At 45.4% G+C, this 144,179-nt stretch overlaps 1 protein-coding gene across 1 annotated transcript; it reads right to left on the reverse strand.

Moving 5' to 3' along the window:
* Window positions 1-20,029: 20,029 nt before the first annotated feature.
* On the reverse strand, window positions 20,030-92,837 carry GABRA1 (gamma-aminobutyric acid type A receptor subunit alpha1). Its single transcript, XM_060240634.1, has 9 exons — window positions 92,751-92,837; window positions 87,378-87,490; window positions 66,433-66,500; window positions 56,398-56,618; window positions 48,161-48,243; window positions 46,085-46,228; window positions 41,513-41,665; window positions 32,642-32,844; window positions 20,030-22,749 (listed from the first exon to the last, which is right to left on the reverse strand). The coding sequence occupies exons 1-9, from the start codon at window positions 92,822-92,824 to the stop codon at window positions 22,435-22,437; spliced, it is 1,374 nt and encodes a 457-aa protein (XP_060096617.1). The 5' UTR covers window positions 92,825-92,837; the 3' UTR covers window positions 20,030-22,434.
* Between the last annotated feature and the right edge of the window lie 51,342 nt (window positions 92,838-144,179).

Raw genomic sequence — 144,179 nt, forward strand, 5'->3', positions numbered from 1 at the left:
GCTTTTTTATTGGAATTTTATTGGAATTAAGTATTGGAATTTTGATGTGGTATACTGTGCTGATTGGAAATGACATCTATATACTCTTTATAGCAAGTGTAGGCTGTATAATTGATATATGAGGAGTTTATACCAGATATTTAAAGACAGATCAAACAGATGATACAGATGTCAAGTAGGCTGAAGGACAAAGAGGGGAAACACTGAACAACTGTAAGAATAACCAAAGTCTTCAGATTTTATGGGAAAAAATCAGGAGACTTTGCGGATACAGTTGCAAACTATCACAGCCGGTATTCCCTCTAAGCTGAGTTAGTGTGAGCTAGCTCACAGTTTTTTAGCCCCTGGCTCACACATTTTTGTCTTAGCTCAAGAAGGATGGTTCCAGAGCAAATTAATTTATGTAGTAGCCAAACAGTTTGGTCACAACTTTAATTCCAGTAGCTCACAAAGCTCACAAGACTCCATAGCTTAGAGGGGATATTGATAATAGCACAGATCAAGAAGTCTGAACAAACCCAACAACAAATTATGCTTGCTGGAGAATCTATATGTGATGATTTTTTTTTAAAGACATATCAGTTTTACATGAATTACAGAAGTTCAACATAACCTACAAGAAATTAACAAAGTTCAATGCAAAGATTTAAAATTATGTCAAGAAGCTACAAATCAACAGTTGGAGCTAGCAAATCAAGGAACTGAAGTATTGGAGACTCAGAATAGAATTTGTAACTTTTGTTTCAAATTTGTTCCAGAATAATTTGGCAAATCCAATCTAGAAGAGAGTTTTCATACTCTACTACAGGATCATTTCAAGACCAAAGGGGATGTCCCAGATATTAACCAAATGTACAGAGTTAACTCAGAATTCTCAACAAAATATAGAAGACAGAAGAAGACGACATTGGATTTATATTCCGCCCTCCACTCAAGAGTCTCAGAGCGGCTTACAATCTCCTTTATCTCCCTCCCCCACAACAGACACCCTGTGAGGTGGGTGGGGCTGAGAAGACTCTCACAGCAGCTGCCCTTTCAAGGACAACTTCTGCCAGAGTTATGGCTGACCCAAGGCCATGCCAGCAGGTGCAAGTGGAGGAATGGGGAATCAAACCTGGTTCTCCCAGATAAGAGTACACACACTTAACCACTACACCAAACTGGCTCTCAATATAAAAACCTTGAGATATCTTAGCTAAATTCACACACCAAAAAGCTTAAGATTTTATATTAAGCAGAGAGAATCTCCTCTTAAAGTTCTGAGGACAGAAGTATAGATTTTTCAGGACCTCCCTGTGACCTTACTGAAAAAAAAAGAAAATACTTTAATTTTCTGAGGCAAACTCTACAAAAGGAAGGTATAAGATATAGTTGGAAAATTCCATTTGCCCTTGAAGCATTTTTACCACAAGGAAAAAGAACAATATCAGTGACTGACCAAGCCAAACAACTTTCAGAGAAACTACAGACAGATAACACTCCTAAAGATCAAAGAGACCTAAAGAAACCAAAAGAAAAACAATAAGAAAAGTTCCAGGTAATGAAGAGGATAAATTAGATGAAGAAGCAGCACATTAGCAAAATGGAGACCTAAATTATAGATTCATAGAATCTTAGCGTTGGAAGGGACCTCCAGGATCATCTAGTCCAACCCTCTGCACAATGCAGGAAACTCACAAATACCTCTTCCTAAATTCACAGGACCTTCATTGCTGTCAGATGGCCATCCAGTCTCTGTTTAAAAACCTCCAAGGAAGGAGACCCCACCACCTCCCGAGGAAGCCTGTTCCGCTGAGGAACCGCTCTCACCGTCAGGAAGTTCTTCCTAATGTTGAGCTGGAAACTCTTGTTAAGCCAAAATGTTATATCAATAAATATTAATGGTTTGAACTGTCCTACAAAAAGGTCTAAAGATATGGGCCAAAGATATGGGCTAGGTTGTCAACAATATGCTGATGACATCCAGCTCTATCTGCTTATGGATGGCTGCCCAGACTCTGCCCCTGAAGAACTGGGTGAGGTATTGGAGGCTGTGGCTGGTTGGTTGTCAGAGCCAGCTGAAATTGAATCCATCAAAGACAGAAGTCCTGTGTCTGGGTCAGAAGGGGGTGGGATCAGGCTCCCACCCTTTGATGGCACCCAATTGACACCATTGACCAGAGGTGAAGAGCCTGGGGTTGTTCCTGGATGCCTCTTTATCTATGGAGGCGCAGGTCATTGCCACTGCAAGGGCCACCTTTTTCCATCTGAGGCGGGCCTGGCAGTTGGTCCCCTACCTTACCTCCCATGATCTAGCCACAGTGATTCATGCAATGGTCACCTCCAGATTAGACAATTGTAACTCTTTGTACATGGGGTTTCCCTTGACCCTGCTCTGGAAACTCCAGCGGTTGCAGAACACTGCAGCCTGGTTGTTCCATCAAGGCCTACACAGGCGCGGATGCATCCAGTGCTGCGCAAACTGCACTGGCTACCCCTTGAATACCTGATCCGGTTCGAGGTGTCGGTCCTTATCTTTATGGCCCTTTACCACCAGGAGCCTGCATATCTGGGACCGCCTGTCCACATATGAACCACCCCCCCCCTCAGGGTCTGAGGTCTGCTGCTCAACATCTTCTCATAGTCCCTGGTCCTAAGGATACCTGGCTGGTTTCAACGAGGGCCTACCTGCTGGAATGAGCTGCCACTGGATATCTGGGCCCTGTGGGACTTATCCAGGCTTTGCAGGGCCTGTAAGACAGAGCTCTTCTCGCCAGCACTGTCTATCAGCCTATCTACAACACACGTAATGTCTGCTACCTTTGCACCAGGCAGGCAAGTCACCATACGGTCAGTATGCGGTTTTGCCACCCAGCTATCTACTTGCCTAAGGATCGAATCACCAACTACCAAGACCCCCCCCTCCCTACTCAGGGATGGTTCCTTGGCGCAAAAGGATACCCGCTCACAAACTGAAGAAGAGGTCCCTACTGAGGGCACATTCCCCTTATCCTCAGCCCGGTTCCCTCTCGACCCTCATGCTCCCTGGCAGCAACAGGGCTGCCACATTCAGAGTGGGGCTCATCTAATACATCCCCAAGAGTCTTCTCCGAGTGCCTAACTGACTGTCTCTGCTTCTCCAGGTCAGTCACCTTGGCCTCAAGGGTACGAACTCATTCCCTGAGGACCAGGAGCTCCTTGCATTGAGCACACACCCAAGACTTCTGTCCTGTGGGCAGATAGTCATACATGTGACACTCAATGCAAAACACTGGAAAGCCCTCACCCCCCTGCTGGCATTCTACCTTCATGATAGCTTTTTTCAAAAAATATATAGTCCCCTTTTAAATCCTGTTTGTTTATGTGGCTCTCCTTCTGGAGGGTTTACTTACCTTATTGGGAACACAAGGAAATAGGGATCTGGGTTCCTGGTCCTTACAGAGACCCCAGGCTAAGAGCCACAGGCCAAGAGCCCTTTAGCTCTTGCCCTTCAGCTTGCACCAAAGCCTTGTCACACAGTCACACAAACTCAGAAATTCTCAGCAACTTCCCCAGCTGCTTAGAAAGCCAAACCCCATCCTTGTAGCACTTCTTCTCTGCTCTCTCTCAGAGCTCTCTGAAATGATCCAGTGATCCAATGCTACCCTCAAAGGCAATGATCCAATGCTACCCCAGTCTTACAGACCAATCTCCTTATTAAATGTAGATTACAAACTCTTCACTTCAATAATGACTGAAAGGTTAAGAAAATGTATAGGAAAAATTATACATCCTGATGAGACAGGCTTTGTGCCAAAGAGGTATATGAATGACAATGTCCAATTTGTGATTGGTGGAATTGGATTTGTAGAGAAAATGAGACAAAAAGCTGCATTTGACAATCTCTCTTCGACTTTTCTACAAAGGGTTTTATAATGTCTTGATTGTGGACTTAAATTTGCAAAACGGATACATGGAATTTATGCAAAACAAAATTCAAAAGTTTCAATTAATGGAATATTAACAGAAGGATTTCAAATTGAAAAGGGACGAGACAAGGTTCATTATTATCATTATTATTTATTCTTGCAGTGGAAATCTTGGCAGCTAAAATAAGACAAGATCTCCAAACTAAAGGATTGAAAATAGACTGAGAGGAATTTAAATTGAAATGTTATGCTGATGATGTTGTTATGATTATGACATTTTCTAATCCACACAAAATGCTTCAACATGCTATAGAACAAGTAACAGAATTTGGCTCCTCTGGATTTAAAATAAACAGGGGGAAAAACAAAAAATAATTTCTAAATTTTTAATAAAGCAAGAAGACAATAGAAAGTTTACAGGATGTGATTGATCCACAAATCCAATTAAATATCTAGGTATAAATATAACTGTTAAGAGTGAAACATTATTCAAAGATAATTATGATATGGTCTGGAAAAGAATACAAAAAAGATATGGAGACATGAACAAAACTAAAAATTATCTTGATTGGGAAGAATTTCTGTAATTAAAATGAATCTCCTACCAAAAATAAACTTCCTATTCTAGATTATACCAATCAATATACAAGAGAAAATGTTGTTAAGACCGACAAAAGCAATTGAAAGAACCTAGTACAGCTCTTGCTTTGATTGAGAGAGCTCTAGTTGAGCCAGGCTTTCTCAGCCACACAGCAGAGCTGCAGAGCCAAGCTCCTCCATTGGCTGAGGCTCCTTCTCCCTCCTCCTCCCTTGGGGAAGAGGAAGAAAGGAAGAGCAAGAAGCTGCTTTGCCAGGTGGAGAGACAACAAAGAGAACTCCTGGGCTTCCCCTTCCTTTCCGGGTGTTTAAATGGGGGGGGGGGCAGATCGCCCACCTTTTCTGGCACTTTAAAAAAAAAAAGCAAAAAAAACCCCAAGCACGATATCCCACGGTACTGCGCTTGCGCGAGTGTGGAATGCCATCTCAAAAAATGAGGTCCTGTTGAGCACTCTGATAGACCAGTGACGGGACCCACATGGGATAGAATGGAAGCCTGGCTGTTGTCTGAGTGGGAAATTGGTTGTACGGATTATAACAGAGGCGCGTTGCAGATGGATTTAATGGTGAGTGTGACCGCACCCATAGAATTCACAATCCATGTTGAACTTTGGCTCAGGAATTTTTAGCAAGTCACTAATGCTTACTCTGACAGTCCTATTTAACTTTTAAGATCAGTAGACAGGGGGAGCAATATTTCTTTTATATTCTGTACACAGCCTAGCACACAGCAAACATAAAAATTTGAATTACTTTTATTATCTTTGACCTGGCTTATTTTAGCACCCATTGATATCACTGTTCATTACAGACATCTTCCTCATAGGCTGATATTCATTTATTTCACCTGTCTTGTTCTCTTAGTGGCAAGCTCTTGAACAATAAAAGCTAAGACAGGCAACACAATTGCTACTGTTCTCTCTGTCAACTATTGAAACGCTTTTGTTTCCTAGTTCCTTTTGCCCTCTTTCATTTTTATCATTTCTTTTTGCAATTTTCCTAGTAGATTTTAAAAGTCCTCGCTGTGAGGATAAAGCACGAGAAGGGAGTTCCATATATGTGTCTTGAAGGAAGACTGGCATAAAATGCACTTAAATGAAGAAATAAAATCATCAGATATAAGACTTTCAGTCCATTATGCACCAGCCTAGTAAAACTCCCTTCTTTGATCCCAGGCTGTTCATCAAATAGTAGATTACAGCACTGATTGATTACTTATGTGTATTATCTGTTTTCCCCAGTTTTCTTCCAGTGAGCTCAGAGTGGCGTTCCTGCATTCTATGCTATGCTGAACAAACCCTGGGAGTTAGGTTAGGCTGAGAGAAAGTGACTGGCACATGGTTAACAAATGAACACCCAAGAAGAGGGGGGATTTGAGCCTGGGTGTTTTAATTCCTCATCCAACATGCTATTTAGTTCATTAGAATCTACAGCTGGCTTTACTATAGGAAATAATAAGAAAACATATTATTGGACAGCATTGTGTTGCATGTTATCCCAACTCTCACCCTGTTCCCAAAGTAGCAGTCTAGTGATGAGGAGATACACAACACAATTGTGTCACATCACACATCGTTATGATGGAAACACCTCAACCTGGTGACCTTGGGATTTTTGTTCTGATAGTTCTTGACTTGTAAAGAATGCAGTGGCTTTGCAGATATTTTATTTTCATTTCCAGAATTATCCCAAGACAATTCTTTTTGTCTGTTTGCACTATGAATTCTCTGTTGAGAATCGAGATCAGGAGTGTCTGATTGTTATGGGATGCCACTGAAAAAACTGAGATAAGCTTCTTGTGGAAGCTGCATTTAAAGTGAAGATCTAGACAGATGGGGCGGGATAAAGAAAGAAAGTACAGAGCAGGAAAAGGAAAAGGAGAGACGACTTCAGCCTTTTGTCCTCCCACCCTTCAAATGAAACACAACACAAGTTATGGGTTAAACTGGAAATTTTGTTTCTACATGAGCTGATCTGCACCATCTCACTAATACGTTAAAATATGGTTGTATAGTGCTTGAAACAAGGCAAACCCACCCTGGCTCAGAGCCATGCCCAAGATCCTTCCAGATCTTACTCAACATGGCCCGCATGCCAGTGTGCAGAGAGGAAGGAAGGCACATTCCAGTCCATGACTGCAAAGCCTTAAGACTTACATGTGCTCCCCCAACCCCAATGAGGCTCCCAGCTGAGTCGCCCTGACTGCAAAACCTATAGGTACCCGGCTTAACCCCTATTGTTGATATCTCAGGGTGTGCCAATTCAAAATCCCCTCAACCCTCGCCTGCCACAGAGGGGGTTTGCCTTGGCTTAACTCCCCCCCCCCACCAGCCATGAACCATCCAGTCATGCAGACCGCCCTGCAGATCAGCTAAGCAAATGACCGACCCAGTAACCCCGTTGTGCCTGGAAAGATGTGGCACCAAGGACTTGTTCATCAGGTGGAGACTGCCAACCTACTGCCAGATCATTGCCCCCTAAATGCACAACAATGGCCCAGGGAGGTGCTCCTGCCGATCAATGATCACAAAGGATGGCTCCAACACACTCCATCCTCCTCCAACCATTCAACACAAGTCCAGGTTCTGACGTCTAGCTGAGTGTCTCAGCTGGAGCTGCCAACCACTGTCCCGGTGACCTCCGTCCTTGTGCCGCATTCTGTAAAGAAATATACCATCAGCCAGCACCACTGGCATCCATCGACACCATATGCTTGAGGTCTCCCATGGCCCAATGCCCATGGCCCAATGCCATTTAATTCCTCAGAGGAACTAGACCCCCACCCTGTAACTGTCAAAGCCACTCCAATGCCAAGGAGTGAGTGCCAAAGTTACCCTTCACTAGCCATCCAGGCCACCTGCAGGGCCACCCTGACCAACTTGGCCTCCCAGTGTGACAAGTAGATGTTCCCAACCATTCTAGTTAATACCCTGGGTGAAGGGCTGCCTGGTGACAGGTGCCAATGGTGCTTCCCCAACCCAGCCCTCCATCCTGTGCTATGACCTGAAATCTCTTGTGTGTTCCCCCACGCCCACTCTCAGCTGTGATGCCGTCACCACCAAGTACCCTTTAATGGCCTTGACCCCTGGGCTCCTTCTCCTCAGGGCTGCCCTTGTCACAGCAGGACATGGGATGCATGTCCCTGCATGTGTTGTAAACATGTTTGAACTTGCATGGCTCCCTCAAGCATTTCTCTGAGGCATCAAAGCCCCAGCAGAAGAGACAGAGTAGCTCCCCATGATTATTATAGCTTCCCTCCCTGTTACCATGTGCAAATGCCTACCAGGTGCCCACTGTCTGCATATCTTCCTGAAATAGCTACTGGGGGCCTATGAATTGAGAACCAAGCTGTTGGTGCTCCCAGTCCCAAGGCAACAGAAGGGGACTGGACGAATCCACAGATTTATCAGTAGCTACTAGCCAAGATGACTAAAGGGCCATGTTTAGAAGCAGTACACTTTTGAATACCAGTTGAGTCCTCGTGGCACAGAGTGGTAAAGTTGCAGTACAGCAGTCCAAAGCTCTGCTCACGACCTGAGTTCGATCCCAGCGGAAACTGGGTTCAGGTAGCCGGCTCAAGGTTGTTTTAAGATGATGTACAGGTGGTATATGACTCCGAAAAAAACTGGCAAAGATGAGTAAAAAGATGTCGGATAGATGTTGGAAATGTAAAAATCATGAAGGTTCTTTTTTTCATATGTGGTGGACTTGTGAAAAAGCAAAAAAGTTTTGGCAGATGATACAAGAAATTTCTAAAATTTTGGGATACGACTTTAAGAAAGTTGCAGAGACTTTTCTGCTGGGATTACAAATGGAAAAATTTCCAAAAGAAGATAGAACTCTAATTTGGTACTTGCTCTCAGCTGCTAGGACATTGTATGCGCAGTTGTGGAAGCAAGAAAAAATACCAGAGAAATGGGATTGGATTGTGAAAGTTTTATCATGGAGTGAGATGGACAAATTAACAAGAACTTTAAGAGATTATGATTCAGATGTGTTTAAAAAGGAGTGGAAGAAATTTAGAGGATATATAGAGAAAGAGTGGGATGTAAAAAGACATTGGACAATTTTTTAACATGAATATGAGAAAAGAAAGATATTGAACTTTGATTGGTTAAGGGTACCTTTATAACTGAACTTAAGTATATAACCTCGGCGGGAGTATAGTAACAGAGGAAGGGGGGATTGGAAAATATCATATGGGTTAGAAATAGTAATGTATAATTAAATATTGTTACCATATGTTATTAATAAAATTGTTTAAACCAGGTAGCCGGCTCGAGGTTGACTCAGCCTTCCATCCTTCCAAGGCTGGTAAAATGAGTACCCAGCTTGCTGGGGGGAAAGTGTAGATGACTGGGGAAGGCAATGGCAAACCACCCCGTAAAAAGTCTGCCGTGAAAATGTTGTGCAAGCAACCTCATCCCAGAGTTGGAAACGGCCGGTGCTTGCACAGGGGACTACCTTTACCTCCCCCCCCAAGAGTCAACATCAGGGGAATGCCTCAGCCTCTATGCCCCATTGTTGGCCTTCCAGAGATACTAGTGGACCACTGTGTGAACAGCTCTTTCAAGAACTGTGACTGACCCAAAGTCACCCAGCAGGCTGCATGTGGAGGAGTGGGGAATCAAACCTGGTTCTCCAGATTAGACGCCACTGCTCTTAATCACTACACCAAATTGGGTCTCAACACCAAACTCCCTAAGTATAAGTATGAACCTGATACATTCATATCTGCTATTCATCACCAGCCACTGAGGTGTATATGCAAAGTGTCATCAAGTCACATTGAGACCGTTTTCGCACACACCTTACCACGCAGTCACAACCCTGTTCCTTCCGCAGCGTCCGGTCGGATTTCCCACCATCTGCGCCGGAGTTACAGGAAGTGCCGCGGCTTTTGCGTAGCAAACGTAAACCGCTAAAACCCAGTTTACGTTTGCTACGCAAAAGCTGCGGCACTTCCTGTAACTCCGGTGCAGATGGTGGGAAATCCGACCGGATGCTGCGGAGGGAACAGGGTTGTGACTGCGTGGTAAAATGTGTGCGAAAATGGTCTGACTTCTAGTGGCCCCAGCAAGGGCCTTTCAAGGCCATTGAGAAGTGGAGGTGTTTTGTCATTGCCTTCCTCTGCAGAGTCTCTCTTGGTAGTCTTTCTTGATAGTACCAGCCCTGTTTGTCTTCTGAGATCTGGTGAGACTGAACTATATCATACTTCCTTCTCTCCCTCAGCCGCTGGTATCTGAAACAAGTTACAGATGAATGGGAGCTTCTGACGCATTCCATTCTTTTATACGTCATCCCAATAAAACTATTTAATTGGGCTCATAATCCAGACTCACAATGATAACTGAATTGTAGCAGAATGTTACTTTAAAAAACAAACAAGCAGGATTTTTAGGGATGTGAAAACTGGGCCTGGATATCGTTTGTGATTAATATTTTGTGAAAGCAAATGGCCACAGAGAGCAAAGAAACACAGCTGGCTGAGGAGAAAGAGACAGCAGAGATTTGTGGATTCTTTTTAAATATTTCTCATCCATTCCTCTCTGTAGGCCAGCTGTAGCAAAATATTTGTTGGCATTTAGGTCTGCACAGTCATTACAAGTTAAAGCTCGGGGGCACGGCTGTCCCAGGATGGCAGTTTCCTAATCCTGACATAGGCTGCCTACAGCCAAGTGCTCTTTGCCCATACCCATTGCGGTTTCCATCCCTCACGTCCCTTATGGCACAAAACAATCTGTCATTTCAGCTTTGCTCCCTGCTTGTCTCCTGACTCTGACTATAATAGTACTTGGCAATGTTGACAGTGAGGCAGATCCAGATGCTCAAAATTTGGGAATGGCTCGGGGAAGGAGGAGTGACTGGGGTAGTGTTTGATTCGCTTCACTACGTCTCCCAGGATTGTCACTTGATTCACCTCCCAGCAAGGCTCATGCTCACGCTGCTCACCTCTCCCAGGCAGAGCACTTTTCAGAAAAAGGAAATTGATTGGTTGATTGTGGACAGTGATACTGCTTTCTTTCTGGTACTTGCTGGATACATGCTATATTTGGGACTCTATGCCAGTGAAAGAAAGGCAAACCACAGTGGCGCAAAATGGGGCAGCAAAGGAGAGCAACACAAAGACCCCTCCCCCCAAAAAAGGAATCTTAAGAACATATAAGAGAAGCCATGTTGGATCAGGCCAATGGCCCATCCAGTCCAACACTCTGTGTCACATAAGAACAGAAGAGAAGCCCTGTTGGATCAGACCAGTGGCCCATCCAGTCCAACACTCTGTGTCACATAAGAGCATAAGAGAAGCCATGTTGGATCAGGCCAATGGCCCATCCAGTCCAACACTCTGTGTCACATAAGAACAGAAGAGAAGCCATGTTGGATCAGGCCAATGGCCCATCCAGTCCAACACTCTGTGTAACAGAAGAGAAGCCATGTTGGATCAGACCAGTGGCCCATCCAGTCCAACACTCTGTGCATTACTTTGCACTTGGCCACACTGAACCTCATCTGCCATGTTGACGCCCACTCACCCAGCCTCAACCTTCCCCATCCATGTGTGTTTCTTTGAAGATGAACAACATAGGAACAGACTTGCTGGATCAGGCCAAGAGGCTATTTAGCCCAGCATTTTTTTTTTCATCTGTGGTCAGGCACAGTGACCTCTGAGAAGCCCACAAGCAGGATGTGAAGAGGACAGGCCTCTTCCATTGTTAGTTGAGTACAAACTGAGCCTGAGCCCACCGAGGAAAGGGCAGGTTATAAACAGAAAATATAAATAAATTAAAAACCTGCCCTTAAAAGGCCTTTATGATTTGGCCAGTTTTGCATTATAATGTTACGTCTTGCTACCCTTGCTGATTATAAAATAAAACTCATCTATTGATCTTGTTGGCTTCTTTATGATTAAAAGAGAGAGGAAAGACGAGATGGGACCATTCCTTTTCTCCTCTCTTATCTAGATGAATGCTGGAATTGGAAATGTTAAGGAAAATTCTACCAAGCACCTTAATGTCTCTGTCAATTGTGTGTGCATGCTTAAACTAATAACAGATTAATTAATTCTGTCCTAGTAGATTTTATTATTTTCATTATGGTTTTTGTGGCTCTATTTGAATCAAAATTAAAAACCGCATGCATGGTCCTTGATTTTAACTATGTTTGAATGTATAAATTCCAAGTCGGAATATTTCTTCATAGAGATTAATTTCCTTCTATGGTTCGTTGACTTGAGTGCAGCTTGTAACTTGAGAGTTGCCTATCTTTTGGTTTCTCAGATTTCCGAGTATCAAATGGATGTTTTCTGCTAGTGGAAGATCATTTTGGCCAACAGGCAAGGTGTGTGCGTTTTTTTGCCATTTTCCCTCTAATTGCAGATCACCACCATGCACCTCATACCATCCGTTATAGGAGACCCTGAACCTCAAGCTTACCAAGAGGATGTACTTGGAAGCAGCAGTTAGTGAAAGGTGGCAAAATTCTGCAAAAGGTAGATACAATTTATAGCTTCCAGTGAACTAGCACAGGTCATAGTTAATATCCAAAGACTATTAATTAGTAATAAAAGTTAATACCTATTAGCTGATTATCCCATGAGCACAGTTCTGAACTGTTATCGTATTATTTTCAAGAAGAGGGAAATTTAGAACCTTTTTGCTCTGTTCCATGCTGGCTTTTCGTGTGCAATGTACTCTACTGTTTGACCTAGAAGTCCTTTTCACTGAGCAATATGCACTGTCCTGCTCTAATTATGTTCTGAACCCAAATGAATTATCATTTCCAATTGTGTTGAGACTGCAGTTCAGAGATCATAAATTCACTTTATCAAGTGAACTTTCTAGGCTAATGCAACAGTGGCAATAATAAAACAAAGTAATAGATAATTACACCCATTGTGAGTTTGGGCTACCTTGAGATAATAGCTTGTCTGACGTTCTTTAGAGTCAATATTTACCTTTATCACTGCTGAGGGCTTCCTGAGGCCCAGCTGTTTTGTAACTCCCATTAAGAGGTGGTAGTAAAATTGCTTGTCTTTTTGCCACAAAGCGTGCCGCAGTTTCAAATAAGCTGTCTTATGTGATATAGAAGGATCACAAGGAAACCTTTTTCCTGACACATTTCTAAATTCTTGATTTCTAGAAAAAACATTTTAAAATTTCTAACTGTTTTTACGAGGTAATTTCAATTTGGAATTTCCTTTTGTTTTTTTTTTCCATTGCGCTTTTTGAAGTACTATTTGCATCAGTGTAATTATTTCTCATTTTAGCATTTCATAAGGAATATTGGAAATACTACATTGAATACTACATTGCACTTCTGTCTACAATCCAATCTAGATTACAACTGAATGAAATCCAATTTTAATCTAGATTGTAAATTCGATTGAAGTTCAGATTCATTGTTATACAGGGAATAGGACTGTAGTCTTTATGAAACATTTGAGGTCATTTTCATCGCATTGCTTATTGCATGCATCTTCTAATGTTCTCTAACTGCAGTTAACTTCAGTCTGTTCACAAATTCTAAGAGAAGCGAACTGGAAGGAGAGAGGGAACTTTATTTATTTTGGGATTTTTTTATCCTGCCCTACTGCTCAAGTGTCTAGGGCAGCTTACAACATATCATAAATTTCAAAGCAATAGCCTAATTAAAACATCAATATTACATTCTAATGTGATTAAAATTAAGTAACCAATCTCAATGCACAGCGGCCAAGAAGGTCAGAGCGCCTGCTCCGGCTGCAACGCCACTGAGGATGTTCTCCGCAGCCGAGAACGAAACGTCTGGAAGAAAAACTTTCTCCAGTAGAACACGGCACTTGAGCCCGAAAGATTCTACAAACACTAACAAGCTCAAATGCCTAATAACGGCAGCAGTAATTTCAGTCCAACACTCAGTGAACTCGTACCAGGAAAGAAGAGGAAAAATCAGTCTGAAGGAAAACTAAATCCACTCCTGGTGCTGAGATGTAAATAGTTAAGAACCACCATTTGAAATTATTAGTAAACAATGGGAAACTGTGTAGCACAATAATACTATGTCAGTAAGGAACAATTGTGAGAACAATTTCTGTATCCAACTTCTGGTATATTATAATAATAAAAAAATGTAGTTAACGAATAGATTAAACAAGTAATGTCCATAAACAATATCAGCGCACAGTTCAAGTAATATTCCAAAATAATCCTGGAGTAGATCACAAATTTGAAGAATAACAAAAGTTTAGTTTAGTTTAGTTTAGTTGTAATTTGTATCCCGCCCTTCCCACCAAGTGGCTCAGGGCGGCTTACAGTAGGACGCTGTAGCCAAATCAAGAAGCTTAGGACTGGTTTCAGTGAAGAGACCTTCTTCAACTTTCAGGCTCCACCTGCAGCTGCATAACCAATCTCAAATGCCTAATAACAACAGCAGTGAGTAATTTCAGTCCAACACTCAGTGAACTCATACCAGGAAAGAAGAGGAAAAAATCAGTCTCAAGAGGAAAATCAGCCACTCCTGGTGCTGAGATTTAAATAGTGCCATTGGGCACTTAAGGCACCATGGGGAGCTTAAAGCAGGCGAAGCTAATGTTATTTTAGGTCCACCACCGCAACAAAAGAGAAATATAAAACAGCTCTGTTTTACAGTTCCTGTGGAATTGCAGCAAATCTCATAGGGCCCTAATCTCAGCCAGGAGCATGTTCCAGCAGGCTGGGGCCAGAGCTGAAAAAGCTCTGGCTCTGATTGAAGCAAGGCAGATGTACTTCAGGCTGGGGACTACTAAGTGGTACTGGTCTGAAGAGCACAAGGCTTTTCAGGGCACATACAGGGAAAGATGATCCTGAAGACATACTGGCCACTGGCTGCATAGGGTCTTAAAGGTCAATACCATAACCTTAAATCTGACGCTGTATTCAACTGGCAACCAATACAGCTTATGCAGCACCAGTTGAATGTGAGCCCTCACAGATATCCCAGTCAGCAGGCATACTGTTGCATTTTGTACCAATTGGAGCTTCCAGATCAGGTGTAAGGGTAGGCACACAAAGAACGAGTTGCAAAAGACAAGCCTGGAAATGACCATCATATGGATCACTGTTGCCAGGTCATGGGAGGAGAGGTAGGGAACCAGTTGCCTGATCAGCCAAAGATGGTAAAAGGCTGATCTGGCAATATTAGTGACCTGGGCCTCCATAGAGAGGGAGGCATCCAGGATCATTCCCAGATTCTTCAACATTGGCACCAGCATCAATGGCAGCCCACCAAGAACAGGGAGTCTGGTTTCTAAACCCGTCCCTCCATTACTCAGGAACAAGACCTCCATCTTAGCTGAATTAAGTTTCAGCCAACTCTGTTGTAACGTATCAGCCACAGCGTCTAAAGCCCTAGCCAGAATATCTGGGGCAGAATCTGTCTGTCCATCCATCAACATATACAGCTGGGTGTCATCAGCATACCGATGACAACCCAACCTCTCAGACTAACTGGGCATGGAGGCATATATAGATGTTTACAAACATCAGGATCATCCCTTGTGGGATGCCACATACTATTGGGTAACATGGTGAAACCCTCTCCCCAAGCATCACCTGCTGTCTCCAACCATGGAGGAAGGAGGACAGCCGCTGTAAGGCAGTTCCCCGTATCCCCACATCGGTGAGGCAGTGGATCAGAAGATTGTAGTTGATCTTGTCAAATGCTGCTGTGAGATCAAGTAACAACAGCAGTGCCAACGCACCTCAATCCAGATGTCTTTGAGGTTGTCTGTGAGGGTGACCAGCACATCCCATGGCCAGGGCAGAAGCTGGAATGAAATGGATTCAGCATAAAGAGGTCATCCAAGAACACCCAGAGCTGCTCAACTAGCATTTTCCCAGGAACAGAAGGTTAGAAACTGGGCGGTAGATGGTTAGGACCATAGGGTCCAAAAATGTTTTTTTTCCAAGAGCGGTTGCACCACTGCCTCCTTGAGGAACATCCCTAATGATAGGAACAAGTTGATAATATCTCTCAGAGGTGCCTGAATTCTTTCTCCACAGGCTTTAACAAGCCAAGATGGACATGGATCAAGGAGGCAGATGATGGGCTTCACGGTCACCAGGGTCTTGTCAAGCTCTTCCTGGGAGAGATAGGTGATTTGGTTCAACACTGGACCAGAAGATGGCCAAGGGTCTTCCAGTTCTTCTTCCATATAAGCTTCCCCCATCCGCAAATGCAACCGGAGTTTATTTCTTCCTCTTTTTACATCATTGTGTGGTTCTTCAGATTCAGTAGGTGCCATTGGATATTTTTAAAGAGCAGGGGGATATAGTTGCTGAATGGTTTTATGTAACCACATTTTTCTATAAATAGAAACTGCAAGTCACAAGTATTTTTATAGAGTGTGTCCAAAGACCAATCCCAAGTAAGCAACTGTCTCCTATGTCTTCCCCCCCCCCCCCCATGCAACTTGCAGTAGCACCCAAAGTTGTTATCCCCTTCTAAGCCCATTCACTTAAGTGAATATAGAGTGGTAATATGTAACTCCACTTAGGGTTGCACTGCTACTCACCATGAAGATTTATTGCACCATGGCCATATTTTTGTTCGATTAGATTTCTAGCATTGCAGTTGATTTTGTTACTATGAACCATTACATTCAAAATGCATACCAATAAATATCACGTAAAGTTGCCACTGCGCAATTTTTGGTTCTGGCAGAACAATTGGCAGGAAAATCCCAGCCCCGCTCGCAGATCACAGGATCATAATCCCCTTGACCAAAGATAATCAAATGTTACTTCATTCATTTCTTTTGATAGGCATTTAGAGTTTAGTTCTTCACCCTGCTGATTTTGTTGTATGAATGAACAACATACAAAACTGTATAAAAATGATGGGCTTTATATGCAATAGTGTATGTTGGGGAGGGACGGTGGCTCAGTGGTAGAGCATCTGCTTGGGAAGCAGAAGGTCCCAGGTTCAATCCCTGGCATCTCCAAAAAAGGGTCCAGGCAAATAGGTGTGAAAAACCTCAGCTTGAGACCCTGGAGAGCAGGGGAGGGATGGTGGCTCAGTGGTAGAGCATCTGCTTGGGAAGCAGAAGGTCCCAGGTTCAATCCCTGGCATCTCCAAAAAAGGGTCCAGGCAAATAGGTGTGAAAAACCTCAGCTTGAGACCCTGGAGAGCAGGGGAGGGATGGTGGCTCAGTGGTAGAGCATCTGCTTGGGAAGCAGAAGGTCCCAGGTTCAATCCCTGGCATCTCCAAAAAAGGGTCCAGGCAAATAGGTGTGAAAAACCTCAGCTTGAGACCCTGGAGAGCCGCTGCCAGTCTGAGGAGACAATACTGACTTTGATGGACCGAGGGTCTGAATCAGTATAAGGCAGCTTCATATGTTCATATATGTTCATGATGTTTATTCAGACAATGCAAATCATTCAAATGCAGAATAGATGCCGATTTATTAATGCACAATGCTGAAAATGTGCAAATTTTGTAGGGAAAAATTCAGCTTGGGGGAACAAATTGATGTAAAAATAAAGTATTGCAGGTTCAATTTGTCTAGGACAGAAGCAAAAGCAAAACAGGGCTTGTCAGGTTGGAATCACTGGGGTGAGAAATTCACAATCAGCCTTTAAAAAAATAGCAGCACTCATAGCTCTTCTTTGGTTTTATAGCTCATTTAATAGGCAGTGCCCTTTGTCATGTTGAAACAACATTTTGTAAGTAAGAGGAATGTAGCTGTTTGTTGCCATGTGTGAAACAGACAGCCGTGCTGGAAGGCCAAATTCACTTGGAGCCATTTCAGAAACCCCACAGCAGTTTCGTCAGATGAGTTTATCAACATCCGTGAAGTCATTCACTCTATCTAAATGGGCCTGTAGTGAGTCAGACAACAACAGCACACAGAGAAAGAGAGAGAGAGAGCCTCCATGCCTCTGGAATCTTGTCATTTAGAAGCTTTTACCTCTCTCATTCAATCTGACATCACTTGTAATCAGATGTAACGAGACAGCAACAGCTTGACAGGCTGATAATACACTTCACTTGCATAACTCCAGCTCTGTAGCACCAGGCACATTTTTATTTAAGCTGTGTCATGGTTATGCGCAAGAGATGCAAGTGTCTTTTCTCAGCAAATCTGACATGGGAAAGTCAAAGAAACCTTGAACCGATCTCTTTCAAAGCATCGGTTTTAATATTTTTCAACAATGGAGAAAAGCGTAACCGCCTCTAGTCACACATATAGTCATACAGTTTCATTTTTTTTTTTCAGATGCAAGCTTTAATATTTGACACATGTCATCCATTATCTAGACACAGTGGTGTGCTTTAATTCAACTGTGTTGAAATCCAGTTTGGTGTAGTGGTTAAGTGCACAAATTCTTACCTGGGAGAACCACGCTTGATTTCTTACTCCTCCACATGAAGCTGCTGAAGTGACCTGATGAATTTGCACAAAAGTCTTCTCAGGTTTCTTTAAAATTCAAGGACTCTCAACAGACACCACTCTGTTATATACTAGGAATCACTCTTCTTTTAAACAGTGGATTTTACATGCAAAATGGTCATCTTTAATCCCTGTGCTTTGAACAAATCCCATACTAATTTTCTTTATCACAGGAATTCAGCACTTTACTATATATATTTTATGTAGGTTATATGTGGATATAGTACAGACTGTAAACTATTATGTCCTAAACACCATGATACTATGAACCTTAAATGCCATCTCTTCCTTTATATTTCATTCAAAACTTTCTGGTCAACCAAGTTAGGCTTGCCAATCCCCAGGTCCCAGCCGGGGTTCTTCTACTTTCCCAGGCTCCTTCCCATCCTCAGTCAGCTGGCCGGCTGGGGGAAGCCTCGCCCCCACAGCCATCATGTGCCTCCCCCCCCCCCCCCGGAGGCTTCAGTCTCCAATTGGAAAGGCTTCCTCTTGGGATGGTGTGTCTGTGTTATTTTAAAGAACCTGGCTGCAACTCGTGAGTAGAGATGCCAATCCCTCGCTTCAGAGTCACCAGAAATGGGGGGAGGGTTGCAGGAGAGGGAAGGAAATGTCTGCTGGTCACTTCATTATTCCCCATGTGGAGATCGGTTCTCAGAGGGTATAATGGGGAATTGATCTGGAGATATTGGGGGCTCTGGGGGGGCTGTTTTTTGAGGCACCAGATTTCCAGTATAGCATCTAGTGCCCCTCCCCAAAATACCCTCCAAGTTTCAAAATGATTGGACCAGGGAATCCAATTCTATGAGCCCCCAAAGAAGGTGCTCCTATCCATTATTTCCTATGGAAGGAAGGCATTTAAAAAAAGTGTGCTGTCCCTTTAAATGTGATGGCCAGAACTCCCCTTGAGTTCAATTATGCTTGTCACACCTTTGCTCCTGGCTCTGCCCCCAATGTCTCCTGGCTCCACCCCCAAAGTCCCCAGGTATTTCTTGGATTGGACTTGGCAACCCTAAGCCAAGTATGTCTTGAATGAATAAGGTTACATACCAGAAATATCTTGGTGACAGGGTGACAAGTCTCAGCTGAGAACCTTCCTGATCAGAAGCATCAACAAACTACAAGCCTGAACAGTTGCATAACTATTATAAGACTTCAACATATGCATTCCCATAGGACTCTGCACAAGTTACAATATGAAAAGTACATGCTTAGCAAGAGTACAGCACAGGATACCTGTTGTGCGGAGGGGAAAAGAATGTGACTGCGAAATGCTTTTATACTCCTTAAGATAGACATTAGCAGGGTATTAAAACCTTCTCTTCTTCTTCTTTGTTATCTCCTTGCACTGCCTAGTCATAAAGTCATTGACTTGTGAACAACTTACTGAGGTACATGTATATGTACAAGTTTTGTCCATACCACTGGAGTCACTAGCAAATACAGAATACTGATTGCATATACCTTCTTCACAAGTTACAATGCATATGCACAAATGTCCAGTCAATGACATTGAACGCATACACTCTTCCCCCTTGTTGTAACTTGTGAATAGTTTGTATTGTTTTCAGCCATTGGATTTGGCACCTCTGAGGGAATATTAACCCGTTTTCTCAAAGAATATTTCATATTTTCTTTGGAGATTTTATCTTGGTGGTTTTCCTATGTTTTTAATAAGCTTTCTCAACCATTAGTGGGATATTGTGGGTTAAAAATTAAATGAAACAAATGAAAGGGAATGTATTTAGACAAAACAATACATCAAACCATATAGTTGTACATCTTAAAAATTCTGCATGTCCTAGAACACATTGCAAAAGGGAATTCAATCTGACCAGTCATTTCTCACAGAGGCCTTAAAAACAAGCCATGCTTAAAAATAAAATAAGCCAAGTAAACATTCACTTCTGTTATTTGTCATTTTTTTAAACTTTATTAGTATAATAGAATTACAGTTTGACATAAAATGAGCTTTTGCTAAACTCTGTAAAGCATTACATGCGTCTGCCATAAACAACCTCTGTTAATAGATTTAGGTTTTATTGCCACATCACTGCACGAAGGTGCAATAAACATTCAATGTCATCTCTTTTTTAATTATCCCAGGAGTAAACAGAAACTGTCCTCTATAAGAGTGTATCATTAATTTCAAGGAAGACTTACTATTATTTCATGGTTTAGCAAAGCACTGTAAAAAAGCTACATAGAGAATACCTTGTCTTTGATAAACTGTGCAATCAGGTTTATACAGTATACTATTCACATAGACTAACAAACTAAGAGATGACATAATGCCGTCATTGCATAGCAAAAAAGCAGACTAGTTAAGTAATATTCACATCTAATGTGCAAAAGGCAGACCAAAAGAGAGCAAAATGGAGAATAAGGAAGGTAAAATGCCCTTAATGAACACGCTAGATTAAAACGCCAAAAATAACAAGATAAACAAATACCAAAGTTATAAGTCATAGTTTATTTTTTCTATACATATATCTACACATAATACCAGAAGATTACACATCCTCTTTAATAAGCTCCAATCAGATTAGCTCATCAAGTTTAGACAGGACTAAATGGTAGACAATGAAGCATTAGTTAGGTTTTTTTTTTTCAAAAAGTCTTCTTTCCTAAAGAAAAAAATAATGTTCAGTTTGTAGATACTAAGTGAGCAGCAATCTCTTGATTTACTGAGAAAGAGTATATAAAACATTGCCTGTAACATGTATAGATATCAAACAGACTACCTTATTAGCTATTTCAATTGAAAATCTGTCACGTTGTTGTTTAAATGCATTCACTACTGTGTGTAATGGATTCTGAACCACTGTGTTAATGCTCCCAATAATCTTATCTGTCTTTCTGACAAAATTTGGAAATATCCGTCTATGGAATTGGATCGTTGTTTTAAATAACTTCTCAGAAGAAATGAAACTGGCCAGAATTGTTTTGTAGGGATTACTAATAACTTGCAAAATGGACATCTTGTATTTAAAGCCCTTACATATTGTTCCTACAAATATATTGCTACAGTAAAAATGAAATGTAATAAGTTTACTCAATAAAATTTATTTTTCTGTACATTCTTTTGTGTGTAGTTTTTCCTGTATGTAATGCTACATATATTACATCACGTATTGTTAACAGTTATGTATCAGCAAATATAGCAATAATATACAGATGATTTTTGTCTTAAATATTTTACCATTTTCCTACCAAATATAATTCCATATTTTAGTATCCGCGCATTACCTGAGCATACCAGTCATAAGCCTAATGGTAGACACTGGATGACAGTTTCACACTGCAAGTCGCTGTACACATAGCCACCTTACAAATGGAACAAGTCCCAAGCTCTCTATTTTATCTCAGATTTACTTTTTTGCCTTTTCATCTTACTTTCAAGTGCTACTGACTTTTTAAAATGCAAGCTCTAAATATGTTTCTTTTTTGTAAAGTATAACAAGTTACAACATATTCAGAGCTTAAAGAGGTGTATGTACCCTACACAATAGTTTAAGAACATAAAAAAGTTTTAAAAATGTACAATCTCATGCTGTATATTTACAGATATTGAAATAATAGTGGTTTGTTTTCTTTTGTCTCTTGGCTAACTGTTATGTTTCAATCTAAAGCTTTTAATTTACCATTGTATAAAATAATACATTCAACATATCTAGAGCTTGCAAAATACAGATGTTTTCCCCTTCTTTAAATAAAACAAACAAGAATCCTTTCCAAATCATCCAAATGTTGTTTACTTAACATATTTCAAGGAATTTGAGTTCTGCAACTTAATTATGCGATTGATTGACTGTTACCAAGTCAAGTGACCATCTGATGCTTAAGATCAAATTGCAGTGAGAGAGCATATTAAAGCATTCGTTATCATTAATCTAATGTGCTGTTCTGTGATCACCTCTATACCATTAGTAAATAGGTTTTATTTTTTTTTTTCTTGTATGTAAATAACACTATATATTTCAAAACCGGTGGTCAGGAATTTAGGTAAAAAGAAAGCTAGGAAAAATATTTGTATCTTCTGGAATCCACCACTTTGGAAAGATGTATGTATTATAAAAGAAGTTAAAATAAGCAGCACTTCAAAAATGGAAAGTACAATGCTGTATGTGCAACATGAACATATATAAAGACTGTTTTTACCTTCTATCATTTTGCATAAAAATATTTCTCTTGACATGTACAGCATCTCTTATGGGGAACATTCAGCAACAGGCTATCTACATGTGGTTTAGATTTCTTCCATTTACCTCTTGTTCAAAATAGCAGTTCAGAATCTGATGTCTACATCACATTGTTACAGCCCTAGAATACAGTTTTAGTATCTTTTCTATTTTATATATATTATATATATATATTATATATTATATATATATAATATTATACACTTTTACTTTATAAAATAAGGAAATCTCCATTTCTTTAAGACAGAGGCAATGAAGTAAATGGGAACTGCTGTGTGTTAAAACCAAAAAAAAACAATCCCCAGTGCAAAAGAGACTGAATAAATGATATGGTTAGCGGGGTTAGAGAGGAGGGGTTTGGTCTTTAAGCTGTGGCTCTCTATTTAAATAAGTAGCCCAGTATACTAAATTAAAAATTCCGAAAAGCAATGGGAATGCTATTCTTGATAGTCGATCAATTTTGCTGACACTGTTAAATGTTTTCTTAGGTTCTGGTGGCTTTGTTTCTGCTTTGACTTCTTTTGGTTCTATTGTTGCACTTTTAGCAATAGTTGCCAGTCCAGGGTCCCTTGCAATATTAGGGGTGAAGCTTGTGGCTGTTGCTGGTGCTGTGAATGAATTATTTTTCATAATGAGGGGATCCTTTACTTTCTTTGGCTAGAAATAAAAAAAAGAGATTTTAATTAAACACATTTTTTTCAGTGTATGTTAAATTTTATAAATATTGCAATGATAATACTTCACTGAAATAGTTTATTTATTTATTTATTTATTTATTTATTTATTTTATTACTTTACATTTATATCCCGCCCTCTCCGCAAGCGGACTCAGGGCGGCTTACAGTATCATAAAAACAATCAATTCCATAAAACATATAAAACCATAATACATTTATCAGTTTAAAACTATTACGCTATCTCAATCCAGTCTGGCGGTATTGGGTTCTGACTATGACCACCAGCTTCTGTAGGATGTCCGGTGGCAGCCCATTTTCAGTCAACCAGAAAAGCCTGTCTAAACAGTTCGGTCTTACAGGCCCTGCGGAACGCCGACAAATCCCGCAGGGCCCTTATAGCTTCTGGGAGGGTGTTCCAGAGTTCTGGTGCTGCCACCGAGAAGGCCCTAGATCTTGTTGCGCATAGCCTGGCTTCTTTTGGGCCAGGGGCAGACAGCAGATTTTTTGTCCCTGATCGCAGTGCTCTCTGGGGGATATATGGGGAAAGGCGGTCCCGTAGATAGGCAGGTCCCTGACCATAAAGGGCTTTAAAGGTTAATACCAACACCTTGAAGCGAACTCGGAACACAACAGGCAACCAGTGCAGCTCTCTCAGCACTGGCCGAATGTGCTCCCGTTGTAGTCTATGATTTATATAACAGAAATATGTCTATTTAGAATGTGCTAAAAGTAACATGAGGAGGGAAGACAGCATGGTATGGCCCAATTTTTATCAGTTCTCGGACCAGTTCCTTCAGTTCAAGTGCTGATGCTTCGACATGTTCAATTAATATAGTTGCCAAACCAAGCATTCTCTTTTGCAGCATTGTTGAGCATATGGGCGCTTTTATAAGTTTGAGCTTTGAGAAACTGGGTTCACTACTTGCCACTGACACTGGAAATGTGAGAAGGATTCTTAGAGCAACAAAAACACTGCACACTTTCCAGGAGTTTTTGTTGCATTATGTAAAGAAGTACTCATGGTGGCATGGACTTCGGAAGTCTCTGAGCCATCGCTATAAGTTCACAGCATGGATCTTCAGCATCAATATCTTTGTTTCCATTGTGCATCAACGATTTTTCCAAATTCTTACAGGCCAAAAGAGACAATAACAGAACACCACTAGCGGTCACACACATCTCTCAACTCAAATCAGTTCAATGCATCATCAGTGACTTACAAACTCTACTGGATAATGACAGTTCTCTTTCGCAAGCACCAGGATGCACGCAGATAGCCTCTCAGTCTCAAGCAACTCCTCACCCACAATAATACAACATCTAATTTGAACATGGGTTTGCAATAAACCCAAATCCAGGGCTTGCAATAAACCCAAATGCCAATTTAACTGCCATAGACATGCAGACAAGACAATCACTGGACCCAACTACACCATCTCAGGCTCATTCACTTGCTCATATTTTAAAATTGTATATGACATTAGATACTAACAACGCCCTTCAGTTTTCTACATAGGGCAAACCCTATGCCAAAGAATAAATGGACACAAATCTGACATCAAAAATCACAAAACTGAGAAACCCAGAGGAGAACTTTTCAGCCTCTCAGAGCATTCAACGGGAGAACTCAAAGTAGCTGTTTTATTGCAAAGGAAGTTCAAGAACAGAATGGAAAGGGAGATTGCGGCATTACAAGTTTTTAAAACACTCAGGACAATGGAACCCTCTGGGTTTGATGGAGATATCAGCTTCTTATCTCACTACACACACTAAGAGAGCAATCCTAAGCAGGTCTACTCTGAATTCTACTACAGTTTATTCAATGGGTCTTACTCCCAGGAAAGTGTCATTAGGATTGCACTGTAAGTCACTCAGCTCTTACTTGTACCCAGAAATTAAACTTTGTTGGTCTTAAAGAGGCCACTGGACTCAAACTTGGTTCTCACATCTTCTGCTGACTCTTTTATTATCTGTATGCCAGTGTGCTGCTCTTTGCATGTCACATAGAATCATAGAATTGGAAGGGACCTCCAGGGTCAGCTAGTGCACAATGAAGAAAATTCACAACTACCTCCTTCCCACACCCCCAGTGTCTCCTGCTCCATGCCCAGAAGATGGCAAAAAAAAAAAAAAACCCTTCAAAACCCTCTAAGAAGAAGAAGAAATTGGATTTATATCCTGCCCTCCACTCCGAAGAGTCTCAGAGCGGCTCACAATCTCCTTTACCTTCCTCCCCCACAACAGACACCCTGTGAGGTAGGTGGGGCTGGAGAGGGCTCTCATAGCAGCTGCCCTTTCAAGGACAACCTCTGCCAGAGCTATGGCTGACCCAAGGCCATGCTAGCAGGTGTAAGTGGAGGAGTGCGGAATCAAACTCGGTTCTCCCAGATAAGAGTCCGCACACTTAACCACTACACCAAACTGGCTCTCTAGGATCCCTGGCCAAACTGGCCTGGAGAATATTGCTTCCAGGCCCCGAAGTGGAGACTGGCATTTCTCTGGGCGTGTAAGAGAGCCACAAGAACTGAGCACTGATACAACCTTAGCTTCCCTCTCTCTCAATATCTGCCTAAGTTCAGTAGTAGAATAAATTTTGTTCATCTTTTAGGTGCTAATGTACTGCTGTATCATTTTGCTATGACAGACTAATGTGCCTGGAATTATTATCCAAGAGATCTTAGACCGTTTTCGCACACAGCTCACCTCGCAGTCACAATCCTGTTCCCTCCGCAGCGTCTGGTCGGATTTCCCACCATCTGCGCCGAAGTTACAGGAAGTGCCGCAGCTTTTGCGTAGCAAACGTAAACCGCTACAACCCAGTTTACGTTGGCTACGCAAAAGCCGCAGCACTTCCTGTAACTCCGGTGCAGATGGTGGGAAATCCGACAGACGCTGCGGAGGGAACAGGATTGTGACTGCAAGGTAAGCTGTGTGCAAAAAAGGTTATAGTCTCCATTCATTGGTTTGAACCAGCAGCATCCAGAGCTTTTTGGCCAACTGGAGTGCAAAAAGCAAGCAACTTAAAAAGATCTCTCTTGGTTTTAACAGCTTGCTTAGGCTTCTCTTCCCAGAGAAAGAAGTCATGAATTCATTGCTGTCAAATGTAATGGATACTTCCCTGTGCCCCCGGTGCTCTTCCCATCCCCCCAGCTTCATGGATACTCTTAGGCATATGAAAAACCCAGAACAGACTGCAAAAGACTTTCAACCTCACCTATTTATGAACATCATTTTGCATGACATAGAGCTAGAATGGAGGGGGGGGGGGGGGAGGAGCGAAGGGGTCTTTTAATTGTGGGTTTTAATCCTTCTCCCTCCAGAGTGTGAGAGGATCTCAGCTCCCCACCAAATTGGAAGTAATCGCTGCTTTTTCTCTCCCTTCTCTCTTCTGCCCTTTCCTGTTTCATTCAGTGATTGACAAACATTTAGTGGTAGTACATGTCCTACTATATTGTTATCCCAATCTTGCTGTATTCATTGCTCAGTTACTTATGCATCTTGGCTATAATAATCTCTTCCTGATAATCAACCTCTCCACCTGCATGTAGCATTTGAGGGAATCTGTCTCAACATGTGAAGAAGTGTACACATGTTGAGTCTCTGTTTTCACATGCTGGTGTGTCTTTGGGGATAGGGTTAGGTTGCTTTCTACTTAGGTTAGGTTGTTTTCTACTTTTGCAATATCATTTTCCACACTGTTTGACATACCAAGCATAATTATTTTTTTGCTGTATCCCAAATTGCCGCAGATGTCTCTGTGCAACCTATTTGGATTACACTTACACTGTGTAACCCATTTGGATTCTCAGTGAGAAAGGTAGACCATATATAAAGTGAATAAAGTGCATAGGACCAGGCTGTGAGTAGGATTCTTTTCTAAGTGACCAAACATAGGTTTAAGCAACAGTGGTGTCACAGGTGGGATCCTCTTCCAGCAACTTTCAATCTTCAGAGCAAACACAAAACACCACAGCCCTCCCTTCTGAGAATAAGACTCCTGTGTGTTAGCATATATTAGCCAAAAAACATTTGTGTTCACTTATCTCTGGACGTAACTTCCTTATGTGTCGCCTGTTCTGTCAAAAATAATTTCCTCAGCAATAAGAGTTCTAGAAGACTACTGCGAAACAGTCTCCTGTTCTTCTTTGAAATATATTATATTAGTTCATAAACAACCTATATTAGAGTTTTGTTATTTATATTTTCAAGGTATTTCCTTCATGAAGCCTCATTACTTATATGAAGAGTCTTTTGGCCAGCGATGGAGTGGAGGGCTTTGCTAGGCTTCTACTAAAAGGAACTGGCTTACTCCCTTGTAATATACAGCACAAGTGGAAGATATCATAATACTGAAGAAGTGGAAACACATCTATTATATTATTAACTAGCTATTTGTATGCGGTATCAGTTTATTATGGGCTCTGTTTATAAGGATGTATTGTATTTTATGGTTGTCAATGTGGACTTTTGTATTAAATATATTAAGTTTGAAGCAGTTTTATATTTTAAAAGCATATAAATATATTAAAAAGAATTAAATAGTTGGGTAGTCTGGTCACAGATTTTTTTTGGTTTCTGTATATATCCTTACTGTGTTTCCCCTGTTGTTCTTACTATGCCTAGTTTTGGGGATTTTGGTATCATGTAATAAAAAGTAATACATTTATTAAATGCCTAGAATATATATTGACCTATGGGTTGACTCCTACATAGGATAACAAAATAAATTGTAAAGGAGACAAAAATATGAAACAAATTTTTGCATGTCAGCTGGTTTTGTATGAAATATGTATTATAAAATCAGATTGCCTTAAAGAATTAAAGAAATTGTATTAAATGGTTACAAGTAAGTTGGCAACCCTGAATAAGGTGTGTGCACCTTTGGGGCCATGAGTTTGCATAGCCAGCTGTTTGCAATTATGGGGAACATTCCTTTGAAAAGGACCAACAGAAGGCAGTAGCTTTAGAGTTTTTCTGCCAGCAATAAAGAAAGATTTTGGTCCTGCTTTAAATGAAAAATAGTTTACTCTTTATATAAATTGGATCTCATTGCTGCATTGTTTACTACTAGAGAGCATCATGCCATATGTAAGAAGTGAAGATCTGGAACCACATATATATAAGTGGCTTGCTCCTTATAGGAAATATATATATATATATATATATATATATATATATATGTTAAAAAGTATTAAATAGTTGGGTAGTCTGGTCACAGATGTTTTTTGGTCCCTTAGAGAAAATGGCTGTTTTGCAGGGTGGACTATGTGTCATTATACTCTGCTGAGGTCACTTCCCTCCTACTTTTGTCCATGCTGCGAGTTCAAACCACTCACAGACTTTCAGTCTAACCTAACTCACAGGGTTGTTGTGCAGACCAAAAGGGGAAATCAGCTTTAAAGCAGAACATGGATTTTTCATAAGTCGGTATGGCAACTGAGTTTCTAAATCTTCCAAAACCAAAACACCCCGCCTACATGCCATAGCTCAATGCCATAGCAAAGCATGGGTTTCAGACTAGACATAGAGAAGTAGAGTAGTGGTCTTCCACTTTTCCAGACCCAAGATCCACGGGGCAGGCTTTAGCGGGGAAAGAGAGAGTCGGTGTTAAGCTGACATGGGTATGTGGACTTTTCCTGTACCAAATACCGTTAAAGACACAAAACATTTGTTACATTGTAGGTTGTTTCAGCTCTTGGGGTGGTCTGCAATCTAGAAGGTCCAGCAAGAATTGGTGGGTACCTCCTTGCCTATAGCACTTAACTCAGTAGAGTAACAAAGATGAGATAATAAGGACACCTGCCCTAGGTACAACGTGGCCAGAAGGTACAAAATAGATTCAGGGATGGTGCAATGTACTGAAATATTTTTAAACAATGTCAAATTGTGTAATGTCTTCTTTTTGGTACTGAATAAGTCATCATGTTTCCAAGATGGTAGGTGAAAATAACTGAACAAACTTGGAGAAGGTCTGACTGAGTGATATCACGGCAAATGGCTTTGGGCCTGGGGAGTGACACAGTAAAGCACAGCTGTTGAATGCGTTTGTGGGAAGGGAAGACATCCGAGACATATGGCACAACCTGAATGAGTAGCCTGTAATGTTGATCAATACACTTAGAGATCTATAAACTATTTTTAGTTACCAGGTGCTAAGTTATAAGCACTGCACTTGTTCAAGAGGTCTATCTGAGATGTACAACTAGAGGAGACACATTTTTGGAGGCTACTGCACAACTATGGAAACTTTCCCTGAAGAATTGCAAAATTCAACTCTAAATGCCTTTTTAAAGCATCCCATTATGTGTTTTCTTAGGGTGTTTTGTGGTTTCTGGCATTTCATATTTTTTTTGTTTCTCTCCTCAAACAAATTGCAGGTAACCAATGAGCACTTTGTTATTGTTTAAAGGCACAGGAAAGAATAGAAGATTGGAGAAAAGACATCCTTCATATGCTTTTGGGCATAACAGCTACAGTCTGTTCCCGCCTAATGTAAGCACAGTTAATCCATCTGTAGAGCGTGACAACAATATTGTTCAAGAGCAGGAGCCCTTTTACTAGCTGTCCACTATAAGCAGAAGTTTCCACATTTTGAGATTTGTTTTCATTCTAACATTTTTATTGCTTCCTAAAATTTCTCTTTTAAACCTGTGGAAGATAAAGTCTCCTCCACAGTCCTTGCCAGCTGGTCATTCTGGCTATCAGAATTTCTCCAACTCAATGAGTAGCTATTGCACAGAAAACTGATATAAACTGCTGGAGTATATTTTAGTAGCACTGTGGCATCTGCAGTGTAGTCCTATAAGCTTATGGACAAGTACTGACTGGTTGCAACAGGGTAAAGAAGAAAAGGTTCATGTAGATGCCTGCCAGATCTGGGATTCTCTCGTTCAGGTAGTGGCAGGTCAATAAGATCCTGGACCTGCTGATTTCAGATTCAATTTTATTACAGTCCATGGCCAGATCCAACTGAAAAGACCTGCTGATTTCTAGGAAGAAGAAGAAGAAGATGTTGGATTTATATCCCGCCCTCCACTCCGAAGAGTCTCAGAGCGGCTCACAATCTCCTTTCCTTTCCTCCCCCACAACAGACACCCTGTGAGGTAGATGAAGATATTGGATTTATATCCTGCCCGCCACTCCAAAGAGTCTCAGAGCGGCTCACAATCTCCTTTCCTTTCCTCCCCCACAACAGACACCCTGTGAGGTAGATGAAGATATTGGATTTATATTCCGCCCTCCACTCCGAAGAGTCTCAGAGCGGCTCACAATCTCCTTTCCCTTCCTCCCCCACAACAGACACCCTGTGAGGTGGGTGGGGCTGGAGAGGGCTCTCACAGCAGCTGCCCTTTCAAGGACAACCTCTGCCAGAGCTATGGCTGACCCAAGGCCATGCCAGCAGGTGCAAGTGGAGGAGTGGGGAATCAAACCCGGTTCTCCCAGATAAGAGTCCGCACACTTAACCACTACACCAAACTGGCTCAGGTTGTCAGAAATAGCATGTGTCACGATCCTGCACCCAGTGATGCCTATAGGCTCCAGAGAAGCCTGCCTAGAAGTTACTAAAGAAAGCCTACATTTCCCAGGATCCCCTGTTCCTCTGATTAAGTGGCAAAGTTTTGGAGGGGGAGGGGTGGGACCCGGGAGGAGAGCATAAAAGAGCCAAGCACAGACAGGGTGTGTTCTTTCCTGGAGAGGCTGCAGGCAGGGAGGTTCTCTGTTTGAGTGGCTGCAGACAGCGGAGTGCTCTCCGGAACAGGCAGTAGGAAGAGATCCCTCACCTAAGGGAGGTGGTGAGTTTGGTATAAGAGCAGGGAATGTCTAGTTAGTTGCATCAGGGCTTCTGTTTATTTGCACCCACCTTTAGTGTGTATATGTATTTCTCTGTTTTTACCCACTTATTATTTGAGCACTAGAAATAAATTGTTGCTATACCGCTTGGGTCCTCACATCTCCTTGGTCACAGTTATTTACAAAAAAGGAAGACAAGGATGGTCGGGTGCTCTCGGCCCTCCCATGCTGACCCTTACCAGAATGGTGACAACCAGTAGAAGGCCCTCCTAGGCCCCTGCTGTGTGACAGCATGTGAGGATTTTTTAAAAAAATTATTATTTTGCCCTTTGCCTGCAGATTCAAAGATAGCATCGGTCTCTGAATGCATTAGGTGATCAGGTGCCATCATACACCAGGGGGAGGGGGCAATTGTGGAATGCATTCTGGATGTTTAAAATGTTTTTTAATTATTTTATAGACGGGGACTTGTTTAGGCATCGCATTGCAGCTCACATGAGTTCTGGAATCTGCCAAATCTTTTCAGTTCTGCCTGCGTAAATGCTTAACTTTGACTAGCAACAGTCTCATCTCTCTGCCACATACACATTTCTTCTCTCTCCTTACAAAACACTAAACTGAAGAGTCTGATATGTATATGTCTCATAATCTGACTGCTCATCATATAATGTTCTTCTGTTCCTTGCCCTTTATTGGAAAATCTTCTATTTTGAAGCATAGCATGTATTATTTCTTTCTTTTATAACCCACCTTTCTCCCTAGTCTGGACCCCAAGCAGCTTCTGTTTTTCTCACAACAACCCTTGTGAGGTAAGTTAGACTGAAAGTGTTTGACTGGCTCAAGATCACCCCAGGATAGGCTTCCCAACCCTCCCACCCTGGCGGGGGACCCCAGGATTTCCAGCCTCTTCCCCCGCTCCCCCAAAAAAGGAAGCGGGGGGAGGGGGAAAACAGCGCCGCCACGCTCCTGGCCTGCCTCCACCCTCCCCTTTTTTGATTTTACCTCAGAGGCAGAGCGGGCGATGACGCTGCGCTGCTGCCGCCTCTTCTCGGCTTCATTTTAGCTGCTCCTCCGAGATGGGCTCAGCCTGAGCCCATCTCGGAGGAGCAGCTACGGTGAGCGGAGAAGAGGTGGCAGCAGCGCAGCGGCCGCCCGCTCCAAGATGGGGCGGCTCGCCACGCTCCTTGGTGCCGTTTCCCCCACTCCCCCTAGCTCCACCCCAGTGTCCCCTGGCTCCACCCCCAAAGTCTCCTGGCTCCACCGCCAGATATTTCTGAAATTGGACTTGGCAACCCTACCCCAGGAACCCTCCATGGCAGAATGTGGATTTGAAACTGGTTCTCCCAGGTCCTGGTCTGACACTCTTCACCACTACATCAAGCTAGCTTTCTAGTATGCAAGCTGTATCCAAGATGTCTGATTGCTAATTAATATTTCACAAAGACAGTTCTTTACTTGCGGTCCTAAGAGGGAGGGAGTGAAGGTGTGGGGAGGACAGACCACAAAACACATAGTTGGAGGAAAATAGGACAATGAATGCGCAAATTCACTTTTGTCTGCCTTTTGATAAAAACGCTGGAACGAGTCCCAAATTCCCATGCAGATTTCAATATTATTTTCCATGCACTGAAAAACTGATCAGTTAACAACTAAATAATTTGTTCATGTCTAATGTGTAAGCTGTTAATGTCTTGAGTTCTCACATTTTGAAGTGAACAAAATTCCAAAAAACAAATGCAATGCTTTGAAAGTAAGCCTTAACCAAAAGGAAAGAAAGTAAGCCTTAAGCAGTATACTAGCTTACTCTCAGGAAAGTGTTCTTAGGATCACAGCCCTTGTCACATCATCCTGCTCTGCAATTCACCTTTAGTCTTTGTGAGAAAAGTGCTCTAAAAATGAAGTGAATAAATAAAAACCCACCCAAGCAGGCTTAGATTTAGGAAAGCCATTTGAATATTGCATGCCTTATTTCTGTATAAGGTTTAGGAGCAGTGCAAAAATTGATGTGCTTTTGCTGAATGGGGCTGTAGTTCATGATGCCAACGCCACATGTTAAATATTTATATTAATATTGTGGTTACCTTTTCTGGAACAACACTTTTGCCATCCCATGCATAGCCTCTCTTTGTGAAGTAGTTTACTGTTGCAAATTCAATCAATGCAGAGAAGACAAATGCATAACACACAGCTATAAACCAATCCATCGCTGTAGCATAGGCCACCTTGGGAAGGGAATTCCGCGCACTGATGCTCAAGGTAGTCATTGTTAGTACGGTTGTCACTCCTGAAAAGCAAGAACATTTCAGAAGTCATTAGATATCCTTTTAATGCACATAAGCAATCACACTTATTCTGAACATAAGAGAAGCCATGTTGGATCAGGCCAATGGCCCATCCAGTCCAACACTCTGTATCACAGTGGCCAATATATATATATATATATATACATACACACACACATATACATATACACACACACACACACACACACACAGTGGCTAATAGCCACTGATGGACCTCTGCTCCATATTTTTATCAAACCCCCTCTTGAAGCTGGCTATGCTTGTAGCCGCCACCACCTCCTGTGGCAGTGAATTCCACATGTTAATCATCATTTGGGTGAAGAAGTACCTCCTTTTATCGGTTCTAACCCGACTGCTCAGCAATTTCATTGAATGCCCACAAGTTCTTGTATTGTGAGAAAGGAAGAAAAGTACTTCTTTCTCTACCTTCTCCATCCCATGCATAATCTTGTAACCCTCTATCATGTCACCCCGCCATCGACGTTTCTCCAAGCTAAAGAGCCCCGAGCGTTTTAACCTTTCTTCATAGGGAAAGTGTTCCAAACCTGTAATCATTCTAGTTGCCCTTTTCTGCACTTTTTCCAATGCTATAATATCCCTTTTGAGGTGCAGTGACCAGGCTATTTTTGAGGTGTGAGACCAGGCAGGCTATTGTAATTAAAAATTAGATGAGTAACTTTTCCAGATTCATTTCCCACATATATTGTTCCTGGTTAGAAAGCAGGCTTTTCAGCTGCCCAAGATTCAAAAGAATTCCTCAGAATAGTTTTATTTTATTTTTACTTTGAACAGGAAATCCCATTTTAATATGCTTCTAAACACTTTTTCTCTTTCCAAAGCACTTTGGTGCAGGGGAAATGGTGTTCAAGAAATACACCAGCAAAGATACTTCAGTTCCTGTCCATTGGTATAAAACAAACATTCCCTGTCCCCTCCCTCTGAACTGAACATGTGTTGAGCAGCTGCTTTGACACTCCTTAACGCACTGAGATTCTAGAAAACATCCCTTTACGTTATTTCTATAAATTATTTTCCATCATCAATAAGCACTGATTATAGGAAATGTAACTAAGTTTGCAGCTCTAGGAAACTGGAATGGAAAAGCCATTGAAACTAAAGCTGTTATCATTAGGCAGAGTGAAGTTAGCCAGCTTAGGTAGCACCATTGAACAATTAATATTCTGTGTTTAGGGTTATTACAATTTTCTACCATGAGGGGCACCACTTGTATTTCCTGTTTGGAGCACTGAAGTGTCTTGGCTCAACTCCACTGAAACCAAGTCAACTTACTCATATGAGTTAAGATGCCATTTGTCAAAGTCATCCTTGAGTTGGAATTTTTAAATCATAATACTGAAAAATTAAAGTATGGAACTTTCCGTTTCATTCCTGTCATGCCCTTGAACATATGAACATATGAAGCTGCCTTATACTGAACCAGACCCTTGGTCCATCAAAGTCAGTATCGTATTCTCAGACTGGCAGCGGCTCTCCAGGGTCTCAAGCTGAGGTTTTTCACACCTCTTTGCCTGGACCCTTTTTTGGAGATGCCAGGGATTGAACCTGGGACCTTCTGCTTCCCAAGCAGATGCTCTACCACTGAGCCACCGTCCCTCCCCACCCTTGGCCTAGGCCATGAGGCCTAAAGGGCCTGGAGAAGCCTACCTTGGAGTTGCTAGTGGCCTACATCTCCCAGGATCCCTTCTGTCCCTCTGATTGGGTGGCAGAGATATAGGAGGGAAAACTTGTCCCAGAGGGATGGGACCTGGGAGGAAAGTATAAATAAGCCAAGCTACAGACAGAGTTGTTCTCTCTGGACAGGATGCAGGCAGAGAGAGGGTGATTCTCTCTGGAAAAGGCTGAGCAGAGCTGCCAAGAGATCACTCACCCAAATGGGGTGGTGAGTCTCTGGCGTTAGAAGGGAATGTTTAGGTAGTTGCATCGGGGTTTCTTTTTCTTTGCACCAACCTTTACTGTTTCTTTACTCACTATTGCACTAAATGTTTTATCCCCCACTTGTTGTTTAGATAGCTCTGGCGGAGGACTCTTTTCTCAGGTGCACTATGCGTCCATGCCGTTATGACATCACCCGGAAGTGACTTAATCGCGCTGGGCACGTCACACTGCAGAAACTCTAGGATTCATAGTTAAACTCTATGGTACCATAGAGTTTTACCACAAATTTGAGAGCATTCATGGTGTGACATGCCCAGAACGATGGCATCACTTCTGGGTGACATCAATGTGCGGGGCATTTCACACAATGATGGGGCTGTCTGGGGGGTGGGAATTCCCTGGCAGCCTGTTCTGTGGTGGCGGGTTGGGCCCCGCCAACCAGAAATTCCCTGCCCCTGGCAGGAGCTTGCAAGCCCTATGGTTTGAGCATTTAATGAACCTGTTTTGTTTCGAAAATGCCTGAGTCCTCACATCTCTTTGGTCATGGCTAATAGGTACTTGCTAATAAGAAAGATACAGGGGTTGAGTGAGTGCTTTGGGCCCTCCCATACAGACCCTTACCAGAGTGATGGCAGCCAGTAGAAGGCCCTTCCCAGTCCCCTGCTGTGTGACAATTCCTCTTCCTTTCTTTCCTGAATCCCATTGCACATTCTTGCAGCACATTTTTTGAGTTTAAAGGCTACTTACAAATGTTGGTTAAATTGGGGGTGGGGGGAGATGTCACTTTGCATTCTGAGTAAGGCAATTCCACACCTGCCACTGAACAATTTTATTTTTAACTAGCCCTGGAGCTTTTACTGAGAGGTCTGTATCTGTGTTACATCACTTACTGTTATGTTAAATCACATATTCACCAGTTACCTTGACAACTGCAGCTATTTCATGTTTTAAACTTCAGCTACAGTATATTTCCACTGTAGACAAAACACGGAGAAACCAGAAATATCTCGCACTATCTAAATTATGTATTATTTATTTTGAAAGTGTAGATGGTTGGGGACTGACTCCGAGCATCCATTTTATCAGCCATCCTTGTTCTGCTGTGTCACTTTCTGTATAACAATTTGCATAGGAAAACTGGCTAGCATACTTGCACAATTAGGCTGGCTGATCTTATAGAATTTGATGCAATTTAAGCTTTCTAACCACGAACAGCATTGTAGTCTACGTGCCCAAATTTTGCTTACTCTTCCCTGTATGATTCTATAACATTATATTCATATTATATATTTGGAGGGTCCCTCCCCTCTTTTATGAAGTTGCTAACAAAGCAGTCCAGGGGTGGATGAACTGTCCAGCTGCAACACGAGCATATCAAACAGATACGCTGCCATAGTGTCTGATGCTGCTATACCATGCTCACTGTTGGCATGGCAACTCCACGGACCCCTGCCGGAGCACTCTCACAGCAACCCTCTACACTAGCAGAGAAAGGGACAGGCCTGGTATTAGCTGGTTCCCTAAGCCACCTCGCTCTAGGAAGGCTCCCCAAAACCAGCACAAAGCTACACTCCATCAAAAATTGCAACCTATTGCAACCTATTTATTTATTTATTCAGTTTATACCCCACCCTACCCAACAAGTGGGTGCAGGGTGGCTCACAACATATGATAAGAACAATAAATAACCGTTCATATAAAACATCAAATCCTGTCATTTAAATATATTGCTTAAAATAATACCCGATGTCAGCTTAACAATTTTGGAGTACAGTGCATGTTGCAATAGGCTTGCCAATCCCCAGGTCCCAGCTGGGGTTCTTCCGCTTTCTCAGGTTGCTTCCCGCCCCCAGTCAGATGGCTGGTGGGGGGGAGGGGGGAAGCCCTGCCCCCAGAGGACCATGTGCCTTTCTTCGGAGGCTTCAGTCTCCGATTGAAAGGCTTCCTCTTGGGATGGGGTGTCTGTGTTACTTTGAAGAAGTTGGCAGCAACTCGTGAGTAGAGAGGCCAATCCCCCTTCAGAGTCGCCAGAAACGGGGGGGGGGGGGTGCGGGGGGGGAGGGAAACGTCTGCTGAGCACTTCATTATTCCCTATGTGGAGATTATTCTCATAGGGCATAATGGGGAATTGATCTGGAGGTTTCGGGGGCTCTGGGGGAGCTGTTTTTTTGAGGTAGAGGCACCAAATTTTCAATATAGTATCTAGTGCCTCTCCCCAAAGTATCCCCCAAGTTTCAAAACGATTGGATCAGTGGGTCCAATTCTATGAGCCCCAAAAGAAGGTGCCCCTATCCTTCATTATTTCCTATGGAAGGAAGACATTTAAAAAGGTATACTGTCCCTTTAAATGTGATGGCCAGAACTCCCTTGGAGTTCAATTAGGCTTGTCACACCCTTGTTCTTGGCTCCGCCCCAATGTCTCCTGGCTCCACCCCCAAAGTCTCCTGGCTCCACCCCCAAGGTCCCCAGCTATTTCTTGAATTGGACTTGGCAACCCTATGTTGCAACAATGTCAGCAAGGATATGTTTCTGTCAGTTCACCAGGGTCAACTGGTAATAATGTTAGATTGGCGGCCAGCAGCCGCCTCAATCAAAGGCCTGCCAGAACAGCTCCATTTTGCAGACAGACCTTGTGGAATTGTAACAAATCCTGCAGGGCCGTGGTCTTAACCAGGAGCATGTTCCCCCAGGCAGGGGCCATGACTGAAAAGGCCCGGGCCCTAGTTGGGGCAAAGCAGCTGTCCTTTGGGCTGGGTGTCAAGTACCTTGCCATGTAATTCTGAATAAGAACGAAACTATGAGATTATGATGAATCTTTCCACAATGTATAACTGTACTGCTTTGCCTGCTTATTATGCTTATTCCCTGCCCCGCCGCCCCCCTTATCTTTGTAACTAGTTACAAGAAGCTTCTCTGCCGGCCAAGACACCGCTCAAAAGGGTTGCCAAGTCCAATTCAAGAAATATCTGGGGACTTTGGGGGGTGGAGCCAGGAGACATTAGGGGTGGAGCCAAGATCAGGGCTGTGACAAGCATCATTGAACTCCAAAGAGAGTTCTGGCCATCACATTTAAAGGGACGGCACACCTTTTCAATGCCTTCCTTCCATAAGAAATAATGAAGGATAGGGGCACCTTCTTTTGGGGGTCATAGAATTGGATCCCCTGGTCCAAACTTTTTGAAACTTTAGAGGTATTTTGGGGAGAGGCAGTAGATGCTATACTGAAAATCTGGTGCCTCTACCCCAAAAAACAGCCCCCCCAGAGCCCCAGATACCCGCGGATCAATTCTCCATGATTTTCTATGGGAATAAATCTCCATAGGGAACAATAAAGTTCCCAGCAGACATTTCCCTCCCCCCGCTTTCTGATGACCCTGAAGCGGGGGAGGGCCTCCAAACCGGGGGATCCCCTGCCCCCACCTGGGGATTGGCAACCCTACTGCTCAAGGCCAGTTGCTAAACTTAGTACTGATTAGAGTGCACCTGCATTCCTGTTGAGTGATGCCTGCCAAATATTCCCACTTTTTACTCCCGCGTTTTGCTTGAATAAATAATAGTTTTGATACCATATATAAGGAGGGTGTTTGGGGGGAAAGAATCAGTCTTTGCAAAACCCTGTTTTGCCTCTGAGCTGTCAGTAAATAAAACCCTGCCTTTGAAATGGATTGTGTGAATTACTGAACTGCAAGGGGTCTTGACACTGGAGACTGCGACACAGTGCTGCTCTTCGAGGCACACATGGGGAGAGATGGTATGCTAGTCCCCGCCCACACAGGGCCTTGAAGATTAGTACAACCTTGAATCTGATCCGGTACTCAACTTGTAACCTATGGATATATTCCATAAAGACCCATGCAACTGAAAAGGAAAGCACCCTTCCCAGGTGATGTCCCACCCAACTATAGCTGCAGCCAATTACATCCCTCCGTACTAGCAGCCAAACATCCTCCTCTTCACCCAGTCATAAGCATCGTCCCCCACGCTATGTAAATCTAAGTCAGGACACTTCATAATTCAGATGATAGTGTGGGCAGCAAAGGACTCTGCAGCTACAGGGACAAAATGTCAGCTTCAAAACTTTTGTCTGATTCTGGGCTCTTCCCACTTTTATTTCCAGTCAAACCCTCCTTAGGGATAGGTGGTGTCCTGTCCATAGTGTGAACACCCTTCTCCTGTGAGCTATGGAGGGACCATCAGGCCACGTGCCTCTGTTTGGGTTGTGCTGTCTTTCCTTCCTGTCCTCTGGAGCTCAGGGTGGGGGCAGCACGGCTTCGAGTCAGTGATTGGCTGCACCTGTGTGTGTCTCTCACAGGAACACCATTGGGAGCTGCTGCCTGGTGGGTGTGGCTACTATTACATTGGTACCACCACCATAGCAGCTCTCAGACTTGGGCTGTAAAACTAAAAATTGGTAAAACACAAAGAGTGAAAGGCGGGGGGGAAATCAAGGATTTGGAATATATGGTGAGTGGATATAGGGGAAGGGGCGGTCCCTCAGGACCCGCCTGTGGGTTTCATGGCTCAGGGTGCGGAATGGGAGGTCACCTTAGGAATTGTTCTGGTGAGGGCTGTGTGGAGATGGGGCCCTTAACATAGGCTTCCCAATCCCCAGGTCCCAGCGGGGGATCCCCCGGTTTTACAGGCTTCCCCCCTCCCCCAGCCAGCTGGCCGGCGGGGGAAGCCCCGCCCCCACAGCCATCATGCACCACCATGAACGATTCCCATAGGGAATGATGGGGAATTGAGCCGCTGGTATCGGGGGCTCTGGGGGGACTGTTTTTTGAGATAGAGGCACAAAACTTTCAGTATAGCATCTAGTGCCTCTCCCCAAAATACCTCCCAAGTTTCAAAAAGATTGGACCAGAGGGTCCAATTCTATGAGCCCCAAAAGAAGGTGCCCCTATCCTTCATTATTTCCTATGGAAGGAAGGCATTTAAAAAGACGTGCAGTCCCTTTAAATGTGATGGCCAGAACTCCCTTGAAAATCAATTATGCTTGTCGCACCCTTGCTCTTGGCTCCGCCCCAATGTCTCCTGGCTCCACCCCCAAAGTCCCCAGATATTTCTTGAATTGGACTTGGCAACCCTACCTTAACAGGGCAACTTCCAGTTAGCCTCGCCAGCCAGGGACACGCCAGAGAACATGGCTCACACCTGGGGCAAGGGTGCTCATCCAGCTTAGGGCAAGGAGGTAGTCAGAGGGCTGACATCTGACTTGCATGCCCTGGCCGCAGTAATGTAAGTAATGAATAAAGTGGCCCTTAGTTATTACCAAGTTTTGTGCCTGCCTCTTTATTCTGACTGGGGGCACAAAACTCCTTTTCACCTCAGCCCTTAAATTGCTTCTCTGCTACTAACTCCTTAACTGTTATTTTTCAACTGTTTTTTTTTTCAAGTCCCTTCTCTCAATATTCCATCCACTCTCGTCGGTTGCTCTTAAGAGAACGGCAAAACCCAACCTGCCCATTACTGGAAGACGAGTCATCCAGGCTGTCAAGCATGAAGAGATGCAGGCAAGGGGCAGAACCTGTGTGGATGAGCCACATATTTTAAAAGATAGTGAGCGGATGCGGGGTGCTCAGGAGCTTGCACATGGCTGAGAGAGCAAAGAAACATTTGGAATTGGTAAAGAAACTCTTAGCTGCAAGCGGGAAAAGCCTTGGGAAGGGCAAGTGACTGAGTGCGCAAAGTGAAGGTAAGGCAGGCACAGTTAGCTCTGGGGACTGAGGTCTAAGAGACAGCATGGGTGAGAAGACCTGGGAGGGGATCACAGTGGGAAGGCTGCGGTGAACACTCTGGGGTGTGGAGCCCAGGTTTAAAGGGCCAGTTCCTCGTCTGAGGCCACAGCACGTTTATTACAGTACCCTCACACTGTTCCCCAGGAGCATTCCAGGGAGTGCACTGGGTTTCAGTAGGAAGGAGCAGGCAGGAAAGAAACATTGTACGAATTGAGCTCTGCTCATTGTCCTTTGACTCCGATCCCTGAGTTTTGTAAGCTCTGAATGTTCATCACAATATTACTTGGAAACTTATCTCAGATTTCAGCTGCTGTCAAATCACAGCTGACTTATGGCAATCACATAAGACTTACAAGGCAAGGGGCATTCAATGCCTGTCTCTGCGTAGAAACCCTGGACTTCCTTGGGGGTCTCCCATCCCAGGACTATCAGGGCTAACCCTGATTAGCTTCTGAGGTCTGACGAGATCCAGCTAGCCCGGGCCATTGAGATCAGGGCAGATTTTAGTTGGGGTATAATTAATGCAAACAAGTGGCAGGTATGTTGTGATACGTTGTTTTTAGAAAGATGATTTCTTGTTGAGATGAAACACTGGTTGCTGGTTTTTGCTACATGTGTGCGATTTGTTTCAGCATCCTCTTTTGAATTTCTGCTCCGTACCCACTTTTGTGTACATGCTACGCTAGAGATTCTATGTCATGTGCAAAACTGAAAGCACAAATATAGAGATCCTGATCCAGCTGAGGTTTACCAATTCACAGAAATGTCACAAGAATCCCAGAAAACAAGCAGGAGCTGAGGAAAATATTGGCTTCCAGTGAATAGTTTTTGTGAACCCTCCCAGACTGACCTGTCGTGTAGTTACAGAAGCCTGCTAATTAAAGCTGCCAAAACTCTAGCTTTGACATAAAGCTCCCTGCCTCTAGCCCAGTGATGAAACTGCTGCAATGTTATCTAATTCAGTGTCCACTGACTTCTTGAATGATCAGTAATTTAGTTAAGATAGGGCACTCACCAAACACAGTCCTTGCTGGAACAGATTCTCTGTTGAGCCAAAAAGAAACCTGTGATAAAATCACAGTCATGATGCATGGCAGATATGTCTGAATGACAAAGTATCCAATCTTTCTCTTCAAGTGGAAATAGGTAGTCATCACAACATATTCCCCTGGGGGGGGGGGGGAAACAATAACAACGATGAAATGCCAGAGGCTGTTTTCTTTTTTAAAAGATAAAATAATTTTTTTTCCCTAAAAACTTGCACAGGAAATACTTTGGAAATAATTACAGATATTTAACGTAAAACATTACATAAAGGGATTCCAGTTCATGCTTAGCTGTTACAGAATATTACAATTGATTGTCTCCCTCATGGATTGCTGCCTTGATGTGGTGAGGGGGCTGGTATGGTTTGATGAGGCTGTGGGTTATACCATGGAGGGCCACCAAGGATGGACAGGCTGCAGCGGAGAACTCAATCAATCAATATTTGTTGCAGTCAAAGACTGGTACAGCAATAAAGGAAGACAACAAGACAACTCACAAATGTACAAACAAGTCGATGAAATCAAGGCTCTCCCAAATATGTCCTCTTACAAATTACAGGCCCTGTTCCCACAGCGTGTTGAATCCGTGTTCCGTTCCGAATATCTTTGTTCCGGATATTATCGATCAGACTGCCATACTGCAATTCGAATCACTCCATGGTGAAACCGTCTTCAAGCCCCACCCTCTCCAGGCTCCACTCCTCAAATCTTCAAGAATTTCCCAACCTGGAGTTGGCAACCCTATCTCCTTCCCAGCCAACCATCAACTTACCTTTATCTGCCCCTCTGACTTCAGCTTTCCATCTCCTCCCCCCTCCCTGCAGCCTCTACCTAAAAAAAAGAGAGTCTTTCTCCACAGTGAGGACCAAAGCAGCTTACATCATTGTCCTCTCCCCTTTTTGATCTGCACAACAAGAAGCAGGTTAGGCTGAAAGTCTGTGACTGGTCTGAAATCACCCAGTCAGCTTCCACAGTAAGAACCTGGGTCTGGCAGATTCAGCTCTGAAGTGCTAACTGCTATGTGACTCTGGCAGTCAGAGGGGGCAGGCAAGCTGCTGAACAGGAGCAAGCAACCAGGCCTAGTTAAGTCATGCCAGAGGGTGCTGCCAGGCCTAGGGTAGTCAGCCTCCAGGTGGAGCCTGAAGATCTCCTGGTATCACAACTGAGCTCCGGACAACAGAAATATAATTGCTTTGGAGGTGGACTCTATGGCATTATATTCAGCTAAGGATCTCCCTCTCCAAACTCTGGCTCCCTTAGACTGCACCACAAAATCTCCAGAAATTTCCCAACCTAGAGCTGGCAACCCTAGTCAGGACTGGCTTCAATGAGTACTCCCTCAAAGGCTAAAATAGGTGCAGAAAGGGCCTCTTCTCCCTGCCTTTAGCCGACAGAACCAAGTTTGGAATGCTATGGTTGCATAGCAACAGGCACTGAGGGAAAGGTGAGTCACTGCCAAAGGCATCTTCCCCAGTGGCCCAATCCTCATCTGTTCTGGGGCTGGAGGACAAGATCGATCAACACACAGCTCAGCCAATGGGAAGGTAGGTGAGTTATTGCCAAGATGGCTTGTCTTTTATATCTATAAAATGGGTAGTGCAGTCCTTAGCAGAGTTATACCTTGCCAAGTCCACTGAAGTAAATGGGGTTCTTATGAACACAATACATAATTAATTTATGGATTGCATTATCATAGGATGTGCTGATAGCTACTAGCTTAGATATTTTAATATACTCAAGGGTATGTTTTTTACATACCATATTTATTAGCCACAGATGGCCATTGTTGGAAAGATAGTGGACTTGGGTTTATATGGTTCAATGGCAGTTTTTGTGTTCTTATATTTTTGATAATTTCGTATTGAAAATACATAATAGCTATGCACTGTGGGAGCATTACGAAGAATGTGTTTTTTGAGCACTGTTATGGGAAAACTCAAATGAGCTCATCTTGTTTTTCTCAAACAGAATACAGAAGATTAAATCTAATATTCATTTATATGGACAGTAATTTTGTATTAAATAAATACTTCAAACTCACATGACTTACAATGAAAAACATACTACACTTGGTCATTTAATCCAGTTTTCAGTATGGTGTGATTCAAATCCAGTCATGAGGATTTTTAAAATGGTCTAAAATTTAATATATATTTTTTTCAATAGCAGTCTTGACCAGCTTTTGAGATGCAATATTTTTTGTGACAAAATAAACCTTGGAACTCCCCCCCCCCCACCCGCTCCGCGATTCTTCTGTCTTCCTCTACTGGTTTTGTTTATGCTGCTTCAGACCAACGGGGTACTCGTCTGAATCTGGTCCTCCTTCTGGAATTGTTTTGTGTGTTTTAATTAATCGATTGTTTATGTGTTTTAATTAAATTATTTTATAATTTTAATATATTTTAATTGCTCAAATGTTTCAGTGTTTTCTATGTTTACAAAGTGGACCCTTATCAGGTAGAAAGGTGGCATACAATATTTTAAATAGATAGACAGACAGATGCTTTTTTATTAGCTTTCTGGATGCACTTCTTCAATTTTCTGTGTGTTCCTATGAATGAGTTTTTGATACATTGTTTCCTCGAGGTGAAAATTCTTCTAGTGTCTCCCTCTTCCAACCCCAATTGTGCATGTGCAGATTTGTTTTCAATATTTGTTGTTGCTCTTTTCCTTAACAAAAGGGCCATTCTTTTTTGAAAGTTATCTATACAAATATCTTGTGCAGAATCAGGCACTAATCATATGTAACAGGGACTAACGCCTTCTAAGACATTATGTTAATTTTGTTTTGATGTCTTTGCAAATTGAAATTCCTTATTTGGGGGGGGGTTCATCTCTGAGCTGCCTCATTTCTAACAGAATTGACAAAATGCTATGAATAGTGACTGGAATGCTTAATGATGTTCCATCCATTAGATCCTTTTCCTCCATGCTTTGACCAGAAATTCAGCCTTGCTTGGTAATTTTCAGGGCTTTTTTTGTAGCAGGAACACCTTTACATATTGAGCCAGACATCCCTGATGTAGCTAATCCTCCAATAGCTTACAGTTGGCCCTGTAAGAAGAGCCTTGTAAGTGATTGGAGAATTGGCTACATCCAGGGCTGGCGCATAGGAGTAGGCCAACTAGGTGGCCACCTAGGGCACCACAGGCTTGAGGGTGCCAAGAGGCACCCCCTCTCCCAACACGTCCGGCGCCGCTAACTTCCCTACCTTGCGGAGGCTCGCAAAGGTTGGGAAGAAAGTGGGCGTGCTCAGAGCTGCCGGCTCTGAGTGCACTCGCTCCCCGCCCCCACCAAAGCTTCCCGCCCCCCGCCCTCACCGAAGCTCCCCAACCCCACTCCCCCAACCGCGCAGCTGCCATGCTTAATATGCAAAGAGAGGCTTTGCTCACTAGCTTTGCTGTGCAATTGAGCAAGCCTGGCAAAGCTAGCTGTGATGCAGAATGAAGCAAGAGAAAGGGAAAGGAAGCAGATGACAGCCAGTTGCTTGGGGGCCTGATAGGAGCCCTCTGGGGGACTCATTTGGTCCCCAGGCCGCATGTTTGACACCCCTGGCTTAGAGGGAACATTGATTGGTGAGGTTCATTGAACATTCATTCCAAGCAGCAGCGAGATAACTCTTATTGAAGCCAAACTTCCATTGTGTTTTGTTTTTTAGGCCATTTTCTTAGAAACAAGCAATGAACTCATTTTGTCTCTTGAATGACTTGGCATGTTTCAAAAGATTCCAGACAGGTTATAGGACAGTCATCTTCGGGGTTAAACTCCCTTTCTTTTGAAATCGAGTTGAAGCGAGCCTGCTATACTCCAGTGACAATATACTATTTATTTTTATTTCGAACAGTTATCTTTTGCCTATTTCTCTACATGAGATCAAAGGTAGCTTCGGAATGTTCCCCACCCAACAAGGTTCTGGGTTTTTTTTTTAGGTACTTAGCCTGGTGCAGCATGAATAGATTTAGAGAGGAAGAAAGGTATTGCAGGAAGCACGGCAGAAGTGAAGAAGCCTGTGAAGGGCTTGCTTGACTCCTAAAGGCCTGGGAGATATCTGTGTGTGTTCTCTTATTGCAGAACTTCCTCTCTAGAGAAGCTGATGGTGATTATTTTAGTACAGTCATTTGAAAATGTGCGAAAACCATCCAATGAGCACAAAACAGTAAAGGTGCTATTAGATTTGTTTTGTTTTGTTATTCGTTAGGAGTTTGATGGTTTGGGACTGCTGTAGTGTTTTGATGTACTGAATTATTTTGATTTTTCACAGAATAGCAGCTTTCCTTCTGTTATGATTTGTAAGTGATTCGACGTGCTTTTAAAGGATGGATACAATTTTCTAAACTATCCATAAAAAACTACATTTCTCTCATTATTATGCCATTAGAATATTTGGCGATAATGTACTATTTTATTTCTCAGATGCTGGTGCTAATGATAGCTGTACTACATCTATTACAGTCTGTAACTATATTACCCTCCACAATCTGGTTTGGTGGAGAAACATGAATAGTTCCTCCTCCAGAACGAACACAGCTTTATCACCTTACCTGTACTGGATTGCACAATTCCAGAATCCACTGTTTGTCCCATGAGATCATACTGGTTCAACCGAGATCCATCTTCCGCAACCACAACAGACCGAGCTGGTTCCCGAGTCCATTCGTATAGCACTTCTGACTTTGTATAAGCATCTAATTGAAAAGAACAATATGTTATTTTCAGGGGGAGAGTGTCTCTTTAAAAAGAAAAAAAGAGAGAGATCATTACCTTTTAAATTCTTATATCAGGCGCTTGCTTTGCCCTTTTAAAAAACCTGACTATCATGTCTGTTGTACCCACTGCTTCTATTTTCAGTTTATAAAAGGATCGCTGGAAAGTCAAAACATCTCGTGAGAGTCTCTCCCATCCCACATTCCTATTCCTTTGTGATATGCTGAAGTGCTTTCAAGGCGGCCTGTGACAAGGCAGTATTGACTAGGAGTGTGTTGATCATCATGTTGCCATACTACATCAACAAGAGACTCTTCACCGGTACAAATTCTGGCATTAGGATTTAAGGCATGTACAGGATTGCAGTTCCAGGACATCTTTCATACCTGGAGCAATGACATAATGAACTAAAGCTCTTGACAGAAAGAGATTATTACTTTAAAACAAAATGTACTCTTCTGTCAGGAATCACTCCAGGATAACTCTTGGGCCTTGAGTCCAATTCAAGAAATATCTGGAGACTGTGGGGGGTGGAGCCAGGAGACATTGGGGGTGGAACCAAGAATAAGGTTACGGCAAGCATAATTGTACTCCAAAGGGAGTTCTGGCCATCACATTTAAAGGGACGGCACACCTTTTAAACACCTTCCCTCCATTGGAAATCATGAAGGATAGGGGCACCTTCTTTGGGGGCTCATAGAATTGGACCCCCTAGTCCAATCTTTTTGAAACTTGGGGGTGTTTTGAGGAGAAGCACTGGATGCTGTGCTGAAAGTTTGGTGCCTCTACCTCAAATAACAGCCCCGCCCCCAAAGCCCCAGATACCTGCAGATCAGTTCTTCATTATATCCTATAGGAATTGTTGTCCATAGGGAATAATGGAGTGCCCAGCAGACATTTCCCTCCCCACCCACCCAGAGAGCCAGTTTGGTGTAGTCGTTAAGTGTGCAGACTCTTATCTGGGAGAACCGGGTTTGATTCCCCACTCCTCCACTTGCACCTGCTGGCATGGCCTTGGGTCAGCCATAGCTCTGGCAGAGGTTGTCCTTGAAAGGGCAGCTGCTGTGAGAGCCCTCTCAGCCCCACCCACCTCACAGGGTGTTTGTTGTGGGGGAGGAAGGTAAAGGAGATTGTGAGCCGCTCTGAGACTCTTTGGAGTGGAGGGCGGGATATAAATCCAATATCTTCTTCTTCTTCTTCTTCTTCACCCCCCTTTTCTTATGACTCTGAAGTGGGAGGAGGGCCTCCAAAATGGAGGATCCCCTGCCCCCACCTGGAGATTGGGAACCCTAGTTTTATGGGGTTACTCAGGCTCTTTCATGTTCACTGTTCCAGTTTCAAGTTTCCATCTTGAGGACAACTGACCAGGCAATCTTCCTGCACAAGCCCAACCAAAAGGAATAAAAGTTTGTACAGAATGCTTAGCTGTCAAAAATTACCAAAGGACAGCTATAATTTGGATTTTTTTTTACATCTGGCCCTTCTCCAAATAAGTCTAAAACCAGTTACACTTAAATCATTGAGTTGTTTCTTTTTTTAATATACCATGGTTGACAACAGTTCATTGTCAACAGAACCAGTTTAGATTCTTTGTATGTGATGCTGAAGGCACTCTTTCCCTTATAAAATGCAGCTGAAGTCAAACCAAAAAGTTAAATCTTGCATGGTGTGTTATATAACCCAGTGCTCTGCATAACTGGATTGTGGCCATTCACTTTTTGGCTCAGAGCTGTGCCAAATATTGGATTATATTCATTCATGTAGAAAATCTTCATTTAGGGAATAAAGCTACAAGGACTAAAAAGCATGTACACATATATACAGTCCCAAGTTTGTAGATATTCTCTTCTGACAGTTAAATGGCCTTTTTTTTTGGGGGGGGGGGGGGGGGCAATTGATGAAAGTTGACTTACAGCTTCCAAATTTCAAAGGGCAAGCGTGTGCATCCATGGGAAAGTCTTCTAAGTGCATTGGACATTCTGCCCTCACTGTGAGTCTACAAGGAGGAAGTCACAGGTAACAGAACAATTTAATGCAAGAAAGTGGTTTTACAGCCAATTATAATATAAAGACCTGTATTCATAAGAACATAAGAGAAGCCATGTTGGATCAGACCAATGGTCCATCCAGTCCAACACTCTGTGTCACACAGTGGCCAAAAATTTATATATATATATATATATATATATATATATATATATATATATATATATATATATATATATATATATATATATATATATATATATATATATATATATATATATATATACACACACACACACACACACACACACATATATATACACACTGTCAGAACTTGTATCTGTGATGTATGCTGAGCTTGGTGCTATTAGCCTAACCGACTCCATATTGTAACTGCCTACTAATCCTATGTCCTTGTAGTCAGGCCTACTAACCAAATACTTTGCATTTCAAACAAACTGTAACCACTGAAGGGTGACAGATAGCCTCTGGAAAACATCTGCAGGTGTCCTTTGAAGCTAGCCTGCCAGAGCATCACAGCAGGGCTCCTTCCTCCTCCGTGGAGATAAGGGACCCTGGGAACAGACACCTGTCTCCCAGAGTGTGAGAAATGGTTTTATTGTTTCTGTTACAACTGCATAAAGAATGTCGTGCTACTCTGAGCTTAGTAGCACGACAATTCTGGTGGCCACAGATGAAAAAGGATGTCTCAGAGTTTGTGAGCTCCTGCCCCACTTGCATCATGGCCAAACGAAAGGGGGGGGGGAAGACACCCGGGCTTCTACAACCATTGCCTACGGCCACAAGGCCATGGGCAGTGGTTTCAATGGACTTTATAGTTGAACTACCACCTTCCCAGGGAAAAACCATGATTCTGGTGGTGGTGGACACCTTCTCGAAGCAGGCCCACTTTATCCCATGCAAAAGGCTGCCCACGGCTAAGAAGTTGGCCTACTTATTCTTCCACCACGTGGTCCGCCTTCACTCATTTCCAGACAAGGTAATTAGTGACCGCGGGCCTCAGTTCATTGCCAACTTCTGGCGGGAGTTCTGTAAAATCACAGGCATGGAACAGGGGCTCAGCTCCGCCTACCACCCCCAGACTGACAGGCAAACAGAGAGGGTGAACGGGTTATTAGAGCAGTATCTCAGGTGCTACGTCAACGACCAGCAGACTAACTGGGTGGAGCTCCTGCCTTTCGCCGAGTACGGATACAACAACAGCCTGCATAGCTCCACCAAGACCTCCCCTTTTCAGATCGTTAATGGCTACGAGGGGAAACCCTTCCCGCTCCTACCGGCGCCGCATGGGGCCCCGGAACCGACCTCGTGCCAGCAATGGTGGGAGGGGATTCAGGAAAGATGGAAGATGATACAGGAAAACTTGGAGAGTGCCAAAGAGGACTATAAAAAACACTTCGACCGCAAGCACTCCCCCCAGTGGACTTTCAAGGAGGGGGAGAGCATATTCCTCTCCACTAAGAACCTTCCCCTCCACCAGACATGTCAGAAACTGGCGTACAAGTACTTGGGCCCCTTCAAAATAAAACGGGTGATCAATGAGGTTACCATAGAACTGGAGCTACCCAAAATGTTTAGTAAGATCCACCCTGTTTTTCATTGCAGCCTTCTTCACAAAGATCCTGGAGCTACGTCCTGGCACCCTCGCCCTCCAGAGCCACCACCTACTCAAGTGAAGGGCCAGAGCCACCATGAGGTGCAGGAGATCCTAGACTCCAGGGTCCAACGGGGGGGTATTGTACTATCTAATAAGGTGGAAGTACTTTCCCCCTAGCTGCGACGAATGGGTCAAAGATAGTGATGTGTCTGCTCCGCAACTGCTTAAGAGATTCCACCTACTGTACCTGCACAAGCCCCGAGCGAGAGCTTAGGGGGGGCAGTATGTCAGAACTTGTATCTGTGATGTATGCTGAGCTTGGTGCTATTAGCCTAACCGACTCCATATTGTAACTGCCTACTAATCCTATGTCCTTGTAGTCAGGCCTACTAACCAAATACTTTGCATTTCAAACAAACTGTAACCACTGAAGGGTGACAGATAGCCTCTGGAAAACATCTGCAGGTGTCCTTTGAAGCTAGCCTGCCAGAGCATCACAGCAGGGCTCCTTCCTCCTCTGTGGAGATAAGGGACCCTGGGAACAGACAACTGTCTCCCAGAGTGTGAGAAATGGTTTTATTGTTTCTGTTACAACTGCATAAAGAATGTATCGATAGCTGAACCCGTTATCAGAGTCAACTTGTGCTTTCCCTGAACACAGTTCTCAATAAACATCTTATACTTTTGCAACAAAGTAATGAGTTTCGTTTGAAGTTCTTCAAGTTCTGACACACACTGTGGCTAATAGCCACTGATGGACCTCTGCTCCATATTTTTATCTAACCCCCTCTTGAAGCTGGCTATGCTTGTAGCCGCCACCACCTCCGGTGGCAGTGAATTCCACATGTTAATCACCCTTTGGGTGAAGAAGTACCTCCTTTTATCCGTTCTAACCCGACTGCTCAGCAATTCCATTGTGCATTGGTGAACACGGTGTATCAAATGATCATTGCCAAATCAGACATACTTTTTGCTCATTGTTTGAACTTTAAATATCTTGACAAATCGGCACTTACCCACCCGTGCCGACACAGCGGCTGAAGGCAGGGGCCACACTTTGCCTCCCAGGAAGGAAGGGAGGCTTAAGCATCCTTCCCTCCCATCCAGGAACTTAAGAGGGGGCGGAGTGCTGGGCTATGAGAGGCCCAGCCCGGCCCCAAACCAACGTAGCTTCTTTTGCTCTCAGCCGGGAGGGGCGCTGTCCTCACGCTCCCTCTGTAGCAGGCCGAGAGCAGCGTCCGGAGGCTGCAGTTTGGTGTGGCGCAGGCAAACAGCCCAGCAGCATCACGGCTCTTCCCGTAGTGCCGACTGGCCAGCGGAGAAGCGGCAGCATGAGAGTGACAGCGGCATAAGGCGTTCCACCCTCTCTGCTCGTGGTGGTGTCCCCCCCCCCCCAAAAAAATCATTTCTAGTTGGAAGACAACGGTGCTTGGAGGGCGGGTGGCTTGGGTAGCTTACACCTAGCTAAGATGAGAACTCAATGTAGCTTGCCAGATTTCTTCTTATATATATTTGGAATATTTATTAATTTTTAAGGTTTTATCTGTTTTAAATGTTTAATTGTATACATGTTTAAATATCGTTTAATTTTTATGCCGGATCAATTGTTGGAAGCCGCCCTGAGCCACTCGTGGGAAGGGTGGGATATAAATTCTAAATAAATAAATAAAATAAATAAAAATCCGCTTGGGGAGCAGAGGGTCCCAGGTTCAATCCCTGGTATCTCCAACTAAAAAAGTACAGGCAAATAGGCATAAAAACCTCAACGTGAGCCACTGGAGAGCTGTTGCCGGTCTGAACGGGGGAGTTTGGGCTATGGGGGAGAGGTTTGGTTCTTTCCAGGACAGGAGGAGTATGGGGACCAGGAAAGGACATGGCCCATCTAAGGGAAAGCAGTCCCTCAAACGGCCCAATGAGCGGGGGCGTCCTGGCAGCCCTACCCATGGTTGTGGGGGATGAGGCCACTACTAGACTGGCAATCCTTCAGTTCTTAAAGCTGTTCTTAAATGACCAGGGGTCATTTTGTAGAAAAATAGTGGGTGGAGCTCATCCAAGGATGGTTATGCAGCTGCAATACTATTTAATGGACAAGGAGGTGGAACTCTCAGAAGGAGGAGGTTGAACTCTCAGAAAGGTTCAGGAGCTGTGCTCCTGTGAGCTCCCACTGAATCTGAGGCTTGAGTAGAACAGGAAAGGGGTGTAAGAGCAGGGCCCTTAAGTCTGCAGCGGGGTTCTCGCCGGAGGTGTATGGACAAGTTTGGGCAGCCGCCACCTCCCTTTTTTTTACCAGCCAAGTTCTTCCGGAACACAGGAATCTCAAGTGCAGGCCCTGGGCTGTGCATGGGGCCCGGGGGTAGTTGCAGGCTGCCATGGTGCCCCTGTTGCACATGCAGGGGGGGGGCTTGACATGGGATCGCTCTACACAGGATTGCACCCAGGGGATCGCTGCCATAGAGGGCAGCACCTGCTCATGCAATCACCTTGGGCTGGCCTGCACATGCCTGGGCCATATAGAGTAATGCATTGAATTCCTACGGAGCCGTTCCATTTCAACATATCCCCCCCCCCCCTTTTGGCAATACCGCCACGCCCTTACGGTGGCCACATGGGAAAAGATTCTGAGGGGTGAATACGTAGATGTTTAGCCTCCTGTATAGTGAACTAGAAAAGAAAGATAAAGAAGAGCTTGGTGACAAAGACAAGGAGAAACTGAAACAGGGGAAGGTTGACAGGACCTGGGCCAGTTGGCTGCCTGGCTTCCGGATCTACACAGGATTGTAGCGCGGGCACAGCCTTTACGGGTGGCTCCGTTATTTCAATACTGTGATAGAGCCTACAAAGCATACATGGACTTCGCTGGGGCCGCTTGGCTCCAGGTTGACGAGTTTCAGATGAGGATGGCCCTTAACCCAACCAGGCCATGGGATCAGATTAACCAGCAGCTCTGGCTACAGTTGATGTCTCTGGCAATGCCTAATGCATGGGGTTCGATCTGACAGTAGCCATTTAGTGCATAGTAAGGCAAATGCTTTGGGGCACCGCTCGGCTGCGATGCAGTAATTTCAGCCCAGGCTGCTCTGTTGGGAATATATGTCCCAGGGAGTTTTTGCATGAAAGGCTTGTAAGTAAACACGTGAATGCCCGCTAGGTGGTGGGGCGCTGCCTTTTCCATCTGTAATAGGTCCAAGCAAAAAGGGGGCAACAAGGGGCCAGGGGAGCATCCCAAAACTCTGCAAAGGGGACCCAGTCCCATCAAGCTGAGTACTTAAGGAAATCTTGGGAGGGTCACCCCAACATGACTGATAGGGGCATCTTTTGCAGGGGTTCACGCTTGGTTTTCGGATCCCTTTCAGGGCCCTCGGGGCCCGGTGATGACATCCACTTTACGTGCAGTCCAGGGTTTGGAGGATATTGTTAGGGAAAAGATTGCGAAGGAGTGTGCCAAGAGACAGATTCTTGCCCCCTTTTCATGACCCCCCCGCCCAGCTCCCAATTTTCACATATCCCCCTTGGGAGTGGTGGCCGAAAAGGTGGCAGGTGAGTTTCTCCTGATACATCACTGTTATATTTTTCCCCATAGTCGTTGCTGTCCAGCCGTGGGGGTAGAGCTGGCCAATCAGGTGGTCCATTTTTGGTGTTACAACCTGGCAGTTGTCCACGTCATTAACACCCTCTCCTTAAACAGAGCCAGTAAGTAACCTTATTGAGAAGTCCGCTCACTCACCCCAGAAGCTGAAGTCAGGCCGGGGCGGATGCCCCTGGAAGTGTGACGGCTTGGTGGGCTGAGGCTAGCCGGACAATGCTATTAGCTATGGCCCCCAGCACCAGGAGGCTGTACGATCAATCAGCCTCGCAGTTCTGCTCTTTTAGGGAGCAGGCAGGGTTACCGGACCTCCCCATGGCCCATTTTATGCAGTTCAGCATTTACTTGATAGATAAGGGCCTGGCAGTGATACCCGTTTGCTCTTATCAACAAGATACATGGTTTCACGGAAGCCACAGGGGACTTCAAGAGAAGAAAAATCTTGGGGGAGATAGGCGTGGGAGCAAGGTTCCTGAACTGACACAAGGAAGCCCATTTCTCCATCATTCTTCAGAGGTTTGTGCCAGGTATGGCCAGAGGTAGGCTCCGCTAGTTATGAGGTCGCATTCCTTGTGGCTGTACTGACAGCATTTTTTCAGTGCCTGCAGAGTTAGTGAGCTGGTCATGCAGGGACCACCCTGCAGGCAGGTGACCTTAAATTTAATAGGGACCAGGTCACTGTCACTATGGGAGGATCCTAGAATGACCAGCGAAAAAGGGGCATGGTCCTTACCTTGGGCCCCTGTTTGGACCAGGATCAGTGCCCAGTCCTAGTCCTGCGCCAGTATATCACAGTTTGCAGATAGGACTACGGGGCCTGATTTCGTCATGGTGAGGGGTCTCCATTGAGGAAGTATCAGTTTTGAGTCACTACCCCTAGAGCCTTAGAAAGGCTGGGGATCAGGGGAGTTAAGTTTGGTACACACTCCTTCCGGATCGGTGCCGCTTCTACGGTGGCAGCCGTGGGTTATCCGGGCCCGGTGATTCAACTGGTTGGGTGCTGTCTACAGCGTACCGCTCTTACGTGCAGCCCTTGTCTGCTTATTTAGTTCGCCTGTACAGGTTCTAAGTTTGTTTGGTCCTGTTGATGGTATATTAATTTTATGTTGTTCCCCTTCTTTAGGTGCTGTGGCTCGGCAGGAGAGCTGGAGAGTTCTCATATGCGGGCACAGAATGGTGTTTTGGGCAGCTCATCAAGCCCGGTGGACGCCAGTTGGGTCCCAGCTGGGGCTCAGTGAGTGGGCTATTGTGGAATGGCAGGCGCCGGGGTCTACGGTGGCCAGGGCTCCTGCCACTGTTGTTTCGGGGGAGGAATGGTCCTCCGCCCCGCATGGTGGTGATCCACCTTGGAAGAAATGATTTGCGCTTAATGAGAAGAAGGCCCTGTCATTGCAGGCTTTTGACGATCTCTGGGTCAGTTCAAATAGGTGGCCGGGGGTGTCAATTGGGGTCTGCCATCCTCTCCCGCAGGGTCTAGCAGGCCACTTGGGATCCTGCTGGGATCAAACGGGCCAGGCAAAAAGCCAACCGGGCCTTGCAGACGGCAATGGACGATGGCTTGGGTATAGACCGGCGCATCCGGCCACTGGGTGGAGCGTGTAGAGCTATAGCATTCAGATGGGGTGTGCTTATCAGTTTAAGGAAACAGGGCCTTTTTAGAGACATCCGGCTTGGGCTTGGGGCGACCTTGGGGCCACCCGGTGGGCGCGAGTGCCTAAGCAGAGGCTTGGCACTGGCGGTGGCAGGAGGGAGTTAGGTTATTAGTAAATGGTGAGCACCCTTGCTGTATCCCCGTTTTGGGGTAAGTGGCAGGCTGGCTCGGCAGTGGGGCTGTACAGCTCCCTGTTGTGAATGCTGGCCACATGGGGCCCTACCCTAGCCGGGCTCCTTTGGTGCAAGGGAGGCCACGGCAGGGTGTGGAGAACCTAGGCAGGCCGGCCTGGCTTTAGCCATCATTTATGGCTCATGCTGGGGGCTCAGGGCTCGCCCATACAGGACAAGGAAGGGTATGGGTTACCTTTGACTTGTCTTGTTAGCTCTGTTTGCCCCAGGCCAGTTTAACTGTTTAATAAAGTGGCCCTGTTTTATACCCAAATTCTTGCGTATGACTCCTTATTTCCAACTGGGGGGGGGGCAAAATCTTCAAAGCCCGTAACATTTTGTTTTCACCTATTACAATGGCAGATGAGACTGAACACTGCAATCTACTGTGCAAGAATATGTGTTGAACGGAATAGATTTTTTAAAAAAATGGAACAATGGATAATTCCTAATTCATCAGTTCAATTGTGTAAAAACCAGCTAGTCACTCATAACTCCAAACTGTGAACAGAAATTTGGACAACTTTTAAAATATTCCCAGAGATTAGTCTGCCATAACAATGACCAGTCTGCAACTCACTTTGCAAAGTTTTACAAAACTACGATCAGATACTTGGCTTTCAGAAAAGCTTTTGAACATGTTTTTAGAGACAAGAATCCCCTCCCTTCTTTTCCTGTGTAGAGGGTAGTAGATTTATGATCTGGTAACACTCAAATAACTACATTTCTATTTGTCCCTCTAAATACTAGAATGGAGATGAGGATGGTAAAGGACACCGGCCTTTCTAACTTGGAATCCACAATGGAACAAGCTGCTTAGTACTCTGCAGTTGCTAAAGCTGTAAGAGCCAGATCTCCAAACTTGTTCAACAGGAGTAGGAAGCCTGTTTTATTCCAAAGACTTTGATAGCCTCAAGTCTGCTTAAAGGTCAGTAAGTGGAAAGATAAGCATGACAAGAGCAGAAAACAATGCAAACAGCTATATTCAGTTTGTCCCTGGGCTAACATTCAATTTGTGACAGAATCTAAAATCCTAACGTATGTATTTTGAAAGGACTGAGAGATGGAATTAAATTCCATCATGCAAATTATGACTGCAATCATAGTTATTCATAAATGAGAAGACACCATGTGATTCTCACCTCATTGTGTAGAGTAATGTTCCATCTTCTGTAATCCGCAAGAGTTTATTTGGCATGGTCATGTTGTGAGCTACTGATTTCTTTCCGTTGTGAAAAAATGTATCTGGTGTCCATATTTTGCTGGCCATTAAATTGTTCAGCCGGAGGACCGTCATGGGTCCTTTGAACTTCAGCCTTTCGTCCCTCCAGCTTTGCCGGAAAAATACATCGATTGTATATTCCTAAAATTAAAAAAAAATGAGGAGTTTTGAAGCAGTCCATCTAGCAATGGAGAAGCTTAAAAAAAAATCAAGATTGACACTGAGCTTTTAAAAAATGATCATTTATTATTTTTATATGGATAAATCAGGTGACTCACATCTCTCTCTCACACAGACACACACACACAGAGGATCCCTGAAATCATCAGCAAGCGGAACATCTACACATTTATTTTTATGTATTTATTAAATAAGAGTTTTAAGCTGCCGTCCCCTGAAAAATAAGGAGAGGTCAGTTGCTTATACTTTGGAAAAATTCCATAGAGACTATTGTATACTGGGTTCTATGCATGGAGAAGTCGCAGGATGAGTGATAACAAGCTCTTTTACAGAAGTAGCATAGTATAAGACTACATTACAAGACTGGAGTCGGGGCCAACAGGGCCAAACATATACATCTCTGGGTTCCCATGCAAGCACGTTATTGGGTCATTCAAACCGGTGGGGGCTTGTGATTGGTTCAGGGCTGCAGAGATTTGGACCCTGCAGCCCTTTGTTCCCAAGTCCCCAAGCTAAGTCCGTATGGCTCCAATGAGCCAGGCAGGAACACCTAGGCTTCCCAATCCCCAGGTCCCAGCGGGGGATCCCCCGGTTTTACAGGCTTCCCCCCTCCCCCAGCCAGCTGGCCGGCGGGGGAAGCCCCACCTCCACAGCCATTATGCACCTCCATGAACAATTCTCTTAGGGAATGATGGGGAATTGATCTGCGGGTATCGGGGGCTCTGGGGGGGGGCTGTTTTTTGAGGTAGAGGTGCCAAATTTTCAGTATAGCATGTAGTGCCTCTCCCCAAAATACCCCCCAAGTTTCAAAAGGATTGGACCAGGGGGTCCAATTCTACGAGCCTCAAAAGAAGGTGCCCCTATCTTTCATTATTTTCTATGGAAGGAAGGCATTTTAAAAGGTGTGCTGTCCCTTTAAATGTGATGGCCAGAACTCCCTTGGAGTTCAATTCTGCTTGTCACACCCTTGTTCCTGGCTCCGCCCCAATGTCTCCTGGCTCCACCCCCAAAGTCCCCAGATATTTCTTGAATTGGATTTGGCAACCCTAGGAACACCCAACGTCTTCCCTTAAGTCCACATACATAATAGTCTGATGATTGGCTAAGGATGATTAATGACCTATGACCAGTGTTTCCTGCATCAGGAAATTAGTTCTGAGGCTAAAAGTTCTCCCCAGTAGAAGATGGCTGGAAAGAGCTGGAACAAGGATGTTTTAATTTTGTTTATATTTATTGTCACAGCTTCCCTCTTAATGTATGTTAATGCTGCCACCAGGAATTTCATTCCAACCACTTTATTCAACATTCCCAACTGAATTGTGCCCAAGTTCGAAGGCTTCTTCATTGGACTATGTGACCCTGAGGATGAGACTCTTATAATTTAATATCACAGGACTCCTGCATACTATAAAACAAAATAAAACTTTATTTGTACAATAAGCGTATTGGTTTCAAGATGTTCATAGCATAATTCTTCAGTGGATAATAATAACTTCTGACTGAGGTGTCATTATTTCACTTTACACAATCCTTACTCTCAGATCCTCCTTTTCTCTTCCTAATTAAACATTCTGACAGCTTCTGTCTCTTACACTCCTATAATACTCTGACAATATTACGTTTTGGCTCTCTCTCTCTCTAGCCCCCAATACGTCCTCTAAAATATTCTACTTTTCTTCTCTAGAATCTTAATGCCTTTCTCAGTACAAGTATGGGATTCTCAGACTCTGTAGACTTCTGACTGACCATGACTGGCTATTAACTGCCATCACTCTGCTGAGAATTAACTGCTGACTAGCTTCTCTTTTTCTATCCACACATACTTCTTAGTTCTGCCCACACTCAGTCACCTCACTCACTCACTCACTCACTCATTCCTCCTCTTTCACCCCCCCTTTCTGTACTGCAGCTAAGCAACAATTAAAAAGTAAAGGTAAAGGAATGCACATATATCAATTCAAATCATTACATTTCTATTTCTATTTATTTAGTTATTTTGAAACTTATATCCCACTCTACCCCACAAGCAGACTCAGGGCAGCTCACAATATATAGCCCAATAAAACCATGCAATTATTGCTAAAACAATATTTATATTCTACTTTTGGACCACACAGATGAGTCTTTTAAATCCAAACAGTCTTAAGTAGGGTGTTTCTTATCCATTCTCCTACATCTGACTCTTTAAAGCAAGCAACACACAAAGCCCACATAGGAGATCACAAAACAGTGTGTTTTTTAAATCACAGAAGTTCAAAACCACAATGTCTAGTTTTAGCCACAACAGTGAATACCAAGAGGGAAAATATCACTTTTCAGATAACTTTGGCCTTTGCCTTTCATCTCTCCAAAGCAGCTGGTTTTAGACTTCCAATACTCCTCTTTGCCTGAATTCCTAATAGGCATCACCTATCAGGCAAATAAACAACACTGCTGGAGATGCTGTACACACTCATCCACCACAGACATGCACTGTCCTCCACAACTCAAATAATGGCAATGTTGCAACACAGCTAATAAAAACAGGTTTCCTACCTGTAACTGATGATCTTCGAGTGGTCATCTGTGCAGTCACACTTACGGGGAGAAAGCGCCAGCGCCGATCACGATCGGTAACTTCAAAGCTGCGGATTTCCGCGCCCCCGTCCCAGTGCGCATGCGCAGACACTCCCCTCCCTGCGCATGCCCACTAGGACCGGAGCGGACATCCCGCCAGTTCCTTCTGACCGCTGCATAAGCCCTGTAGACGGACCCGCAGCAGTGGGGAAGGTGGGCGGGTAGTGTGACTGCACAGATGACCACTCGAAGATCATCAGTTACAGGTAGGAAACCTGTTTATCTTCTTCGTGGTCTCTGTGCATCACACTTACGGGAGATTAGCAAGCTAACAGCCTACCTGGAGGAGGGTTGCCCGGTCCGTCAACAGGTCAGCGACTGCAAAACTGCACGGCCCACAGACGAACCACGGTCCCACGGGAGGTCCAGCGCATAATGTCTTATAAACGTATGCGGAGAGGACCAGGTAGCCGCCTTGCAAATGTCCCGCAACGGCACCCCTTTCATAAATGCCGCAGAGGTGGCCATTGCCCTTGTGGAGTGAGCCTTGACCGGCCCCGGCAGAGGCTGCTTCCGAAGTAGGTAGCAGAGCTTGATAGTCTCTGTCAACCATTTTGATAATCTCTGAGAGGAAACCCTCTGTCCTAGCGAAGCCGGAGCATAGGAGAGGAAGAGCCGAGGGTCCTTACGTGAAGGTTTTACCCTATGCAAGTAAAAGGAAAGCGCTCTTTTAACATCTAGAGCATGAAGCCTACGCTCCGACCCCGTAGACGGGTTTGGGAAGTACACTGGCAGGCAGATGTCCTTATTTAGATGAAAGGAGGACACCACCTTAGGCAGAAAAGTCACATCGGGGCGTAACCGCACCCCGTCTGGTCGGAACTGAAGATAGGGGTCATCACATCTTAGAGCTGCCAGTTCCCCCACCCTCCGAGCCGAAGTAATAGCTACCAGGAATGCCGTTTTCCAAGACAGCAGCTGCAACGAGCACGTGGCCATGGGTTCAAAGGGCTTGCCCGTAAGGGCTTCTAGGACACCTGGCAAGTCCCAAGTAGGGGTCGGTTTCCTAACCGCAGGGTACAAACGCAGCAGTCCCTTAAGGAAGTCCTTCGTGGTCGGGTGAGTAAACACCGAGTGGCCGTCAATGCGCTCGTGATTGGCAGAAATGGCCGCCAGGTATACTCGAATCGAGGACACCGACAGCCCTTTATCTAGCAAGGTAATGAGAAAGTCAAGAATGCCCGGAAGGCCTGTAGTCCTGGGGTCGCCCCTGGACTCAGAGACGAAGTGAGCGAAACAGTCCCATTTATAAGCGTAAGACTTCCTTGTAGACTCACGTCTACAATTAAGGAGCACATGTTGAACCCTTTCTGACAGAGCAGTCATCGTAGTCTCCACGCCGTCAATTTCAGATGTGGGACATCGTGGTGAACCACTCGTCCCTGCTCTGAAAGTAGAAGATCTGGCACAGGGGGAAACTGATGAAAAACCCCCTCGGATAGTCTTAGGATGTGAGTGAACCAGTGTTGTCTCGGCCACCATGGGGTGATCAGAACGCCGCTCGGGCGTTCCCTGTATATCTTCTGTACCACCCGAACTAGAAGAGGGATCGGGGGAAACATGTAGACATGGCGATTGTCCCAGGGTAGCAGAAGTCCGTCCCCCAACGATAGAGGGTCCCTCCCCCCCCGACAACAGAAATTCTTGCACTTTCTGTTGTCGCGGGTGGCGAAGACATCTATGTCCGGAGTCCCCCATCTCTGGAAGACCGGTTGAAGGAAGGTCCAATTGAGTTCCCACTCGTGTATGGGAGCTCCCCCTCGGCTGAGAAAATCCGCGCACCCATTCTGATCTCCCGGCAGATGGGCTGCAGTCAAGGTTGTGTCCATTTCTCTGCAGATCTCCCATATCCGCAGAGCTAGCAAGCAAAGTTTCCGAGACACTGTGCCTCCTTGACGGTTTATATACGCCAGTGCAGTAGTGTTGTCTGTCAGCACCGCAACAGTCTGTCCCGTCAACTGGTGGCGGAACGAGAGAAGGGCGTGATGGATCGCCAGGAGCTCCAGGAAATTGATGTGGTATTGGAGATGGTCCCTGGGCCATCCGTCGCCCACACATAGTCCATTCACGTGAGCTCCCCACCCCCACAGAGATGCGTCTGTGGTCAGAGTGACGGTGGGCCGTGGCTTGTGAAAGGGGGCCCCCTGCAGTAGGTTGCGCTTGTGTTGCCACCAGAGCAGAGACCTGAGAACACCTTCCGGAACAAACAATTTGCGATGGGGGGAGTCTTTCATGCAATTGAAGATCCCCAGGAACCACAGCTGGAGGGTTCGCATGTGGAATCTGGCGAAAGTCAGCACCGCAGTAGTGGATGCCATCAGGCCCAACATCCGCTGCACCTGAAGGGCAGAGACAAATTTGCTCTCTAGGAAGATCTGCACCAAATCCATGATGTCCTTCGCCCTCTTTTCGGGCAGGAAGGCCTTGCACACTTGGGTGTCCAGGACCGCCCCTATAAACTGCACTCTGCGAGAGGGCTTCAAGTTGGACTTTGCTTCGTTTACCTTCAAGCCGAGCTGCTCTAGAAGGGAGAGGGTCATTGCGATGTGCCGGAGGAGACTGGTTTCCGATTCGGCCACTAGAAGCCAATCGTCGATGTACGGGTACACCGCCACGCCCTGTAGTCTGAGATGTGCCGCTACGACTACCATGGTTTTCGTAAAAACTCTGGGGGCTGTGGACAACCCGAATGGCAGTGCCCTGTATTGGTAGTGCATGGTCCCGATGGCGAACCGTAGGAATTTCCTGTGGGATGGATGGATGCTTACATGGAAGTAAGCATCCTGCAAGTCTAGTGTCGCCATCCAATCCCCTAGATTCAGCAACGGAAGAATGCTGGGTAGAGACGTCATGCGGAACTTTTGATGTGGTATGTACAGGTTGAGGTTCCGCAAGTCCATGATAGGCCTGAGCCCGCCGTCTCTCTTGGGAACCGCAAAGTAACGGGAATAGAAGCCCAGGCTCAATTGGTCCATCGGGACCCTTTCTATAGCTCCTTTCTGAAGGAGAACAGTCACTTCCTTTTGAAGTGTCACAGACGGAGTGGTATAGACGAATGTTGGAACCTCTGGTTCCTGTTGGAATTCTATTTGATAGCCCAGCCGGACTATCGACAAAACCCACTGGTCTGATGTTATTGCTGCCCATGCGTTGTAAAAAGGCCAGAGCCGGGTGTGGTCCAAAAAGGGGTAAGGGCGGGAACAGGAAGGGAGAACAGAGTCAAAGGCCCTGCTTCGGTTGCCTATTCCCCTTTTGACGAGACGACTGGGAGGAAGTTGGAGAGTATTTTGATTTTGGGTTATATTGTCCCTTGGAGAAGGATGTATTTTTCGGTCTCCATTGCTGTTCACCTGACGGCTTCGTGTAAGGTTTTTTGTTCCATTGCTTGGACCAAGGGCGTTTATTCTGTTGGCGCGAAGAGGCTGGGACTCCCAAATTACGAGATGTCCGGATACTTTTATCCATCTCTTGGAGAACTGTATCAGTGTTAGCGCTAAACAGCCCATTACCGTCGAACGGCAGGTCCTCCACGTAAGCTTGAGTGTCAGCTTGCAGTGCCGTTGATCGCAGCCAGGAGTGTCTTCTCAGTGAGATCCCCGTTGTGAGGGTTTTTGCTGCTATGTCCCCTGAGTGTCTGGCTGAGTTCAGTTGCTGCTTGGCCAGCCCCATACCCTCCTTCTGTACCTTCTGAATGGCGTTCCTACTGTGTTCTGGAAGCCCTGGGAGAAGGGTGGAGAGTCTGTCCCACAGATCGTATTGGTAGCGCCCCATACAGGCCGCGTAATTGGCCACTTTCAGACCGATCGAACCTGCTGAGTAAACACGTCGTCCAACAGAGTCCAGTTTCTTTCCCTCTCTATCCGGAGGAGTAGTATGTGTCTTCCTTGCCTTAGAGGAAGATGCTACAACCACAGAATTAGGTTTTGGGTGATTGAACAGGAAGTCGGCTGTAGACTCCTGGATCCGGTACATGTGGTCAAGCCTGCGTGACGAAATGGGAGTGGACGCAGGTTTGTCCCAGGAAGTTTTAGCTGTGTGGAGCATGACATTCGTAAGAGGGAGGGCTATCGCTGTCGAAGTGTCCCTCTGCACTATATCGAAAACGCTGTCTGTCACTTCCGGTTGTGGCTGAATCGTCGGGAGGGACAAAGATTGCGCCATTCTTTTAACTAGGTCCCCGTAAGATTTCAAGTCCTCCGAGGGCGATATGGGCTGTTCCTCGGTGACTTTCTGGGACGGCGATTGTGGGGAGTCATGAACCGATCCGTCCGTCGACCTCGTGGAGCCCTCAGGGGATTCCGAGCGGTCCGAAGGCGTCGAGGGTTTCACTCGATGCTCCGGTGTCGAAGCGTCCGAGGTCGAGCGCGGAGCGGGTTTTCTTAGGTGGTTCCTCTACAGGGGGTTTTGAGATCGATGCCGAAGGTTGGCGTTTCTCGGGCCTGTAGGAGGTCCTCGACCGACAAGATGCCTCGGAACGTTGGTCCCAATCAACCCGGTGTGGGGGAAACCAAGGAAACATGGATGGCATCGGGCACGAACCGTATAAATACTGCCATTGGCGTTGGTCCCAAGGCAGCGTCGGAGCTTTGACAGGCGGGGAGCGTTCCTCGGAACGTTTCCCGCTCGCAGCCGAGCCGCTTCGGTGTCGAGGGCTTCGGGATCGATCACGGCTCGTGGATTGTGCATTCCCCGCTGGCCGTTTTTGAGGAGTGACCGGTCGTCCCTGGCGTGGACTCCGCGATCGACCCCGACGGGGGCTCCTGTCCTTCGGGCTTTCGTTCCCTCCGCCCATAAGGTCCAGGGGACTGGATTCCGCTCCCGACCCTTGGGCCAATTCAAGATCCCGTTCCGAGTCCGATGAGACGATAACTTGCGTCGACATCGATTGCAGTCTCTGGGGACTCACTCGACGGCGCGGGGACGCGAACAATTTCAATGGAGGGACCGTCGGCTCCAACGGAGACCGAGGAGAAGTGGGAGTCGGTTTGACGTGCTTGCTCTTCTCACCCTTTTTCTTCGGCTCCGCCGATGATTTGTCGGTCTTCGGTTTCTTTGCCGGTGTCGAAGTGTCCGAGGCCGAGACCGAGGAGGGTCTCTTGTTGGAACGATCGATATCGGGAGGGGGCCTTTCGGTATCGACCGCCTCCGCGACCGACGTCTTCGGCGCTTGCCCTGCCGGAGCCGCCATTTTATGAGAGGACAGAGTCTGTTCCAGCAACGCGGTGGCAAGGCGGGCTGCCCGGTTCTTCCTCGTCTGCCTTGAGAACTTTGCGCAATCCGCGCAAGAGTCTGGTCTATGTGCCTCTCCTAGGCAAAGCAGACAGAGTGTGTGACCGTCTGGCGGGGCGATTTTGCTGCCGCACTTGGCACACCTCTTGAAAAATCCCCACCGCTTTTCCATGCGGTGGCGGAGGTGAGGGGGAGTGGGGGGGGGGGGTGGGTAGGGGAACTGGGAAGCAGGAAAATAACAAACAAGAGCTGCTCTCTCTCCTCCCCACTCACGTAAGACGAAAGGCAATATTCCAATATTTCAGAATCCGCTAGAAGAAGCTAAGAAGAAGAAATCCACCGACCGTATTGAGGATCGACTGAACTCAACGGCGGTCAGAAGAGAACTGGCGGGATGTCCGCTCCGGTCCTAGTGGGCATGCGCAGGGAGGGGAGTGTCTGCGCATGCGCACTGGGACGGGGGCGCGGAAATCCGCAGCTTTGAAGTTACCGATCGTGATCGGCGCTGGCGCTTTCTCCCCGTAAGTGTGATGCACAGAGACCACGAAGAAGATCTCTATTCCCTGCCCTGGATCAAAGGGGGGGGGGGGCATTGTAGCTACTTGATATTCCCGAATGGAGCATGACCACTGGGGCAATTGGAGGAGGTTCTGGAGAAGCTATATGAGTTGGCTCTGTCTCTTTACGGCATGCATTTGCTGCAAGTTGGCCAGCCTATTGAATAATGTGGGATTAGGTTTTTGTTTTAGGTCAAGCTGGAATTTTTTGGACAAATACACCATCAATCCCAAGAACTTTATGGAACTGCCTTTAAGATCAGAATTGGTTTTGCAAGTGTGTGTGTAATTACCAAAATATCTTGCAAAAGATGTACATTACATGTAACCCATATATATAAAACAATTCTAAGAACTAGCTTGACAAATGTGTGTTTCTGTGATCAACAGAATGTGAAATCGTCCTGCATTCTTTATTTATTCTATAATGGTTCATTTACTAATTTATATCCAACTTTAAAGAGTGTCTAACCTGAAAAGGGTACAGTAGCTTTTTGCGTCTTACCACTAACCATGTTGCAAAATTTATAATGAAATCCATCGGATGCATTATAGGGATTTAGATTTCCACGGTAATTCCATGCAAAGCAAAACTTCAGACTTAAGCACTTGGGTCAGTCACACCAAATATCTCCAGAATGGAGTAAAGAGGAATAAGTATTAGACCAATGAGGTATGGGCAATGAAACTGATATGTCAATCTATTCCTTCCTTCCTTCAGCACAGTCTGGACCCAAAGCAGATAACAACAATAAATACTATTAAAAATAATCAAAACACATCATTCTAGCAAGTAAATGAAACATATAGTTAAAAGAAATAAGAAATAACTCAGATCCCGATCAAGTTGCCCCATAAGCTATTTTAAATACAGCCTTGTCAGAAGGCCGCAATGGTGTTTCCATCTCACTTTCCAGGAGGCAGTTCAACAGCAGCTGGGCAGCAAGAGAGAAGATACATCCGGTAACAGCTACATCTGATTAAGTTTGGAACAATCAGGCAGGAAGTTACTTAATACCTTCTGGATGCCTCTAATTTATTAAAGGTTTCGTACCCTCCTTATCCTTGAACAATGAAATCCCCATCATAAGAAACGTTTCCTTCCCAGTTACTGTGATGCTTGGTCTGGTTTAGAAACATTGATACAAAGTGAGCCAATGATGAAAAACATTCCAAATCCTATCGTGGGCCTAACAGATGAGCTTAAGCTCTTGTGTACAGACTAGAGTCAATGTGAAAGGCAACGGTTAACACTGCACAAACAAATGGAATCATTCTGGAAAGAAGGTCAAATTAAATAGATTGTCACAGATTTCCATGCATTCCTTGAAAGCAAAAACATTAAAGCAAAATAAAGATAGGATACGACTTACCATATCATGGTCTGAAACAGGTCCGAAGCTGGTGACAAAAATGTCAGTCTTCACCGCAGTTACACGCTCTGATGAATCAGGAAAGGGCAGTGAGTGCTTATCTATACCTTTCATTAGATCAGTTACTAGAAGCTTTTATCAAAACAGAGCATGTATTGACTTTGATTAGATATGCTGAAATTGGTCCACCATTAACTATGCTTAGACATCCACTCGTTTAGCTCATGCTCTGCTTGCCAGTCACAAGCAGGGAGCTGATCATTTGGCAGGCTTATTCGGTTTCCAAATAAATTCCGATGTGTCTGTTTTCATGATATGATAACTGGTGTTTGCTGATGTCTCATTGTTTCTGCCGTCCCCTGACACCTATCCACCTCACCTCTGTTTTTAAAGGGAACAGACTAAAATCAAATTAAATCACTTGGAGATTTTGGTGGTGAGATATACCACTTAAGAGTCTTCATGTGTTCATGAACCCAGCTAAAGTTCAGTTAGTTCTACGGGTACAAAAATCAGACATTGCATTCTGTCTACTGTCAATCATTTAAAGGATGTATCTAGGGCTGCCAATCCCCAGGTGGAGACAGGGGATCCTCTGGTTTGGAGGCCCTCCCCCTGCTTCAGGGTCATCAGAAAGCGCGGGGGGGGGGGGGGAAATGCTCCTGGGCACTCCATTATTCCCTATGGAGACCGATTCCCATAGGGTATAATGGAGAATTGATTTGTGGGTAACTGGGGCTCTTGAGGGCCTGTTTTCTGAGGTAGAGGCATGAACTTGCAGCATAGCATCTGATGACTCTCCTCAAAACACCCTCCAAGTTTCAAAAAGATTGGACCAGGGGATTCAGTTCTATGAGCCTCAAAAGAAAGTGCCCCTATCCTTCATTATTTCCAATGGAGGGAAGGCATTTAAAAGGTGTGTGGTCCCTTTAAATATGATGGCCAGAACTCCCTTTGGAGTTCAATTATGCTTGTCATACCTTTGCTCCTGGCCCCACCCCCAATGTCTCCTGGCTCCACCTCCAAAGTCCCCGGATATTTCTTGAATGGGACTTGGCATCCCTAGATGTATCTGATTGTGCAGGTCCAAAGGCAGGAGAAATGGCAAGCAGTTCTGTGATTTACAAAAGCTGGTCAATGCAATGACCTGAGCAACCAAGAACCCTGGGGATGCAGTCTCTTTTCCAGTAAATAAGACGATTTAGTGCTGTATTGACCAACTGGATACTGTGCAAATGCAAAGCTACTCAGCATGCACTGCACTCACAACGAATGTAATCAGGGAACATCAAGGGCTTGCCTTGCATGTAGTTGAGGGAATATATCGGGTGGCCAACGGTAGCTCTCCAGATGTTTTTTGCCTACAACTCCCATCAGCCCCAGCCAGCGTGACCGTTGACCACCCCTGGAATATATGACCAAGGCATGTTCTCCTGGTTAGCAGGTTCATGGTAAAACTCTCAGTTTGCTCATCCACAACATAATCCTAATGATTTACGACAAAGACTGCAAAGCCCTATTCACAACGAGTGTGGGGAGACACATCCAAATCCTTCTCAGAGTTTCCTTCTCAGAACAACCTCCATACAGTGTGTCTTCAGATTTCTCTTTTAATACTTCAAGTTTGAAACACAAGCCTTATCATCTGGATGAGAGGTTTTTAAAAGCAAAAAAATGCTGTTGGGTACACATTTTAAACACAAGTAACAGTTTCCTGGTTTATTTCTTATATCCATTGATATTTGTGTCAGCAGTTTCAGTTCTTTATCATAAGTATTTACTTACTTCTTAAAAGATGCAGAGGCTGCCTTTCTATTAAAAACAAGTGGACGGTAATAGAGCAGCCTGACAAATACTAACAACAAGGCAGGGGTGTCAAATGTTCTGACTCACAGGTCAGAACCGGCCGGCCCATTGCTTTAATCAATTCCAAGACACTTCCCCCACCCTCCCCCGCTTGTCTTCACCTTTTGAAGATCCAGGCTGCCAAAATTCCCAGCTCCCTTGCCTTGTCTTTGTCTCCTGCAAGCACTTCTGGGCTTACAGAGTTGCAAAGAAAATGCAGAATGGATTTTACATTAAGGTCTCTGTGCCCAGATAGGCTACTCTGGGACTGTTTCTAACAGTGTTCTGGAACCTTAATGGAAAATCCATTCCACATTTTCCTTGCAACTTTGTCTGTGCTGCAATGTATTTCAATGGAGTGGAGCTGAAGTAATTTCACTTTTCATTGTCTGTATGCTAACTGAAGCTGTTTCCTTGCAAATAAAGGTTGCTGTTTTGAGCCAGCTTATCTCTGCTTAATGGATCTGAGAACGGGTGCCTGAGTGAGAAGTCTAAGCTGAGAACCCACAGGCAAAGGGGGCCATTACACTGAAGACTCACTCTGAGAAGCTTGCAATGCCCAGCTATGGGGGGAGATGCTTGCAATGCCCAGCCATTTCATGTTTTCCTAGGTTCAGAGCATTTTAAATTTTTAGTTTCTGCTGTGATCCTTGTGCTTTTTCTTGATGTTTTATTTTTAAAATTGCGTTGCCAAATCCCACTATTCCCCACCTTTCCATTTTAAACAAAGTATTGCAAGATTTTTAAGCATTTTGGTATTTCAACTTTAAAAATAGTATATTTAATTGTGTTTGTATCCTATATAAAGTTTATATATTACATATGGCATTATATTTTATGACACACATGGCCTGGCCCCACAAAGTCCCATTTGTCAGATCTAGCCCTCCTAACAAATGAGTTCGACACCCCTGATTTAAGGTGTCTCAAAGGTTCTCTTAAGCAGCCATTTTGCAATATCTCCTAAAAATTTGCAGTGAGTGGGTGATCTGGAGCAATTATAGAAAACCATTTGGAATGTCAGATGCACCTCCCTATTTGGAAAGACTGCTACAAGAAATCACTCAGAGTGGAACATAAATTGCATATGGGCAGATATTGGGAGAGTTGTTTTTTTTCAGGTATGACAGTTTTAATTGTCAGCATTATGGGTTCATTTCCACCATGCACACATGCTTGGGGGTTTTGCATGCCACTAATATAATATTAATATGCACAATCTCTGTCATCAGTATGGGCAGATATTTTAAAAATGACTTAATTGGAAAAATTCAATGGGAGAAAACGGAAAATAGCAGTAAAATAATTATAGGTTTAATTTGCACAAGTGAATCATAATGAGGATTTTCAGGCTGAAGCAACAAGAATGAGAAGTTTCAATATGCCCCAATATATGTTGTCCCCCAAATTCCTCTTCGAGTGCCTCAGTAATGCTAGTATCTGGTTGGGGTGGATCTGCTCCTCCTTTCTTGAGGCCATTAGTGCACCCCTGGGAGCGCTTCAGGCAACAGGCTTTTCCAATTGAAGAGTTGAAGTTCGGAACAAGTAGGGTTGCCAAGTCCAATTCAAGAACTATCTGGGGACTTTGGGGGTGGAGTCAGGAGACATTAGGGGTGGAGCCAAGATCAAGGCTGTGACAAGCATCCTTGAACTCCAAAGGGAGTTCTGGCCATCACATTTAAAGGGACGGCACACCTTTTCAATTCCTTCCTTTCATAGGAAATAATGAAGGATAGGGGCACCATCCTTTTGGGGCTCATAGAATTGGACCCCCTGGTCCAATCCTTTTGAAACTGGGGGGGGGGTATTTTGGGGAGAGGCATTAGATGCTATACTGAAAATCTGGTGCCTCTACCCCAAAAAACAGGTCCCCCCAGAGCCCCAGATACCCACAGATCAATTCTCCATGATTTTCTATGGGAATAAATCTCCCTAGGGGAATAATAGCGTTCCCAGCAGACATTTCCCTCCCCTCCCCCTGCTTTCTGGCGACCCTGAAGTGGGGGAAGGGCCTCCAAACCAGGGGATCCCCTGCCCCCACCTAGGGATTGGCAACCCTAGGAACAAGAGATCAACAAAAATTCAGGACAAAAAAGCTTATTTGCATAACTGAAATTGTACAGGTTAACGTGGGGTTCCACATGGTGCAATCTTATCCCTCCTGTCATCCAATCTCTATGTTAAGTCTTTAGGAAAATTCATCAGTAGTTTTGGACCTGGATACTATCTGCATATATCACTATGTATAGAGATACATATGTCTCTCCCAGTTCTATCTCTCTTTGTATAGATCCCCTGGTAACGCAGTAGATATACTGAGCCATTTGCCCAACTGCTGGGGTTAAATGGCTGAAAGTGAACAAATTGGAACTGAACCCAGCCAAAATGGAGGTACGCTGGTTGGGAAGCATGAGGTCTTAAATGACAATGTGTTTCCAATTTTGATAGGGTTCAGGTGACCCTTGATGACTCCATTAAGAGTCCAGGGGTTACAGCTACAAACCCCTACCCACCTTTCACCTTTTCCAACTTAGTTTCGCCCAGAAGATGGCCCCCTACCCTGACTCAGCTGATCTAGCCACCTGGGTCCCATGCCACAATAATCTCAAAACTAGACAATTGTGATGCATTCTACATAGGTCTCCCCATGAAATCAGCTCAGAGACTCTGGCTGATGCAGAATGCTGCAACTCAGTTATTATCAGCATATTGCACCCACTGTAAGCACTGTCTCTGCTTCACCAAGCTATTTAAGAACATAACATAAGAACATAAGAGAAGCCATGTTGGATCAGGCCAATGGCCCATCCAGTCCAACACTCTGTGTCACACAGTGGCCAAAAAATTTATACACACACACACACACACACATACAAACACACACTGTGGCTAATAGCCACTGATGGACCTCTGCTCCATATTTTATCTAACCCACTCTTGAAGCTGGCTATGCTTGTAGCTGCCACCACCTCCTGTGGCTGTGAATTCCACATGTTAATCACCCTTTGGGTGAAGAAGTACCTCCTTTTATCCATTCTAACCCGACTGCTCAGCAATTTCATCGAATGCCCACAAGTTCTTGTATTGTGAGAAAGGGAGAAAAGTACTTCTTTCTCTACCTTCTCCATCCCATGCATTATCTTGTAAACCTCTATCATGTCACCCCGCAGTCGACGTTTCTCCAAGCTAAAGAGCCCCGAGCGTTTTAACCTTTCTTCATAGGGAAAGTGTTCCAAACTTTTAATCATTCTAGTTGCCCTTTTCTGCACTTTATTTTTTTTCCATGCTCTTGGCAGCCTCACTATTCCCTGCTTCCTTTGCTCCTTCTCACCCATAAACCAAATCACATATTACAAGTTTCCCAGTGGTTGCTTCTGGGCTTGGCCCTAATAAGTCCTCCCCTCAGTGGTCATAACAGCCATGGAAAGGGCACTGGCCTCTTTTCCTTACCAAAACCAATGCTTGAATGTTGGCAATACTGTGTTATAGGCATCGATTTTATATTTTTGGGTTTAGCCGCCCAGAGTAATTTTTTTTTTAGATTCCAGAAAGATATTTCTTGTCTGTTCATTATTCCAGTCTCTAGATTAAAGTATTGTCAGATTTAGCCAGATTGAGAATTAGATATTATATCATATATACAAGAGCAACCTGCATGACTGAAAGAACTCCTGAAGTTTTATCTCATTCCTACCAGGGGTGTGCAAAAAAAAAAAAAAAAAATAGGAATTAATCGGATTCGGAAATATACGGGGCCAAATATTCAGAATACCATATATTTCCGAATACCGGTATTCGGAATAGCTGTACATACTGGAGATATACGACTATTTCCGAATATACAGCCCAATTATACCCTATGGGGCATTGAAATCAATGGTAAAATAGGATATATTGGAAGCCGCCTGGAGGGGAGGGGGTTTGAGGGAAAGCCCCCACATTTGCCGAGAACCTGCAGGGAACTCTCCCCTATGAACCCACCGAGTCCCAAAAAGATTAGGCCAGGGGGTCCCAAAGAGGGTGCCCCATCCCACCATTATCCCCTATGGACCATTGAAATCAATGGCAAAATAGGGTATATTGGAAGCCACCTGGAGGGGAAGGGGTTTGAGGGAGAGCCCCCACATTTGCAGGGAACCTGCAAGGGACTCTCCCCTATGAACCACCCAAGTCTCAAAAAGATTGGGCCAAAGGTTCCCATTCCAGGGGAACCCAAAGAGGGTGTTCCTATTCCACCATTATACCCTATAGGCCATTGAACTCAATGACAACATATGGCATAATCAGAGGCTACTGGGGGGCAGGGGGTTGAGGGAGAGCCCCCCAAAACTGCATGGAACCCTAAGACTCCAAAAACAGCTCTATAAAAACATGAAAGTGGTCCACCCCATACAGCCCACACACCAACCCCCTCACACCAACCAGAGGTAATTAAAAAAACCCAAAATGTGACAGAAAGAAACTTAACTTTTAACCCCCCCCCCCCCAAGGAAAAGGGACAACAGGATACAATGCAAAACCAACAGCAACAGTTCCAAACAAATCCGAGAAAAGGCCAACGAACTCAACTGTTAAAAATGAACTTTTTAACAATAAAAAACCTCAAGTCAAATCAGTCAACACCCCCCCCCCAAAAAAAAAGAACAAGGAAAAGGGAAAACAGGACAGGATGCAAAACCAACAGCAACAGATCCAAACAAATCCAACTGAGAAAAGGCCAACAAACTCAACTGTTAAAAAATGAACTTTTAAACAATAAAAATTAGGCCAAACAGCTCCCCACCCGCTCAAGAACCAGAACCAGAAGAGAAAAGGAACAGCAGCACAACACAGCAGCAACAAATTAAACACAGAATCTTTCTAAAACAGTAAAAAACTTGCCTTTTAACAATACAGGAACTTAACCAACCCCTCCCCCTCCAAAAAAAACCCCTTCACCCTAACCCCAAGAAATCCAAGCCACGCAAATCAGGAAAAGTAAAAGGACACTGCACTTTTAAAAGTCCTCTCACTAAAATTAGATGTAGGCAAATTGGCAACCCCCCCACCCCAGGCCCCCACCCCCAGCAGAACCTCCTAACCCCAAATAAGCTACCCAATACCCACTCACCCAAATCTGGATAAGTAAAGGGACTCTGAGTCTTAAAAAGTCCTTTTACTTTTATCCTAACTAAAATAAAAACAAGAACCCCAAGACTGTCTTACCTTAGATGTCTTCTCCAGGCAAGGCTGAGAGAGAGCAGCAGCAGCTGAGGCCAAGGGCCAGCGCAGCACAATCTCTCTCACACACCAACACCAACACCAACACAGCAGCAATGGAATGGAGTCCAGCCAGGCAGACTTCTTAAAAAGGTTCTCTGGCCCTACAGAGAGCAGTTTCAAAAAATACCACTGCTCTGTTGCTGATGGCTGGGTGATTAGCCCAGCCATCAGCTACACAACAGACCTGCAAAGCATGCATTTGCAATGCATTTTGCAAATGCATGCTTTGGATTGGCTGCTGGGGCTCCTCTCCCCCTCCCTCCCTGAACCCAGGGCGGCTATGGGAGAGGCGGGAAAAGGCTTCCAAAGGCAGGTAAGGAGGCAGCGGCAAGCAGCTTCCCTGAGGCTGCAGAAGCTCCTTTCCCGCCTTTTACATTGAGTTCCATATACTTGCGAATATTGGTTCGGAAGTATACAGCTCCCGTGTAATGCCTTCTAATTGGATTTGGAAGTATACAATGCTATATACTTCCAAATCAGGGTATTCGGCGGTCTATTCAGTTTAGCCAAACCAAATACACACCCCTAATTCCTACTTCTGTGCCAAATTGCTACTTCTAGATACAGATTTTTCTAGACAAAAAAGTTTTTAATGAGCTCTCAGATGGTATTTGTACACAGTCAGAATTCAAACCAGGTTTTTTTTGTTATGGGAACAAACTGATTCTTGAGATTCCATGAAACATGGTGCATATTCTGTTCTAAACCCAGAAATCCCCCCCCCCCCCATGATTGTTTTCATAATCTTTTAGAACCTGGTCTTTGTGAAGACCGGGGGGAAATTTTCCATAGTTTGAACATTCAGCTGGAATTATTCCCAGATCAAGACAGAATGATATTTTAGTGGAAGACCAATATGCTGGAATGCTTGAAGGGGGGGGGAGGTCTTTAGTCATTCTATCCCACCCCTTTTCTCTTTTCTCCCAATCCTGTGGTAGGTTATAGTTATTCCTAATAAAATTATATCATATCTGGAAATCATAGACGTGGCTATTCACATTGTACTGGCATAGGGTGCCAATCCCCAGGTGGGGGCAGGGGATCCCCAGTTTGGAGACTCTCCCCCCACTTCAGGGTCATCAGAAAGCGGGGTGGGGGGAGGGAAATGTCTGCTGGGAACTCTATTATTCCCTGTGGAGATTTATTCCCATAGAAAATCATGGAGAATTGATCCGTGGGTATCTGGGGCTCTGGGGGGGCCCCTGTTTTTTGGGGTAGAGGCACCAAATTTTCAGTATAGCATCTAGTGCCTCTCCCCAAAATAACCCCCAAGTTTCAAAAAGATTGGACCAGGGGGTCCAATTCTATGAGCCCCAAAAGAAGGTGCCCTATCCTTCGTTATTTCCTATGGAAGGAAGGAATTTAAATGGTGTGCCGTCCCTTTAAATGTGATGGCTGGAACTCCCTTGGAGTTCATTTATGCTTGTCACACCCTTGCTCCTGGCTCCGCCCCTAATGTCTCCAGGCTCCGCCTCCAAAGTCCCCAGATATTTCTTGAATTGGACTTGGCAACCCTATACTGGCATTGGCCCCATCCATGGTTTTGCATGATGACCCTGATCATTTGAGGCTAGAGCTGAGCTCACACCCTCATTTGTCCACAGTTGTAGAAAGATGGGGCAAACCTGTTCTTCTCTTCTAGGAACATAATGTTAGTGCTTCTTTCATCACCATATATTTTGTGGGGTGGGGGCAAGAGCTCACAAATCAGATCATCGTACACTTGGGATTTTATGTGACGTGTCTGCCTTACAGATGACGTTGTGCCACTCCTTCACTATGCAAAGTGAAGTACTAAACTAATGAAACCAAATGCAGGTTACCATACCAAGTTGTGATACAACAGTGGCACACAGCATTTGTTTAGCACTTTCCTAGAGCCATTCTTTGCTGGCAAGGAATCTCAAGGTATAGATTCTGTCTGAAGTCAATAGCACTAAATTAGTTTAAATCCTACTACTCTAACAGGACTGCATCGTTGCCTTACTAGCCACAATGATTTGGCAAGAAGGTCTATGCCAGGGGTGGCCAAACTGTGGCTCGGGAGCCACATGTGGCTCTTTCACACATATTGTGTGGCTCTCGAAGCCCCCACTGGCTGGCCGGCTGGCAGCTTGGAGAATGCATTTAAAATCAAAGTTGCTTTCTTTCCCCCTCTCCCTCCCCATCTATTCTCTGTCCTTTCTTCTTCCCTTCCTTCTTTCTTTCTTGTCTTGCGGCTCTCAAACATCTGATGTTTATTCTATGTGGCTCTTACGTTAAGCAATTTTGGCCACTCCTGGTGTATGAATTTAAGGATTCATCCCCCTTGGACTCCCTCATTTCATCAGACACCAAATAAACATATTTCCAGAAGATGTACAAAGACTTTTCTTGCGAGCCCTCCCCCCCCACAAAGACAGAAGGGAAAGGAAAGGTCCCCTGTACAAGCACCAGTCTGCTTTCCGACTCTGGGGTGACGTTGCTTTCACAACGTTTCCACGGCAGACTTTTTACGGGGTGGTTTGCCGTTGCCTTCCCCAGTCATCTACACTTTCCCCCCAGCAAGCTGGGCACTCATTTTACTGACCTCGGAAGGATGGAAGGCTAAGTCAACCTTGAGCTGGCTACTTGAAAAACCAGAAGAAGATGAAGAAGATAGAAGAAGAAGAAGAAGAAGAAGAAGAAGAAGAAGAAGAAGAAGAAGAAGAAGAAGAAGAAGAAGAAGAAGAAGAAGAAGAAGAAGAAGAAGAAGAAGAAGAAGATATTGGATTTATATCCCGCCCTCCACTCCGAAGAGTCTCAGAGCGGCTCACAATCTCCTTTACCTTCCTCCCCACAACAGACACCCTGTGAGGTGGGTGGGGCTGGAGAGGGCTCTCACAGCAGCTGCCCTTTCAAGGACAACCTCTGCCAGAGCTATGGCTGACCCAAGGCCATTCCAGCAGGTGCAAGTGGAGGAGTGGGGAATCAAACCCGGTTCTCCCAGATAAGAGTCCGCACACTTAACCACTACACCAAACTGGCTCTCCACCAGCTACCACCAGGGATCGAACCCAGGTCGTGAGCAGAGCTTAGGACTGCAGCATTGCAGCTTTAACACTCTGCGCCACGTGGCTCTTAAGCAAAGATAGAGGACTTGCCTAAATGGCCCCAAGTATCTGCAGGAGATGTTAAATCTCTTATTGGCCAACTCAGAAGAAGAGAAGCTCCTGGTGCAGATTCTATTCCCCCCGAACTCCTGAGAAACACCATATAGTGGTGGGCTTACTTTCAGCATCACTTTTTTGACACTTCTGGCTATAACCCTCAGGACTGGGGCATGGCAACTATACTTTTGTTTTTTTAAGAGAAGGAGGAGGGATGATCCTGATAATTATAGGCCAATTAGCCTGCTCAACGTTAATAGCAAACTTTATGCAAGACATCTGCTGGATAAATTTAAGAGCCGGCTACACAAGGAGGATCTAATTGTGGAAGAGCAAGCTGGCTTTAGGAGAGGAAGAGCCACTATAGAGCTGTGCCTGATCTCACAAAACCTACTTGAAAAATATTCATCTCTTAAACTTAAAAAAAAAAAAAGCTAAAAAAAACAAATAAAAATATTCATCTAAAAGCTTGGTCTCATTCTATGCTGCCTTCATGGAACTGAAAGCAACTTTAGATTCTATTTCTAGGACTAAATTATGGGAAAAACTAGAAGTAACGTCTTCTTTGCTTAATCCATGCCTTACATATTAATACCACCCTCAAGGTTCGATGCAATAAGCAAGGGCATCTTACGAACCCAATTAAAACCTCAAAGGGAGCCAAACAAGTAGGGTTGCCAAGTCCAGTTCAAGAAATCTCTGGGGACTTTAGGGGTGGAGCCAGGAGACACTGGGGTGGAGCTAGGAGCAAGGGTGTGACAAGCATCACTGAACCCCAACGGGAGTTTTGGCCATCGCATTTCAAGGGACGGCACACCTTTTTAAATGTCTTCCTTCCCTCCACCCTCCCCTCCTCTGATTTCACCTCAGAGGCGGGAGCGGAGCAGGCGACGCCGCTGTGCGGCTGCCGCCTCTTCTCCGCTTCACCGTAACTGCTCCTCCAAGATGGGCTCAGGCTGAGCCCATCTCGGAGGAGCAGCTACGGTGAAGCGGAGAAGAGGCGGCAGCGCAGCGCGTTGCCTGCTCCGCTCTGCCTCTGAGGTGAAATCAGAGAAGGGGAGGGTGGAGGCAGGCCAGGAGCGTGGTGAGCCGCGAGTCCGGGTCCTAGAAGGACCCAGATTCATGGCTCGCCACGCTCCTGGCCTGCCTCCACCCTCCCCTTCTCTGATTTTACCTCAGAGGCAGAGCGGGCGATGCCGCTACGCTGCTGCCGCCTCTTCTCCGATTCACTTTAGCTGCTCTTCCGAGATGGGGCGGCTCGCCATGCTCCTTGGTGCCGTTTCCCCCCTCCCCCCGCTTCCGTTTTTTTTTTTGAGAGCGGGGGAAGAGGCTGTAAATTCTGGGGTCCCCCGCCAGGGCGGGAGGGTTGGGAAGCCTACAAACAAGGTTGTATATTGGCTCCATTACCTTTCATTTTCTTTATCAATAACATGGTCAGATGTTTAAGTGACTTAGATTTTCACCTTTCTAAGCGAATGAATTGTAGGATCCCCATGTTATTGTATACAGATGACACTGTAATTCCATCAAGGACTCCAGTAGGACAAAAGAGAACTAAGGGCATTTACCCAACATTGTAGTCAGGACCATTTAACAATAATTTACAAAAAAAGCCTAAAATTATGGCATTTTGTATGAGACTCAGGTATGGAGCGTGAATGGCCATAAGATAGAGCAAGTGACCAGCTTTAAGTATATAGGGGATGTATTGCATGGCTCTGGCTCGAGGAAAGCTCATTGTGACTGTGTAGCCGATGCTGGACAAAAATCTGCCTATAATATAATTTTTTAAACAAACTAAGGGTGAACAATATATCCCAGATGCTATTCCAGGCTAAAACATTGGCTCACCTCTTATATGGAACCATGACTGGATCACCATCTTCTTGCTTTGTACCTCTAGAGTGGGTACAATTGAAAATCCTGAGAGCAGCCCTTCAATGACGCCACTGTGTTTCAAATGCAAATTTGCATTTGGAGACAGGCTTGGTAAAAGTGGAGGCTAGGCTGTGCTTTGCCTCCACTAACCTTTGGCTAAAGCTAAATTTCAGTCCTCAAGCTTAACTCCCTTGATTCTTTGAGATAGTTATCAATCTACGTAGCTGAAGGCAGTTAGGATCAAGCTAGTGTGTTTGGGCTTTTCCCTTCACTCTGTTTTGGAACGGGTGTGAGCAGGCGAAACAAGTTTTAAAGGGAAGGGTGATGGATACTGAGTGGCAGGCAGTTTTGGAAAAGTAACTGACTTTCTTGTCTTCAGAAAACTTTAGATATCAAGTTTCCTGACTGCCTAAGTGCCTCTCTCTCCCAATTGGAGATTTTCAGTCACAGGAAGGCATTTTCCCTCAGCAGATGTCAATCACTCTCTTCTGCATTTTTGGATGGCTGATACAAAAAGGCTCCCAGGCAGAAAGGCTATGTCCCTGTGGTGCAGGGGAGATTGAAACTGCAGAACACGTTATACTTAGTTGCCCCTAAATATCAAGAGATTTGCTCTAAGTTTATCCTTCCCTTGCTTAGTAGGTATCTCAGTCAATTCGGTGTATGCTACAGTGTTACGTATAGACAAAAATCCACAGGTTTCAGTGCAGCCACTTGTAAAATTCACCAGATATCGGTGGCTTAAGTTTATATACATTCATCTTGCAGGATTTTGATAACTTTATCATTTTGTTTAACTTGTACTTCCTTTTGAATTATGTGTGGGAACTAACAGTGGCAGACTGGTCAGGGTGTCGGCTTGCCCGATGGCAAGCGGCCCCTCCCCTTAAACATTAGACAATATGTTAAAAACGTTAATGACCTTTTAGTAGCTTGAAAATATAATAGAAGTTCCAGTATTATTACTGTAATGCAACTAAAATTTATGTTGTATTTAGGGTTACCAGCCTCCAGGTGAGTGTTAATACAGGAATTCATAAAAGTTCATCGGAATTCCGGAATTGCACAACGTATGCTGGAGATATCGAAAACTTTCAATTCTCACAAACAGCTTAAAGGCACAACCGGTCTGAAGAGCTCTTGTTTTGCATTACTGCTTTATCCAAGCTAATTTTCCTATGTATGAAAAAAAAATTACATTAGAATATCGGTACATAATACTTCTTTCATTTATTATAATACATATGTGAACAAGCACCAAACACTCACCTACTATTACGCTTCACTCATCACGCTGCAAATAATTTTTATTCCATTTCCTCAGCTTTTGCTGTTATCTTACCCATTCTCCTATGTAGGTGTGTGATAGACTCAAAATTATTTGTAGTGTGATGAGTGAAGTGTAATAGTAGGTGAGTGTTTGGTGTTTGTTCACAGATATATTATAATGAATGAAAGAGGTATCATGTGCCGATATTGTAACATAATTTTTTTAATACATAGGAAAATTAGCTTGGATAAAGCAGTAATGCGAAACAGGAGCTCTTTAGACCAGTTGTGCCTGTAAGCTGTTTGTGATAATTGAAAGTTTTCAATATCTCCTGCATACATTGTGCAATTCCAGGATTTCTATGAACTTTTATGAATTCCTGTATTAATGAATTTCTACAAAATTTTTGAAATCTTGGATATGAGTAAAGAATGATTTTTCTACATTAATCTGAGAAGGTATCTTCATTGGACATTATATTGTTTTAGAATACTTGGTATTGCATAAGAGGTATTCTAAACACGGAGCTATTGTCTTGTCTTAATCATCTACCCGTGTGGCTTTTTTGTTGTTGTTGCATATTTATTTATTTATTTATTTTATTCGATTTATATCCCGCCCTACCCCACCGAAGCAGGCTCAGGGTGGCTCACAACATAAAATTCTAACAATAAATCAAAAATTAAAATACATTAATAATTTACACAGTAAAATAAAACACAATTGTCAGCGTGCTATGCTACAGTCTTCTTAAAATTCAGCTATTCAGGTATTCAGACATTCCGATATTCAGATATTCTGATGTTCAGATGTCGGTCAGTTGTATGCCAACCAGAAGAAGACTGTCTTACAGGCCCTGCGGAACTGCCCAAGGTCCCGCAGGGCCCTCACCTCCTCCGGCAGTTGGTTCCACCAGCAAGGGGCTGTGATCGAGAAGGCCCTGTCCCTAGTTGACTTCAGACGGGCCTCCTTTGGCCCGGGGATAGCCTCCAGGTGGGGTCTGGAGATCTCCCACTTTTACAACTGATTTCCAGCTGGCAGAGATCAGCTCCCCTGGAGAAAATGCAGTCTGTATTTACATTTCATATCTACTCTATACTACCAGTAATATGTACAATATACGTGCACTGTAATTACTAAAATCTATATTTATTTCACAAAAGCTTTAATTGTACCTTTTTCCCCACTTAAATGTTTTTTTTTTAAATGTAGTTTATTTCTTACAAAAATGAAATGATAGCCTTATAGTTGTGGGTGTACCCCCTATGTCTCCTCCTGGCAACCAATATTTTTAGATCCAGTCCGCCACTGGGAAATAATTCAAGTTTTCTCTTACTCATTGTGGTGGTCTGGAATTTTGCTAAGACTTGTGCTTGTCTATGACTATTTAAATAAAGACACTGACTTTGTTACAGTTACCAGATGTCCTCCTTTTTTTGGTAATGATCCTCTTTGGGGCTCTTGATAAAAAAAAAAAAAAACCTGATGAAAATGTCCTTTTCTGAGGTTGGAAAGCTGAGAATATTCCTAGTTATTAGCAATTATCACTGCTTAAATAGGAGGGGTGTTTAAATGAGATTTGTCATAGTGATCTTGTTTGAAGTCAGTCAGGAAATACGTCCTCTTTTTCAAAATATGGTAACCCTTTCTATGTTTTTTTTTTAAAAAGATTCCCCCCCCTGTTTTGTAACTGTGAAGGTATAACATGCCCTAAAGCGATGACAACATGTAGATCTATGACCTTCAGCGCTTATATCAGAGCTTTTATCTCAGCATTTTTTTTTTCATTTATAGCCACCACTATTGTTACTAAGGATTCTTTTCAGCCATATGTGAATAACCAACTTTCACTGGTTGAAGGCGTGTTAGAATTATTTTCTTTTTTTTGGGGGGGGGGGGTTGTTTTTTGATAAAACACCTGTGGAATAGAGAAAGGAATATGCCTTTTTACGGATTTGGCTGGTGTTTAAAGCCAAAACTATTGTTTACCATTTTGGCAATTAGACAATTCAGACATGCTTTGTCGGATGCTCCAAAAATAATGAGTCATTCTTACATGGAACACAGCTTTACAGCAACTGACTCACAGAGTTGGGGTATCAGTTCCACTGAAAGATAACTTTTATTATGCATTTGTGTATCATATCGACTGTTCACGTCAACAATCTAGATGGGGGGGGGTTTTCCTTTCAACGACAATAGCAAATGGCAATATTCCTGTATAAATTAAGTCACTATGATATAGAAATCCTGCACTTCCAAGAAATGCAACTACTTGTTATCAGATTTTATTCACCACATTTTATTCCCACTCTTCTTTGGAGAAGCTCAGACAGAGCTTTTCCCATTATCTGTACCACAGCTTTTACAAGTGAATTAGGCAGAGAAACAGTGACTGGTCCAAGGTCACTCTGAAGGCCGTACGGTTGCATTGGTTTTAAGAACCTCCTTGGTTCAACATATGATATCCACTACACCATACCAGCGGACACGAGAACAATTTATTCAGGGATATCATGTTGCTTAAAGCAAATATTTCCCTTTAGATTTTATAGATGGGGAAAATAAAGTCATATTTAAGAAAATATTGGGAGAACACTCATCTTTGTTATAGGTTTTTGCAATCATCCATTTTTTTCATTCTCCTGATTATGAAGACAATGAATATTCCAGCAAGTTTGCCAGCTCTACAATAGCTAGTTTGTCTGGCCAAAGAATCTAATCTTTGTTCTTTCTCCACAGTGCTTATCTTTCATTTTCTGTTCATGGGAGCTCTTTGATTTCAATCAGTATACTTAAAACAAAGAGCTGCTACAGAACAGCTGATTGCCTAATAGATCTAGCTACCAGATAGTGACCTTCACCAGCTGCTGTATTCTTTTTAAACAAGATCACATAGCTTCGTGCCAGATAAATATGAAAATGGAAAACACAACTGAATACGATCAGGACTCAGAACTCCACTAACCACATCATTTTCACAAGTGGTAGGATGTTCCCTCGATTTAGAAATTTATAAAATTCAAAACTATACAACAGAACTTGTCTTCGATAGTTTATGCAAACACGTGTACACAGAGAATTCCAGGAGCTAGGGTACTTTTCATGTTGGCCAGGAAAGGGGTGGGTGGGGGAATCTTTATAATGCTACCTTGTAACACCATGTAACTAAACAATGGACAAGAATAAGAACGTATTCCAAGACGGGTTATAGTATGCAGTCTGATTTTAAGAACTATAGTTGATTGAGATACAGAGAACTTTGCAATGAACTAGAAATTTGTGCCAGATTTGAGGACCCCGAGATCCTTCCCCACAATACACATAGACACTCAATGCTATCACGTTTTGAACCAGATTCTAAACTACTAGTCTGGGTCTCATATAAATTGAGTCTGGATTGAGGGCAGGGCCAGATCTAGGGGGGGGGGGGGGGGGGTGGCAGAGGGGGGTGCTTTACCTGGGCACCACCGGAGGGGGGGGCACCAAACTGGGTATGGAATCAATTCTATTCTATGGGCCATAAGGTAGAATGGGCCCATAAGGGGGCACCATTTTTAAATTTTGCCCCCCTCTCAAAAAACATGTAAATCTGGTCCTGATTGACGAGTGTCTGGTAATGATGCCATTGCCTTATGGCTTACCTTGCAGGGATGTCTACATTACAGGGATGTCCACATCCACATCACCTTACAGGGATGTCTGCTCATTCCAAGCATGATTCATGCCATTTCTGGGCTTTCCCTTTAAGTGGATGGATGGTCTGGCTCATGAGGGAATCTACAGAGCAGGTATGAGAGAGTGGACATTCCTTCCATTGCCCAGAGGAGGAGTTTTGGGGCTGGAGCTTAGTTCTGTTTTCAAAATGGCACACAGCAATGACCTGCCACATAACATCCCCCCACCATTCTAACCCATGAAAGTGTTTTTAATCCTTTCCCCTGTGGAACACTGCTGTATAGCACAGTGTGTCTCATCGGGTAAGCAAAAGGAAAGGAGAGGTTTCCATGCTGTGAGGCAGCCCAATACATTTGCTGACGCACGTGTGGAGCTGCATCAGTAAGAAGTGTCATGGGAACATACGTGGATCTAATGCCCGCCATTCCCAGGATGCCTTCTTCTGATGTCATGCTTCCCCCCCCACCCCCCAATCTGGAAGCATGCCATATCAGTTTTTCACATTTAACAAAGAAAAACATTTTTAGCTGTCACCCACGCTGGTAAAGCAAACAACTTATCCTTTCTTATTACACTCCTTATTAACCTCGACATTCTGTAAACTGTGATTAGATGACTGCTTAATATTTTGACTTAGTAATTTCACTTTCACAAATAATGATAGCAATAATAAAGAAAGCTTCATGATGTCTTCCCCATAGTAGGAACACAATTAAAGGTGAATCATTAATTCATTCTTAGCCTCCTGTATCTATGGTAAGATGAGTTCTATTGTGCCAGATGTTCTTAAATGCTCACTTGACCCTCACCAACTGCACGGCAGCACTTCACAGTCTGCACCTTTTACCGTTCTTCCCATGTACACGCCACAGCTAGTGCCAACAGCAGAACCTGCGCATAGGTATGTATTTGTTTCTTCATTTTTGTTTTAATTCCTTGAGTCATAGTTGCTATTTTTATCGTGTTAGATAACCAAACACAAAATATGCCCCAGTTTTGAACATTACAAACCTGATGACCTGATTAAAAATCTAATCCAGTAACATTCTAGAGGAATAAAAAAAAAAAGTTATAACTTGGGTTGACAAATGTATGTCAGTATAACTGCTGAAAACAGGAATGCCAAACTGCATTATGGCTTGACATGGCTATATTTGACTACAAACTAAAATGAAATTCTTTCTCCCCCAGCTGCCTGTTATTCTGAACTCCAGAGCATATGCAGAACCTGAATATACATGGGGGGATCAGGGGCAGAAAAAAAGGGGATCGTCACAGTGTGAAGAGTATGACAGCCCTACTTGAAGAAGATGAAGATGAAGATATTGGATTTATATCCCGCCCTCCACTCCGAAGAGTCTCAGAGCGGCTCACAATCTCCTTTCCCTTCCTCCCGCACAACAGACACCCTGTGAGGTAGATGAAGATATTGGATTTATATCCCGCCCTCCACTCCGAAGAGTCTCAGAGCGGCTCACAATCTCCTTTACCTTCCTCCCCCACAACAGACACCCTGTGGGGTAGAGGAAGATATTGGATTTCTATCCCGCCCTACACTCCGAAGAGTCTCAGAGCGGCTCACAATCTCCTTTCCCTTCCTCCCCCACAACAGACACCCTGTGAGGTAGATGAAGATATTGGATTTATATCCCGCCCTCCACTCCGAAGAGTCTCAGAGCGGCTCACAATCTCCTTTACCTTCCTCCCCCACAACAGACACCCTGTGAGGTAGATGAAGATATTGGATTTATATCCCGCCCTCCACTCCGAAGAGTCTCAGAGCGGCTCACAATCTCCTTTACCTTCCTCCCCCACAACAGACACCCTGTGAGGTAGATGAAGATATTGGATTTATATCCCGCCCTCCACTCCGAAGAGTCTCAGAGCGGCTCACAATCTCCTTTATCTCCCTCCCCCACAACAGACACCCTGTAAGGTGGGTGAGAGGGCTCTCACAGCAGCTGCCCTTTCAAGGACAACCTCTGCCAGAGCTACGGCTGACCCAAGGCCATTCCAGCAGGCGCAAGTGGAGGAGTGGGGAATCAAACCTGGTTCTCCCAGATAAGAGTCCGCACACTTAACCACTACACCAAACTGGCTCTCCAGTTTGAAGGAGTTTGACTTGCTGCACACTAGGATGGGAAAGGGCAAGGGGAAACCATCACACAGGATCCACCCAGAGATCATGGGTGTACATGGGTGGAGAATTAGGGCTGAGATAACTGCATTGACCCAAATCTAATAGTACTGCAAATTGTGTATGTCAGTATAACTGTTGAAAACAGCCCAACTTGAAGGAGGTTGACTTGCTGCACAATAGGATGGGCAAGGGGAAACCATCACACAGGATCCACCCAGAAATCAGCTGCCAGGCTGGTCACTGCATAGACCTTGGTCAGTCCTGTTCCCTGCCAATCTCCAGTACATGGGTGGAGAATTAGGGCTGAGATAACTGCATTGACCCAAATCTAATAGCACTGCAAATTGTGGCAAATGCAAACAAACATGAAGAAAATAAAAAAAGAAAATAATATTGATCATTCTTCTAAACCAAATAGTACCCAGACATGCTTTTATAATATACTCAGTAATACTTGCTATTAAGGCAGACTGAAACCTACCATTGTATTAATCAAGGATCAAGGAAATATTTATTCCTGGACTAATCCCAGGGTTTACATCAAAGCAAAGGAAATATTATCACAGTGAGCGAACAAAATGATTACTTGTTTTGTTACATTACATTAAAAATCCTTAGTCCAAAAACAAGCCTTTATTTTCTCAAGTTCCTAACAGCAGAATATTCTGGGAACAACACTCAAAATCCCTAAAGTTCAAAGACAATCATTCCCAAATGCCAAAAAAAAAAAAAAATGAAACCAAAGACTTTATTCACCATCTAATGGGGCGGGGGGGGGGGGCGGTTGATAGAATTCACAGATAAAAGGCATGCCGAGGTAGATGAGACAGTGCACCTTTTCCCGTTTTGTTTAATGAAAGCTTCTTTGAGGACAGATTGTCAAAAAAATAAAATAAAGGCAACAAGTGTCTGATTCTTTAGTTTTTAGTTACGCATGCACACCTGATACTTGAGTCTTCTTTCATCTCTTTATGCTTAGCAAATGGTATGCATGAGACAGTGGTGGGATTTTGCTTTGTGTTTCTGTTGCAGCAGCCATGTTTCCTGCCCACATAGTGGCAGGAATGGTTTTGTTTCCTCTCCCCCTCAGAAAAGGAGACAACAGACATCAAGGTGGGGCAAGCAGAACAATGAAGTGGCTGGGAAGCACTCCCACATTAGCTTTGTTTTTACTCTGGCGCTCCTGGCCCTCTTCCCTGTGGCAGTAATGTGAGCATAACTCTTTTGGGCCAAGTTAGGGATGCCAACCTTCAGGTGGGACCTGGGAATCGCCCAGAATTACAGCTCATATTCAGACTACAGAGATCAATTCCTTCAGAGGGTGGACTCAACGACCGTGTATCCCACTGAGGTCCCTGGTCTCCCCCAGGTTCCATCACCAAATCTCCAGGAGTTTCCCAACCTTCCGGCAACTCTGCACCACACCGGCAGCCAAGGGGGGACCTGACAACCCCAATCAGGACATAAATTTTCAATCCTCAGTGCTGTGTATCCACATTTGACCCTTTCAAGTGTGAGGGGATGGGATTAATAGGCGATATCACTCTGCACAGTTTGGTACAGGTGAGAAAAAGCAAGGTATAGCCCTTTGTCATGTCAGGCTTGGAGTCAGGGTGACCTTGCCCGAAATGCTGACCAACGAGGCAGCCGTTGAACTAATCTATACCATTGGACAGTGAACTTCATTTTTTGAACAGCTACTTTTCTTTATAGTGAATCAAAAAAAAAACACAGCAATGTCTACCTCCTAATCCTGGTCTCAGGCGATTATCATAACCATCCAGTAGTCGATCCAGAATTCGAGTGAATATTGTTGTGTTGTCCTTAATTTCGTCTTGTAAGGAAGTTTGTCCATAGCTGGAAAAAACAGTGTCATTATAAACAATTAATCCACCAACAAACCTAAAAAATCGTTACTCTGAAATCTGTTTATTCTTGCTTGTAATGCAAAACCTCTTCCATCATGCCAGATTGCAATAGTATTGTACGGTTATTTCTCCTATATATTATCTTCTCGAAGTATGCATATCCATTTAAAAGCTAACACAAAATACATGCAAGCCTAGAAATGGATGATTAGTTATCCCTTGATTTCTTTTACACCATAGTTCATGTCTGCAATATTTCTGCTTTCTACACGGCTTTTGTGAGTACAGGATAGTGTGTTTCCTTAAAGGTAAAAAAGGGCACGCACCAGTTGTTTCTGACTCCGGGGTGACATTGCCTTCACAATGTTTTCATGGCAGACTTTTTACAGCAGGGGTGGGGAACCTCCATCCTGAGGGCCACATACTGCCCTCGAGGTCACTTGGTGTGGCCCTCGGGGATTACTGGCCTGAACCGAGCCATGTGGCAGCCTCCCTGGGGCCTGGTTGGCCAGCGAGGATTGTGGGGCCCAGCCATGCTGTGCAGCAACCTCCCCAGGGCCAGGCAGGGATCACAGGGCTCAGATGTACTGTGCGGCAGCCTCCCTGGGGCCTGGCTGGCCACCCAGAATTGCTACAGGGCCTAGAAAAGTTACTGCCACAGTTCAATTTGCACTTGATTATCCCAGATGGTGTGGCCTAATATGCTAATGAGTGTGTGACCTAATATGCTAATATTAGGGGGTGTGGTCTAATATGCTACTGAGTTCCTGCTGGGCTTTTTCTACAAAAAAGCCCTGAACCTATGAATTTGCCTAGGGTAGCGGTCCAGGTGTGTGTGGGTATTTTTATTTATTTATTTGGGACTTATATCCCGCCCTTCCCACGAGTGGCTCAGGGCGGCTTCCAACAGTTTATCAAGCATAAAATTAAACAATTTTAAGTATAAGCAATTAAATAATTAAACAGATAAAACCTTAAAAACCAGTATGTTTCAATTTCATAGAACAGTAAAACCTTAAAACCAAAAACAATTATTTCCTTTCCTCCACTCTGCAACTTACATGTGGAATCCACTGCCACAGGAGGTGGTGGCGGCTACAAGCACAGCCAGCTTTAAGAGGGGTTTGGCTAAAAATATGGAGCAGAGGTCCATCAGTGGCTATTAGCCACAGTGTGTGTGTATATATATATATATGTGTGTGTGCCAGATTAGGCTCTCTCCACATGACTTCAAATAGAAAAACGATTCTTTGCATTAATTTTGTTGGCCTGAATTGTTCTCCCTTGGCGGAGCACTGTTTTTTAAGTTGATAGTTTTGTATGGCCCACGAATGATGTTATAAATATCCATATGGCCCTTGGCAGAAAAAAGGTTCCGCACCTCTGTTTTACAGGGTGGTTTGCCATTGCCTTCCCCAGTCATTTACACTTTACCCCCAGCAAGCTGGGTACTCATTCTACTGACCTCGGAAGGATGGAAGGCTGAGTCAACCATGTCTTCTTTTGCTTCTTGTATACCTTTAGGAAAGCCCCTTGAAGCACACCTCAATAATTGCCTTGTGACCAAGAAACCATATTTTGAAATATCATTAATTTTTTTTCATACTCCCTAGGATGCAAAGCTTAGTACCCAAACATCTGCACCCGATGACTAAATTACAGAGTAACACCCTGGCAAGCAGAGTACAATTATTTGATTTTGATATGTGGAAAGTTTTGGGTTCAGGTTGATAATTATTCTTTGTTATCATAGCAAAAAGTTTTCACCAGTGACTTGTGCATTCAAAAGTTAGTATGATTTCCTTTCCTCCACTCTGCAACTTACATGTGGAATCCACCGCCACAGGAGGTGGTGACGGCTACAAGCACAGCCAGCTTTAAGAGGGGTTTGGCTAAAAATATGCAGAGGTCCATCAGTGGCTATTAGCCACAGTGTGTGTGTGTGCACACACACATATATTGGCCACTGAGTGACACAGAGTGTTGGCCTGTATGGGCCACTGGCCTGATCCAACATGGCTTCTCTTATGTTCTTACAGTAGTATATAAATTTCTGTAGCAAATTGCTTCTGTGGGTTTGCCATGGACATGAGCTAAGTTCTGCCCTCTTCTCAGATACCTCAAGTACTTGTGATTTAGAGAATGATTCCCCTTCTGCACTCTGAAGTACAAGTCACACTGTTTTCTCCTAATCATCTATCATGGTTGTCTTAGAGCCAAATCTTGGAGTCCTTCTTCTGCCCTTTGGCTGGGAAAGCTCCTATTTGCAAAGTGGGGCATTTGCCAGAGTATACTCAGCAGGACTTAGCCCTTGAACCCCAAGCTACTTTCCTCTTGATCACTTTGTCACATACATTATTACTGAATCAGCCTTCCTTACTTATCTAGTGTGATAAAATTCACAGAAGTATCTTTTCCAAAACCTCTTGGAGAGTGTGTTTTCATGAACGCTAACAATGGAATCAATGTTTTGCAAGCTCCGTTTATTCTGACCAATCATCATCAATTTTAGCAAATATATAGTATGATGTTAAACTATAATTTAATCTTCATAAATGTCTAGATGTTTGTGTTGCTAAGAACATAAATATAGAGAAGAATCAATTTGTATATCCTATTTCATGGACGAAAAATTTGTCCAATCTTCTTTTTTCCAAATAAATGTGTAATTAACAACCCCAACTGGAAACAGCAATTTTTCCTTCATCATTCCAGTGAAAGCTCAATACAAATAGATGCATCACTTATATTCCTGCAATTTACCACTTCAAATGTATACAGGAATATATATAATATTTTTGTATATACAATAATTAATAATAAGATGTTTTCTCTATGTAATCAAGCTTTTCCAAGCTAATCTAATTATAATAATGAGAATACATGTGCAAATTGGTGGATGTTTAATGCCTTATGATGTTTTTAAGCATCATAAGAGAAATCTTTCTAATTCTTGAAAATCTATATAATTTGTTGTTCAACAAGTAACTAAGATTAATCAAAGGTTCAACAAAAGCTAGGCCTCGGAAATTCCACCCTAGCTCAACTACACCTTTTCTGTAATATTTAAAGGTTGTTTTGTATGTTTGCAAATACACCATAAGCCTTCAACAGCCTTAATTGGTGGGAGTTTCCCTGCACAAATGTATCAATTTTTGTTCAGTCAGAAAGATATCCTACAAATATTTCAGTTACAATGTACTCAACAGAAATGCAGGCTTCCATCTTGTCCTAAATGAAGTACCAATTTTGTATCTATTTAGTCCAAAAGTGCATTATCAGTTAGCAGTATGATGTCAAAGTGGTTATACTATACACATGTCATTAATTGCTATGTCAACAAAATTCATGGGAAGTTGGGTCTGCTTTTTAGGAACCCAAGTGCTGCTGAACTTCCACCTCACTTTTGAAGTGAAAGGAGGTTAAAATGACCGTCACAGCAGTAATTCATTGTAATGTCCCATTTTAAAAATGGAGATTTAATGAACAATGAAAGCCTTAAATAATATTGATTTCAATGTGTGTTTTATGATCTCCAGTTTATCCAGTAGTCCTGCAATAAGGACAGGTGTATGCATAAAGACATCTAAATTCCAATGTGATGTGTTAATGATAGTGTGGTGAAATCTCTGCCCATTTCTGATGTACTGACGACACTGTAGTGGAGATTCTGCTTATTTCTTATCGCAATGGTATACGCACATAAATTTAGACCTCTGTCTGCCCCCCTCCCCCCAGATAAACATCCCTATCCCTTTTCTCCAGTCAGCATACAATAATAGCATGGACAACGTCCTCTGATATTTGCTCTGATTTAAAATGCAAGATTACAAATAATCATTTAGGTGATATATCTTAACAAACTATCACAAGAATTGGCAGTATTTATAAGCGGCACTACCCAATTACAACAGGTGACTTTTTGTTTTGTGTGACTTTTGCCCACTGTGTAAAGCAGCCATATGCCAAACCTGGACGGGCAAACATTCTATTTCAGAAATGACGGTTTTCAATATGTAGTCTGAATATATTGAAGGCCAATGTCAGTTACTGTGTTTGTGGTTTCACACTAAACAAAACAACTGTGTAATAAAACGCTGTGCACTAACTCCATCTACAGGTCATTATAATAGTGACATCTCATGTAATTTTTCAAAGGCAAGCAAATGGACTTCCAAATCTACAATTCCAGTGAAACACGCATGCCATCACATGACATCAATGAGATGATCATACAGGAGGAAGATCACCAAGGTTCCATTTCCTTTTCCTTTTATTTAGAAAATCTGATTTTTTTAAAAAAAAAAATCATAAGCTTCAGAAGCTAAAGCTGTGCAAATCTTTTTTGTTGTCTTTTTCTCGTCCTTTCTCTTGAGAAGATATGCTGAAGATCCGTTTGATCATTCTCAATCCCAGTTCTACACATATCCATTCTTTTTCTTAAAGGATATGGATCAGATGACTCTGAGATGGAGGTACAACAATATTCCCCATCATTTGCAATTCAGAGTCTAACTATATTTTCAGGGATAGATTATTTATAAAACGATAACCTTTTTAGGTCCATTTGATAATTTAAAAGAATTTCCCCCATACCCTATTCACTATATTTAGGATGTCTCTTATCTATAATGCCAATGACAAATCTCTGCACTGGCTATGAATAAACTCTTCCCATTCATAGCATAACTTGACTCAAAATGTTGAATTAAAAGATAAGGTTAAGGTATCTAGGCAATACAAATCCGATATTGATTTGAAGTACAAGCTCTTTTATTAAGCTAGCATTAACAAGTTGGGGGCAGTATTAGTATTAACAGGCCAGTCTCACTCATTTCAGTGAGAGAGGGGGAAAAAATCAAGAAATCCACATATAAATTGCTAAAAAGAAGCTGTGTCTTGCATGTTTTATATGTATAAAGGACTATGTACTTCTAGTTGCACTTAAATCATTAATCTAGTCTTAGTAGGTCTAGTATTTTCTGAAGCCTTTCTGAGCACCATTGCACTACAGATGTTTCTTTCAATCTTCTCATATTTTGATTTAGCTGGGATTTGAGCAGGATTAATTCCCCACAAATATGCTTCAGTAGCAGCCCATCCCATGTGTTGCCTGTTTCTCTTGCAATGGCTTTTGTTTTTTAAGTGTCAAACTGAGATGGGGGTATTTTTGGGGTGGGGGGGGTGGGGGGGGTGGGGGGTTGGTTGGTTGGGTTTTGTTTTTTTTTAAAAAAAAGCTCTTTTCCCACCTTCTTCCGGTTAGTGTGCTCATGAGGAGAGCACAGGCCCAAAAACGGTCATAGAGCAGAGTTGTCATCTTCATGGTAAATAAGGGGAACTGAAAACAAAATATAAAAAAAAAACAAGTAAACATTCCATACAGTGAAAATCGGAACTGACTTGAAATAAGCCTAAAATAAATGTAGGTTGTTCTCCTTGAAGTCGAAGAAGTAAATGACACCATGCCATTCACAAGAAAAATAAAATGACCCCATCCATTCTGCATTTCCCACTTCTGGTTTTCTAAAGACTGGAGTCCTCATTTAACTCAATGAAACAACCTGGAATCTAATTTTTAAATGACTGAAGAGCCCCTGATTCTCTCAAATAAAACGGCTTATGAAGTTCTACCATCCTCCCCGCTCCCTCACACTAATGGTGCTCACAATTTGGGGGAAGAATGTAAATATTATTTTAGCTTTAACAAGAAAGAAACAATCCCTTGACTGGGCCAGTCAACGCTGGAAAGGATGTCCCCAGAGGTTTTTAAGCTCTATAAGAGGTCTCGCGAAAAGAACTTCTTGCGAAGGGATCTCCATGCTTGTTCTCTAGGTTACCAAGCCATTACACATGAAGGAGTAGTCCAGCGTTTCAGAGTCTCATTCAGGATGTCTGTCTGCGTACGCTGAGATTGCCATCAATTCAAAGAGCATGCATCATAATAAAATCATGTGCCGTTAGCTGCACGCAGGTTGTCCTCGCCTAAATCTTCAGCTACTCTCCCCAGTCTGCTGTGAGCACACCCCTGCTACAAAGACTCCATTTTCCTTTACACTTTTGGGAGACAGCCAGTTCCATTTTAATTTGGATTAAAAAGAGAGAAAGAGGGGAAGATAAAGTCTGCCTCTCTTCCTTTCTCTACCTCCAATCTCAAACTTAGATGGTTGTGGTTGTTGTTTTTCCTGGAAGCAGTCTTCACAATGCACTTTGCTTGCACAGGCAACCAGTGTTTATGCCCGCCTCTTGGTCTCTCTGCCTAGTGCCGGAATCCACCCCAGTTGCTCTGTTCTGCCCAAGAATGCAAAAAAAAAAAAAGATGCATTACTTTCTCCTGGCACTGAGACTACGTAGAAAACACTTCGGGATAATAACAAACAACCCATTTATTTTTTTTTTTTAAACCAGCAAAAACAAGGGCGCAGACTCTCAGGCAACGTTGTGAAACACCAGGGAGCAGAGACCGTGCAAGAGAGCAGATGCGTTTGGAGCAGAGGCATCCAAAGCTAAAATACTGGGCAACAGTGAGCAAAAAAGAGAGAGGAGTTTCTCCATTGGTTTAGAGCGGAAAGGCAGAGAGAGAAAGCCTCACGGCAGCGAGTTGCCAGGCTTTCTTTCCCTTGCAAAAGCAGCGTTGCATCTGTAGACGCGCACAAAAAAAAAGGGGTGGGGGAGGACGACCAGCACCGTTTTCCAGCGACAACTTTCGCTCCCTGCCTCGGCCAAAGCGCCCTAAAAATGCCAGCGGCCGGCCACGAGCTCCCGCCGCGCCGCTCTCCTCTCCTCCTCCCGGGGATGAAGCAAACGAACCCCCGGGAACAAAAAAAAAGGACCAGACCGTTAAGAGATGCTGGAAGCAGCCTGCAGATAACGCGCGCACCCGCACATCGATCCCCCCCGCACCCCACTTCCAAAGGAGCCCCGTTGCATGCCACCCCACCCCACCCAAAAAATGTCGAAGTTCCTCCGTGCAAAAGCGAGCCGGCGAGGAGAGACCCCCCCCACACACACACACACGCCTCTCCCGTGCACGGCTGCAAACAACCCTCGCCCGAGCCCGGCGGAGAAGCCGGAGAGGGAGACTTGTTTTTTGCAGCCTGCGTTGCAACTTTGCAGCCGCTCCCCTCGCGCCCGAAGTCGCCTCCTGCCCCCCGGGCCCCTCCCGCGAGGGGGGGCAACCCCCGGCTCCCCTCCGCCGACCCCCAAGCCCCGTCCCCCCCCCCCCCCCCCGCTCATCGATCGCTGCGGCTTTTGCACCTGGGCAGGGGGCTGCGGCGCGAGAAGAAGGCGCCGGCGGACCCTCCCCGGCTCTCTCCCCCCCGAAAGGTCAGCCTCTCCCCCCGGAGCGGGCGAAGCGAGCCCCCGTTACCTCCGGAGCCTCGGCGCGGCGGCGGGAGAACCGCCCGAGAAGCCGCCGGCTGGCTGGCGAGGCGAAGGGCGCCTTGGAGCGGCGGAGCTCCTGCTGCTGCTCGCCTCACTCGCTCAGCCGCTGCTCAGCCATCATGGACTCTGCCGCCGCCGCCGCTGCTGCTGCTGCTGTTGCAACCTCCGCCCGCTCGCTTGGGGAGCGGCCCCGATGGCTTCGCCTGGGCTTCAGCTCCGGCTCGAGCCTCCCCCCCCAAAAACACACGCACACACCCCAGCCCGCTTTGCTCGCCTCTTTCCCAAGGCAGGAGCAGCGCGTCCCGGGGTAAACCGGATGTGAACGAGGCTGTGACTTCATGCCAAAGAGAGTCGGCTTGAGCCAGGAAGGGGGCACCCGGCTCGCAGCTCGGGAATCAGACGCCCATTTTTTTTTTTTTCCTCTCCCCCTTAACAAAATATGCAGCACGGTTTGTAACTGCCCCAGCTCTCCCCTAATCCTTTTCTTCCCTCTCTCCGCTCCTGTCTACAAGCTGCGGCTGGGGGGGTGAGGATTTGGGGGGAGGGAGGGAGGTGGGGGCGTTTGGAGCACCCCTGGGGGGGAGAACTGGCGCTCCCCGGGCAGGAGTGATTGCCCATGCAAAGGGCGGATTGCAAGGGGGTGGGCTCGACAAAAAACCGTGCCCCTTCTCCCCCCGGCTCCCCAATCCCCCCTTCCTTTGTTGTTCCATCTTTGGATCAAATATTCCCTCGGCTCATAAATATGAATGAAGGGGAACCTGGGGAAAAACTCAAGATCATGCGTGTCTAGGGGTTCTGTGGGGTGGAGGAGATGCCTTGCCCTCCTAGCTGCTGGAGGAAGGGTCCTGTTTTCTCCACCACCACCCCCAAACATGGGGAGGCGACGTATTTGTCCAGAGGGATCATTTCTCCATTAATGACAAGGCGAAGCTGGCTTTGGGGAGAGGGGTGGGAGGGGGGTCTTCTTCCATGTTTGCACAGAGCCGCCTGGTACAGACCCGGCTCCGGGTCTGTTTCGGAATGAAACGGTCGCTCTGCCTTTGCCGAAATGGTGCGAGAGATTCTTTAATATCGTTTTCGAATTAAAAAAAAATTCATTTCCTGCCGAGCACCCTTTCAATGTCACCGCCGGTTCAAGGATGCATCTGTCACTGCCTATCAGCATAATACCATCAGGTGGCCAATAAGACACAGCAATGCCCTATTTAATACTGGGCTTTCTCTAGACATACAGGAGGTATGCCCACCTTCCCGTAGACAGATAGTGTCGTTCCTGGCCTGCCTCACACACACACCATCACACACACGCACACCCCGGCTGTGGGATACAGCCTCGGATTTTATAAATGGATGTGTTTACAGATTGGAGGAGGAGATTGCACTTCAGTTCCCATCACTTTCACGAGTACTCTGTGCTCTTCTCTCCATGTGCACGACTGTAAGTAAGGTAACAGGAGTCAACTGAAAGGCGAAGTTCTAGCTTTTGAAAGCACTGTTCACAAAGTAGGATTTGAATACCATCGGTGTACATCTGTTGCAAGGCGTAAGTGGGGACTGCTAAGAAAAGTGGGTTTACTGACCTTCGGCCTCCGTGCAGTATCTAATTGCAGGGCTGGTAAGCACACAGCAGTGGGTATATCTTTCCTGTGAAAGGGGTGGAGTGGGACTACTGAAATGAAGAAAAATCTACAATGTGGGAGTATTGAAACTCACGTACGAAAGAAACTGAGAAACCATTGGCTGCTTTGAGAATGCTTATGCGATGTTTCGATAGGGGTTGTAAAAGGAGGGGCCCAGACCCTTCTCGTTTATCGCTTCCATGGCTTCAGTCTAGAGGACGTACGTTATCCTCCAAGGTGGCTAATTTATCCATTCATTTCAATGGACATTGTGTGACTGGCAGAGCAGTTCTGTACCAATATACTAAGAAGGTAAAGGTGTGCAAGTACCAGTCGCTTTCAACTCTGGGGTGACGTTGCTTTCACAACGTTTTCACGGCAGACTTTTGACGGGGTGGTTTGCCCTTGCCTTCCCCAGTCATCTACACTTCCCGCCCCCGCCCCCCCAGCAAGCTGGGTACTCATTTGACCAACCTCGGAAGGATGGAAGGCTGAGTCAACCTGGAGCCAGCTACCTGAACCCAGCTTCTGCTGGGATCGAACTCAGGTCGTGAGCAGAGGGCTTCAACTGCAGTACTGCAACTTTACCACTCTGCGCCACGGGGCTCTTACTTAGAAGTTACTTCTACTGAATTCAAAGGGATTTAAATCTCAGTTACCTGGCATAGGATCACAGTTTTGGCCTCTCCAGACCAGATCCCAAGTATGACTTTAAAAGAAGTGTCCTTTCTAATCCACACGATATGCATGGATTTTGTATCCATAAGCCAATAAAATATCAGCATCCCATGCAGTTGGTTATGCCATATTTAAAAAGAGGACCAATGGTGAATTTAGCCCAGGTTTCTGCACATGTGCACTTCCCATGCAAGCAACAGGAGACAAAAACATATGGAACAAATGGAGCTCTTTTCATCCTGGCTTTAATATTCTAATCCTGGAATATCGTAGGTTGTAGTGCAGTCATGTATACTGAGTGGGCACACTCCATATCTCTGAATTATCTCATCAGAAGCTGCTCTCAGATAATTTGTTGTTGTTTTAAAAATCCTTGGAATTCTCCCCAGCTCTAAAGTCAAGGCCTTCACCTGCTCCTTGAAGGAGGTGCTCAGTGGTCATTTGAGCATTATGACAATCACGGAATTGTTAACATCTTGAATAGCAAACTCTGAAAAACAATGCGAGTCCCCAGTCCCATCTTGGATCGTACCCTAAGGCCTCACAGAAGATTGCCTCAACAAATATCCCTCACGCCCATTCCAGCCTTGAGAGTTTTCTGTGCATGGCCTTTAGGTAACGTTGCTCACTACATCAAACATGAACAATGTGTATGCACAAAGGTTTATCGTTGGCTGTTGCTCAGTGGCGAAGCTAGTCAGAGACTTTGCTTGACTTTCCGAATAAAAAAACCTCTTTTTATTATAGCCTTCTGTGAAGATGGATGTGCAAAGAATCTTTCAGCGCTGTGCTCATTTTTAAAAATCTTATATTTTTCTTTGTTATTTTCAAAGCAACCGTTTTTAAAAAAAAAAAAATGTTACCACCAACCTTGAATTGGTGGACTGGTGGTTTTAGAGTGAGTTTTTCATTTCACTCAATGGGGACTTGATAGGAGAAGGAGGAGGAGGGAGGAGGAGAGAGAGGCAACCTGGCTATATCACGACAAGAGATAATGTGTCTATAATTCTCTGTTTACTAGTTATGATCAGTACTATCATTTGGCATTATAACTCAAAGGGCTACAAAATGTTACAAAATATATGCAGGAGATGTGTTTATGTTAAGATAATTAGTTCAATTGATTTTAATCTGTGTGAAGAAAAAGAACCCTCCACGGCAAATCCTTTCCCCTGAACTCATTTCAGTACAGCTTTTAAAAATACTGAATAACATGTGGGCGGTGCTTCTGGTGGTGGTGGAAAGTGCCATCAAATCACAGCCAACTCATGACAACCGCATGGGAGTGTCACGGCAAAAGGCTAACAGAGGTAAGCATTACTTGCCATTCTCTACCTCCACATCACATCCCTGGTATTCCTTGGAGGTCTCTCATTCAAATCCCTGCTAATCCGAAGTAGTCCCTCCACAATCAGTGGAACTATTGTGGAACATGTAGCACTGCTCAACTGTAGCCCATTTCAGCGTCTGAGGAAGTAAGCGTGCATATGAAAGCATGCGTTCTGAATAAAACTTTGTTGATCTCAAAGATGCTACTGGACTCCAACTTTGTTCTATTGTGGAATAAGGATGGCACATTTTTTTTCATGTATTGTAACAGAACTCAGACTCATTGATCTCAATACTACTTTAAGAACATAAGAGAAGCCAGATTGGATCAGGCCAATGGCCCATCCAGTCCAACATTCTGTGTCACACGGTGGCTAAAAAAACCAAGTGCCATCAGGAGGTCCACCAGTGGGGCTAGGACACTAGAAGACCTCCCACGGTTGCCCCCTCAGCACCAAGAATACAGATCATCACTGCCCCACACAGAGAGTTCCATCAATATCCCATGGCTAATAGCCATTGATGGACCTCTGCTCCATATGTTTATCCAATCTTCTCTTGAAGCTGTCTATGCTTGTAGCCACCACCATGTCCTGTGGCAGTGAATTCCACATGTTAATCACCCTTTAGGTGAAGAAATACTTCCTTTTGTACTTCTTTCTCTACCTTCTCTATCCCATGCATAATCTTGTAAAACTCTATCACAGGGTTTCCCAAACTTTTCCCCCCTGTGGCCTGGTTATTTTTACACTTCTCCTTCATGGCCCACTAAAATTTGGGGGTGGAGCCAAGAGACTTTGGGGGTAGAGCTGGGAGACAGGAATCATGTCATTTCCTGTGGTGTCACTTCCAAGTCAAAGGCCAAGTGATGTCACTTCTGGGGCACACTGAACCAAAAACTCCACCTCTTCCTGTTATGTCACTTTCAGGGCACTCCCCCAAACCTGCCTCTTCTTCTGAAGTAACTTCGTTTTCAGAAAAATCTCTCTGAAACTCATGCTGAGCCAAAAGGGATGTGGAAAGTGGGTGGTCTGCAACTTTTTCATACATTCCCAGGATCCTCTCTTTCCACCCCCACACCTGCATGCACCAATCTGTTTGTGTGCTCTTCCCCAGCTTGCAAGCACTCCTAATGCCCATGTTCAATTGCCTGCACCACCTACACACTCCTTCCTCAACAGCACTGGCCAGTGTATGCATCAGGAATGCCAGCACTGTGTACCACCCACACTGGGCCCTGGCAGCTGCTCTACCTCAAAATATGCTAACACATTTAGTAGGCCCTTCCTTCAGCTGCTACTGCTGGAACCCTGCCTCAAGCTACAGCCAAGCTTGCTTGGTTTCAAGAAAATCTTTTGATAGCTATTTGTCATACTTTTCCTTGGCTGAAACACTGGGAAATTGCTGTGAAAGGTGGCAGAGAATTGTACTGCAATTAATGAATTAATTTCAAGTTATATGAAGTTCATATAAGCTTTTCTGCAGTTATCCCAAAAAGGATATTTATGAGGGGCTTGCAGCTTTTTACTGGCTGTGTTTCCTATGCCTTTAAAAGCAGCCCAGCTCCTCTCTGCACAACACAGAGATGTTGGGGGATGGAAGGAAGGAAAACGGGGCTCAGGCTTTACAGCCTGTTTCAGTCTTCAAGCCTAGCTTTTATCTGCACAACACAGAGACATTGAGGGATGGAAGGAAGGAAAACGGAGCTCAGGCTTTGCAGCCTGTATTAGTCTTCAAGCCTAGCTTTTCTCTGCACAATAGAGAGACAAGAAAGGAAGGAAGCAGAGCAGAGCTCATGCTTTGCTGGAGCCGGGATTAGCTTTGGCTTTTCTTTTGACCCAGTATTGAGGCTTCCGTGGCCTGGTGCCAGGTTGCAACCCTGCAAATGGCAAATGCTGCCCTATCATGTCACCTCACAGTCTACTTTTCTCCAAGCTAAAAAGCCCCAAGTGTTTTAACCTTTCTTTATAAAGAAAGTATTCCAATCCTTTAATCATTCCAGTTGCCCTTTTCTGCACTTTTTCCAATGCTATAATATCTTTTTTGAGGTGTGGTGACCAGAATTGTACACAGTACTCCAAATGAGGCCGCACCATTGATTTATGCAGGGGCATTATGATACTGGCTGATTTGTTTTCAATTCCCTTCCTAATAATTCCCAGCATGGCGTTGGCCTTTTTTTATTGCAATCGCACACTGTCTTGACATTCTCAGTGAGTTATCTACAACGACCCCAAGATCTCTCTCTTGGTCAGTCTCTGCCAGTTCACACTCCATCAACTTGGTACTTTACTGCTTAAAAGTTGAAATAAATAAAATCCAGTTTAGTTAGTCTTTGGATCAGGGTTTTGGAAGTAAGAAGCCATAAACCACTTAATAAATAAAGGAGTTTAGTTTGGTGTAGTGGTTAAGTGTGTGGACTCTTATCTGGGAGAACCGGGTTTGATTCCCCACTCCTCCACTTGCACCTGCTGGCATGGTCTTGGGTCAGCCATAGCTCTGGCAGAGGTTGTCCTTGAAAGGGCAGCTGCTGTGAGAGCCCTCTCCAGCCCCACCCACCTCACAGGGTGTTTGTTGTGGGGGAGGAAGGTAGAGGAGATTGTGAGCTGCTCTGAGACTCTTCGGAGTGGAGGGCGGGTTATAAATCCAATATCTTCATCTACCTCACAGGGTGTCTGTTGTGGGGGAGGAAGGTGAAGGAGATTGTGAGCCTCTCTGAGACTCTTCGGAGTGGAGGGCGGGGTATAAATCCAATATCTTCATCTACCTCACAGGGTGTTTGTTGTGGGGGAGGAAGGTAAAGGAGATTGTGAGCCGCTCTGAGACTCTTCGGAGTGGAGGGCGGGATATAAATCCAATATCTTCTTCATCTTCTAGTCTTATTCACATTTGCAGGTAGTTTACTTCCATGTGAAAGCTTCCAAAATGGCAAAGGCACATGGATCTTTTAAAAAATAATTGTATTAAAAATATTCTAAAAAGAAAAAGAAATACAGAGCTTAAGAAGAAATTAAATGAAAATACAAAGAAATATAAAGAAGTGGCTTCTGATTTTCTCCATGACAAGTCAAAGTAAAATTTCACAGGATGCCCTGCTGCCACTAGATCCCTCCCACAGTCTCCCCATGGCCAGCAAGATGCCCTGGGGGCAGCCACCACCACCGGGTCCCTCCCATGGCCTCCTCACGGCTATGCTGGGTCCCTCCCATGGTCTCCTCATGGCCACCACATCTTAACTCAGACAGCAAGGAGGTGAGAGGAAGAGGGAAGGAAATGAAAATAAAGGGAATGAAAGGTGGAAAATGGGGGTAGGTCATCAGAGAAAGGGGGTAGCTTGACAGAGAAGGAATGGGGGGGGGCAAAAGAGATGGGGTAGACTGACAGATAAGTGAAAGGGGAGAAAGAGAGGAAAGATTGATAGAAGAAGAGGAAGAAGGAAGGAAGTAAAGAGGGGAAAGGGATTCACCCTCTCCACAAGTTTCTAGTGGGTCTCCACTTGTAACCCTCTATGACTCAACCTCTTTCCACATCTCTGGCATCTTTCCTCCCTGTAAAATAGAGTTCATTGTGTTTTGTAAAGGCGGTAAAATTTCATCCACAAAGCACTTATAATACAAATCTGATAGTCCATCTGATCCAGGAACTTTCCCTGGTTTGATTTTTTAAATATCTTCTACAACTTCTCTTATTGTTATAGGTCCATCCACAATTTGTCTTTGTTCTTCTGTCATCTTAGGTAACTTTTGTTTTTGTTAACACTCCACCAAAAAAAGCATAGAAGGGGGAAAAAATGAAATATTATGGAATGTGGAGTAAATTTTGACAGTAAGACTCATGAAAACAAAAACTTATACAATCAAGAGAAGTATGAACAAAAAATATCAAAGCAGGGAAGGTCAACATTACATCTCAATTTTGATTGGAAAACTGCCCCCCGCCCAATATTTTGGAACCTACCCCATACCAAAGGGGAAGGACTTCTACTGCTCCCTCCATCCCTGAAATATCTCCTAAACATGTTTGTTTTCAAAGGAGAGTAGGAACTGTGACAGGTCCAAAGTCACCCAGAAGGCTTCATGTGGAGGAGTGGGAAATGAAGGGCACTACTCTTCATGACTATACCATGCTGGCTGCCATGGTAATGGGGTCTGAACTTGTTGAGATTAAGGAGGAAAGAGACATGGGGGTCAAGTGGATAGCTCAATGATGATGTCAAAGTGCACCACAAAGTGTGTGAAAAAGACTAACTCTATGTTCTGGATTATTAAGAAAGGGATTGAAAATCACTGCCAGATGATGTAGTGGCTAACTCAGGCTTGTACAGCTTTAAAAGGAATTAGGCAGACTCACGGAGGATAGGGCTATAGTGGCTACAGTGTCCTGTTGTTGACCCTTCAGAATAGCTAGTCAGCCATTGGTCTACTCCAGCAAAGGCTTTTCATATTGATTTCAGTCTCATGCCTCATTAGTTAGATGCTATGGGGAAGCTGCACCAACATTTCTAGCAGTAAGAATTTATACAATTGATCCAGAAACTCCAGCTGGTGCAAAACGTAGCAGCACGATTGCTGACTGAACTGCCTGTATGGGCAGGCAGTCGGCCGATGCTGTACAATTTTCACCGGCTACCAATCGAGTACCAGATCCATTTCATGGTACTAGTACTGACATTTAAAGCCTAGAGCAGCCTGGGAACGACATACCTGTGGGACCACCGCTCCCCATATGAGCTCCAGAGATAGCTACAATCAGCAAATCAACATCTTTTGACCACCCCTGGCCCAAAGGACGTCCAGCTTGCCTCAACCAGGGCTAGGGCCTTTTTGACCCTGGCCCTGACCTGGTGGAATCAGCTCCCTATGTAAATTCGGGCCCTACCGGACTTACTACCCTTCTGTAGGGCCTGCAAAACAGAGCTATTCCACCAGGCTTTTGGTTGAGGCAAGCGGGCATCCTTACCTTACTGCTCATATCATCTAACAGCCCTCCCTGTACTGACCAAGTATTTCGACTGCTAGATATGAGGTCTACAGCTATGACATCTACGACACCTCTAATGTTTATATCTTAATTTATAAAACGTGCTGATTGTCCGTTGATTGTTTTATGGTTTTATTGTTGGATTTCTACTGTTTTATTGTTTTATCATGCTTGTGATCCGCCCTGAGCCCATTATGGGGAAGGGCGGACTATAAATCTACTAAAATAAAATAAATAGGTCCTAACTGTAGGACTGCATATTACCCACAATAGGAGACTTCAGCCAAATGGTGTCACCTTGTCAAGGTCTCTCCCCTCTGCCATAATATATAGGTTCACGTAACCCGTTTGTGTCCTTAGCATACTATATTTCTCCACCTTTATTACACAGCATTAGATGTCACTAGCTGATTAAAAATGGAAGAGGTCATAATCCTAAATGATCTGTGGGAGAAAGGACAGGTGAAATCTACACAGGAGCATGCCATATTTGCTGGCAGGTTCGTTTTTGCATCAAAATCTATGGTGTTTAGACAGCAATATTTAGAATCCTACTTGGGTCTATTAAATGCAAATGGATGTCATCTTAATGTCTTTAAAAGTAGATTACAGATTGCAACGTGTGTCTGGCAAACAATCAAAACAGAAGTGGTTTCTGCTTATTTCATTGGTTAGATTTTTGTTGCAGTAGGTATATCCATTTATTAATTTCTTCACAAAATAGCTCTATACATAGTATACACACATCTTTCTATCTAAATCGAGATCTATATATTAATTGAAATTTTGAAATATAAGTAGGCTTAAATTTGGTATCGGTGGTATATGGTAGATAACGTTCTGAAACAGCCAAAGGATTTGCATAAAGCAAATGAAATTCAGAGATTTACTAGCATGCACCAGATCAGATCACGAATTAAAATAGAAATGGCCATCTGTTCTGTTGCTTTGAACCAAAGCATTCTTCACATGATTAAACACAAACATTTTTACAGATATATGATTTAGGCTCGATTCTGAATTTGCTTTACTTGCATTTGTACTAACAATTTATACTAATAATCAGGGGGTTTTTGTAGCAGGAACTCATTTGCTTATTAGGCCACACATCCCTGAAGCAGCCAATCTTCCAAGAGCTTACAGGGGTCTTAGTACAGGGCCTACTATAAGCTCTTGGAGGATTGGTTACATCAGGGGTTCCCGCTACAAAAAAAAATGCCCTGCTAATAATGGATTATGGCCACAAAATTGTTTTGTTGCCATTTTTCTTCTTTTACTATTTTTCCTTGGCATTTGCTTCTTTAATGTTTTCCATATGGCTGAAGCTGAGCAACCCAGAGGTTTACACTGCTTATGGTGACAGACAGCAAAAATGTAATTATTTCTTTTCCTTAATGGGAAAGATATGAGGAAGTGAAAGACATGGGCTTGGATTTCAATGGTCCTGCAGAGAGCTTCTCCATGCGTCTTGAAAGCTAAGGTTCAACCATCCAAAGACAGCATTGTCCAAATGTTGGAACCTGAAAACCATCAAACGCAGTAAATTTACCTGGATATGGATTTAGGATATGCCAAAGTGCCTACAAAAACCTCTTTAAAGTAGTTTCAGGTGGGTAGCCATCTTGGTCTGAAGCAGCAGAACAGTGGCACCTTTAAAGTTTTATTCAAGGTATAAGCTTTTGTGAGCATGCCCACTTCTTCAGATACAATGACATGGAAATTAACAGTCCATACATATAGGAAGAGGGTGAGCAGTAAATTAACATACAGAATAATGAAGATGTTTAACAGATTCAAGTACCAAACAGGGATAGCAAACTTAGTTTAGGTGGTTACCATTTGTTTGAGTTTAATTCCAGGGGGAAATGTACTGAAGGAAATAAATATGTCAAAGTTGGAGATTGATGTGCAGGCAGATATATCCTTAATTTTAGAATGCTGAGAGTAATTAACTGAGACCCTTCCATTATACTTCATCTGACTCCTCTCAAGCAGGGAGGTAACTTTACAGCATCTTCTTCTTTGAAGTGGGGTGATTGGCTGTGTAGAGTTATCTCCCCAGTCTCCAGACCAGAGAAATACATTCCAATCTACCCTTTCAAATTACATTACATTCTACTATTCATTATGTTACATTACAGTCTACTATTTGAATCCAAAGGAGCATAATGGCCGGGTATCAGTTAATTAGAAGAAGGAAATGAAGAGATGGGATTATACCCAACTCTTCATTACCCAGAGGAGTCTCAGAGCAGTTTACAGTCTCCTTTCCCTTCCCCTCTCCACAATAGACATCCCGTGAGGTTGGTGGGCTGAGAGCTCTGACAGAAACTTCTTTTCAGAACAGCTTCTGACAGAGTTATAACTGACCCAAGGTCACTCCAGCAGTTGCATGTGAGGGAGTGGGGAATCAAACCTGGTTCTTCCAGATAAGAGTCTGCGTGCACTTAACCACTACACCAAACTGGCTTTCAGTCAGTTACTGTCAGGATTCTAAAATTAAGGATACATCTGCTTGCCCATCGGTCTCCAATTTTGACATATTTATTTCCTTCACTATGTTTCCCCCTGGAATTAAACTCAAACAAATGATAACCATATAAACTGAGTCTGTTATTCCTGTTTGGTCCTTGAATCTGTTAAACATCTTCGTTATGTCATATGCTAATTTACTGCTCATCCTCTACCTATATGTATTGGCTGGTAATTTCCATTTCATTGCATCTGAAATAGTGGGTATGCACAAAGTTTATACCTTGAATAAAATTTGTTGGTCTTTGTTGGTCCACTGGACTCAAACTTGGTTTTCTTTAGTATTCTTTTGCCTCCTCTTTCTCCAGATCTTCGCTGTTTCTGTCTTTCTCTGACATCCTCACACAGCGTTTTCAGCTTCAAGGAAAATCCAATGGAATCAGGTTTTTCATAGCTTTTTTTTTAAATAGCCATATGTAGAAGTACAAAAAAGGCTTCCTTTGCTAAAATATTATGCCTATTCCATTTTAATGTTATGTGAATGTGCTTTTTATTTGGATAGTTATGTACACCAGTCTAACGCAATGTGTGTTCTATAAATGCAGAAGCAGTTAGTTGTAGATCAAACCACTAAATGATTATATAAATCCCAGAGCAATTCTGCACAGCCATACATGGCTATCATATTTGTTGGTGCGATTAGGGTTTTAAATGTCTCTAATCATGGTACGGAAACAATGTTTGCATTACAGCATGGAAGCCTTTCAATTCCATCTTTCATTGCAAAGTCACCTTCCTTAAAATAAGCCCGGTGGAATTCAGAGGGGTAAATACAGCACTGCTTACTCAATTGTCTGGGTTTTAAATTCATAGATTTTGTGTTTCATTTATCTGAGTATGTAGAAGAGCTCAGGGAATATAATATCTGGCACTCCTCTGATGCTGATAATAATACTTGCCATTTACATGAAGCATTATTTACAATGCTTCATTCTCTAAGCAATACTTCAAGTAATAATAGGTCAGTTTTCTTCTTCCCTTATCGCAAATGGGGATGGAATTGAGAGAGAGAGAGACCCTACTCTAAAGACTCCAGCTGAAGCCATGGCAAAGAGAAGCTTTTAATTAGGGACTTTCAGTGCAATATCTTAGCAAGTGGCAACCTCCATCTATTCATGCAGCATTGCATTCAATGTCTCTTCTACACTCACTTGCCTTGGTCTTCCTTTAAATCACCGTAAACATATAGTCCCACTGGAATTTCCCCTGTACAAACTCTGATGAAAACAACAGGGGTTGCACATTCCTTCAGTTTCTTTCAGTTGGATGCTTGTGAATATTCTTCACGTAATATAGAAAGCAGAAGAGAGCCATTAGACATCAAAAAATAGCTGCTAACCATACATTGTATTGTTATACATAAGATATTCAAATACTATTTTATGATACAGTTCCACTGGAGTCAAACCTGAATTGGCACAATTACTAGGCAGTTTTCCTGCTCATTGTTCCACTTTACAAAACAGAGTTTTCCTGCCTCCTTCTTTCTACAGTCTTCTGTACTCCATCTCCTAATAGCTGCCCAAGAGGATTGAGAAACGTCAGGAATTGCATGGGATACTACATGAGGCGAGGCTGCAAGTAGAGAGAGAAACAAAATTAATGTGGCTCCTCCATTCTATACAAGTAGGAGCTTGGATCCAACCCATTATTTTTTTTCATTTCTGAAGTACCCATAGCTCTAATTTGAGCATCTTTTCATGTATGGACAATAAACCACAATGTCACTATGTTTAGAATCTGAGGCTTAGATCATAAAGCAACATTTGCTCCATTAGTACAAAGAAACCAAATGCTTAATCACATTATAGAGAATTATAGTTCCATAAATTTCTCCTCTGAATGGCTGATGCCAATGGCCATATGACTGCATGACTGATGCTATATACATTGAATAAAGACAGTGACATGCTCCAGACTCTGAAATACAGCAAACAACTCTGCTTTCCCTTGCATGCCAAATCAGATACATAATGAGCATTATCAGGGAGACGGAGGCTGATACAAATTGCAGCTCATGGGTTAGAGATCCACCATGTGCATGCCAATTAAACACATTAGCACATGAAGTGACAACATTTGAAACATTAGTGTCTACACTATTATTCTGGGGATCTGGCAGATGGTAACAAGAGGAGGTCTGTTCTTGGGCGTCTTTCCCAGATGAGAAGGAAATGGAGGTCACTTGAGAGGAGAAGAAAGCCAGTAGTATAAAGGCATCTGGTATCAACTTTTTAAATGGAAATATTTAAGCAAAATTTTGAATTTTGAAGCTGAATACTGTCTGGATGCTGCCTGACTACTTGAACATTATGACCTTTTCTGTTCATTTTTTTGCTGACTGTATTTGTCACCCAATGATATCTGATTTCCTACACTGATATTTGACAGTCAGTAGCTGACTTGAAAATAAGTGGATTGACATGTATCCAGCTATGCAGCTCCTCCAACAGAACACTTGCAGAAGAGGAAGCTGTGCATTCTGCTGATTTTTCCCTCCCACTGCAGGTCCCCCACTTCTTGTGTGTTTCCCAAGGGACAGTTACCACAAGAAACAACATTTCAAAGGGTTCAAATGCATTGCGGCAGGAAAATCCCACTCTGTGATGTCTAGGGTTGCCAAGTCCAATTCAAGAAATATCTGGGGACTTTGGGGGTGGAGCCAGGAGTCATTAGGGGTGGAGCCAAGATCAAGGCTGTGACAAGCATCATTGAACTCCAAAGGGAGTTCTGGCCCTCACATTTAAAGGGACGGCATACCTTTTCAATCCCTTCATTCCATAGGAAATAATGAAGGATAGGGGCACCTTCTTTTAGGGCTCATAGAATCGGACCCCCTGGTCCAATCTTTTTGAATCTTGGGGGTATTTTGGAGAGAGGCACTAGATGCTATACTGAAAATTTGGTGCCTCTACCCCAAAAAACAGCCCCCACTCCGAGCCCCGGATACCCGCAGATCAATTCTCCATGATTTTCTATGTGAATAAATCTCCATAGGGAATAATAGAGTTCCCAGCAGACATTTCCCTCCCCCCCCCCCCGCTTTCTGATGGCCTTGAAGCGGGGGAAGGGTCTCCAAACCGGGGGATCCCCTGCCCCCACCTGGGGATTGGCAACCCTAGTGATGTCCATGGAGGTTTGGATAAATGCCACCTAATTTAACGTTTGATAATATCTGCAGCTGACAATAGCGGCAAGGGAATTCTTCACAGGCTCTGATAGTCATTGGACACAGCAGAATGATTTTTTTTTTAAGTTAAAAAAAAACCCTATTCCAAAATTCAGGAAACCCATTACGCTTCTTATGATGTGGAAGAGCTGACTCAGTTTCCCCCACTTCCTATGAACTGCAGCGTCACTCCTGAAGTGTGCCACTTGTTCTAAGGGTGGTCGTAGTGATTCTGAGGTTCTGAGTAAAACTCCAGGATGGGTCCCAGAATCACTGCTACCCCATTGTTGCCCCCAACCAGGGCCAAGCAAGGGATGGACCTTGCCATGTTTGAAGTGGGCAGGAACTGCCATTTCCAGAAGCCAGCTGCTCATTTGCCAGATGGGGCAGGCATATAAGTGGCAGCAAGAGCCTGCTCTTCTCCTCCTCCCCACCAGGGGCATAAGAACATAAGAGAAGCCATGTTAGATCAGGCCGATGGCCCATCCAGTCCAACATTCTGTGTCACACAGCGGCCAAATATACACACACACACACACACACACTGTGGCTAATAGCCACTGATGGACCTCTGCTCCATATTTTTATCTAACCCCCTCTTGAAGGTGGCTATGCTTGTGGCCGCCACCGCCTCCTGTGGCAGTGAATTCCACATGTTAATCACCCTTTGGGTGAAGAAGTACTTCCTTTTATCCGTTTTAACCTGTCTGCTCAGCAATTTCATCGAATGCCCACGAGTTCTTGTATTGTGAGAAAGGGAGAAAAGTACTCCTTTCTCTACTTTCTCCATCCCATGCATTATCTTGTAAACCTCTATCGTGTCACCCCGCAGTTGACGTTTCTCCAAGCTAAAGAGCCCTGAGCGTTTCAACCTTTCTTCGTAGGGAAAGTGTTCCAGCCCTTTAATCATTCTAGTTGCATGGGAGGTCATGACATGGCCTGGGAGAGCAGCTCCTGTGGTCCATTGTCTATGGCCACCTCAGATTCCTTCCTTTCGTTTTTGACATTGTCAAATGACGGAGGTCTTGCCTTTCCTTTTTGATCATGTTGTGGAGTCCCAAAGTAATTGTCACAAATTAATCCCTTGACTATATTTAAATATTCTCTAATGCATTCACAAAGCCCAGCATGTTTGTGTGTGTTTTCCTAATTTTATGACAGCGTTGCTATTTTCAATTTAAACATATATGTAAAATGGAAATCCACTGTTCGCATTGTTTTGGAATTACAACCCACTAATTGCATAACTCCCTAGAGATTCTGCTTTCCCTTATACGGAAAACACAAGAAACAGCTTTCAGAACTATTTCGACCTGCCTCTTCAATCTCTAATAAAATTTGGAAATCAAAAGCCATTCCTGAGAAGATGAGCACTGAAAAGTAAAGATAGTTATTTCTCCTAATCGATTTACCAGAAAGAATACAAAATTTCAGTTCACAAATACTGTCTTTACTTTGCGACGAAGATTTCTGAGCATGCAAAGAAGAAGTGGAAGAAGCAGAAAAAGACGAGGAGAAAGAGATTGGATTTATACCCCTGCCTTCACTACCTTAAGGAGTCTTTGAGTGGCTTACAGACTCCTTCCCCACCCCACAACATACACCCTGTGTGGTAGTGGGGCTGAGAGAGCTCTGACAGGAACTGCTCTTGAGCAGAACAGCTCTGGGAGAACTTGCGACTGATCCAAGATCATTCCAGCAGTTGCATGTGGAGGAGTGGGGAATCAAACCGAGTTCTCTTTCTTTCTGAAACTGGTCCTTGGTTTATACTAGGTGGAGAACCCACTTCTACAGTCTACCTCCACTAATTTCCTCATAAAAAGAGGAGGCCCCAGCATTTCTGGTACCAGTGCCCAGTTTACAGGTCAGTTATAGACTGAGGTTGAAATATATACTTGTGACAGGGACAGGCTACAGAGTGAACCCACATTTCAGAGACCAGGAGGTGCTACTCATGAGGATAGCCCATTGAAGCTGGTTCAATGACTTTTCAGCCTTACCTCAGCTACCTCTTAAGAAATGCTAACAGGCCATCCAGCTAAAGACAATTGGCTACTGTTTGGTGTAGTGGTTAAGTGCATGGACTCTAATCTGAGACAACTGGGTTTGATTCCCCACTCCTCCACATGCAGCTGCTGGGTGACCTTTGGTCAGCCACAGTTCTCTCTGAGCTATTTTCTCAAGAGCAGTTCTCTGACAGCTCTCTCAGCCCCAACTACCTCATAGGGTGTCTGTTGTAGGGAGAAGAAGGGGAGGAGACTGTAAGCCACATAGAGTGGCCAGACGGTCCCGGGCGCCCGGGAATGTCCCGGTTCTGGCCCCCTATTCCCGCCTCCCGGGCTGGCTATACCGGGACCATTTAGAGGTCCCGGTTTAGCCAGCCCCGGAGGCGGTGGGCCGCGGGCGCCGGCGGGGAAGGCGGCGAGTGAGGGAGGGAGCGTCCCTGCGCGTGCGCAGGGCCCCTGCTAACGCGCAGGGACGCTCCCTCCCTCACTAGCCGCCTTCCCCGCCCGCGCGCGGGGCCCTGCGGCGCTGGCGGAGGCCTCTCCGCGGCCTCCGCTGGTGGCTGGAAGCCCTCCAGAGACTCTGGAGGGCCTCCAGCGACCAGCGGAGGCCGCGGAGAGGCCGCGGAGCAGCCGGCGCTGGTCCCGGAAGGCCTTCCAGAGACTCTGGAGGGCCTTCCGGGACCAGCGCCGACCAGCGAAGGCCTCTCTGCGGCCTCCGCTGGTCGCTGGAGGCCCTCCAGAGACTCTGGAGGGTCTCCAGCGACCAGCGGAGGCCGCGGAGAGGCCGCGGAGAGGCCGCGGAGCAGCCGGCGCTGGTCCCGGAAGGCCTTCCAGAGACTCTGGAAGGCCTTCCGGGACCAGCGCCGACCAGCGAAGGCCTCTCCGCGGCCTCCGCTGGTCGCTGGAGGCCCTCCAGAGACTCTGGAGGGTCTCCAGCGACCAGCGGAGGCCGCGGAGAGGCCGCGGAGCAGCCGGCGCTGGTCCCGGAAGGCCTTCCAGAGACTCTGGAGGGCCTTCCGGGACCAGCGCCGACCAGCGAAGGCCTCTCTGCGGCCTCCGCTGGTCGCTGGAGGCCCTCCAGAGACTCTGGAGGGTCTCCAGCGACCAGCGGAGGCCGCGGAGAGGCCGCGGAGCAGCCGGCGCTGGTCCCGGAAGGCCTTCCAGAGACTCTGGAGGGCCTTCCGGGACCAGCGCCGACCAGCGAAGGCCTCTCCGCGGCCTCCGCTGGTCGCTGGAGGCCCTCCAGAGACTCTGGAGGGTCTCCAGCGACCAGCGGAGGCCGCGGAGAGGCCGCGGAGCAGCCGGCACTGGTCCCGGAAGGCCTTCCAGAGACTCTGGAGGGCCTTCCGGGACCAGCGCCGACCAGCGAAGGCCTCTCCGCGGCCTCCGCTGGTCGCTGGAGGCCCTCCAGAGACTCTGGAGGGTCTCCAGCGACCAGCGGAGGCCGCGGAGAGGCCGCGGAGCAGCCGGCGCTGGTCCCGGAAGGCCTTCCAGGGACTCTGGAGGGCCTTCCGGGACCAGCGCCGACCAGCAAAGGCCTCTCCGCGGCCTCCGCTGGTCGCTGGAGGCCCTCCAGAGACTCTGGAGGGCCTCCAGCGACCAGCGGAGGCCACGGAGAGGCCGCACAGCAGCCGGTGCTGGTCCCGGAAGGCCTTCCAGAGACTCTGGAGGGTCTCCAGCGACCAGCGCCGACCCGCGGAGGCCGCGGAGAGGCCGGCGCTGGTCGCTGGAGGTCCTCCAGAGACCAGCGGAGGCCCTCCCCGGCCTCCGCAGCCGCCGCCAGCCTCGCCAGCAGCACCAGCCGCCGGGAGGAGAGGCCGTCACCCGCCCTGGAAGAAGGTAAGCAGGGAGGGTGGGGGCCGAAAGCGGGGGGGGGGCTGGCGGGAGGGGGCGGTCTTCCTTCCCTCCCCCCTCCCTTCCTTCCTTTCTTCCTTCCTTTCTTCCTTTCTTCCTTCCTTCCTTCCTTCCTTCCTTCCTTCCTTCCTTCCTTCCTTCCTTCCTTCCCTCCCTCCCTCCCTTCCTTCCTTCCTTCCTTCCTTCCTTCCTTCCTTCCTTCCCTCCCTCCCTCCCTCCTCCCTTCCTTCCTTCCTTCCCTCCCTCCCTCCCTCCTCCCTTCCTTCCTTCTTTCCCTCCCTCCTCCCTTCCTTCCTTCCCTCCCTTCCCTCCCTCCCTTCCTTCCCTCCCTCCCTTCCTTCCTTCCCTCCCTCCCTCCCTCCCTCCCTTCCTTCCTTCCTTCCTTCCCTCCCTCCTCCCTTCCTTCCCTCCCTCCCTCCTCCCTTCCTTTCTTCCTTCCTTCCTTCCTTTCTTCCTTCCTTCCTTCCTTCCCTCCCTTCCTTCCTTCCTTCCTTCCTTCCTTCCTTCCTTCCTTCCTTCCTTCCTTCCTTCCTTCCTTCCTTCCTTCCTTCCTTCCTTCCTTCCTTCCTTCCTTCCTTCTTTCCCTCCCTCGCTCCCTCCCTCCTTATGTTCTTATGTGACACAGAGTGTTGGACTGAATGGGCCACTGGCCTGATCCAACAGGGCTTCTCTTATGTTCTTATGTGATGCAGAGTGTTGGACTGGATGGGCCACTGGCCTGATCCAACAGGGCTTCTCTTATGTTCTTATGTGACGCAGAGTGTTGGACTGGATGGGCCACTGGCCTGATCCAACAGGGCTTCTCTTATGTTCTTATGTGACGCAGAGTGTTGGACTGGATGGGCCATTGGCCTGATTCAACATGGCTTCTCTTATGTTCTTATGTGACAATACTGACTTTGGTGGACCCAAGCACTGATTCAGGGTAAGAGAGCTTTGTGTTTGTGACTGGAGTGGACAATACTGACTTTGGTGGACCCAAGCACTGATTCAGTGTAAGGGAGCTTTGTGTTTGTGTCTTCTGGTGCAATTTTGTTCTCAGATCCTGTATTTACTTCATCAGTATATGGGATAAGGCACTTTCTCAACTGTGCTGCATAATGCAGCCTATTTATTTTGTCCTGTTTGCTCTGTTGGCTCTATCTGCGCCACCTTCATCACTTTCAGGGTGTGGATCCCCCAGTGGGGTGGTCTCCCGACTCCCTCCACCGGCTGTTTCTGATAGCCCTGCGCCCCCTCTTTCATTTGATTTGTGTCCCGTGCGGGTGCCACCCTCCCGCCGGGAGATGCCGCAAAATGAGCCCCCTTGAGGCTTATGGCGGCAGGGCTCAGGGGAAGCGAGCTAGACTGCTGTTCTTTTGAGGGGTTATAGAGTGTTTCGAGCCCGTCCCTGTGGCATCGGTCCCATCGTTGTAGGGCCCAGGGGGCCGGCGCAGCGGCCCGCTGAAGCAGCCTGTCGGTCACTTCCGAGTTCCTGTCCTGCATCTCGACCTGTGTTATTAGTGACAGGCTGCTTCGGCGGGCCGCTGCGCCGGCCCCCTGGGTCCCACAATGATGGGACCGATGCCACAGGGATGGGCTCGAAACACTCTATAACCCCTCAAAAGAACAGCAGTCTAGCTCGCTTCCCCCGAGCCCTGCCGCCATAAGCCTCAAGGGGGCTCATTTTGCGGCATCTCCCGGCGGGAGGGTGGCACCCGCACGGGACACGTATCAAATGAAAGAGGGGGCGCAGGGCTATCAGAAACAGCCAGCGGAGGGAGTCGGGAGACCACCCCACTGGGGGATCCACACCCTGAAAGTGATGAAGGTGGCGCAGATAGAGCCAACAGAGCAAACAGGACAAAATAAATAGGCTGCATTATGCAGCACAGTTGAGAAAGTGCCTTATCCCATATACTGATGAAGTATATACAGGATTTGAGAACAAAATTGTTTCCGGCGGTGATATTTGGGGGATTTTTGGGGACGTCACAGGAAGTGCTGTGAAGTCACTTCCTGTTTCCTGCAGTGGCATTTGGGGGAAATGATGTCATTTGGGGGAAGTGATGTCACAGGAAGTGATGCCACTTCCCGTTTCCGGCAGGTGACGCGGGGAAATGATGTCACAGGAAGTGGTGCCACTTCCGGTTTCCGGTGGTGGCATGACATCCTGTTTTTGACAACGGGCGCGCTTCGCGCGCGCACCCCTGCCTCCCCCCTTCCCCCCCAAGGTGTCCCTGGCTGGCCTTCAGACATTGTGGTCACCCTAAAGCCACATTGAGATTCCAAGTGAAGGATGGAGTATAAATCTGCTCTCTCCTCTTCTCTCTGTCCAGTAGGATGGTCCAGTCTCACCCCCCTCCTCCTAGCAGGAAACAGAGATTTGGAGGCAGGGCTGGCTCTAGACTGTTTGGCACCCCCCTCTGCACTGATAATGTCACCAAGTCACATGGGGGCCACCCAATTTGGCACCCCCATAAGGCTGGCACCTAGGCGCTGTTTAGAGCTGAGTCCATCAGAGCAGACAGAACTCTTAACTGGGGTCTGGGGAAGGTGGCCGTTGCATTGTTCTGGCCTGGACAGCTGAAGGAAGCTACAAGGCATTCAACATGCTGTAGAAATACGTAACATTTTAAGTTAAGGAGCCTATCCTATATTTAACAACAGATAGGGCATGTACAGAGGAAGAACAGAGAAATGTTGTTTTACCCTTTTCTTTTGAATCCCTTGCTCAATATGGCGCTGTGCTAAGACTATCCTTGTAAACATTTTCTTTTAAATAGATACTTTATAACTTTTGATCCTCGTAGTGGTCCTCTGTACCACATAGACCTCCACCATCTTGGACACACTATTTTAAAAAGAGCTTCAGAGGGAAGGCAGTAGGCTTCCCAATCCCCAGGTCCCAGCGGGGGATCCCTCAGTTTTACAGGCTTCCCCCTGCCCCCAGCCACTGGCCGGCGGGGGAAAGCCCTGCCACCACAGTCACCACTTACCCTTAGATCTCCGGCAGGTTTAAAAACCTGCAAACAGTTCCCCTTTCAAAATGCCTGTGTGTGTGTGTGTGCGCGCGCCTTTAAAGTTGAGCAGGAAGTACTTCATGGGGAAGGGTCAATAGCAGAAGCTCTTCAAAGCACCACCCCTCCGTTTGTTTTGCTTTCATTTTAGAGCAAGTAAATGGTGGGTGTTGTGTCCTAGGTTCAAATGGAGAACTGTTACTTTTGGAGGGAACTGTTACTTTTGGAGGGAAGCTGAACAAGCCAAGCTTGTACTCCACACCAGGGTTCCAGAGAAGACCTAAGTGTGCCCAATCAGGGGAAGGATTGAAACATAAGTAGCCAATCAACATCTAGGCTCATACTGTACCCTGATAGGCCCTTAGGCCTCTGTAAATAGCCAATCCATGTACATAGTTAAGGTCCAATCAGAAGGGGGCAAGAATTGTATAAAGGAGCGGGAGGTTTGAATAGAGCTCAGTCTGTGTTTGTGTTCCTGAAGTAAAGCTTGCTGAAATCACTCTCCGACTCTGGTTTCTTACTGCGCCAACCCCAGTACTTTACAGTGGGTATGAGTTTGTGTGTGTGTGTGAGAGAGAGAGAGAGAGAGAGCAGTGTAGCTAGGACTGCCAATCCCCAGGTGAGGGCAGGGGATCCCCCGGTTTGGAGGCCCTCCCCCCCCTTCAGGGTCATCAGAAAGCAGGGGGAGGGGAGAGAAATGTCTGTTGGGAACTCTATTATTCCGTCTGGAGTATTATTCCCATAGGAAATAATGGAGAATTGATCCACGGGTATCGGGGGCTCTGGGGGGGGGGCTCTTTTTTGAGGTAAAGGCACCAAATTTTCAGTATAGCATCCAGTGCCTCTCCCCAAAATATCCCCCAAGTTTCAAATAATTTGACCAGGGGGTCCAATTCTGTGAGCCCCAAAAGAAGGTGCCCCTATCCGTCATTATTTCCTATGGAAGGAAGGCATTTTTAAAAGGTGTGCTGTCCCTTTGAATGTGATGGCCAGAACTCCCTTGGAGTTCAATTATGCTTGTCACACCCTTGTTCCTGGCTCCACCTCCAATGTCTCCTGGCTCCACCCCCCAAGTCCCCATTTCTTTCTTGACTTGGACTTGGCAACCCTAGAAGGCAGTCAGCTTGCAAGTGGCAGTTCCTCCAAGGGCACACAAAGCAGTAAACTGTTCCTGTGATGACCAGGCACCGGGCAGCAGTAGACACAGAAGCAAGGCCGTATAACTTGGAAGGGAAGCTGGGAGTCTTGACCCTCCCAGTGGGCACGTCCTACAAAGGTCAAGTGGTGGGTTACTGGAGAAAGAGAGAAAAGCCTCACCAGGTGTTTTGAAAGCCTTGAAGGGCACGGTGGAACACGGCCTGAAGACTGGAGCACGACTGTTCTGCCACACAGGCCAATATCTTCTAGTAAGAATTCAAACACACTGAGCTTTCCCCCACACCTTAAAATTATTTCTGTGGATACTCTTAACTTTATAAGGTTCAAAAATGCTTCAATACGCTTCTAACCATCTTGGTTCTGTCGTCTGTAAATTGATTTATGAAAGCTTGCTGAGAAAGGGGAAAGACTGAAAGCTGAGTTTTGGACAGGTTAGAAACCATCCCAGTATACATGGAGTCTATTACACAAAAAGCCTTGATAATGGAAGTATAATTTTACCCCTTCATAATTATGCCATTAAAACAATTATTGGCCTCAGCGGAAATGTTGTACAGTAGAGCCAGGCGTTACTACATAAAGCTGTGCTTTTCTTTTGTTTCATACTCCTGTTTGTAGTCTAATAAGCCCTGCCAAGGGAAGTCTATGCATTGTTCCAGTAATAAAGGATCAAACCACAAAGAAAGCAGAGTTGGGGTTTGCTGGAGGGATCAAACATATAGGCAAATGGCTAAGTCGATTTAAGCCAGTTTAGCTTCACTGCAGACACAATGGGGATCTTTATCAAAGATTTCAGGTTTTCACGGCTGGTAACATCATTAGGGTTTGTAGACTCTTTCGGGATCAAGTGCCGTGTTCTACTGGAGAAAGTTTTCCTTCCAGACGTTTCGTTCTCAGCTGCGGAGAACATCCTCAGTGGCGTTGCAGCCGGAGCAGGCGCTCAGACCTTCTTGGCTGCTGTGCATTGAGTGGGGCCAGGGCTGCTGGAGAGCTGCTATTTGTAGGCTGGAGGGGGTGTGATGAAAGGGCAATAGGTTTGTGGGTGTGCCCATTGTTTGGTGGGGCTTCCTGGAAGGGTAGTGATAAGGAAACTGGCTGTTGAATGTGACCATTCTAGGAGACTTTAAAAAAAAAAAAGTTGGGCATAACAGTCTACATAAGACCAGCATAGGGAAAAGTTAGGGATTTTTTTTTTTTTTTTGCAACAGTAGGAGAACACATGTGCCATATAAATAACTGGCCACCATTTGCATCATTATGCATCTCTCTTTGCTTTGACACCAGGGTTAGTAAATACAGCTCCTACAAGAGCTATGAAACGAAGGAGGAAACCTGCACTGCCCTCTTTAATTTCATCCCTCCTTCCAGTGGCTTCTTCAGCTCTTGCACTCTCTTTCCCTGGTCTAAGTCTTCAAGCAACCTCTGTGGTGGAGAAGGGCTTACAAGCCTGCCTATTTTTCCCTCCTTCCCTGCTTCACACACAGTGGAAATAGTTGCCTACCTATAAATCAGTACAGCGGCCCCGTGGTGCAGAGTGGTAAAACAACAGTACTGCAGTATTTTGGTCTGAACTCTCTGCTCAGGACCTGAGTTCGATTCCGGTGGAAGCTGGATTCAGGTAGCCGGCCCAAGGTTGACTCAGCCTTCCATCCTTCCGAGGTCGGTCAAATGAGTACTCAGCTTGCTGGGGGAAAAGTGTATCTGACTGGGGAAGGCAATGGCAAACCACCCCGTAAAAAGTCTGCCATGAAAACGTTGTGAAAGCAACGTCAACCCAGAGTTGGAAATGACTGGTGCTTGCACAAGGGACCTTTCCTTTCCTATGAATCAGCACTCAAAGGCTGACTGAGGTCCTGATGCTAAGCAAGCCTACTTGAGAATTGGCCTGCATTAAGTTCCTCCTCAACCTCCAAGAGTCAAACAATACATGTGAAAGAGCCATATGTGGTCCCCAAGTTGCAATTTGGCCACCCCTGTGTTAACATGGATTCAGGCAACTTCACTTGGTAATATACTTTTGTATCACTCAGTGCTCAGTGATTAATCATGTTGCTGAAGTTTAAAATTTTGTCTGGGTCCAGTTTCAGTGTACAATTAATATGCTAAATTGAGCATATTAATTTGCAAGTTTATCTGAATTGGATACAGTAACATATTTGTGTCTGCCTTTGAGAATTTATAGAGCTAATTATTACTTTACAGAAATTATTAATTTACAGAAGCTAATTATTACAATACATACATTGTTTGTTGAGGTGGTATTTGATTGGAAACTTTATACTGTCAGTCAAAGATTTTGCAAGACTTTTCTGTCATTTGTTATTGAGAAACAAAACTGAAAATATGGACTGGGTTTCACAATCGTACTCTCACAGCACCAATCCTAGTCAAAGTTTAAGAAATGCAGTCCTTTCAAGGATGATCGAACGAGGCATGCATATATGAACATTTTTCCAGCCTGCTCCTAGAGAATAATTAAGATGTAGAAAATGCCACATTCAATGATTTTTTATTCCCTCTTATATAGAATCACATGATTGGTAATTCACCTTTTCAGCACAGGAAGAACCATGGCACAGTGGTAGAGTATCTGCTTGGCATGCAGAAAGTACTGGATTCAATCCCCAGTACCTCTAGTTAAAAGAATCAGATGGTAGGTGGTGTGAAAGGCCTCCGCTTGAGACCTGGAAAAATACTGCCAGTCTGAGTAGCCAGTGCTGACCATTATAGAGCTGTGGTCTGATTCAGTATAAGGTGGCCACATGTGTTCATTTCAAGGAGAGGTCATATTGAGTTCTACTACCTTAAATTATTTTGTAATTGGGGATGGTGGGGCTTGAACCTCTGACTCTTTTGGGTGTAACCTGTTACCTGAGAAAGCTGGTTCCAACATGAAGATTGGAATGGAAGGTCTAGTCGGTTTCGTTACAGATTTTCAAGCATATTCTAATAGCATAAATGCTTAATAATATTGTGGTTACTGTTCAATCTCAACACATTTCACACCAAACTTTTATAAATTAGCAAGCATGTGTTTATCATGCTTCTTAAGGCTGGGTGAGGAATGTACAAGTCACCAATCAGCTTGTATAAATAACATGATTGGTTTTATTTGCTAAATTTATGCCCAATTGAATTAATTTCTTCAGCCAGCATACTGGAAGACAGGAAAGTATGTCTGGATTCTGGAAATAATAAAAGAAATATTCTTACAATCAATCTTTCATTCCATTGTCCAACTCAAATATTTTTGTCTTTTAATCAGTTTCAAAACTTAGGCATTTAGCATTAGGATGGAGAAAACTTTTATTACAGAACGCTTGGGGCTCTTTAGCTTGGAGAAACGTCAACTGCGGGGTGACATGAGAGAGGTTTACAAGATAATGCATGGGATGGAGAAAGTAGAGAAAGAAGTACTTTTCTCCCTTTCTCACAATACAAGAACTCGTGGGCATTCGATGAAATTGCTGAGCAGACAGGTTAAAACGGATAAAGGAAGTACTTCTTCACCCAAAGGGTGATTAACATGTGGAATTCACTGCCACAGGAGGTGGTGGCGGCCACAAGCATAGTCCACCTTCAAGAGGGGGTTAGATAAAAATATGGAGCAGAGGTCCATCAGTGGCTATTAGCCAGAGTGTGTGTGTGTGTGTGTGTATATATATATTTGGCCGCTGTGTGACACAGAATGTTGGACTGGATGGGCCATTGGCCTGATCCAACAGGGCTTCTCTTATGTTCTTATGTGACACAGAGTGTTGGACTGGATGGGCCATTGGCCTGATCCAACATGGCTTCTCTTATGTTCTTATGTGACACAGAGTGTTTGAACTGGAGGGGCCATTGGCCTGATCCAACATGGCTTCTCTTATGTTCTTATGAGACACAGAATGTTGGACTGGATGGGCCATTGGCCTGATCCAGCATGGCTTCTCTTATGTTCTTAAGTGACACAGAGTGTTGGACTGGATGGGCCATTGGCCTGATCCAACAGGGCTTCTCTGATGTTCTTATGTGACACAGAGTGTTGGACTGGAGGGGCACTGGCCTGATCCAGCAGGGCTTCTCTTATGTTCTTATGTGACACAGAGTGTTGGACTGGAGGGGCCACTGGCCTGATCCAATAGGGCTTCTCTTATGTTCTTATGTGACACAGAGTGTTGAACTGGAGGGGCCATTGGCCTGATCCAACATGGCTTCTCTTATGTTCTTATGTGACACAGAATGTTGGACTGGATGGGCCATTGGCCTGATCTAACATGGCTTCTCTTATGTTCTTATGTTCTTAAATGGACTAAGCCCACCTGACAGAATCACGAATAGTAAGAATTAACATAATGGTTTGTTGTGATAGTGTTGTGCTGTAAATGTGTGATCAAGGATTGGGAAATGGTTTATCTCGAGCAAGAATCTCTCTTCTGTACATTGTTATGTTCTGCCCTCCTAATCCCAAGACAAAGTCCTATGGAATTAAGTCCTGTGAATCAAGCCATAGCAAATTGGGTGATGGTCCCTTGAAGGACAAGCAGCTGGAGGACTGCCTAGCTGCCTGTGGTTAGGGAACAGGAAACAGTTGTGACAGGGTGAGGCAGATGGAGACAGGGGAGATTTAAACCCGAGGTCAGAGCAGCTAGGGGCCGCATCCGGAGAAGTCAGCAGTGTCATGAGCAGCATGAGTATTCCTGAAGGACCCAGGGGAGAGCCAGCTACCGGATATGCTCCAGGGATGGGTTGGTACCAGAAGTACCTGCAAGGTCAGCCATGGAGGAGGACTCCAAGTTATGTGGGGGACTTCTCTGGGACTGTTTGGAATTATCTGAAGTTGGTTTTTGGTCATCTAATGAGAATAAAGATTCACGAGCAGACCTAGTCCCATCCTCATAATTCTTGTCACACACACACAAAAAAATAATAATAATAATTCTCGTCACACAAGCAAACAACCAACAAGGCCAACCTGGAGAAGCATTATATTCCTATTCTCTTGCATGTTTTATCTCTGTATTTACTGTCTCCACAAACGTGAGTGCCGCAACGGACAAAATCACTAAAGTAAAATTCAAAAAAGCCCGTGGAAAGACTTCAAACAATTCATGCTGCAGATAATATACGGTCAAATATACAATTCATACTGCCCAGTCCAAAGAAGCAAAGGCGTTACAAAATCATTTTATAGGTAATGCTTGCTGTTGATTTGTACATTGATTTGAATTGAGACTTTCTTCTACTATACATTTCTTACTAAGAAAAATTCTGAAAGACCTACTGACTGAGCATCCATGTGCGTACAGCACAGCAGTGAGTTGTGAGCTGTATAAGTATTTTTATACTTTTTGTTACAGCTCTACAGACAATTATGATGTGGAGATGTATGACTCAAGGCTGCTCTTTACTTCTAGCCATATTTAATTATATGCGAATGGAGCCTTGCTTTTGATTTCTGCTGACTGTGACTGGAATAACATGCTACCCTGATCCAGATTTGGCACACTTTGTTGCTTTGTTTTGTTTTTGAATGATAAAGGAAAGGAATGGCACTCTTTGGAAATGTGGGCACTTGCCATTCTTGAAGAAGAATCTGAAGAGATGTGATAGCACAGCCCCACCCAAGTCCCCCCTCCAAAATGCTTTAAATTCATGACGTGGTAGATTCTATTTAGGACCTGATCTGAATCATCCAGGCTAGCCAGATCTTGTCAGATCTCAGAAGCTAAACATGGGCTGTGATCACACACACTAAATAATGCACTTTCAATCCACTTTCAATGCACTTTCCAACAGAATTGTGTCAGTTCACACAGTAAAATCCAGTTGGAAAGTGCACTGAAAGAGCATTATTTACTGCAAGGGTGCCAAACATGTGGCCCGCGGGCCGGATCAGGCCCGCAGAGGGCTCCAATCAGGCCCTCCAGCAACTGGCTGTCTTCTGCTTCATTTTTCCCTTGCCTGCTTTTTTCAGTCGCCATTTTGTGTTTCTCCCCAGACAGGCCAGAGCAGCAAAGCAGCCTTTCCCTCTCCCCCCTCCCTTTTCCCAAAGGGAGGAGGAGGGAGGAGCAGCCTCAACCAATGAGGGAGCTTGGCTCTATAGCTCTGCCGGGTGATTAAGTTTGCCAGGCTCAATTAATCACCCTGCAGAGCTACTGAGACAAGCCTCTCTTCTTTCTAATAAATGGCTGAGGCTCCTCCCCCTCCTTGTGCCCCAGGGAAGGAAAGAAAGAGCTAGAGCTTCCTTTGCCAGTCCCCACCATCAGGAGAGCTACAAAGAGTGCTTTTAAGACTAGTGACATTTTAGTGAAGGTATGAACTTTTTGCCTTGGTACAGAGAGAGAGAGAGAGAGAGTTTTGTTGGGCTTGTTATGGGTGTAACTGGGTTCCCCTCCTCTTTTTCACTGTACATGCCCTCTAGTCTTTCTCAGGAGAAAAGCATGTGAGCTATTTAGAAAAAAAAATATAAAAATTAGGCTGAGAGTGTGTTCCACCCCAGGTTAGTGTGTTCCACCCCAGGTTTATCCAGCAAATTATCCTTATTTTTTCTTTCACATTTTCCTTTGATTGGGGGTCTTGAATTTAGACTTCCCAGATAGTAGGCTGACACTGACCACTGTACATGGCTGCCTCTCTGTTCTTGTAGTAGTTTTTTTTTGGGGGGGAAGTTATATATATATATTTAGTTGTAGTCATTTTTCTGGGGAAAATTATAGTTTTGTAGACAAGCACATAGCCCTCAGTCTGTGCCATGGTGCCTTCACAAGTTCTTGACTAGTACGTGAAGCAACTTCTGTACAAAAGCTCACACTGTCCAGCTGCTTCATGTTCCTCTGGGTCTTAGGCTCAAAGCATTGACCATGAGATATCTGTAATGAATGTCAATGGGCGTTTTCGCACTGACCTTTTACTGGCGCGACCACCCTCCTCACGCCGGCGGATCTGCAGGGATTTCGCACCAGAAGCGCCGGCGCAGCCAAAAGAGCCGGCTACTTCCGTCGCGAAACCCGCTCAAACGTTTTCCTGCTTCTTGGCGGTTTCCATTTGAGCTGGTTTCGCGACGGAAGTTGCTGGCTCTTTTGGCTGCGCCGGCGCTTCTGGTGCGAAATCCCTGCAGATCCGCCGGCGTGAGGAGGGTGGTCGCGCCAGTAAAAGGTCAGTGCGAAATCAGCCAATGAATCAAAAGTAGGTTTGCAACTTACAGATGTGCACACCTGAACAGCACCTATTCAAGACTGGTACAGCACAGACATTGTCTGCAGTTTTTGATGCAATCATTCATAGCAAGAGGTGACATTTATCAGAGACTGTAAAACAAAATATTGCAATATTTTAAGCATGTTTTTATTTTAAGTTTTAAAAAATCTTTAATTGTGTGTCTGTGCCCTTTATAAAGTTTATATGTCTGCTACCTGGCATTACAGTTTATGATACACATGGCCCAGCCCGACAAGGTCTCATTTATGTCAAATCTGGCCCTCAGAACAAATGAATTCAACACCCCTGATTTAGTGACAGCCATGGTCAGTCTTGGCTAGGGTTGCCAAGTCCAATTAAAGAAAAATCTGGGGACTTTGGGGGTGAAGCCAGGAGACTTTGGGGGTGGAGCCAGGAACAAGGATGTGACAAGCATAATTGAACGCCAAGGGAGTTCTGGCCATCACATATAAAGGGACAGCACGCCTTTTTAAATGCCTTTCTTCCATAGGAAATAATTAAGGATAGGGGCACCATCTTTTGGGGCTCATAGAATTGGACCCTCTGGTCCAATCGTTTTGAAACTTGGGGGGTATTTTGGGGAGAGGCACTAGATGCTATCCTAAAAATCTGGTGCCTCTACCTCAAAAAATAGCCCCCCCAGAACCCCCAATACCCACAGATCAATTCCCTATTATTCCGTATGGGAATCGTTCTCCATAGGGAATAATAGAGTGCCTAGTAGATATTTCCCTCCCCCCCCCCCGCTTTCTAAAGGGGGGGGAGGGCCTCCATACCAGGGAATCCCCCCTCCCTGCCCCCTCCCTCTCTCACACACACACACAAACACTTACCGTACTTGGTCTTCTTCCAGCAGAATGTGCTTGCTGGGGAAACGAAAGCAAGGCTCCACAGGAAAAGAAAGGGAGGGGCCGTTCTCCATGGAAACTGTTACTTTCCCATGAAGCCCTTCCTGTTTCCTGTTTCCTGTGCAGCCTTAAAGGGACACATTTTAAAACGGATCAGAAGCTCTACAACATGATGCCTAAAGGTATGTTCTCTCCTCCCCCTGCCCCCAGATTTTTTGAGAGCGGGGGAGGAGGATGCAATTTTGGGGGTCCCCTGCCAGGGTGGGGGTGGGGGTTGGGAAGCCTAGTCTTGGCTAGTGTTAGGATAGGAGACTTCCAAGGAATACCAGGGTCATGATACAGTGGCAGACAATGGCAAACCACCTTGAATGCCTTTTGCATTGAAAACCCTAAAACAGCGGTGTCGAACTAATGAGGGCCGGATCTGACATAAATGAGACCTTGTTGGGCCAGGCCATGTCGGGTTGGGCTGAGCCATGTTGGGCCGGGCCATGTGTGTACCTACCTAAGATTAGGTAGCAGAGATATAAACTTTATAAAGGACAGAAATACAATTAAATATATAGATTTTTTTTTTTTAAAAAAACTTTAAACATGCTTAAAATGTTAGCAGTCGTTTGTCTTAAAGGTGCTTTTTTTGTATTTCTGCCATGGGATCCAGGGGATTAGGCAAAGAAAGCTCTGGCTCTTTCCTTTCTTCCCCAGGGGACTTGGAGGTGGGGGGAGCCTCAGTTAATAGAAGGAAGAGAGGCTTGGCTCAGTAGCTCTCCTATGCGATTGAGTGAGCATGGCAAAGCAAGCTGTTACAGAAGGAAGCAAGATATAGGGAGTGTCAGACTCTGTTCATTGATACTCTTCCTGAATACTGATCACTAAACATATTGATTAATAAAGATATATGCTTACTAACCCATATTAGTAGAGTAGTAGAGGGGGGGCCAAGTAGGGGCTAGCCCAAGAGTAGTTTCCCAGGAATATCAAAGGTTGTTAGCCAGTCTTTGAAGTAGACAGTGCCTGGCCGATTCTCACCTCCCCCCTAGAGGCAGCGAGGACATTGCTGCCGGGAAATGTAACCACCAACTGTAGAAGATAAGGGGGAGCCGTGTGAAATGTCTCACATGCAAAGACAGCCTTTGTTTTGGGAATTGGGGTAGATGTGAACGCTTTGATGTATAATGTTAAATACCAATGACTCGAACTGCTAACCATCAGTTCCAATGTCTTTCATACTAAAGTAACTTTGGAGAATACAATAAACGCAACTTTGTTTCAAATAACTAAGTCTGCTCATTTTGGAAACTTCAATGAACCTTCGCTGACAGGGAGAAGCAAGCAAATGGCAGCCAGTGCTTGGGGGCATGATAGGAGCCCTCCGGGGGCCTGATTCAGCTTCTGGGCCGCATGTTTGACACCCCTGCCCTAAAAGGTTGCCCTAAGCCAACTGTTATTTCAGGGGGGGGCATTCTGTTTGCCCCTCCCCCAAGTCAGAATAAAGAATCAAACCCAAACGTTGGATGACACTAAGAGCTGCTTTATCATTAAACATTAAATGGCAAGGGCTAACTAAACTGTGGTATGGTCGAGGCCAGGGGTCTTAACAGACCCCTCCCCTGCCACACTAAGGGTGAGGGACCCTGACCCTAGCTGGAGACAATTTATCGTGGCTCTAACCAGGCTGGCACAGCACGCGGGCACAGCACACTCCACAAGCCAACTTAATAGAAAGATCCCTCCAGGTAAACCCAAAGGCAGTCCACATTCTCCCCCCCTGTAAAACCCAGGGGCGGTTCATGCCAGACCCCTGGCTCACAAAACAGGAGTGCTAATTGGTCATCTCCTAGCCACATAACCTAAATTCCAACACACTCCTGCCACAAGTAAGGTCAAGCCTCTGCTTAGACCTTAGCACCCATCAGGAGGCCCCAAAAAAACCCACAGCCCTTGCTAAAGGAACATTCAACCACAACCTGTTGAGGTGGCCAAGTTTGCGGATGACACTAAATTGTTCAGGGTGGTGAGAACCAGAGAGGATTGTGAGGAACTCCAAAGGGATCTGTTGAGGCTGGGTGAGTGGGCGTCAACGTGGCAGATGCGGTTCAATGTGGCCAAGTGCAAAGTAATGCACATTGGGGCCAAGAATCCCAGCTACAAATACAAGTTGATGGGGTGTGAACTGGCAGAGACTGACCAAGAGAGAAATCTTGGGGTTGTGGTAGATAACTCACTGAAAATGTCAAGACAGTGTGCGTTTGCAATAAAAAAGGCCAACGCCATGCTGGGAATTATTAGGAAGGGAATTGAAAACAAATCAGCCAGTATCATAATGCCCCTGTATAAATCGATGGTGCGGTCTCATTTGGAGTACTGTGTGCAGTTCTGGTCGCCGCACCTCAAAAAGGATATTATAGCATTAGAGAAAGTCCAGAGAAGGGCAACTAGAATGATTAAAGGGCTGGAGCACTTTCCCTATGAAGAAAGGTTGAAACGCTTGGGACTCTTTAGCTTGGAGAAACGTCCACTGCGGGGTGACATGATAGAGGTTTACAAGATAATGCATGGGATGGAGAAAGTAGAGAAAGAAGTACTTTTCTCCCTTTCTCACAATACAAGAACTCGTGGGCATTCGATGAAATTGCTGAGCAGAAAGGTTAAAACGGATAAAAGGAAGTACTTCTTCACCCAAAGGGTGATTAACAAGTGGAATTCACTGCCACAGGAGGTGGTGGCGGCCACAAGTATAGCCACCTTCAAGAAGGATTTAGATAAAAATATGGAGCAGAGGTCCATCAGTGGCTATTAGCCACAGTGTATATAAAAAATTTTGCCACTGTGTGACACAGAGTGTTGGACTTGATGGGCCGTTGGCCTGATCCAACATGGCTTCTCTTATGTTCTTAACCTAGGAAATAAAGAACCAAGAAGAGGTTGTATGTAGGATTTATAGACGACTGAGTGCCATCTACACAAGTGCTGGATGTCAGTGGCCTAATAGCCCATGGCCACAGGCACCCCAATCCTAAAAGAGTGGATGCAAAACCATACCCCAGATAGCCCCGGCTTAGATAAAGTTCAAGATGTCACTGCCCAAAACTGGTGCTTAGTCAGTGGACTGCCATCTATGTGACAAATGCAACAAACCATCCCCAGGCCCACAGGCAGCCCAATAGCTCACCAATGCAGAAACAGGACACCGTTTCCGATCTGAGCATGGGCCTAATGTAATCACATTTCCTTTATGACACTGTCCGTCTCCGAACACCACACAGTGGCTAAAACCTTACCCCCCTCCAGTCTTACTTCGCCCACAGGGCACAGCTAGAAACATCATCCCATGATTGAGCAACTAATTCACTGACTCTCAGAACCCCCCAAAAGGGCCACCAGAGATGCAGCGTGAAACAAGCTGGCCTCAAAATAGGATCCACACAGCGGCGTCACTAGGGCGGGGCCAAGGGGGCCATCGGCCCTCCCCCAGAGCATTCTCATTGGCCCCAGGCACTGACCCATGACCCCCCCCCCCAACAGGAAGGGGCTGGCCCTGGGACTAGAACGCTGCTGCTGTGTGTGGGCTGGCCGGGATTCTGAAACCGGGGCCGCGCTGCCGCCGGCTCAGCTAAAAGCGTGTGGGTGAGTGGGGGGAACTTAAATGCTGCAAAACTGGTATCTTGGATTACGGGGGCTGGTCATGTGACCAGAGGGTGGATGAGGGAGGGGCCATGTGAAGTGGGCGGGGTTGTGTGCGGAGAGGGTGACGCAGCCCTCCAAAAGGGGTGATGCCCAATGGGGGGGTGACTTGAATCAGTTACACCCCAGGGTGCAACCCACCCTAGTGACGCCTCTGGATCCACAAACATTGCTCATGTACCCAGGAAGCCTTTAGGGACCAAAGGGGAAATAGGCTATCCTTTTAACTGTGATTTTTTTTAATTGTTTGTACTTATTTTAAGCTCTGGTTTTAAATTGTCTTAAAGATGTATTTGTGTGTTGGCTTTAATGGCCTTCAGAATGAAAACTTAATTTGTATGTTGTTGATCTCCACCTTGGAGGCCCTAGGCTGCAGAAAGATTGGGCGGGGGGGGGGGGGACTTAATAAAATAAACTACTGAATTTGGAACAGTACAAAGGCATCCTCTGGAAAGAAAAATGTCCACATTGGTGTAGTGGTTAAGTGCCAATTTGGTGTAGTGGTTAAGTGTGTGGACTCTTATCTGGGAGAACCAGGTTTGATTCCCCACTCCTCCACTTGCACCTGCTGGAATGGCCTTGGGTTAGCCATAGCCCTGGCAGAGGTTGTCCTTGAAAGGGCAGCTGCTGTGAGAGCCCTCTCAGCCCCCACCCACCTCACAAGGTGTCTGTTGTGGGGGAGGAAGGTAAAGGAGATTGTGAGCTGCTCTGAGACTTTTCAGAGTGGAGGGTGGGATATAAATACAATATCTTCATCTATCTCACAGGGTGTCTGTTGTGGGGGAGGAAGGGAAAGGCGATGGTGAGCCGCTCTGAGACTCTTCAGAGTGGAGGGCGGGATATAAATCCAATATCTTCATCTACCTCACAGGGTGTCTTTTGTGGGGGAGGAAAGTAAAGGAGATTGTGAGCCGCTCTGAGACTCTTCGGAGTGGAGGGCGGGATATAAATCCAATATCTTCATCTACCTCACTGGGTGTCTGTTGTGGGGGAGGAAGGGAAAGGAGATTGTGAGCCGCTCTGAGACTCTTCGGAGTGGAGGGCGGAATATAAATCCAATATCTTCATCTACCTCACTGGGTGTCTGTTGTGGGGGAGGAAGGGAAAGGAGATTGTGAGCCGCTCTGAGACTCTTCGGAGTGGAGGGCGGAATATAAATCCAATATCTTCATCTACCTCACTGGGTGTCTGTTGTGGGGGAGGAAGGGAAAGGAGATTGTGAGCCGCTCTGAGACTCTTCGGAGTGGAGGGCGGAATATAAATCCAATATCTTCATCTACCTCACAGGGTGTCTATTGTGGGGGAGGAAGGGAAAGGAGATTGTGAGCCGCTCTGAGACTCTTCGGAGTGGAGGGCGGAATATAAATCCAATATCTTCATCTACCTCACTGGGTGTCTGTTGTGGGGGAGGAAGGGAAAGGCGATGGTGAGCCGCTCTGAGACTCTTCGGAGTGGAGGGCAGGATATAAATCCAATATCTTCTTCTTCTTCTTCAGATTTGAAATGAACTCTTACATGCTGAAAGCAAAATCTTTTCTTTTTGGATATCTTTCTAGGAAGCAGGGGGAGGGGGAGGAAGGGAACCATCTCCATTATGGTCACGTACCTTTCAATTCCAGAAAATCAAACCTGTTCTTTGTTTACCAGTTCCCAGTGCTCTTTTAAGAAGGGCTTACCAGTAGTTGACAAGATGGGTTCGTGGTGGCTGCCTCCCTCCGCAGTCCAGCACACTGCAAACTCCCCGCCCAGCATTTTATAGTATGTGTGTGTTACTGCACATCACACCAGAAAAAAAAATTTTTTAAGTTGTGTCACAGTCTACACTGAGAGACAGCTCACACTGGTGACACACAGAAACCATTCCCTCTCCCTGCCAGAGGCCTGTTTAAATGCACTTGGCAGTCCAAGCACATGAGCTCTTTTTTGAAAAGGGCTTACTGCTGAAGATTGTATTGTGCTTCTCCAACAAACTATAAATCTGCTGCCTGCTAAGGTTTATGGATGGTAAAACTGAAGGCCAATGTGGATGAGCATGGTTCACTGGAATAGGTAAACTGCTTTTTTAAAGAAGAGAAGCATATTCACCAAAGATGGTTTGCACAGCTCCATTAATTAAGAGTTTTCAGCAAAGAAATTTTACTGCAGTTCCTTCCTTTATATGCTGACCCTGTCAAATATCTTCTTCCTTCCTCCCCCACACCACCACCTTCTTTCAACATTTCAGCACATGCATATCCCTGCATTGTAGCTTTTTCAATTCTCTGAATGTCATGGGAGAACATCAAATAATGTAGACGATGAAAGAAATGTTTTATGTTTTTAACAGATACCATAATAGTGGCTTTGGTAGAGAGAAACCTCGGATCGATCAGGCAAAGTGATCTTGCTTTTGCCTAAAAGATTCACCGCTTTCGCACACAGCTTACCAGGCGGTCACGTTCCTGTTCTCTCCGAAGCGTCTGTCCCACTATCTGCGCTGAACTTACAGGAAGTGCCGCGGCTTTTGCATAGCAAACGCAAACAGCTAAAACCCAGTTTGCGTTTGCTGCGCAAAAGCCGCGGCACTTCCTGTAACTTCAGCGCAGATAGTGGGAAATCCGACAAGACGCTTCGGAGAGAACAGGAACGTGACCGCCTGGTAAGCTGCGTGCGAAAACAGTAATTGATTCCCACCAAGTGAGGTGGGTGCTGGTGTTTGCCCACTCCCCCACTTCCTTGTGAATGAACTGTGAAGGGAAGGGGAGCCAATCAAGCATCACCCCAGGGACTCTGGCCAATAGGAGGCTGGCATGCTGGCCAGGCCTGAAGCTAAAGTGGGGCCTGGGGGGAAGGCCCATCCTTTCAACCCCCCCCCCCACTTCCAACTGTATGGCCCCTCCATTGGAAGGCCCCCAACCTGTCCCCTTTGCTCACTGCCACTCTGAACAAGTAATAGCATTGCTGCCGGTCTCTCTGCTGCGTCACTCAAAACAAGCGGCAGACAGCAATGTGGGGAGGTGGAAGAGGGAAGGGGCCAAGGCAGCCAGTGAGAAAAAGGTCCACATGCTGAGCTGGGAATTGCTGGGTAGAAGAGCCCCAGATGCCTCTCGGCCTGGGTTCATTGTTGGCAGCAGAGGCAAAAGGAGGGCAGCAGCAGGCAGCGCACAAGGCAGCTGATGCGGGCCAAGATGGGCACCTCAACAAGATAACAATAAAGGAGGTTGGGATGTGAGGAGCAGCCACCTGCCCGCTCGGCTGTGCCAAAGTCACTTCCTCAAAGACTTCCCCTTTTTGCTTTTTTCCCCTCCCCTTCCCCAACACAGTGTGCAGAGCAAAGAGGGGGGGAGTCTTCTTGCAGTCAGCCTTTTGAGTGCCCAGCTTCTGTTCAAGAGGTCTCTATCTCTCTGAAAGAGGGTTACATAAGAAAGGGGGGAAGCAGAGCTGCTGTGAGCACCCGGGCGAAGGAGGGGGTGTAGCTTGGTGTAGTGGTTAAGTGTGCGGACTCTTATCTGGGTGAACCGGGTTTGATTCCCCACTCCTCCACTTGCACCTGCTGGCATGGCCTTGGGTCAGCCATAGCTCTGGCAGAGGTTGTCCTTGAAAGGGCAGCTGCTGTGAGAGCCCTCTCCAGCCCCACCCACCTCACAGGGTGTCTGTTGTGGGGGAGGAAGGTAAAGGAGATTGTGAGCCGCTCTGAGACTCTTCGGAGTGGAGGGCGGGATATAAATACAATATCTTCATCTACCTCACAGGGTGTCTGTTGTGGGGGAGGAAGATAAAGGAGATTGTGAGCCGCTCTGAGACTCTTCAGAGTGGAGGGCGGGATATAAATCCAATATCTTCATCTACCTCACAGGGTGTCTGTTGTGGGGGAGGAAGATAAAGGAGATTGTGAGCCGCTCTGAGACTCTTCGGAGTGGAGGGCGGGATATAAATCCAATATCTTCATCTACCTCTCAAGGTGTCTGTTGTGGAGGAGGAAGGGAAAGGAGATTGTGAGCCGCTCTGAGACTCTTCGGAGTGGAGGGCGGGATATAAATACAATATCTTCATCTACCTCACAGGGTGTCTGTTGTGGGGGAGGAAGATAAAGGAGATTGTGAGCCGCTCTGAGACTCTTCAGAGTGGAGGGCGGGATATAAATCCAATATCTTCATCTACCTCACAGGGTGTCTGTTGTGGGGGAGGAAGATAAAGGAGATTGTGAGCCGCTCTGAGACTCTTCGGAGTGGAGGGCGGGATATAAATCCAATTTCTTCATCTACCTCACAGGGTGTCTGTTGTAGGGGAGGAAGGGAAAGGAGATTGTAAGCTGCTCTGAGACTCTTCGGAGTGGAGGGCGGGATATAAATCCAATATCTTCATCTACCTCACAGGGTGTCTGTTGTAGGGGAGGAAGGGAAAGGAGATTGTCAGCCGCTCTGAGACTCTTCGGAGTGGAGGGCGGGATATAAATCCAATATCTTCATCTACCTCACAGGGTGTCTGTTGTGGGGGAGGAAGGTAAAGGAGATGGTGAGCCGCTCTGAGACTCTTCGGAGTGGAGGGTGGGATATAAATCCAATATCTTCATGTACCTCACAGAGTGTCTGTTGTAGGGGAGGAAGGGAAAGGAGATTGTAAGCTGCTCTGAGACTCTTCGGAGTGGAGGGCGGGATATAAATCCAATATCTTCATCTACCTCACAGGGTGTCTGTTGTGGGGGAGGAAGGGAAAGGAGATTGTGAGCCGCTCTGAGACTCTTCGGAGTGGAGGGCGGGATATAAATACAATATCTTCATCTACCTCACAGAGTGTCTGTTGTAGGGGAGGAAGGGAAAGGAGATTGTAAGCTGCTCTGAGACTCTTCGGAGTGGAGGGCGGGATATAAATCCAATATCTTCATCTACCTCACAGGGTGTCTGTTGTGGGGGAGGAAGGGAAAGGAGATTGTGAGCCGCTCTGAGACTCTTCGGAGTGGAGGGCGGGATATAAATCCAATATCTTCATCTACCTCACAGAGTGTCTGTTGTAGGGGAGGAAGGGAAAGGAGATTGTGAGCTGCTCTGAGACTCTTCGGAGTGGAGGGCGGGATATAAATCCAATATCTTCATCTACCTCACAGGGTGTCTGTTGTGGGGGAGGAAGGGAAAGGAGATTGTGAGCCGCTCTGAGACTCTTCGGAGTGGAGGGCGGGATATAAATCCAATATCTTCATCTACCTCACAGAGTGTCTGTTGTAGGGGAGGAAGGGAAAGGAGATTGTAAGCTGCTCTGAGACTCTTCAGAGTGGAGGGCGGGATATAAATCCAATATCTTCATCTACCTCACAGGGCGTCTGTTGTGGGGGAGGAAGGGAAAGGAGATTGTGAGCCGCTCTGAGACTCTTCGGAGTGGAGGGCAGGATATAAATACAATATCTTCATCTACCTCACAGAGTGTCTGTTGTGGGGGAGGAAGGGAAAGGAGATTGTAAGCCGCTCTGAGACTCTTCGGAGTGGAGGGCGGGATATAAATACAATATCTTCATCTACCTCACAGGGTGTCTGTTGTGGGGGAGGAAGATAAAGGAGATTGTGAGCCGCTCTGAGACTCTTCAGAGTGGAGGGCGGGATATAAATCCAATATCTTCATCTACCTCACAGGGTGTCTGTTGTGGGGGAGGAAGATAAAGGAGATTGTGAGCCGCTCTGAGACTCTTCGGAGTGGAGGGCGGGATATAAATCCAATATCTTCATCTACCTCTCAAGGTGTCTGTTGTGGAGGAGGAAGGGAAAGGAGATTGTGAGCCGCTCTGAGACTCTTCGGAGTGGAGGGCGGGATATAAATACAATATCTTCATCTACCTCACAGGGTGTCTGTTGTGGGGGAGGAAGATAAAGGAGATTGTGAGCCGCTCTGAGACTCTTCAGAGTGGAGGGCGGGATATAAATCCAATATCTTCATCTACCTCACAGGGTGTCTGTTGTGGGGGAGGAAGATAAAGGAGATTGTGAGCCGCTCTGAGACTCTTCGGAGTGGAGGGCGGGATATAAATCCAATTTCTTCATCTACCTCACAGGGTGTCTGTTGTAGGGGAGGAAGGGAAAGGAGATTGTAAGCTGCTCTGAGACTCTTCGGAGTGGAGGGCGGGATATAAATCCAATATCTTCATCTACCTCACAGGGTGTCTGTTGTAGGGGAGGAAGGGAAAGGAGATTGTCAGCCGCTCTGAGACTCTTCGGAGTGGAGGGCGGGATATAAATCCAATATCTTCATCTACCTCACAGGGTGTCTGTTGTGGGGGAGGAAGGTAAAGGAGATGGTGAGCCGCTCTGAGACTCTTCGGAGTGGAGGGTGGGATATAAATCCAATATCTTCATGTACCTCACAGAGTGTCTGTTGTAGGGGAGGAAGGGAAAGGAGATTGTAAGCTGCTCTGAGACACTTCGGAGTGGAGGGCGGGATATAAATCCAATATCTTCATCTACCTCACAGGGTGTCTGTTGTGGGGGAGGAAGGGAAAGGAGATTGTGAGCCGCTCTGAGACTCTTCGGAGTGGAGGGCGGGATATAAATACAATATCTTCATCTACCTCACAGAGTGTCTGTTGTAGGGGAGGAAGGGAAAGGAGATTGTAAGCTGCTCTGAGACTCTTCGGAGTGGAGGGCGGGATATAAATCCAATATCTTCATCTACCTCACAGGGTGTCTGTTGTGGGGGAGGAAGGGAAAGGAGATTGTGAGCCGCTCTGAGACTCTTCGGAGTGGAGGGCGGGATATAAATCCAATATCTTCATCTACCTCACAGAGTGTCTGTTGTAGGGGAGGAAGGGAAAGGAGATTGTGAGCTGCTCTGAGACTCTTCGGAGTGGAGGGCGGGATATAAATCCAATATCTTCATCTACCTCACAGGGTGTCTGTTGTGGGGGAGGAAGGGAAAGGAGATTGTGAGCCGCTCTGAGACTCTTCGGAGTGGAGGGCGGGATATAAATCCAATATCTTCATCTACCTCACAGAGTGTCTGTTGTAGGGGAGGAAGGGAAAGGAGATTGTAAGCTGCTCTGAGACTCTTCAGAGTGGAGGGCGGGATATAAATCCAATATCTTCATCTACCTCACAGGGCGTCTGTTGTGGGGGAGGAAGGGAAAGGAGATTGTGAGCCGCTCTGAGACTCTTCGGAGTGGAGGGCAGGATATAAATACAATATCTTCATCTACCTCACAGAGTGTCTGTTGTGGGGGAGGAAGGGAAAGGAGATTGTAAGCCGCTCTGAGACTCTTCAGAATGGAGGGCGGGATATAAATCCAATTTCTTCATCTACCTCACAGGGTGTCTGTTGTGGGGGAGGAAGGTAAAGGAGATGGTGAGCCGCTCTGAGACTCTTCGGAGTGGAGGGCGGGATATAAATACAATATCTTCATCTACCTCACAGGGTGTCTGTTGTGGGGGAGGAAGATAAAGGAGATTGTGAGCCGCTCTGAGACTCTTCAGAGTGGAGGGCGGGATATAAATCCAATATCTTCATCTACCTCACAGGGTGTCTGTTGTGGGGGAGGAAGATAAAGGAGATTGTGAGCCGCTCTGAGACTCTTCGGAGTGGAGGGCGGGATATAAATCCAATTTCTTCATCTACCTCACAGGGTGTCTGTTGTAGGGGAGGAAGGGAAAGGAGATTGTAAGCTGCTCTGAGACTCTTCGGAGTGGAGGGCGGGATATAAATCCAATATCTTCATCTACCTCACAGGGTGTCTGTTGTAGGGGAGGAAGGGAAAGGAGATTGTCAGCCGCTCTGAGACTCTTCGGAGTGGAGGGCGGGATATAAATCCAATATCTTCATCTACCTCACAGGGTGTCTGTTGTGGGGGAGGAAGGTAAAGGAGATGGTGAGCCGCTCTGAGACTCTTCGGAGTGGAGGGTGGGATATAAATCCAATATCTTCATGTACCTCACAGAGTGTCTGTTGTAGGGGAGGAAGGGAAAGGAGATTGTAAGCTGCTCTGAGACACTTCGGAGTGGAGGGCGGGATATAAATCCAATATCTTCATCTACCTCACAGGGTGTCTGTTGTGGGGGAGGAAGGGAAAGGAGATTGTGAGCCGCTCTGAGACTCTTCGGAGTGGAGGGCGGGATATAAATACAATATCTTCATCTACCTCACAGAGTGTCTGTTGTAGGGGAGGAAGGGAAAGGAGATTGTAAGCTGCTCTGAGACTCTTCGGAGTGGAGGGCGGGATATAAATCCAATATCTTCATCTACCTCACAGGGTGTCTGTTGTGGGGGAGGAAGGGAAAGGAGATTGTGAGCCGCTCTGAGACTCTTCGGAGTGGAGGGCGGGATATAAATCCAATATCTTCATCTACCTCACAGAGTGTCTGTTGTAGGGGAGGAAGGGAAAGGAGATTGTGAGCTGCTCTGAGACTCTTCGGAGTGGAGGGCGGGATATAAATCCAATATCTTCATCTACCTCACAGGGTGTCTGTTGTGGGGGAGGAAGGGAAAGGAGATTGTGAGCCGCTCTGAGACTCTTCGGAGTGGAGGGCGGGATATAAATCCAATATCTTCATCTACCTCACAGAGTGTCTGTTGTAGGGGAGGAAGGGAAAGGAGATTGTAAGCTGCTCTGAGACTCTTCAGAGTGGAGGGCGGGATATAAATCCAATATCTTCATCTACCTCACAGGGCGTCTGTTGTGGGGGAGGAAGGGAAAGGAGATTGTGAGCCGCTCTGAGACTCTTCGGAGTGGAGGGCAGGATATAAATACAATATCTTCATCTACCTCACAGAGTGTCTGTTGTGGGGGAGGAAGGGAAAGGAGATTGTAAGCCGCTCTGAGACTCTTCAGAATGGAGGGCGGGATATAAATCCAATTTCTTCATCTACCTCACAGGGTGTCTGTTGTGGGGGAGGAAGGTAAAGGAGATGGTGAGCCGCTCTGAGACTCTTCGGAGTGGAGGGTGGGATATAAATCCAATATCTTCATGTACCTCACAGAGTGTCTGTTGTAGGGGAGGAAGGGAAAGGAGATTGTGAGCCGCTCTGAGACTCTTCGGAGTGGAGGGCGGGATATAAATCCAATATCTTCATCTACCTCACAGAGTGTCTGTTGTAGGGGAGGAAGGGAAAGGAGATTGTGAGCTGCTCTGAGACTCTTCGGAGTGGAGGGCGGGATATAAATCCAATATCTTCATCTACCTCACAGGGTGTCTGTTGTGGGGGAGGAAGGGAAAGGAGATTGTGAGCCGCTCTGAGACTCTTCGGAGTGGAGGGCGGGATATAAATCCAATATCTTCATCTACCTCACAGAGTGTCTGTTGTAGGGGAGGAAGGGAAAGGAGATTGTAAGCTGCTCTGAGACTCTTCAGAGTGGAGGGCGGGATATAAATCCAATATCTTCATCTACCTCACAGGGCGTCTGTTGTGGGGGAGGAAGGGAAAGGAGATTGTGAGCCGCTCTGAGACTCTTCGGAGTGGAGGGCAGGATATAAATACAATATCTTCATCTACCTCACAGAGTGTCTGTTGTGGGGGAGGAAGGGAAAGGAGATTGTAAGCCGCTCTGAGACTCTTCGGAGTGGAGGGCGGGATATAAATACAATATCTTCATCTACCTCACAGGGTGTCTGTTGTGGGGGAGGAAGATAAAGGAGATTGTGAGCCGCTCTGAGACTCTTCAGAGTGGAGGGCGGGATATAAATCCAATATCTTCATCTACCTCACAGGGTGTCTGTTGTGGGGGAGGAAGATAAAGGAGATTGTGAGCCGCTCTGAGACTCTTCGGAGTGGAGGGCGGGATATAAATCCAATATCTTCATCTACCTCTCAAGGTGTCTGTTGTGGAGGAGGAAGGGAAAGGAGATTGTGAGCCGCTCTGAGACTCTTCGGAGTGGAGGGCGGGATATAAATACAATATCTTCATCTACCTCACAGGGTGTCTGTTGTGGGGGAGGAAGATAAAGGAGATTGTGAGCCGCTCTGAGACTCTTCAGAGTGGAGGGCGGGATATAAATCCAATATCTTCATCTACCTCACAGGGTGTCTGTTGTGGGGGAGGAAGATAAAGGAGATTGTGAGCCGCTCTGAGACTCTTCGGAGTGGAGGGCGGGATATAAATCCAATTTCTTCATCTACCTCACAGGGTGTCTGTTGTAGGGGAGGAAGGGAAAGGAGATTGTAAGCTGCTCTGAGACTCTTCGGAGTGGAGGGCGGGATATAAATCCAATATCTTCATCTACCTCACAGGGTGTCTGTTGTAGGGGAGGAAGGGAAAGGAGATTGTCAGCCGCTCTGAGACTCTTCGGAGTGGAGGGCGGGATATAAATCCAATATCTTCATCTACCTCACAGGGTGTCTGTTGTGGGGGAGGAAGGTAAAGGAGATGGTGAGCCGCTCTGAGACTCTTCGGAGTGGAGGGTGGGATATAAATCCAATATCTTCATGTACCTCACAGAGTGTCTGTTGTAGGGGAGGAAGGGAAAGGAGATTGTAAGCTGCTCTGAGACTCTTCGGAGTGGAGGGCGGGATATAAATCCAATATCTTCATCTACCTCACAGGGTGTCTGTTGTGGGGGAGGAAGGGAAAGGAGATTGTGAGCCGCTCTGAGACTCTTCGGAGTGGAGGGCGGGATATAAATACAATATCTTCATCTACCTCACAGAGTGTCTGTTGTAGGGGAGGAAGGGAAAGGAGATTGTAAGCTGCTCTGAGACTCTTCGGAGTGGAGGGCGGGATATAAATCCAATATCTTCATCTACCTCACAGGGTGTCTGTTGTGGGGGAGGAAGGGAAAGGAGATTGTGAGCCGCTCTGAGACTCTTCGGAGTGGAGGGCGGGATATAAATCCAATATCTTCATCTACCTCACAGAGTGTCTGTTGTAGGGGAGGAAGGGAAAGGAGATTGTGAGCTGCTCTGAGACTCTTCGGAGTGGAGGGCGGGATATAAATCCAATATCTTCATCTACCTCACAGGGTGTCTGTTGTGGGGGAGGAAGGGAAAGGAGATTGTGAGCCGCTCTGAGACTCTTCGGAGTGGAGGGCGGGATATAAATCCAATATCTTCATCTACCTCACAGAGTGTCTGTTGTAGGGGAGGAAGGGAAAGGAGATTGTAAGCTGCTCTGAGACTCTTCAGAGTGGAGGGCGGGATATAAATCCAATATCTTCATCTACCTCACAGGGCGTCTGTTGTGGGGGAGGAAGGGAAAGGAGATTGTGAGCCGCTCTGAGACTCTTCGGAGTGGAGGGCAGGATATAAATACAATATCTTCATCTACCTCACAGAGTGTCTGTTGTGGGGGAGGAAGGGAAAGGAGATTGTAAGCCGCTCTGAGACTCTTCAGAATGGAGGGCGGGATATAAATCCAATTTCTTCATCTACCTCACAGGGTGTCTGTTGTGGGGGAGGAAGGTAAAGGAGATGGTGAGCCGCTCTGAGACTCTTCGGAGTGGAGGGTGGGATATAAATCCAATATCTTCATGTACCTCACAGAGTGTCTGTTGTAGGGGAGGAAGGGAAAGGAGATTGTGAGCCGCTCTGAGACTCTTCGGAGTGGAGGGCGGGATATAAATCCAATATCTTCATCTACCTCACAGAGTGTCTGTTGTAGGGGAGGAAGGGAAAGGAGATTGTGAGCTGCTCTGAGACTCTTCGGAGTGGAGGGCGGGATATAAATCCAATATCTTCATCTACCTCACAGGGTGTCTGTTGTGGGGGAGGAAGGGAAAGGAGATTGTGAGCCGCTCTGAGACTCTTCGGAGTGGAGGGCGGGATATAAATCCAATATCTTCATCTACCTCACAGAGTGTCTGTTGTAGGGGAGGAAGGGAAAGGAGATTGTAAGCTGCTCTGAGACTCTTCAGAGTGGAGGGCGGGATATAAATCCAATATCTTCATCTACCTCACAGGGCGTCTGTTGTGGGGGAGGAAGGGAAAGGAGATTGTGAGCCGCTCTGAGACTCTTCGGAGTGGAGGGCAGGATATAAATACAATATCTTCATCTACCTCACAGAGTGTCTGTTGTGGGGGAGGAAGGGAAAGGAGATTGTAAGCCGCTCTGAGACTCTTCAGAATGGAGGGCGGGATATAAATCCAATTTCTTCATCTACCTCACAGGGTGTCTGTTGTGGGGGAGGAAGGTAAAGGAGATTGTGAGCCGCTCTGAGATTCTTCGGAGTGGAGGGCGGGATATAAATCCAATATCTTCATCTTCTTCTTCTTGTGGAACTCAAGGCACCTTATAGTGCCAAGAGCCCAGGGATGCCAAACCAGGTGGCCCCCTGGCCCTCCCAAACAACAAATCCTGCTGTTGGCCCCACCAAACCTGAAATCCTGGATATGGCCCTGATGCTGGCTGGGTTTGCTGGTGGCTGCCTCCCACCACAGTGCGGCAGTCCCTCTTTTGAGACTATGTGGATTCAGTTGGCGTCTGGTTTGGGGTTCAGCAGGAATTTTTTGAACCCTCACTCAAATTGGCTGGGAGGGGAGCCTTCTTTTTGTCTGTTCCACATGGTCCTAAACAAAGAAGTATAAATAGGCATGGCTAAACTGGTTAGACTCGAACTGGGATGGCAGGAAAGGCACAGTTTGAGGGGATTTTGAGTTGGCAATCACCCCAAGGTATCAGTGCGGGGGGGGAAGGGAGCGGTTTCTCAAAATGGTACTTGTCAGCTTGGCAGTCTGGATGGCTCATTGGGGGCCTCTTAGGGCATGGGGGGCATACAACAAGTCTTAAAGCTTAGCAGTTCTAGGAGGGACTATACCCCTTCATCCTCTCTATGCACTAGGGTTGCCAATCCCCAGGTGGGGGCAGGGGATCCCCCGGTTTGGAGGCCCTCCCCCCGCTTCAGGGTCGTCAGAAAGCGGGGGGAGGGGAGGGAAATGTCTGCTGGGAACTCTGTTATTCCCTATGGAGATTTATTCCCATAGAAAATCATGGAGAATTGATCCACGGGTATCTGGGGCTCTGGGGGCGCTGTTGTTCGGGGTAGAGGCATCACATTTTCAGTATAGCATCTAGAGCCTCTCCCCAAAATACCCACCAACTTTCAGAAAGATTGGACCAGGGGGTCCAGTTCTATGAGCCCCAAAAGAAGGTGCCCCTATCCTTCATTACTTCCTATGGAAGGAAGGAATTGAAAAGGTGTGCCGTCGCTTCAAATGCGATGGCCAGAACTCCCTTTGGAGTTCAATTAAGCTTGTCACAGCCTTGATCTTGGCTCCACCCCCAATGTCTCCTGGCTCCACCCCCCAAAGTCTCCTTGCTCCGCCCCCAAAGTCCCCAGATATTTCTTGAATTGGACTTGGCCACCCTAACTGCAAAGCATGGCGAGGGGTAAAGACTCTATTCACTTCCTCCCTGGGGGCAAGGGAGAGAGGACTGAGGATCCCTGCCATGGCATGCATCTAAGTGGGATGGCATCGCAGGCGACACTCAGGAGGGCTGGTGGATTGCAATGCTCCATCTCAAGAGGTGGGCTGTAACTGCAGACTGATCAGGTGGGGGAGGGTGAGACTTGCCACCTCAATGTGTTTCCCCGTTCCATCGGCAGGAAAATAAGTCCAACCACGGCAAGCAAGCATGAGTACCATGCTTGGCTCAGCCATGGATGTGTTGTCCTGACAGGGTCCACAGTTGCAGCCCCAAGAGGGCTCGCCATAACACACACACCCCCTCCCAGCGCACGACAATACTAGCCAAATTACACTCACCTGTCCCGTGTGAAAGTTCTCATTGATTGATTGCCATCCGCCCACAGCAGCCCCTGCGGCTGCCGCTCAAGGCTCTGATTCTGCAAGAATGTGAATGAAAGGGTCCCATGGCAAGGTGGCTCACCATATATGGTGGAGCAGCTGGCAGACCCCACCACCACCACATGGGGGGAGGGACGGTGGCTCAGTGGCAGAGCATCTGCTTGGGAAGCAGAAGGTCCCAAGTTCCATCCCTGGCATCTCCAAAAAAGGGTCCAGGCAAAAAGGTGTGAAAAACCTCAGCTTGAGACCCTGGAGAGCCGCTGCCAGTCTGAGAAGACAATACTGACTTTGATGGACCGAGGGTCTGATTCAGTATAAGGCAGCTTCATATGTAGGAGGGACGGTGGCTCAGTGGTAGAGCATCTGCTTGGGAAGCAGAAGGTCCCAGGTTCAATCCCTGGCATCTCCCAAAAAGGGTCCAGGCAAATAGGTGTGAAAAACCTCAGCTTGAGACCCTGGAGAGCCGCTGCCAGTCTGAGGAGACAATACTGACTTTGATGGACCGAGGGTCTGATTCAGTATAAGGCAGCTTCATATGTAGGAGGGACGGTGGCTCAGTGGTAGAGCATCTGCTTGGGAAGCAGAAGGTCCCAGGTTCAATCCCTGGCATCTCCAACTAAAAAGGGTCCAGGCAAAAAGGTGTGAAAAACCTCAGCTTGAGACCCTGGAGAGCCGCTGCCAGTCTGAGAAGACAATACTGACTTTGATGGACCAAGGGTCTGATTCAGTATAAGGCAGCTTCATATGTTCATATATGTTCACAGACAAGCCCTGTACTCTGCTGAGGGTGTGAACTAGGCAAATGACAGAGCACGCACACCCCAAGATCTCCTGAGAAATTTTCCTGGGATCTTTTCCCATGGCATGTCAGGGGCAATGGAGTTGTGCAGCCATGACTTGTGCCACCCCTGAACAAACTTAATGCTGGGCTTGAGTGCAGGAGGCATTATTTGGGCACCCAGAATAAAGTGAGGGGTGAGGGGAAGCAGGTTTGGGATCCTTGCCTTTGCTTTCCTGTCATTGCATGGTTACCTTCTTGGATTGAGCCTCCAATGGTAGGATACCTGAAATGGGAGAGGTCAGTCATGAAGCATGGACTTTACCCACCTCCTTAGCTGTTATTTATTTATTTATTTATTTGATTTATATCCCGCCCTCCCCGCCGAAGCAGGCTCAGGACGGCTCACAACATAAAATCCCACAAACAATTAAATTAATGAGTATTAAAATTACACATTCAGTAATAAAATAGATATACAATAATTAAAACAGTTTAAAAAAACCAGAATGAAACAGAATATTGAGTTGGTGCTATTCTGGTGGCGACGGCCTTCTTCCACTTCTCTTAAATAACGGTGCCGAGTCAATTGAATGCCAGCCAGAGGAGGACAGTCTTGCAGGCCCTGCGGAACTGCACAAGGTTCCGCAAGGCCCTCACTTCATCTGGCAGTTGGTTCCACCAGCAGGGGGCTACACTTGAGGAGGCCCTGTCTCTGGTTGATTTCAATCGGGACTCCGGCCCGGGGATTACTAATTCATTTTGTGATCCT

Source organism: Heteronotia binoei, chromosome 5 (assembly GCF_032191835.1).
Source record: "Heteronotia binoei isolate CCM8104 ecotype False Entrance Well chromosome 5, APGP_CSIRO_Hbin_v1, whole genome shotgun sequence".
Taxonomy (NCBI): Eukaryota; Metazoa; Chordata; class Lepidosauria; order Squamata; family Gekkonidae; genus Heteronotia; species Heteronotia binoei.

Coding starts and splice junctions, on each gene's coding strand:
- GABRA1 (XM_060240634.1), bottom strand. CDS start 92,824: ATGAAGATGACAACTCTGCTCTATGACCGTTTTTGGGCCTGTGCTCTC. Junction 66,501..87,377: donor CCTGAGACCAGGATTAGGAG/GTAGACATTGCT, acceptor CTGATTCATCAG/AGCGTGTAACTGCGGTGAAG. Junction 56,619..66,432: donor CTGTTTCAGACCATGATATG/GTAAGTCGTATC, acceptor TTTTAATTTTAG/GAATATACAATCGATGTATT.